At 40.4% G+C, this 129,557-nt stretch overlaps 4 protein-coding genes across 8 annotated transcripts; 2 read left to right on the top strand and 2 right to left on the bottom strand.

Annotated features, from left to right (window-relative positions):
• Nucleotides 1-21,446: 21,446 nt before the first annotated feature.
• On the top strand, nt 21,447-21,908 carry LOC111611695 (snaclec rhodocytin subunit alpha-like). Its single transcript, XM_023349420.1, has 2 exons — nt 21,447-21,641; nt 21,723-21,908. The coding sequence occupies exons 1-2, from the start codon at nt 21,465-21,467 to the stop codon at nt 21,906-21,908; spliced, it is 363 nt and encodes a 120-aa protein (XP_023205188.1). The 5' UTR covers nt 21,447-21,464.
• Nucleotides 21,909-23,319: 1,411 nt separating this feature from the next.
• LOC111611694 (multimerin-2-like) lies at nt 23,320-26,692 on the bottom strand. The gene is made up of 6 exons (XM_023349419.1): nt 26,427-26,692; nt 26,272-26,313; nt 25,509-25,571; nt 25,231-25,314; nt 24,324-24,455; nt 23,320-24,217 (listed from the first exon to the last, which is right to left on the bottom strand). Exons 1-6 carry the CDS (start codon nt 26,668-26,670, stop codon nt 23,934-23,936), a joined length of 849 nt encoding a protein of 282 aa, XP_023205187.1. The 5' UTR covers nt 26,671-26,692; the 3' UTR covers nt 23,320-23,933.
• A 6,140-nt stretch (nt 26,693-32,832) lies between these two features.
• On the top strand, nt 32,833-33,789 carry LOC111611668 (rheacalcin-1-like). The gene is made up of 3 exons (XM_023349254.1): nt 32,833-32,867; nt 33,275-33,482; nt 33,581-33,789. Exons 1-3 carry the CDS (start codon nt 32,833-32,835, stop codon nt 33,764-33,766), a joined length of 429 nt encoding a protein of 142 aa, XP_023205022.1. The 3' UTR covers nt 33,767-33,789.
• A 2,922-nt stretch (nt 33,790-36,711) lies between these two features.
• Nucleotides 36,712-100,008, bottom strand: LOC102224609 (syntaxin-binding protein 4-like). Of its 5 annotated transcripts, XR_002754093.1 has the most exons (22): nt 99,591-100,008; nt 74,801-74,874; nt 68,149-68,244; nt 65,799-65,868; nt 65,624-65,698; nt 62,335-62,414; nt 60,972-61,092; nt 59,201-59,342; nt 53,282-53,388; nt 52,923-53,064; nt 52,501-52,573; nt 48,015-48,103; nt 45,098-45,194; nt 43,325-43,452; nt 42,402-42,494; nt 40,951-41,016; nt 40,602-40,796; nt 38,890-39,006; nt 38,451-38,500; nt 38,228-38,355; nt 38,077-38,143; nt 36,712-37,891 (listed from the first exon to the last, which is right to left on the bottom strand). XR_002754093.1 is itself a non-coding variant. In XM_023348542.1 (21 exons), exons 1-21 carry the CDS (start codon nt 99,653-99,655, stop codon nt 37,834-37,836), a joined length of 2,037 nt encoding a protein of 678 aa, XP_023204310.1. In that variant the 5' UTR covers nt 99,656-100,008; the 3' UTR covers nt 36,713-37,833. The 5 variants fall into 5 exon arrangements, 4 of the variants coding, with proteins under 4 accessions (XP_023204310.1, XP_023204309.1, XP_023204312.1 ...); XM_023348542.1 differs by lacking the exon at nt 38,077-38,143 and having other exon boundaries at nt 36,713-37,862; XM_023348541.1 differs by lacking the exon at nt 38,077-38,143 and having other exon boundaries at nt 36,713-37,891; nt 99,591-100,007.
• Nucleotides 100,009-129,557: the final 29,549 nt, after the last annotated feature.

Consider the following 129,557-nt stretch of genomic DNA (forward strand, 5'->3'; position numbering starts at 1 on the left):
TGAGTAGATCCCTTTATAGGGGACGGTGATCATGCGCACTGACAGCTGGACCTGACAGGAGGTGTTAGGATCAGAGGGCGTAGCCGCCCTGTGAGCCACGCCTCCCGGGTGTTGCAAAACTCCATCCCGAAACTGGGATTCCGCTGTCACCCAGTACAGGCAAGACTTCTCCTTTGGTCTCACCGCATTGCTGCCCCATCCTTCCACCTCTGTGGTGTAGTAATACATATCCGAGCTGCGCACCCCATCTTCTCTTGGTACATCCGGCAGATCCACTATGGGTATCGTGCAGTCATTGATGACCTCCAAAATTAGATGTGCCCAGGTGGTTAGTTCCCAGGGGCCTGTCCACCCACCGTTAACGGCTTGCTCTCGGGCGTCATCTGGGAGTGCACTTAGCTCCTCAGCTGATGGTTGGTATGCATGAGGCCGATGTACCCGGAAGACCACAGGAGAGTGGTTGGCATTCAATGGTGGACACGACAGGGATGCTCTAGCAGCGTCATATGGCCAGGCGGCCTGAACAGAATCCCACAGGACATCATGGGGCCCTTCTTCCCTCTTCCACACCCATGGGTCCAGTTCCTCTGGAGTGTTCGGAGGGGCGGAAGGTCCTGGTAATATTATCGGTATGGAGCTCCCATAGTTCGGCTGCACTTGCCCATAGGTTCTGTAATATCGCAGCGAGCTGTAAAACCTTGTCACTTGCCACCCTTCAGCTTCGCCTGTCAGTGTTACCTCTCCACTCTTCAGCTGTTCCTCGCACACAGGGCAGTGGTGTAGCTCATCTCCGTCCCACGTGCAATAACAAGTTCTTGGTTTTTCCTGGAGCCACCCCCATTGGGTTTCCAACTTAAGCCGGGGCAGGTAACCCACTCGGCAGTTCCCACAGACTGTGTTGTTCAATACCGTGACTGGGGAGACGCGAAGGTGTTGTAGCATCTCTGCGGTAGCCTCCTGGTGTCTTGGCTTCTCACGGCCCGGTCCTTCCCAGATAATGGGAAGATGGTGGTCGGCTAAACAAACCGGGCAGCCGCTTTTAGCTTTCCTCCAAACCAGCATCTCTCTGTCTTCCGACAGGACTCCATTTTTGGCCCAATCCAATTTCTTCAGGGCTCGTCCTGCCCAAATCCCTGAAGGTGTTCTTCTAATTACAACCACCCCTTTCACGGTGGCCAGTCCGAGATAGGGTGGAATGGTACATGATTCACTGGCCATTTCACCGGCTTCTGTTTCGCTTTAGTCAGGAACCGGCTTGAGCTGCTCGACTCCTTGGATCCCTTTTCTTTCCAGCAATACTGTGTTCCTATCCAGTACTCTCTTGACGATGTCAGTTGTCTCAAACTTGGGTTTTACTGCTGCATGTACAGGTTGTTCTCTTGCTTTGACCCACACGCGCTGTCCCTCTCGGAATGGCACTCTGGGCGTCAGCTTCTCCTTTTTGTCGCTGGAGCCCCGCCCCACTTCCTTCGTGGTGAACGGCCGTTGGTTGAGTTCCATCGCAGGGGCGGGTCTTTCGGCTCTGCTTCTGTCGTTCAGGGCCTGCCCTATTTCCACCGCTTGGGTGCTCCAACTGTTGGTGTTAGCATTTTTAGCTATCCAGCTTTTCACTAACCCTATGGCTCGTTCCACCACTCCGTTAGCTTGTGGGGTGTAGGGTGGCGAGTAAACTCGCATTACTCCATACTTCTGACACCACTGGTCAACCTGCGAATTACGGAAATGAGTCCCATTGTCCGTGCGCAGCTCTTTCGGGATTCCCAGGGCACTGCATACTTGTTCCAGCATGCCGACAACGCTATTGCCGTTTGCTTTCCTGGCTGCTTTTGTAGTTACAAACCCCGACATGGAATCCACCAGCACTAAGAGGTACTTCTCACCTCTCCTTCCTGTTATCCCCATGGGTCCTGCAACATCCATGCAGACTGAGCCCCAGGGGACTGTGCTTTTGATGGACAACCCATCCATCCGCTGCCCTCGGCGACCTGCGTTGTATTGACCACACACTTCACAGTCCCTTAGCACGCGTTGGACTTGTTTCACTGGGATCCAAAGGTCTTGCTCCTCCAGTTCCTTACGGGTAGGTCGCACGCCTGCATGTCCAAGGGCCTCATGCACGCTCCGCACGACCTCGACCACGTATTCTTCTGGGACCTCCCGTCCTTTGGGAGTTCTGTCCCACTTCTCGGTACCGACAAAGACGATCTTCCTTTGTTGGACATAACAGTCCACTTCATCATTCCCACGCCAATGAGCTCCCTCATGCGTGTGTGCTCTTTGATGCTCGACATCTATTTCCAACTGCAGTTTTAGCTCAGCAATCTTTTTCCACAAGTCTTTGTGTGCCACTGGCTTGCCCTTTGCTGTCTCGAAACCATTCTCTTCCCAAATGGCCAAGTCCTCTCTAAGGGCCTGAGCACAGTAGTAACTGTCGGTTACTAACCTGGCACTTTTGATTTTCCTTTTCACCAGCTCCAGCAATCCTTCCAGTACTGCCGTCACTTCTCCGGCTTGAGCACTACCGGGGGCCTTTCCTTTCCGGCGGCATTTCTCTTTGCCGTCCTGCTTCAGAATAAATCCCCAGTATGCCGACTGGTCGGACCCCTTTCTGGATCCATCGGTGTAGATTGTCCATTCCGGTTGTCCTGGCTTCTCAAGTGTTTCTTGTGGTTTTTTCTTACTGGTAGGTTGTGCTGGCCCAATTTCAAGCTCCGGGTCCAGCAAGATGTCCTCCCATCTTCCCCACCGAGTATTGGTTGCTTTAGTACTTTCCACAGTCCCTTTTCTTAGGTACTTGTGAACTTGGCTTTGTGTGATGACTTTGACTGGTTGTCCTTGTGCTAAATCTTTCAGCACACCCCAATAGCGGGCTAACACCGCTAGCTCTTTCTCTTCCTGCGGGTATTTCTTTTCAACAGAAGTTAGGGTGTAGCTCCACAGAGTAACCAAGCCTCCATTTTCGTTACTCACTTTGATCATGGCATCGTCATTCTCGCAGCTGATCTCTGCCACCAGTCTTTCTGACAAACTCCTTGGCTCCAATCTCACAGCTGCTTGAATGGCCCTTCTTAGTTCCTCTAGGTTCTGTTGATTGGCTGCTGTCCAAACCCAGGGTCTTTTTCCGTCTTTCTCATCGTCCTCACTTTTCCTCAGGCAGTGGTACAAAGGTTTGGCATATTTCTGATAGTTGGGTACATGGTCTCTGACATAGTTGCACAGTCCCAATATTTTCTGCAAATCATTTTCTGACTGTGGTGGTTGAATGTTCGTCAGCTTTTCTCTGTACCCATCCGAGAGTCCCAAGTCCGACGTGACTTGGAAACCCAGATAATTCACTTGGAACTGTCCAAATTGACATTTCTTGAGGTTTAGCTTCAAACCTGCTTTGGTGAGATTTTCAACCACTTTTCGTAGCCTCTCTAGGTGTTCTTCTTCTGTGTCATCAGCAATAAAAACATCATCAATGTACACAGTAGCACCTACGTCCCCCAATACTTCCATCACTGCTGACTGGAACACATTTGGGGAGTTCTTGTACCCCTGGGGTAACCTTTGCCACACATAGCTCTTGCCTTTGTGGGTGAATGCAGTTTTACCTTGCGACTGTCTGGCGAGGCGTAGAGAGAAAAATCCATTAGCTAGGTCGATGCAAGACTTGAACTTCTTGACTCGAAGAGTTTTCAGCGCTCCTTGTGGATTGATTAGACTGGCTCGGTTTGCTATTGTTCTCCGATTCAGGGCCTTGAAGTTGATAACTGGTCTCCAACCCCCTCCAGCCGATTCAGGTTTCTTCACCGCCTGGATGGGGCTGTTGGTGATCGGGTTGAGCTCCTCTCTGATGATCTCTAGGGCGCCTAGTTCCTTCACGATCTTGTCCATCTCCTCGACTGCTCCGGGGTTCAACGGATACTGCCGAACAGGTGGATGAACCCCACCTTCGATGTGATGAACAAACTTTGGGCCCAAATCTCCACAATCGTTCTTGAACCGTGCCACCTGTGCTGTAGCGATGATTTCACGTAGCTCCTCTTTCCCAGCCGGGGAGAAGTCACTCTCTTCAAGTTTCTGTTCTGTCACCGTTGGTATGTCGACCGGTTTGTACCAGTCTTGCTTCTCTGATCCTGTTTGTGTTGGGCCGACTTTCACCAATCTTGCTTTCAAGCTTGTCAGCCTTCGCTCCAGTCTGCGATGTGTGCTTTTCTTTTTACTGAGTTCGTCTAAGTCTTTTACTGTGAGGAGATTGTAGGGACCTTTCACCCATACTACTCCTTTCCAGGTCCCATATGGCATTTCTTCTATTTTCCCATTGGCAAACTGAACCTTCAGGTGTCCTGCTGTTTTTAGGTCTTTGCGGGTCATCGACACCTCCGCTCCGGTGTCCACTAGGTAGGGCACTCCTTCCACTTTAGCATAGATTTCGTCCCCTTCCCAGTAGGCATTTTCTAAAACGACCCGCGACCTGGACGCCATTACTTTGGTGACCCTCCGGCCCCGGCTTTACGGGACTCACGGAGGGCCGTCCTCTCTTCTAGGCTCAATTTCCTATACTCCTCATCTGTCAGGAACTGACCTTTCCCTGGCTGATTTGATGAAGCCGGAGGGTTGGTCGGTTTCCCTTGTGGTCCTGGTGGTTTCTGCTGGAACGGCCGGTTCCGGAAGTTGGATGGCGGTGCTCCTTGTTGAAACGGTCTGCTCTGGAAGTTGGATGGCGGTGCTCCTTGCTGGAACGGTCTACCCTGGAAGTTGGCTGGTTGTCTGATGTTAACCCTTCCAGGTGGCTTTGCCGGTTGGCTAGCCTCCTTCTTCCTTTTGTCCTCGTAGTACTGTTGTTCCAGGTCGAATCCCTGCACCGCTACATCCATCTGAGCGACCGTCGTGCTTCTCACTGGCAACTTCACGAACACGATCTCCCCTCTGCGTCCTTTTGTCACCTCACGCAGTACTTTCACATATCTCGCAGGGGAAACGGTCTGCTTAAGTGTGTGCCAAAGCGGTTCCAACCGGCTTCCCTTGTCCAGCCGTCCTCTGGCTCTCTTCACCTGGGACTCTTCATCATCCATGTCCTCCAACACCAGCCTTTCATAGTTGCTCTGTGCTGAATCTGTTCCAACCATCGGGTCCGCAGTCACGCTGGTCAGCCACAACTTTTTGGCTCCTTCATGGTTGGTGGTAGACAGCACGGTTGGCCAAACATCTTTCAGATACTCCTCATTGTTTTCGTCTGCGTTTTTACTCCTAATCACCAGCCTTAGATTCTTCAGCTCGGCGTAAGCGTCCTGTCCCGTATTAGCGGCAGGTAGCTGAGCCAACGCCCCTGATGATCTCACCGGGATCTGTGGTCCTGGTTCCGAAGACGTCGCCTGAGGTTCCTCTTCATCAGCCGACACTTCGTCCAACTTCTGTCGAGCCTCCCTGGAGTATTTGAAGGCGGCTTTCTTCAGTCGTCGCAGCATCACATCATACATAATTCCAATGTATGCATTCCTGAAGTTGGTAGTCAGGGAATAGTGTGCTGTCAGAGTGGAGCAGGATGGTGTCATCAGGATGTTAGCCCATTCTCCGATTGTTGCTTCCACCTCGAGCTGCACCCGGTCTCCCAATCTGCTGGCCCATCCTGCCGGGATCTGGTACTCGGTTTGGCCGACTTCTGGTACATACGTACGCCGTCCGTCCTTAGCCTGCACGGGACCCCAGGTCACGTCTCTTGCCAGTCTCTCAGAAGATCCTTCGATGTCAAAGGTTTCTATTTCTTTCTTCTTACCCCGGTGCTGTCCTGTTCGGAGTGTCCTGTGCTCGGCCGGTAGTTGCTTTGGGTCGGAGAAGACGCTGCCGTGATCGCTCTCCTCTTCTTCTTCTCCAGGATGTTCGATCTCCGGTTGCTCCTCTTCGTCCTCCGAGTCACTGATGTCCTCATACTGCTGTTGTCGAAGAGGTTCTCTCCTGGGGGAGTTCAGCGGTCGAATCTTGGCTGGTTTCATCGGTCCTTCTTCTTCCGGGACCGTCGGCTGCTCATTCTTGACTCTTCCCGCTTTGGGTTTTTTCAGTTCACTGCGGCTCTCTTCAAACGAGAATTCCTTAACGTACTTTGCTGCGGAGAACCCTGGTTCAACAGGTGCCTCCTTTATCTTTATCCTGGGTGGCTGCACGGCCTTGGCTTTTCCTATCTGGGTGGTGTTTAAAACCTCACTTTGGGGAATTTTTAAGGGATATCTCTTGATTTCTTGCGATGGATGGCTAATGCGGCATTGCTCCTCCATCTCAGCTGCCAATTTCACCCCTTGCTCAGTGCGGAGTCGATGTAGACGGGGGTCAACCACCACCACCACTTCTTTGAACACAAAGAAATGACTGTTGGTCTTGGCTATATTCACCACTCCGTTCTCCGCAATTGATCTGGCGGTGTCCCTTGGCAGATCCGGCGATCTCAGTCCCTGTACACTCACTACCACTCTTCTCATGCATTCGTTGCTGGCCGCCGTCAGGCCCCGCTCGAGTCCATGCCACATCTTCTTCCGATATTCCTCCAAACTCTCTCCTTTTCGGTAGACGTCAATCGGGACTAGGATTACAGCCCCATAAGGGAGACTATAGCCGTTCATCAAGACTACTTCTCCCCTTGTTTTTGGGCTACAGGTGGCTTCTAGCAATTTTGAATCCATTTTGTAATTTTGCCCTGCTTGGCCCTCAAGGCTGTGTCTGAACTTTCGATTGTGGATCTTGTATTTGTCATTGGTGAACACAATCAGTCCGTCACCTTCAAGATCCCATATTCTTCCAATAACCTGATAAACCCGGAGGCCGGTCTGCAGCCTAACGTTGCTGGCCCCCGGTGGTAGTTCGGCTAATTCTCGGGCCATCCTCCAGGTGTCCGATTTCTGAGTCTTCTTCTTAGGGCGACCGGGGCCCCGCTGCTCCTCGTCCGATTCCTCCTCGTCCTCGTCGGAACTGCTGGCCGCTGGGGTCTTCGAAGGTGGTAGTAGATGCCTCCTCTCCGTGCTGTGGACTCGGGGATGAAACCCGGGCCCCTGACTTTGTCGAGGGGACCAGTCCCTGGCCTCTTGCTCCAGTTGCTCCTCGGTGAAACCGCCGACGAGTGGTCCCTCGGGGTCTTCCTCATTGGCCGGTGCAGGTGGGATGTCCTCGTTCCGCGATGGACCCGGTGGAGCTGAGGGACCTCCATCGTTGTCGTCGCTGCTGTCACCGCCGCCGTTGTCGTCGCTGCCGCCCGTCAGGTCTATCAGATCCCTCGGAGGTTGCTTCTGCTGGCGAGTCGGTGTCGTGGTTCTGCTGGGCAGTCGGGATGGGGCCTCAGCCACCTCCGACTCTGCCTCTTCGAGGGCTTGCTCCTTTTCCTTGCCTTCTTTGTAGGTTGAAAGTCTCTGCATGACCTCAGTATACTCTTTATATTGGCGCACTCCTCTAACGAGAGGGTTCACCAGGATTCCGTCGATGCCCGCTGCCAGTGTAGCTGTTTTTACTATGCTGTCATACTTTTCGGAGGGGCTGTAGACAGTCCGCAGCTTACCATCTGTCCATCCTTCAAGGAGTCTAGCGAACCATTCCAGCCACTCCCCAACCTCCGCCTTCTTAGCAACCTTCACCGGGCATCTGACGACCCCCAGGCGGTGGCCATGGTTGAGCTGGGTGCAGTAGTATATGTGATTCCTCACTAGGATCTCCATTAATTCCTGAGCCATGTCTTTACCGGTGGCGTAGTGAGATCCAAAGAACATCTTCTTATTTATTTCAGTCCAGGATTCCAATCCATCACCGAGTAATATTAACTTTGTAGGAAGTCGTGTTATAGTGGATTGGGAAAGACGGGATTGATGACTCCTCCAGTCCCGGCTGGTGTCGCTTGCCCCTTGTCCCATTGCTGGCTTTTGCAGGGGATCCAGTTCCCCTCCTTCTTCTTCGCTCATAGTTGTCTTTGTCTTCGAGTCGCCTATCCCCCAAAGCCTCTCTTTGCGCTTTCGAGTAGGGATGGGTCCAGGCTGTGTTGGCTACTGGCTTCACTGTCTGGATCTGGTCATTCTATCCTCAGTAGAAGCTTTCCCTCACCTGTATGCTATACAGTTACTGCGAGGGTTGTGACTGATGGCCTTATCAGTCACCACTAACTCTTTTCCCCAAGAGTTAGTAACCCAAGTGAGCTATTCAGAGTCTCACATCTGTTTTCACCGACTTGGTATCTTTGGGGCCCGCCTACTCAGTTGTGCGCCGCCCCACGTTGGGCGCCATGAAGGTTATCCTGCAATAGTCAGCCCCGCCCACTCCTCACTACTACCCAGGGCTGCCTACTGACCAGTTCTCTGTCTAACAGGTCCGGAAAATCTCTGAGACCTGGGTATTACCCTAAGAGTACTCTATAAGAGATAATCTATTTAAACTGGTGGCGAAAGTGATTCGTCTAGCTCTAACTACCTCCAATCCAGAAGTTATGACCCTTTACAGTTAAGAAACAATCAGCTGAGTAGCCCTCACAACTGCATAATTCCAATAACCACTTCTGTTAACGGTAGCCCACTTTCTAAATCATAACTTGCACTTGGAACCGGCTAGATTATGTTTAGTGACTTAGATGTAAGTCCCAGGGTCATTATTTACTCTCACCAAAGGAAATTATGAAGCCTCCTATTTACTGGAATCATGTACATTAGTTTTACCTTAATTAAAAGAACTGAACGAAGATTAAATGACTCTATTAATTCCAATGTCCACCAACCTCTTTAGAATTTTATAGTATAAATTTATTAAGCAAGCTTAAGCAGGGATATGCGACATACAAATCAATAATTAATCGTAATTAATTCAAAAACAGTGTAATAAAATTTACATGTACAATCATACTACCCTGTCCTCTTTTCCCTGACTAAAGTCGCAAGTTCTGAAATGGAATTTCAATGAGCAGATTCAACTCATACCCAGACGATGGTGGATCTTTGGCAACAGGAATTTCTAGCATCCTTGGTTGAGGTCTTTGCCTTGTGTGGAAAAAACCCTCTTTAGAAAAGAAACAAAGCAGAACGGGTCCGAATCCTTTTGCAAAACCCAGTTCCTCATCCCTGAGGGAGCTTTGTCCTTCCTCCAAGTCTTGTTGCAGAGTTTGTAATTGCTGGGCTGAGACGAGACCGACGATCGAATGAAGAACCAGGGATGGGGCGATGGAACCCAGTCCTTTCTTGGCGGTGTGAAGTCCGAGCTCTCCCGTGGTTCTGAAGTGCGGTCCGTGGCTCAATCTGCTTCAGCAAGTTGTCTCTCCTTCTGCGCCGTCGGACTGGGAACGGCTGGTTCCTCTTTTCAGCCCCTTTTTATGCATCTCTCCCCCATGTGTGTGTATGGGGAAATTTGGTCTACGTGACTTGCTTCACATCTGCTATGTATCATGAAAAAGCCCCCACATTGCCCAACCTATTTCTGCTGACCACAGTGGAAAGTCCCGTACTTCCCCTTTCTCCGTTGCTTCAGCCAAACTCAACACTCCAACCATCCTGTGCGCTCTGACCATCTGTTCAGAACTGCTTGCGACATTTCCTGTTTCAGGACTGTACTGTATTCCTCTCTTTTTCTATAACCCACTATTATGTATTATAGCTCATTAAACACATTAAATCTGTTGTTAAACCTGTTTGAATTAATTTCAAATGATTACAACTTCACATTATCACAAGTTTGATCCTTAGTTAACAATCAATCACATCTCTTACTTATTATAATTCATCAACCATAATCTTTCCACAGTTAATTCATTACAGAAATCATTACAGATCACATTTCAGATAATACATTTCAGAAGGTTATTATGTGATTACTTGTATTCATTTTACTATTCCTTCATATTCAATTTAATTAGCTTTTAATCAAACTACAAGATTACTTATTTTCTCTCAGGCCTCTATGCACCTTTTCTGCATGCACCCGGAAAGATCTCACACCCTATGCCAGTTTTCTTGACACACCAAATAATCTGGAAAATCAGGGATCTCCCAGAGCGGTCACACAGAGAGCCATCCATCACTACCAGTGAGCCACACCTCAGAGCCCAGTAAGCAAATAGGCAGGAAACTGGAGTCCATCGAATTGTCACATATGTAAATGAAGTAAAGACAATTTTACAAAGGATGACCATGCTTTTCTGTGTGTGTGGGGGGTGCATGTGTGTGTGCGCGCGTTTGTTTCTAATACCTTGTGGGGACCATTTTCCTGACATATACTACGTTGTGGGGACACACTGCTCCCTGTGGGGACCGAAGCCTGGTCCCCACAAGGGGAAATGCTGTTTGTGGGTCAGGGGTCAGATTTAGGACTAAGGTGTGAATTGAGTTTTGGTTAGGGTTAGGTATGTAATGGTTAGGGTCAGGATAAGGGTAAGGGCAAGGTTTAGGCTGCATAAATGAATCTTGGCTCTATTTTTAGAAAATATGGGATTGCTTTTCATTGTTATGCAGATGACACACAGATATACTGTATTTACCAATGAAGAACACAGACTCCACCTCTCTTCGGTCTCTGTTTTTATGTCTGGAAGATTTGAAGGCCTGGTTTAGGTATGTAATGGGTTAGGGTTAGGGTAAAGGTAAGGTTTAGGCTGTAGAAATGAATGGAAGTCAATGGTAAGTCCCCACAAAGATAGCTGCGCAAACATGTGTGTGTGTGTGTGTGTGTGTGTGTGTGTGTGTGTGTGTGTGTGTGTGTGTGTGTGTGTGTGTGTGTGTGTGTGTGTGTGTGTGTGTGTGTGTGTGTGTGTCCAATCTGACATCCTGAGCACTATGGAAGAGGTTTTCTTCCAGGATCTCTGGTCATCTTTCCTTCAGTTGCAACCAGTAATCCTGTTCTGTCCAGGCCTAGTTTTCTCCACTCATACTGCTAAGAATTAATGCCAAAAAGTTTAGTCTTGGTTTCATAAGACCAGAGAATTTTATTTCTCAGTCTGGGAGTCTTTCATGTGTTATTTATCAAACTATGCAGGTTTTCAACCATCTGGCACTGAGGAGAAGCTTCCCTTGTCCAGATCTTTTGTAATCCTTGCCACAGTTCTGTCTCTGAGTCCTTGGGCAGTTCCTTCCACCTCATTTGCTCTGACATGAACTGTGAGCTGTGAGGTCTTGTATAGACGTGTGTGTGTTTCATAATCAAGTCCAATCAGATGAATTAAAGTAGAACCATGTCAGTGAGGATCAGAAGAAATGTGCAGCAATATAAGTTCAATATAACCGTTACAGAAAAGAGTCTCAATACTTACGACCATTTCAATGTTTCTTTTTTAATAAATTTGCAAAAATTGTCACATTTCTGTTTTTTTCTTTCAAGATGTGATGCTGAGTGTACACTGATGAGCTTTTCGATTTGAGCAAAAACAGTGAAAAATATACAGGGGCCTGAATACTTTCTGTTTCCATTATATACAGACATACAAATAGAGAAAGCAAACCTGTCCGTAACCAGCAATCTTTATGACGTAAAGAATGCAATACAGGTAAAGTTAACCCTATGGCATTTTTCTACAAATAGACAAGCTTTAAAGTGGAGAACATTAGTATGGTAATGATTTTGATGTTGACTTTTGAGAAAATGTAATGAGTTTCTTTTGTTTGTTTTTGATGGTTTCATGATTGGTTACGTTGTTATCATGTAAAACATTTTGAACTGCCTGGTGACTGAATAAATAAACTTGACTTGACTACCATACTTTGTCTTTAATGTTGGTGTTTTGACATGTAGCTGCCCAAAGAATCAAAAGAGACCAGACACAGACAGGGTTTCAAAAGACACAAGAGTGTTGGACTAGCAGCAGAAATCTGTTTAACAAATGCAATTTTTTGTCTGTCACTGAAGCATTGAAGTATTTGAATGTTTGTAAATTCAAAAACATGACATTCAAATTCAATGACATATCCCCTGAAACAAGATACAAGTGGTGTTTGTAAAAGGATTTAATTTAACCACATTAACAGTAATGAGGACACCGGTTTCCTCTTGGACCCATTGGATAACATGGAGGGTAACAGTTCTAGGGGTTTTCAAGACTTTAGCAACATTAAGCAAATCAGAGACAAAAAGATCACTTAAGGACAGAATACGGCTTTCATCTTCCTCTTGACTCACATGACGGCGTCATTGAGAAGTTTGAAGAGTTTCTTCTTCTGTCAGTTACAGCAGCCCCTTCACCAGCCTCTGCAGCTGCAGCCGTTCTTATGAACGTCTGAGCTTCTTTGCTTGTTAGGAACTGGTACTAGGTATTAAGAACTTTCTAATACAGTGATCCTTGATGAGGGTTTCTGTGAGGACTCCTCTGACTTCCATGCTGCTCTCCAGAGTTCTTCTGAAGTTGCTTCCGGTCTCCTCACTGGTTTCCACGGGTCCCAGTTTCCTGAGATTTAGATTGAGCTTCCTTGGATTAGTGTTTTTCCAATTCTGTTTAGTGTTTTCCTTTATCTCTGTTTGTGTTGCCTCCCTCTCTTCATTCCCTTCAGCCTACCAGTTCTACTTATTACCTGATCGCCTCACCTGTGGCCCTCATCATTATCCATCTCTTCCTCAGTGTACCCACAGCTCCCTGTCTTCTTCATTCTCTACTACTGGTTGTTTCTCTGTGTTCATTCATTTTTCTGTTAAACTGTCTGATCAGTGGTTCTCTCTCCACTGAGGTCTCTGCACTTTGGTCCTCTGAATTTCCCTCTCTGGGACAGTAAAGGATATTTCTATTGTATTCTAGAAAACAAACTCAAATTATCAGCTGTATTAATGATGACGACAGCTAAGAAATGTTCTGACAACATTATCAGACTCAGTGGGGTTTTTTTCCTAACATATGCAGCTGGATATGCAAAGCAGAGGATGTATGTGACAGGGTTAATCTCCATGTCTAACACGTGTTGGGACAGCGCTGTGATTGGTTGGTCGAGTCCTTTAACTGATTGTACTTAAAGGAAAACAGCTCCACCTGAAGTCTTCATAGCCATCCTACTGCTGCTTCAGCCTGAGGTGAGTTAAGATTTAGACAGATTACTGTTGATGTTAGTCGAGATTATCAAAAGTTATAGATTTTTATCCAACATGTCCGTCCATGCAGCACTTTAGTTTGTCTCTGTATGTTTTTACATTTCTTTCCATAAACATATTTCTGTGCTGATGCAGTTTGAACTTTTCAATACTGAATGTTGCACACATTTATCGATGTCAGTATTTACCAGGGGTACTAACAGGGTTCTTACACCTTTGGGGTAATTTATTATTACTTTGGTGAACTTACTGGTGAAATACTGAGTTCCCCGATGTGCAATGTATTATGTGTTAAATATTTAATGAAATTGTTCATCTGATTCCAGGTGTGTGGCATTTATTCAGTGGAAACATGATGAACATCTTCATCTTTGTCCCTTTGATGTCGGTCCTTCATTTCATCTGTGGAGATCAGCAACCTCTCAGAAAAGGGAACATCACATTTTATAATGGACCTAAATCCTGGGCTGAAGCCCAGAATTACTGCAGGACGCACCACACTGACTTGATCACTATCAAGAAAGGAACAGTTGATCTACCTTTACATTATAACGGCTGGATCGGACTGCACAGAGCCCAGGGAGTCTGGGAATGGTCTAGTGGAGATGAGATCACAAATTTTCAAGGCAGTGGTAACTGTAAGCAAAACATAGCAAAGTTAAAAATGTGAAAGTTGTTTGTATTTAGGTTATTTCATCATTTGTATTCAGTTAAACAATGAAGAGAGAGAGAGCGCTGGCCCCAACTCCAGTCGGTCCCATCTATGACAGTTGGGGTCATAGATAGGAGTAGAGCAAAAGTTGGAGGATACCCCACCTACTACATAACAAAAGCATGCATTTCTCACCCTAATAAATTAATCAGAGCTGCACAGTGGCGCAGATAGTAGAACTAAAAGTGAACTAAAAGTGCTTGCATCCAGAAGGTCCTTGGAGGGTACTCATGCTTCCTCCCATCAGTCCAAAAACATGATTGTTAGGTTAATTGACCCCGCCTCTCTCCCTGAACGTTAACTGGAGATAGACACCAGCACCCCTCCTGACCCCACTAGGGACAAGGGTGTTAGAAAATGGATGGATGGATAAATTACTCAAAGAATCCTTTAAAATTGGGACATCAAAGCACGGACCTGCCTACACTCCCAAAAATATTAGCCTAACATAGAGCTAAATGCATGGAATCAGTTGACCAAGGCAGCTGACTGGAACCAAATCCTAGTGCTAGCATAGCTGATTGTCGTCATGACAAACACTGCACCAATAACAGAAAGATCACAGCAGCCAATCAGTGGTGGCCAAATAGTTGTAGCTCAAATTGAATGTCCCAATCACTTACCAATTAAATCCCATTCAAGAGGGACAAGGACAAAGAAAATCAATTGTTACTGAGGGAAGCAGCTGTTCCACATCATACGACCAGCAACTGTTTAATAGAGAGAGGAGAGGAACCTCTAAAACCCAGTTTTGTTGACCGTTTTGCTTGTTTTTGGCAGGGGTTGCATATTTTGGGGATCTTGCTACATAATGCAGTATGAATTGTTTGTTAATGAGATTTAATCTAAAAACTCTGTTTTCTGTCTTTTATGGGATCAGCTAAAGACTGTTTCTACATCGACAATAACAACTGGGAAAGAGGCGAATGCAATGCTAATCGAGGTTTCATTTGCTACGATGAGAGGCTGGTTCTGGTGAAGGAGGATAAGACATGGGAGGAGGCGTTGGAATACTGCAAAAATATGAAGGAAAGGAAAAACTACACCCTGGCCACTCTGACCACCACCGACGACCACAACTTTGCACGAGAGAAAGCCCAGCTGGCAACCACTGAGGAGGTGGGCGATTTTTCTGCTTTATTTTTAGTTTTGTCAACCAACACATCCTCTGTGTGTAAGTTTCTCCCTGTTGCATGTCTGTAGATGTGGACAGGCCTGTGTTACCTTGGTGATGAGTGGTTCTGGGTGGGTGGAGGACCAGTGCAGTACCAGGACTTTCCAAGCTGCCCGGCTGAGAGGTGTGGAGTCCTGGAGAAGAACGGGAACTCATCTTTTGGGATCAGAAGCTGCAATGAGAGAAGGAACTTCTTCTGTTACTTAAAATCTTAAAGCAGTCATAGCTTAGCCATTTGATAAGTAAAGGCTTTTCATTTGTAGATGATGACAATTTAAGCTAGCTAGGTGGTTGGATGGCAAGAATAGGTCAATTTAGAAGGATTAGAATGATATTTTAAATTTGTCCTATGTGTAGCAATATTCCTAGTCAAAGTAAAGTCTGTCTCAAAAATATTTACCTTTGTTTGAATCTACATGCTTTGACTTGCATGTCACTTTTCTGCCTGTATTGCTAAATGTAGCGACTGATGGACCATAAAGGTTCAAGTTGATTTCTATTCTGTTCTGTTATATTCAAAGTACTCTCTATTTGCTGTATTAATGTAAACTATATCATTATGGGCAGTGATATGATGAAAGGGGGAGATTTAAGCTTTGACATTTTCTTCAAGTTTGATACTCTTTTGTTAGAAAGTATCTCTTGAGTTCCTGTTAACAACCCTATATTACAGATTATATAACTGGGTCTGGACGGCATTCTGTTTCAAAATATATAAAATATTTACACTGATCAAACCTAACTCAATCTTTCTATGTGAATCAGTGGTTAGCGTATGGATCTAAATATCATTGCTATCAATACCAAGGTAACAGATTAATATTAGCGAGATGAGATTAAAACTTTTGTTGCATTTTCTCAAATTGCTCCAATTTTAGCTGCAGTAACATCACCAATTCACACAAGCAGTAAAAATATTAAATTTTAAGAGAATTCTGAGTTGGAAAAAGAAAGTTGAGGATGGAGGAGAGGGTGGGTTCACCAAACTCAACCCTGACCTCCAACAGAGAGACAGAGATTAAAAATCTGGAATATCAACATAGCAATGAATGCTTTTCTTATTGTAATCTGTGATCAGAGATTAAATTTGAGCTAGCTGAATAAGTTGTTATCATCAATTCAGGTAGAAAAAAAATCTTACTGGAACCTGAAATATAAAATATGAAAAGCAACCTTTTTGTGTTAGCTATTGATGGAAAAAATGCTTCCCATGTAGGCTGCATAAAGATTAGTTAAAGACTCGGTTATCCTGATAAACAAGGAATTTAATAAATAAAAAACACTTATTTGTCTAAAGTTTCTGTTCTGTATCTTGTTATAATCAACTAAATGAAATCAAATCAATGATCATGACATTAATGAAAAAGGTCAGCACAGATATTAGTGATACTAGTCATCTGGGTATCAGATCAATACCAAGTAGACAGCTTAGCTTTAGTCTGTAGCCTAGCATCAGTCAGTCTCTCAAAGCTAAACCACTACTGCCATCTGCTGGCAGAAATAAGCATTGTTTGATGTTTGTCTGAAGTGGGCGAAGCTTGAAACATCCAGTGCAAAATAGACATGGATTAGTAGGACGAATAAACTGCTGGAGTTTCCACACACATGCTTGAGTAGTGGTCTGAGTTTTATTTCATGCTTGTACATAGGTCACTACATGACGTGTTAACAAAACTCCAACAAAACACCAAAAAGAGAAGCTTTTAACAACATGAGGTTTGACCCCGGACACATTTCTCTAGTTTTTGCTTTTGTTGCACAAATAAATGTTTTGGTAAATCCAAAGAAAAATAACACTGGATTGAAATAATATAATCTAAATAAATACAAAAAGGCTGTTTTCCAATTATGAAAAGATATTCAAACCATCCTGGCCCCTTTTTCACACACACAAACAACACATGCCCACACACGCACACAAACACGCACACGCGCACGCACCCCCGCACGCCCTCACACACACACACACAGGCATAACTGTGCAGTTCATAAACAGCTACAATACAATGTCACCAGATGACTATCAACTCATCAAAGCATTGAGGAAATCCTTAGAACAAATCAATGCATCAATGTGCCATTGATCAGTTAAATAAAAATAACATTTTGCACACGTCCATATTTTTCTAAATAGTTTTCATCCCAGTGTATGAAGCATACATTGTTTTGTTTTTTTATTTTAATGTAGATTTAAAATGCATATGTTGATTTCTTAATCTATAGTCTTTATCAAATGTTTTTTTTATCACTGTATAGTTTTTCTTTTTTTTTTCATTTTTTATCGTCATTTTTATTTTTATGCGTATCTACATGCTTCCACCTGTCACTCACTTTCCTGCTGATATTGTTGAATTTCCCCCTTGGAAAAAAAACAAAGTATTCTATTCTATTCTATTCTATTCTATTCTATTCTATTCTATTCTATTCTATTCTATTCTATTCTATTCTATTCTACTCTACTCTACTCTACTCTATTCTATTCTATTCTATTCTATTCTTACGTAGTTTACTCAGCCTTTTATTATGGTTCGTCATTAGCTTTAATTTGGTTTTGCTCTGTTGTTTGAACTTTAATTTAAATTTTAGCATTAGTTAGTCTGAAGCTTAGCATCAGTCAGTAGCTCGCAAAGCTAAACTACTACTGCCATCTACTGGCAGAAACTACAGTAACTTTTTTTTCATGGATCAAATTGAGTTACATTTTTATATACATTTATCATAACTAATAATATAGTGAGACAGGATTTTCCTGGTTGAGTTGAACGATTTAAGTCTTATTCCTGATGGAATCAGGAACAGCAGAAACAAGATGGTAGTCAGGCAGCAGTAAACACACACTTCTCTCAATTGGAAAAACTCAATATGAGCAGAGTTGAGTTGTAGCTACACATTACATTTACTCAGTGATATTTATTAGAATAACCTTTTGGGGGAAAAAAATGTACTTCTAGGAGTATTTTTACTACCCTGTACTTTTTACTTTTACTTGAGTAATTTTATTCTGAAGTATCACTACACTTACTTGGGTAAAATATTTGGATACTCGACCCACTGTGGGTAACTCCACTGAGTGAAGAACAAACATGTTTTAGCCAAAAATTCACCAGACACAGACCTGGAGTTTTTCTTCAAGTTTCATAAGTTTTATACTGAAATAAATTGATTTCAAAATTTTCTTCTTTTTCAGATTTTGTTATTTTGCAATTATGTTATTTATATGAACTAGTCTCATTTTGGTCCTTAAAATACCAACATAACTTTCCACATAACTTTATATTTTGGTTCATCTGATGATGTATTTTTTAAAATTATTTATTTATTTTTTACACTTTATATGATGTTTTGATACTCAGTACTTCTGTAACTGTTTTACCAAATACTGTTTTACTCTTACTTGAATAATGTCTTGGATGGCTACTTTTTACTTTTACTTGAGTAAAAATATATTCAAGCAGTGCTTCTCTTACTTGAGTACAATTTTTGAGAACTCTACCCACCTCTGAATAGAAGCAATCCTCACCCATCTACCCCACAAATATTGCGGGGTAGATGGGTGAGGATGTGAACCCAAGAGTGGTTAAGAAATAAAATGAGGAGATTTATTTGAGCAAAAGTTCATTAGCCAAATGCAAACCTCCTGTTTAATGTCTCCTTAGATCCCATTAAGCAAATGTGCCGGAAACTGGAAGCCAAATGATTATTATCACATATGCAAATACTGTAAATTTAGACCGTAGTCAATGTCAATCCATTACACAAGTCACCAAGGTCAGGGTAGTCCTCAAAAATTACTTACTTTCCAAGTTCTAAAAGGCGTTTCTAGCTGTTATTTGAAAACTTTCACCAGTTCTTCCATCAACTTCACTAAAGATCCTGTCAATGAACGAGTCGTCTTTGGTTTGACTTGTGCAGAAGCTGAAATACCTTCTCAGTTTTGTTGGATACTTCTCAAAGTTGAGCTAAAGTTTAATTTAATCTTTTCTCTTGGAGTTACCAGAATTATCTGTTAGCTTATGTAAACTTAGCTTGGCTAACAAACAAACAAGCTGTTAGCTTGCTAACAAACATTTAAGCTGTTGTTGGCAAGCTAACAGCTTGCCTGTAGACAATTTGGTAGACAAGCTAACAAACAAGCTAAGTCTAAGCTTAGCTTGGTTAACAAACAGGCAAGCTGCTAGTTAGCTTGTCTGTGGACAAGCTTGTCTAATTGTTCAGATGAAGAAACATGTTTGTTTCTGTGATGTTCTTGTCTCTACTTGGTGCCAAGAAGAAAATATTTGTGATTTCTTCTCTGACTGAATGTAGACTAGCTAACTTTCTTTTTCTGTAACTCGCGCTGTAAAACTGAGGAACGTTCCCGTTTTTCACTGGATTCTGCTGTTACACTATCTGTTTCTCCTCCTTTGGCTCCATGTCCTGTTCCTTTTGTGAAAGCTGTGCAAGTTTACTTTTTTAATTATTATTAAAACTCTCCACCTTTTTGCCGCTGGGTGTGGCAGCACTTGGGTCAAGCAAGAAACCAAATCTTGACAACTTAGGGACAGGGAAGAGACGGACATGAATTTGAATGTGTTCCATTCAAACTTAACTTCACAGGCAATTGAAAAAGCATTTGTATAAAAATACAATAACACATAATGAGTTTAGTCAAAGGATTATTAGAGATAAAAAATAAATAAATAATAAGTAAAAAGTAAAACAAAAAGCAGCAGATCCATTAGTGTACATACCCCACCAAATAAAAAGCAAAAAAAGATGGCTAGAAAACAAGAAACCCAGCTCATTATCCAAGGCAGTTCCAGCTGTAACAGAGCATTAGCCACTAGCTAATGTGATGACAGAACAGTTTGTCTTGTAGTCTTTTTCTACATCTGCCACTGTGAGAAGATTCAGGACAAGATGCAAAGCAGAATCACGAGGAGCGAGGGAAGCAGGGTGGTGACCTCACCCTAATGACTGATAGGTTTAATGCTTTGCTTTGATTGGTTGGTGGAGCTTCTTAACTGAGTCAACAGACTGAGCATCACCATTACCTGAAGTTGAGATTCAAAGCTGCTTTTCTGTTGCACCTTGAGGTGAGTATGATTGATTTTAGATAAGAACTGTTCAAAGTTAAATCCTGTTTAAATTAGCCACAAATATATTTGCATTTACTATTTTACCCCCCTAATAATTTCTTCTTTATTTTAACATTTCCATATGTTGGGAAGATATATTAATACTTATACTGGATAGAAATGTTTATTCTTTATACTGTTACAGGGTGATGTTGTGGAATCAAAAATTCAAAAGAAAGAAAAAGATGACAGGAAGTGGCTGGAGAATAATGGTGCAGCATGTTTTTTAATGGCTTATTGCTTTAACAAACTTTTTCATGTGGGATTTTTAATTGTGTTTCTTATCTAGGAAACACCACAATTGTGAAAATTGTGTTTTTTGACATTGGCTCAATAGTTACAAAGTTTTGTGCAGATTTGTAATGGAAACGCAGCAAATTTATGGCACACGGACAGTTGGGTGGTTTATGTTATAAGGTTTATTAGACCGATTTACACAAATCAGTCTAAATTATGCCCAAATAGATTAATCCAATTTGGTTCAAATGAATATAGTTCAATCTTTGTATACACTGTTAAATTCCACTAATTTTTTATTCATCATAGCAATTAAAAATAGTCAGTTGACAGCAGATAAATGTTTTGTATGATAGGAAACCAGCTTCCTTTTTGAAATTCAGCTGCTTGCAGCAATTCAGTATTTCTGTCTTTCTGTGAAAGAAGCTGAATATTTCACTGAAATGATTTAATAGAACTGGTTATGTGGCTCCAGGTACCTGGAGATCAGCGCAGCGCAGATTCAAGATGAGGAACATCTGCATCTTTTTCTTCCTGCTACTCGCCTCCCATCTTGCCTGTGCGCAGCTGTCAGGCCTCAGACAGAGAACGTTTTCTTACTACAGTCACATGGAGACATGGAGAGAAGCCCAGTCTTTCTGCAGGGAGAAACACGATGATCTGATCACAATCAGAAATGAAACAGAAATCTGGGAGTTCTACAAGTACCAAGGCTGGCTTGGACTGTACCGAGACGATGACACGAGCCCATGGAAATGGTCCAAACAAGACAAAATAGCAACCTTCTTCAACTGGGACTTCAACGGTAAGGAAAACATCACAGTTCATGTAATGATAGAGACTAGTTAGAAAACTTGAAAATCGTTTATTTTTAACAAAACGCTTTTCTGTTTGTTCCATCCAATATTTTAATAAATAATTTTAATAAATCTTTTAAAATTAAAAATCCAAAAGTATGAAGGAAGGTTTAAATCTGAAATAAAATTTCTCATTTCATTTTCTCATACGTTAACGGGTGACTGTGCTCTCCACTGCCTTTGGAGCTTAACATGAAATGGAGCCGTCTTCATATCAGTGTTATAATTTGCCGAATGATCTCCGGATTTCATGGGTGGAATATATTTCTCCACTGTTTCTTGTAGAACCAGACTCAAACCAACACTGCGCTTATAAGGTGTCGTTCACCAATGAGTGGAGGAATGATGGGTGTGATCAGAGACACATGTTCATGTGTTATGATGAGTCACTGACCCTGGTGAAGGAGAATAAAACATGGGACGAGGCGCTGGAGCACTGCAGGACCCTGAACAAGGCCAACAGCTACGACCTGGCAACCCTCATCACAGACGACGACCACGACTTTGCACAAGAGAAAGCCCAATTGGCAACCACTGAGGAGGTGGGTCGCTGTTTACACTCTGGTGTTCTTTACCAACACATCCTCAGTGTTTGTGTTGACCTCCCTGCTACATGTCGGTAGATGTGGACAGGCCTGCGTTACCTTGGTGATGAGTGGTTCTGGGTGGGTGGAGAACCGGTGCAGTACCAGAACATTCCAAGTTGCCCGGCTGAGAGGTGTGGAGTCCTGGAGAATAACAGGAACTCATCCTTTGGGATCAGAGACTGCAATGAGAGGAGGAACTTCTTCTGTTACATAAAACCTTAAATATACATACAGTTAACCTTCACCTCATTAATCCTGTTGTTAAATATAATTATGATTTTTTACAAACTCTACTGTCCATAGGGGGGCCCAGAAAATCTTTGGGGACCACTGGTCTATTCATTAGTTATATAAGTTCATATTGCTTAAGTGTACTTGTGCACTTTTAGTGAGCACCTTTGATAATTTGTCTTTTTTTTCTGCTTTTCATAGCCTTATGAATTCATGCAGGTTTGCTGTTGCATTTATAAATAAAAATGATCTTTAAATAAATCTCCTTTCTCTCAATTCAACCTCAGGTTCGTCTCACTGATCAACATATCTGACCTTAAACAGGCTTTCTACCTTCCTCACTTTTTACTCACTCCTGTGTTTTTGACTTGTACATGGACGGATCCTCATCAGTCGTTTGCTTTGTGCTCTTGCCAACTTTCTCCATCGCTTACTTCCATTGTGCGAATATCTTAATATCCCATTGCATGTAACAGATTCTCACACATATAATGATTGCGATTAATTTCTGATTGAGCTTGATTTCTTTGGTGCCCTAAGCACCAACAGTGACCCTGAAAAAAGCTATGTAAGTCTGATATCATTTCATTTCAATCCAGAGAGCATAAAGTGAAATGCTGACCTGATACCTTCTTTTTTTTAACTTTTGTTCTGAGAGTAGCTAACTTTATTTTATTGATGTTTTTTTTTTACACAAAAAAGTACAAAATATTTTGACAACACAAAGATTGCTAATTTGAATATAGCAAATGCAACAGATATGCAGAAGCAGATTAGCAAAATGAGATATACCTCTGACCACGATGTGGCAGAGTTCTTCCATATAATATTTGCTTATGTGATACGAGGCTTTTCCTACTGTAAGTGATAGAAGTTGAACTGATGGGACGAAACGTACTACATACTTACACAATCATTCACTTGCATACAGATGACCAAACTCTCTCACAATCACTACCATGATCCCAATGTCTCACACAAACACCATTATAGTCTCTTATAGTGTTGGTCAGAGGGTTTGGTCGTCTTTGTGTCGGTGAATGTTTGTCCCATGGGGCCTCTCATGTCTGCTGGATGTTCTATCTACATAAACCCAGGTCCTGCACCTCCCACACATCCATCTCCAAGTCTCTCTGAATGTCTTCCAGAACAGAGGTGTACAACACATTTTGCCCACTAGGTGGAAATATTCTATTGTCACCCACTATAATGATTGTTCAAAAATATATTCCTAGAAGAACAAGCCTTTTATAAAACAGTTCATGAATAAATTGAACAAAAACACTATCAGTAAATCACTGGATGTTTCAGATGAAATGACTCAGGCAATAATTCATTCTGACACTGTTCATTACAACCATTAAAAAGTAGAGTTTATGTGCTACAAATTAAAAACACTGAAGACTGTAATGTACACACCTTTATTAATCCTGTGATATAAAAAATAAGTTTATTTATTGAAATTATTCTATATAAGAATGCTCAATTTGATTTTAGAACATGTTCAGATGTGTAACAATGTGCCAAACTGGACAGAAGGGGGCGCTGGTGCTGCGTGGACCCCCCCCCCCACCCCCCCACACAGACACACACAGAAATCTGTTCCACTTAGGGGGGGCACTAGGAGCCACAGGGCTCTAAGCAGCTGCTTAGTTTGCATATGCCTTGGATCTGCTCTGTTCAGTACTCATGTTGTGATTTCAATTCATGTTGGAGAAATACATTTTCTCTCAACTGTATTACAAATTCTCCAAAAAAAAACCCCATCAGGAATCAAAAAAAAATCTGACATTATACAGATTACCGCTGATTGCTGCTCTGCAGTGTTATTTGAATAAAATATTATGCAAAAAATTATTTTCAATAATCTCAATTACGTGTGATTTAGAAAATGCACATTTAAACCAAAATGTAATCAACTGTTTATTATTTTTGAAACAATAATCTTTGATGCAGATCTGTGCTGCCTGGTTTCTACCACAGATTTTAATTTCAAAGTAAAACCCTGTTACATTCCTACATGGTGAACAGTAGATGGCCACTGAAGGTAGTGTGATGCTCTTGATTGTCATGAACCCATGAATTAGCCCGCAAACGCATAAATACAACGTCTCCAATGTCTAACAGCAGTGTAACACCATTAGAAGCCTTCTGACCACCTTCTGGCTGTTTTTCATACGTTGCAAAGATTTGCACTCCATTCTTGACCAAAATCGCAGCTGTGGGATTTGTAGAACTTCCATGTCCGTAGATGTGGAACTCGAAGTGATACACTCCTCTTACTGGTGCAGTAAACAGCCCTGAATTATCAAGAATTGCAATTAACTCTCATTTCATAAGAAAAGTACTACATTTTGTTAATATTGTAAATATAAATGCAAAAATATAAAGTGTAAATTGAATCACCTGTACTTGGACTGTAGGCATTTCCAATATTAGTGGTAACATGTCTGAAGACCATGGTTGTGTGTGTGTTGAACGGCCCATGGTTTCCTGAACCCGACTCCAACAGAGCGGCGGAGAAAGCCAGTCGCTTGGCTGAGAGACAGAAACTGGACATCAGCGAAATTCAGTCACACAGCAAGAGTTTGAAACATCTCAACGTTTGTGAATTTGTTGTTTCTTATGAATGCAACAAATTAACACATGCAAAAAAATTACACATTTTTACATTCATTTATTTCCTTAAGCATGTTGATGTCTTCATATACTTTATAGAATTACAGCAGTGCTGGAGCTCATGTACTGTAGATGGGAGACAGGAAAATGTCCCAACGTCTCTCAGAGCGCATTTCATATTCAATAAATCAAAGGTTGGATTTTTAGGTCATTTTAAATGTGTTTGTGCAAATTTGACTCCAAAAGTAAAGATCTGTACCGGTAGATAGATTAATGTCCCATTTACTGACAGGAAGGGGAGAAATCTATTAAATCTATTTCTGAGTTTTTGAGAGCAACAATGTGGGGTTGAGGTTTAAGGAAACTTGCTATCACTACAGGAAGTTCTATTTTTATTTTCTTGATCTTATATTTGGACGACTAGACAACAGATTTTACTTGGTAATAATCAACTAATCTTCTTTAATTAAATCTTATGGCCTGTATACCATTTAATGTTGAAAGGTTAAGACCTGCAAATATTATAGGATGTTATCTTTGTTCTAAATGCTCATTTAGATCTGTTCATGTCCAGATTCAGATTTCATAACTTCCTGATCCAGTCTTGGGATAAGATTTTCATTGAACTTGGGCACAGAAGTCATTGATAGTGAACTTCTGATATATATAAGTGTTTCCTTCAGAGTTCACAAACCTTCTCCTTCTCTCCTCAGAGCCTCCACTCGGCTCTCAGTGACGTTAGCCTTGGCTTTAACTGCAGCCAGTTCTGATACCTGAGCTGCAATGAAAGGATTCAGTGAAATAAAACATTCGTTGATATGTTCAGAGTATCATATGTCTTCCCACATCTGATATATATTGTACAAATATGACCAGCTGTAAAAACTTTACGTTTCAAAGTGAGATATTAAAGTCACTGATATGGATATGGACATTCAAACAGGCTGAGTGTTTCCTTCAGAGTTCACAAACCTTCTACTTGGTTTTCAGTGCCGACTGCTTTGGCTTTAACAGCAGCAAGCTCTGCCGCCTGAGCTGAAAAAGAAGGAATACCAAAAATATATGTAAAATGAGATCTTCTGTTATTTTAGGTATTTCTTAGTGGATTGAAAATCTACATTTGTTTTGGCTAAGCTAAATCTGTTTTTAATACATAGATATTGTCATAGAATAATGCAGGTACCTTAACAACAATATTTTTTCAACTTTTTCAAATTTCTGTACATTACAACCACAAATATGTTCAAACACGTTAAATATCAGAGTTGTATACATTTGTACTTATTCATCTTTACTTTGTTTGACTTTAATAAAGGTCAAGTGATTGCATTAACATGAATCATGTGCTCTATTTCAAGAGAAAGATTTGCTTATACTGTCTATACAGTCATGTGTGTCGCTTACTGTTCCCAGTTATTCCATTAGTATTTTTTAGTTAATACTTGTGATATATCCAAAGCACAGGAGTCAAACTCCAGTCCTCGAGGGCCGCTGTCCTGCAGTTTTTAGATGTGCCACAGGTACAAAACACTGGAATGAAATGGCTTAATGACCTTCTCCTTGTGTAGATCAGTTCTCCAGAGCCTTAATGACCTAATTATTCTATTCAGGTGCAGCAGCAGAGGCACATCTAAAAGTTGCAGGACTGCGGCCCTTGAGGACTGGAGTTCGACACCTGTGATCCAAAGTAAGCTTAATACCAAACCTTTGCACATCGTCTTATATCAGACAGTACCTTGGTACCGTTGGTTCAGTGATTCCAGCTCTTTCGTCTTCACTATGAACAGAAAAAAAAACATAAGACACAGAATAGAAATGGTTGTGCAACATGAGCATTTAGTTCATCAGAAGTAGTGCTTCCAATTACTTTAACTCTCTTTGTTAACATACCTTCATTATCTCTCTGCAGGTGCTGCACCTCCACCTTCAGTCCGGCCAGCCAGGCGCTCATCTCCCTCAGGACGGCGTTGATGTCCTGTGTGCAGGTCTGCTGGTCCGGTTCCACCTGTCCCCCCGTCTGCCTTAGATGTGAAAGAATGTCATTTTCAGACGCCGCTTGAGGTTGAGCTGCAGAGACGGAGCAGACCAGCAGCAGCAGCAGCAGCAGCAATGGAAGCAACATTCTTATTTCCATCCTCAGTGTTGGTCTATGTGGGTCAACTCTTAATGATTGTGACTTGAACTTCCTCAAGCCTTAAATATTGAATTTTATTGTTTGTGACAAATTATTACCAGAGTATCATAAAAGGTGATAAGACTTGTTACTTTAGCCTCTTCCAATAAAAAGGAGAATATTGGATCATATAAACATAAAATTATGTTGAAAGTGTCCACTGACAGGATCCGGAGGGTGGAGAGGAAGTTAGAAGGAATACAGCTAGGAGACATCAGGTCAGATCTGTATCAAAGTGTATGGGCCCAAAATATCAGTAAAAGATTTAAATGATACAGAACTGGTTGTGTATGAAGCCCACCTGCACACAGAAGGAGATTCTGCCATCTCAAGTCTTTTGGTTCTGGTTCTGGGAATGCAGAGCAGAACAGAACCAGAACCAGTTTTCCAGAGTCTTGCTAATGACCTAATTATTCTATTCAGGTGCTGCAGCAGAGGCACATGTAAAAGTTGCAGGACAGCGGCAGGAGTTTGTTCCTGACTCGGTATCTGTTGCACTTCAGTGCCAACATTTTTGGGTTTTGATTTCAAGCAACATGTCACCCCCACAAGTCTTTGATTGTGCCAACATGGAAAGTTATAATTATTCATCGGGGCACTTCATGATTTCTTAGCCTTTAATTAATCTAGACTTATGTAAGCTGATGCTATTGCTGGAACTCAGTCCAGCAATAGCATCAGCAATCATGTCAGTTCACTGACATGATTTGTTCCCTGTCATGGTTCTGATTAATGGTTCTGGACTTTTCCTTTGTGGATTTTTCTTATCAGAACCTTCTTTGATGTGGAACGCAGTGATTCCGAGTTACTTACTCACGCATCTCCACACAAATACTGGAGAGTAGAAGTGATGTTAGTGCAACATGTATCTGTTTAGCAAATCTCCTGTTTTGTTTGTCAGTGAACCACAGGAACGTCTCAGTGTTTGTTTGTCTATTCAAAGCTGCTCTCATCATTTGAGACCTGCTGAAAAAGAATTACAGCATAAATCACAGTTTATGATCAAACTTTATTAGATCATAAAGTTTAAGAACATAAATCTAATTTTTTTAGCAAAATAATTACACTGGTCAACAGCCAAAGAATGTCTTTGGTTTTTCAACTGTTTTATGGTCATGTTGATGAGCTGAATCCAAAAATCACCTTGGTTTTGCTCAATCAGATCAACTCTCTGAACTGTGGAGCAACATGAGCATCAAAATGCACGACTTGTTCTCACATCTGGATCAGTTTGCTGAGAATCTGGATTAATGAGTGAAGAGCAGGAGGAGAGATTCCATCAGGAGAGAGAAGAGACGGAGAATTTTACACAATGACACAATGTTCACTTTACATGTACATGACGTAGAACTTGGTGAAACTTTAATCAATCAATCAAATTTTATTTGTATAGCTCATTTCAGCAGCAAGGAGCAGCAATCATAACAAACACAAAAACACAAAGTCATGCAACATAGAATCAACAATCAAAACACAACATTAAGTCAAGTTTCATCATTAAATTCTTAATTGATTACATTTCAAATACAATTCTAAACAGGTGGGTTTTTAGTTGAGATTTAAAAGAAGTCAGTGTTTCAGCTGTTTTACAGTTTTCTGGAAGTTTGTTCCAAATTTGTGGTGCATAGATGCTGAAAGCTGCTTCTCCTCGTTTGGTTCTGGTTTGGGGATGCAGAGCAGAACCAGAACAAGAAGACCTGAGAGGTCTGGAAGGTTGATACAACAACAGCAGATCTTTAATGTATTGTGGTGCTGAGCCGTTCAGTGATTTATAAACTAACAACAGTATTTTAAAGTCTATTCTTTGAGCTACAGGGAGCCAGTGGAGGGACTTTAAAACTGGTGTTATGTGCTCTATCTTCCTGGTTTTAGTCAGAACGCCAGCAGCAGCATTCTGGATCAGCTGCAGATGTTTGATTGATTTGTTGGACAGACCTGTGAAGACGCTGTTGCAATAATCAATATGACTGAAGATGAACACATGGATGAGTTTCTCTAGATCTGGCTGAGACATTAGTCCTTTAATCCTGGAAATGTTCTTCAGGTGATAGAAGGCCGACTTTGTAACTGTCTTTATGTGGCTCTGGAGGTTCAGGTCAGAGTCCATCACTACTCCCAGGTTTCAGGCCTGATCGCTTCGTTTTAATTGTAATAACTGAAGCTGTGCATTGACAAAGAGCTTGGTCTAATGACTCCCATCTATCTGAATGCTCTCACAATACTGTCATGACTTGGACACTCCAGATGTCAACAAACTGTCAGATAGCTAGCGCCTACAGCGTGCTCAAGACTATCCAGACTATTTTCATGTGTCACTCCATGATGGTGGAAAGCCCTGCAAATTGGCATTACTCAAAGAGAAAACAGTTACAGTGACTTCTCCCTGCTGCTATCGACATATTTACGGTCTGGAGATGATCTCATTTCACTTCTGTGTGTGAAGGTCAGAAGTTCAGGAATGGTTTTTACTGTTGATCTGAGTCAGGATTTTAAAAAAATGTTTTTTGCATGTTGAATCCAGCCATATAAGCAATGTGAGCTGACATGGTTAGACATAAAGTCACTGTGACAAATGAATCCAGGAGAAAAAATCTTTTTAAAAATCCGTATAAAATGTGACAAAATGAGCAGCATGTGGTTTTATCAAACAAAACTTTCACAACTGCTAGTAAAGGTTTTGGTTTGTTAGTGAGATTAGAAACAATTGTGCTGTGAAAAGTCTTTTAATGTATTAAAGACTTTTTATACAACATATTAGTAGACTTTTAATATATTAAAAGTATTTAGAAGCGGTTCTAACTGGATTTCTTCGGTTTCACCTTTTTATCCATTCAGTTCTGAACATTGTGGAAATAATAAGTTGCTTTATTGAACAGTCACACTATTCTCTCCAACCTGGAGCCAGTTTGTGTTCCTTGTCCTACAGTTGAGCTTAAACTGTGCTGTATGTTGCTGTTATTACTAATTCTTGGTTTCAAAGCAAGAATTAGTGCTTTGAAATTTACTTGAATCTGCAGATTAAGTCTCTTTGTTGTTAAATGTTTTTACACCAGCTGAGTATCTAAAGGTCCAGCTTTTGTTTTTCACTCCGTCCTTCTGTTGACATGAACCTTCTCATCTGGACTGTCCCACCGCTCCACCAGCAGCCTTCACTGTCAACAGCCTGGACTCTTATGGGAGCTTGTGTTTATTAGCTAGTCTGATTTAGACCTGAACTGAACACAGAATAAAGGAAATAGTAAAATAAGAACAGCTCTTGTTCCTTTCAGTTTTTCTTTCATTTGTTTGCTACTATTTAAATTGAAGAAAATGTTAAATCTGGTGATATCAATAAAACACCGAATAACCAAAACATCCCTGTTAAATATTCAATTCTTTGACAAGAAATGTTTATAATTAAGCTTTAATTTTGCTTTATCGGGAAAAAAATAATGTGACGTCATTGTGGGTAAGTAGCAAACCGTTTGCTGTTTTGCTCTTGTTTCTTTTTTTGCATTTTTAAGCTCAGCTAACATCCCTCTAACTGTTTGCCAGTTTTCAGATTTAGATCAGTAACTTAATAACTGATGTCTTGACATGAGTTTGATAATGCAGTCGCTGGCTGACACAAGTTATTTCTAGTTCTTCCGATTGTTCATGCCTTGTTTTGTTTTTTGCAGGTTGCAGGCAGAAAGATGCAAATAGGAACTCAGGGAAAATGGCAGGCAGGGTGGCGACTTCAGCCTGCTGGATAACATATAGGTGGATTACTCTGAATATTCAGCAAGGGCAGAGTTTTAAAAGCTCTGTGTTGTCTGACGGGAAATTAATATTGCTTGAGGTCCAGCTGAGCAAGTGTCTGCCTGCTTCAGCACCTCAAAGTAAGTCAGTAAGTACAGATGGATTTAATTTTTGGGACTAATCCTGGCTTGTAAATGCTTTATTTTAAGCCTATTTGTTTTTTCTTCTCTTGCATTTTCAACTATTTGGTGTATTTTAACCGATTTGATGTGCTGATGTATTGATTTATTTTATTTTTTTTAAGTCAAGTTTGTCTGTATATCACACAACAGAAACCAGGCAGTTCAAAGAGCTTTCTTTAGATTATAAGCACTATCATTACAGTAGCAAGATATAGAGAGGTAATGAAAAGTTAGAATTAATTTATGTTTTGGTTATTAACCAAAAGTAGTGGTTTTTAGTCGTGATTTAAAGGAACTCAGTGTTTCAACATTTTTGCAGGTTTGTGGGAGTTTGTTATAAATTACAGGAGTGTGAAAACTGAATACTGATTCTCCATGTCTGATCTGACTGCTGGGATCCATATAATTTACAACTAAGGAATCATTTATAATCATCAGTTTTGTTTAATGCAGCCATTTTTATGACTTAATTGTTTGAAGTCTAACAAAGACAATAACATAATGATATTATCTGTAATATTAATCTGGACATTTTGTTGGCTAGAAAATAACATGTATCTGGGTCTTGTTTTTTAATCAATCCATCTCTGAGGAAACTGGTTCAAATTCATATTTGCAAAATGACAACTAATTTCACGCTGAGTGTATGAAAACATCTGATAAGAAGGTTTAACCTGAAGCAACTGCAGCATCAAAATGTGAAGCTTGACTTGGTTCTATTCATCTGGACTGAACCAAAGTCTAAATCTGTAGAATATTTCATCAGCTGTGTGAAGTGTTAACCTCTATTCAGATTATGAAGGTCCCATTCAAATGCATGTTCAATGAAACTCACTTATGTTGTCACAGGTATCTTTGGTAAAAACATGACAAGGAAGACATGTGTCTGCGTCTTCCTGCTGCTCATCTTCCACTACATCTGTGGTCTAAGAGAGTGGAAAGTTATACACCATGGTGAATCAAAGAGTTGGGGAGAAGCCCAGTCCAGCTGCAGGGAGAAGCACCTTGATCTGGTCACAGTCAGAAATGAAGAAGAAAATCTGGCATTGGCTCCATACAATGGCTGGATTGGATTGTACCAAGACAAGGATGGAAGCCCATGGAAATGGTCCTTTAGAGACGAAAGGCCCACGTTTTTCAAATGGAGGACTCCAGGTGAGTCAGTAACTGAGGAAAATATCTACATTTTGTAAACATTTTACCTCAGTTCATTTCAAATTTGCTTTGGAGATTACATTTTTCTTAATTACACCTACCACTACAAATACTTGCTGTTTGATGAACAAATGTAAAACTTTATTGTGGTTTTGTAAATATTCCCTCGTTTGGAAATTGATACCTACGACACATTTTTTAAAAAAAGTGAGGACAGGGGCAACAAAACATCAGGAAAGTTGAGGAACACTCAAAAGAACATTTGTGTGGAGCATTCCACAGGTGAACAGCTTCTTTAGGAACAGGTGTGTGTCATGATTAGTTATAAAGGGAGAATCCCCGAAAGGCTCAGCCGTTCACAAGCAAGGATTAGGCAAAGTTCACTGCTTGGTGAATAACTGTGTGAGCAAATAGTCCAACAAATTATGAACAATGTTTCTCTATGTACAATTGGAAGGAATTTGTCTACAGTCTGTAATATCATCAACGGACTCAGAGAATATGGAGAGATCTGTGTGAGTAAGCAGCAAGGCAGCAAGGCAGCAAGGCAGCAAGGCAGCAAGGCAGCAAGGCAGCAAGGCAGCAAGGCACCAAGGCAGCAAGGCACCAAGGCAGCAAGGCAGCAACCAACACTGAATGCCGGCCAGCATTTGTCCCTCAGGCGGTACTGCCTTAAAATCCAAAATCATTCTGAAGACTTCAGAAAACCGTTGTCAGTCAAGACAGTTCGGCACTACATCTACAAGTTAAAACTCTGCCATGCAAAGCAAAAGCAATATTTCAAAAACATCCAGAAAGGCCACTGGCCTCTCTCTGCTACTCTGAGACAGACCGATGCAAAGAGGAAAAGTGTCCTGAGGTCCAAATTTCTCATTGTTTTTGAAAATCATGGGCGTTGTGTCCTCTGGAGCAAAGACGGAAAGGACAGTCCGGATTGTAATCAACACATAGTGCAAAGCCCAGCATCTTTTTTTTTTTTTTTTTTTGATGAATATTTTTGGCACTATATTCCTTTATTTGACAATTATCTGACAGTAACCTAGAATATTTTTCTGTCCCTGCAAGCATGGGTATCTTGAACATCTGTGAAGGTGCTGAAAGGTACATAGAGGTTTTCCAGCAACATTTGCTGCCGTCACAGCAGCTTCAGGGTCGCCCCAGCTTAGTCCACTAGTCTGTCTTTTGCTCCCAAAGCTAAAACCAAAAGAAAAAATATGACATCCCTTTGATGTTTGCATTTAATCAATGTTGTCCTCTTTGACTGCCGATGATCAAACACCCATCCATCCATTATCTAAACACTCGAATCCTCACAGGGTCGTGAAAGGGCCTGGTGCCCATCATGATCAAACACCGAGAGATTTTAATTTGCAAACAAATGTATCATCTTGATATGATAACTCACGTTAACAATACAATTTGTTTCGCAGAATTGTAATTATTTTACTTTTTCTCCTAGCACACGATCCAAACCAAAACTGCGGCTATATAAGGTCTTCGACCAACAGGTGGGAGGACGACTTGTGTAGTTTTGAACGCTCCTACATATGTTATGAAGAGACACTGGTTCTGGTGAAGGAAAACAAAACCTGGGAAGAGGCATTAGAGCGCTGCAGGTCTCTGAGCGGAGCACAAAGCTACGACCTGGCAACCCTCGTCACCAACGACGACCACGACTTCGCACGAGAGAAAGCTCAAACCGCCACCACTGAGGAGGTGGGCTGCTGTTTACTCTGTAAACATTTGGATTGTACCAAGACAAGGACTGACTCACCCTGTGTTTTTGTGTTGACCTCTCTGCTACATGTCGGTAGGTGTGGACGGGCCTGCGTTACCTTGGTGATGAGTGGTTCTGGGTGGGTGGAGAACCAGTGCAGTACCAGGATATTCCAAGCTACCCGGCTGAGAGGTGTGGAGTCCTGGAGAAGAACGGCGACTCATCCTTCGGCATCAGAGACTGCAATGAGAGGAGGAACTTCTTCTGTTACATAAAACCTTAAATCCCGTAGAAAAACTATCTGATGAAAAGAGGCTCTTCATTCATTAACTTAATCTAGCTGGATGGATGGATGGCAAGAATAAGCCATGTTAGAAGCTTTCTATTCAAAGAACTCTAGTTGCTGTATGAATGTATACAGCAAAATTCATACAGAATCCATTATATCACATTATGGATTCTGGATAGTTGAGGTCAAACGATAGCGTAGGGTGTCAACTGTGGACCTCCAGGGCAGGGTGGCTAGCTGTAGCATTTTCTTTAAGGAACTAATTCTGTTACACAAAAAACCTTAATTCTACAAAAAGTTCATCTTCACCTGACTAACTGTGCTGTTAGCAAAACACGTGATCTCTTAGAAACACTAGAATCTTTGCAGCCGTTTGATGGTTAAAATCTATATTTTCATAGGAGCTTCCTCTGTTACAAAAATCCTGAAAACCCCTGAAAGCCTGATGACATCATCTCCTCTTACTGTTTTTATGAAAAATACTCACCTATTAGGAATTAAATCATTACCTCTTAGGGTCTTTATTTAAAGAGCACTTTGAGTTGCAGATGAACAAACATTCCAAATAAATGAATGAAAAAAGATCTGTACTGTTTATTTTAAATCTCCTATTATCAATTCATTACTTATTTATTGTGTGGCAGTTTAAGGATTACTGGATAACACCAGTAAACCTTTAAGCTTTTTTCCCAATACGAGGAACTGCTGAGTAATAATAGTCTTCAGTCATTCATGAAAACATCTAGTTTAAAGAAATGATGTTTTGCATTATGTATAAATACTTCATTGACTTATGTATTAGGTTTTTGTGTTTATGTCTGATGTATTCATATGCTAATGCTGTTGTGCATTTTGAATTGAAGAATCTGAACTTTTATAAATTGCAGGATTAATGATTTAGTTTAACTGACGTCAAACATAAAGCTTGTTTCTGTGTGAAGTTCCTGCCGACGCCGTCGGGCGGCTCCTCACCTGTCTTGTCTCCTCACCTGTCTTGTCTCCTCACCTGCCTTGTCTCCTCACCTGCCTCGTCTCCTCACCTGCCTTGTCTCCTCACCTGCCTCGTCTCCTCACCTGCCTTGTCTCCTCACCTGTCTTGTCTCCTCACCTGTCTTGTCTCCTCACCTGCCTCGTCTCCTCACCTGCCTTGTCTCCTCACCTGCCTCGTCTCCTCACCTGCCTTGTCTCCTCACCTGCCTTGTCTCCTCACCTGCCTCATCTCTGCCCTTTCTGCTTTTGAAAGACAAACGATGTCATTCTCCGTTTTGAATGTGGTGCTCTAAAACGAGGGAACATTCAAATACATCTACGACTCATTAATATCCAAACGACTTAATTTGATAAACAGATGCGTCGTCAATCAAGCCCGTCGTCCTTTTTCCTCGTGATGTTTGTGTCTCTGCTTTTTGAGAGGAAAAGCAAAACGCGGCCAGTGCTGACGTACCTAAAAGATGCACCGAGGGAACAAAAGGGAAAAACTCTACAGAGACTTTTAAATATAAAATTAATGAACTCTATTCATGCAAAAAAAAAAAAAAAAAAAAGCAGAACCACTATCCTGAACCAAGAGGTACCAGAAAGAGTCACGTTTCTTGATAAGAATCAATCAAGGAATCAATACAGTCTCATAGAGGAATTTGCTGTTTATTGGATCAGACACCTTATGGACCTCTGCAACAGGGATTTGTGTGTAGGATGGCATTAATATTAACTTAAAAACATACACAAATAATTTCCCAAAGTGTCTTATTCTAGACAGTTCCATTTTCCACTTTTCCACCACATGCACAATAAATAAACCCATAGTCCTAGTTTAACATTTCTAATGAAATTTATTTATTAACTTGATACTGTCTAAAGTGGCAAACTTTACAAATTTAAGCGCAGGCATTTTCCTACGTTACATATAATTTAAAGCTAGCAACCGTTCTTGAATGCCTGGACGTCCCGACTATAAAGTAGCTGTAGATCTTTCCTGCTCTGTTATGCAGCAGGAAAAGATGGTGACTGTCGAGGGGTTGATTGTCCGACCATGTCAGGCCCAATACACCACCCTGGTTCAGACAGCATGGAGGACAGGAACATAGATACAAACTGTTATATGGAGGAGAGGAGATAAGGTCTGGGGAGAAGGCAATGAAAGCCAGAATAGTGTCAAGCAAAATGACCAACATACAGCTTGCAGCTGTTGATCAAATGGGAGTAACTACAGGCATTTCATGACTGTCTGGTCATTAAGGGAGAAGGTCTCATCGCCCCACCTGCTGCCATATTTTTGTAAGTGTGACATGCGGTTCTGTTTGAAGATTTGAGAAGTGCCTGTTGTCAAAGATGAAGCTTTGTTGTGAAAGGTACAATCTTAAAGACTCTCAATTATTACATTACACACTAGTTATAGTGTGGTCTATTAAGCTTTGCAATGTTTTGTATAAATAGTTCAATTTTGCACGTTTTATAGAAATGAATATGTTTAATGTGAACATTGCGTTCTGTTGTTGACAAGGATCTTATCCAAAGGCTTGTGGATTGTTCAGTGTTCATGTCATTGGCTTGTAGAAAATGCACATATTGCGACACTGTCGATTCCCACATATTGATGAGGATATTTTGATTCCCTCATCAAAATTATGTCAGGAGTGTTGCCTTGATTCATGCATGGATGTTTAGGAAATCCTAAACCACTGAGCTGTGCAAAACACCAGGGTGGGTCTAGACTCTAGACCCGCCTTCAGATGCAACTCCACCTCAGAGCTTCGGCCTCACAGAGCAGCCTTCCTCCACTCAGCTCCTTCAGACTAGCCAGCAGCAATTAGCAAACACCTGGTGGAACTGAAAATCTGCTGAGCTCATTATAGGAGCTACTTCTCAGAGCATCGCAGGTGAAAATGTTGTTAAAGGGTAAAGAGGAGCCGTGTTGTGATGACTTCCTGAAGGCGAAGTTTCAGAAAGAGCAGGAGATTTTTAGACAGGCAGAAGCCCAATTTCAAGTAATATTTCTTAAGTCATATGTGATAAACAGCATTTTTAGAACAACAGAAGGTAACAGTGCTATAAAATGACACTATGTGGTTAGAAAACACATAATACTGCCCCTTTAATAAAGAACTTATTTAATATTTTTCCATGCCTGTAGCAGGTCCCCACCAGCAACAACAACAACAAAAAGAAACACAAGTTAGATCAACAAAAAATAAAGAATCTGTGGGAAAAGACAGAAGCCTGTTGTTGTTGCGGAAACAGACAACATAGACAAAGCCCGTGATTCAGTTATCCCTTTAATATAAAACATAATAAAGAGTATGAGGCCACACTGAAGATGCAGTTCAGTTCAAAAACACACTCCATGAATGGGCTTGCAGCTGTTGGCAGAAATAAAACAAAAGTTTGACATGTAGCCTATGACTGGCTTCTGTTCACGCTGTAAAACTAGAGCACACAGCTGGAGCCAACATGAACCACTGCAGTGAAACCAAGCTGGACATGACACTCCACCCTCAGGTCCAGAACCTCTGAAGCCTTCACCTTCTAGCTTTTTAACAAGAAAGAGCACAAGGAGAGGTAACATGTTTCTACACTTTTTCTCGACAGTAACTATGTTGATGTCTGTGGCAGAGCAAGCAGCCCAGGGAAACGGGATGGAGCGGATGATGGACAGAGGACTGCTCAGCTCTGGATTGTCCCACCTAAGCAGGAAGAAGCTCTCCTTCACATGCAGTATGGGGGGAGGAGGGCTCAATCTGCCTGTGAGTGGATAATTTACAAAATACATGAGAGGAGTATTAACAAGGTTTTCAGTGTTGTGCACTTGGTCATGCAGTGCCTTCAACATCATCCGCCACAGGACATACAGCAACGTTTGCTGCTGAGACGCCGGGCAGTTCTTCGGCTGCAGTCTCTAACAAGCGGGGGTCTCATGAGAGATGCCACCTGTCCCTTTGCTGTACTGGCGGGGCGGGGGGTCGGCACTGGCTGGAGGAGGGAACAGGGGGCCTGTGTCCTGTCGGTTGGTGAAGAACGTCGTCGTCGGTTTGGGCTTCTTTGGTGACGGGGCAGGACCTCCTTCAGTCCTCCACTTCTCTGTCGCTCACACCTGATGGGAGTTGACATCCGATATAGAATCTGCAGGCCAAACATAGATCAGGACAGACGCTTGTTTACTGAATGGGGTCTTACTGTGCTTCCCTGAACAAGCTAGGATAGTTCTAAAGGCTACAACGGGGTTTTTTTCAAAACACCTGAGGGTTCAGAAAGTTGGAGGGAACACGAGAAAGAAAATGGAAATATAAAAAAAAAGTGTCAAGTACCATGCCAAGCAGAAGCACTTGCACCCATCTCTCTTCTGCACGTCGCCTAGTTCTCATAGTTTCGGACCTTACATGTGTAAATGAACAATGAGATCTACAATATTTGGACTGTAATAATAAGATGCACAGAGTTGTGTTTTATTTCATGTACCTTTATTAGCAGAAACACAACACACTCCCTCCACAAGCTCTTTGGCCTCCACAGCCAGCTGGACGGCAGGGTCAGGAAGTGGTGACAGGGTGTCAGGACTGTCAGTGGCTGGAGACGACCTGTTGCTCCTGAAACACACAACAACAGAGAAAGAGGTTGGTTACGGTGGGACATTTACATGAGACTGTAGGGTGACCTGAACGTAGCATTCGGGGTCTCTTACCCATCATCCCCTCCAAACAGGCTGGGCTTAGTCAGCACCTTGTGCACGTTCTGTTGAAAGAGATAATGGAGCTCATGACTGAGGGAGCCTAACGGAACGGAACCAGAACAAACAGAATTATAACTTGCTTTGTTATACAAACTGGATCTTTAACACTGGATCCTCTAGGAATCATGAACAGTCTCACTACAGACATTCTTTATAAGACTTTGTTCAGTTTTCAAAGCACAGCAGCTTCCTATACCACTGGTGTCCACTTGGGGGCAGACTGGCTCCATTAATATATGAGGAGGAGGCCTGACGGTAAAAATGGCTAAGACTCTGTTCTGTCTGCTGCTCGTCTCTTTACTGTACTACCTGGCAGTGACAGCAGCAGTCATGTGATCAGTTTATACTCAATGGTTGCCATGTTGGCGATCAGGCCTGACAGCAGCTCTACCTGAGCGAAGCCCAGCAGCTTCTTGTTGGAGATCTCCAGGTGTTTTCTGCTCAGCTCCGACTTCCTCAGCTGGGAGTCGATGGAGGTCAGCTTCCTGTTGAGCTCGACCACTTCCTCCTGACAAACGCAACACACACTCTGTCAACTCGGAGCATTTTAGAAGCGCTTAACGACACCGAGACTCACAAAATGATGGGACGTTAGTCCAAAATGGCGAACGTCTTTCACATTCGTTGATGTCATGTTGAAATGCCACCTGCCTGATATTATTGCACCAGTTGTTGCCAAATCAAGTTAACATGCTGAATAAAAACACCAGCTCTCCTCCCACACAGTTCACTGTTAATACTTTGGCACCGCTACAAACATATTTTGTGCACTTTTTGACAAATCTGTATCGTTTTAACACTCTTGAACATCAGGATAATCATGTCTATGGAAAAAGAAAATATAAGCACAACCCTGAGTCCTGATTTCAGTCGTTCAGTTCAACCTCTGCAGCTACTGGCAGGTGTCTGTCGCTATCTACAGTGGAGGGGTCTTTCCTCCATGGAACTGACAGTTTCCATTGTCAGTCTGCGCTTCATCATCAGGACCATCTTCCTGATGTATTCTTGGAGCTTCAACATTTTATCTTGTAATGGTGGCTGTGATGCACACTAAACCTCTGCCTTGTTCTGTGCACTTTATGTACAGCCTGTGGATACTGGACATGGGATGGATTTCTCCAATCCACCAAATCCAGACCCAGGAGATAAAACATTTGAATGCCATGGCAACGGGGATCCAGGACACTAGGTGAGATACAGACTGCTTTGTCAAAAAAAAAAAAAGAAAAAAGATTAACACCTGTATTTAATTGAGAACATTGGTATAAGCCTTCTGTTGGATAATTACTCAAAATGAACAGCTTCTCATTTCTTAAACAACTGTGAGGAAATGCATCCTGTGGAAGTGGAAGAAATGTCAGTATGTTTAATTAGAGTGCATCAATCACAGAGAACACCTAAGGAGATTGCAGAAACTACTAAAACTGGGTTGAGAACTTTAAAACCCGTTCTTAAACGGATTGTGGGAAACCACTGTCTTTGAGTCAGAAATGTGGTTGGAATAAAACCTGATCACTGAACCGTTTGGCCACATCAAATAGAAGAAAAAACAACAGTAGGAGCATTTCCACATCACAACATGTAGAAAACTCAACTGACTGGGACTGAACAGCTGAAGATACTGAATGACCAGATTATCCCAGTTTCTTCCCCGGTTCCTTTGCTGTACAACATTCCCATCATCAGAAAGAGATCTTGGTGGAAAATGAATGCAACACTGGATGTAAATAAACCTTGTCATATCCCAAATGCTGATCAAAACAATGTGTGCTATAATCAAAGTTAAAGGCTGTCCAACAAAATATGAGACTTTGACTTTTGTCTATTTGGTGGCAACTATTCTTTTGGCTACACAGTGTATATGTGCACATAGAAATAAGATTTCTATGTGCACATAGAAATTTTCTTTCTATGTTATTTAGCACATAGAAATAAAATTTTTATGTGCTTATTTTTTTTTATTTTGTCATCAGGTGTTATTTTTTCTATTCTATATTTTTGGGTCACCTTTTCTCCTTTATTAATCAGACACTTCTGAGAATCGGCTGGTTTTTCTCCTTCCTCCCAACAGTAAGGGACTGTACATCGAGTTTTTGGACTCACTTTAGCGCCTGCTCCACAGGCTTGCCTCTTGGCGGCCAGCTGGTTCTTCAGGTCTCTGATCTCGGCCTCCAGCAGCTGGATGACTTCCTCGTAGTCCTGCTCAGCGCTGGTGGCCTGCCGCTGCTCCGCCTCGGCCTCGGCAGCCTGCAGGCGACTCTTGAGGCGGGTGTTCTCCTCCACAGTCAGGCAGGCTTTCTGCACAGATTAAAACAATGTGTTGCAGTTACAGTTTTCATGTTCTGATGTATCGGCGGAAACTAGTTAGAAATTACACTCTGTAACATGTTTAATAAATAACTGCTCGAGCATGCTATCAGCGTCAAACACGGGAGATGCAGCGTCTTCTTACCTCAGATGTCTTCTGCAGCTCCTCCTCCAGGCTTTTTTTGCTCTGTTCTGTGTCTTTCAGAATCACCTGGGAAAGACAAACAGCAGTCAGTCCAATCATGTTCTTTCCTTCATGAAGCAGGAGTTTATAAAAAAAGTTTGGCTTTCTTTGCTGAACAGAAACAAAACTGAAGTTATTATCTTTAGTCCTAAAGAGCAATGATCCAGAGTCAACACACAGCTTCAGTTATTACAGCTGGAAACTAGCAAGACTCTGACCTGAACCTTCAGAGCCACATAAAGACATTTACAAAGTCGCCCCTCTGTCACCTGCAGAACTTTTCCAGGATTAGAGGACTAATGTCTCAGTAAGATCTAGAGAAACTCATCCAGGCGTTTATTTAGTCGCATTAATTACTGCAGCAGCATCTTCACAGGTCTGACTATGAAAATCAACCCTTCAGCTGCAGCTGATCCAGAACGCTGCTGCTGGTGTACTGACTAAAACCAGGAAGCCAGAGAACATCACCCTGTTCTACAGTCCTTCACTGAAAGAGCAGACTTTAAGATACTGTTAGTTATTAAACCCCGAAAGGCTTAAAACCACAATATATTAAAGATCTGCTGCTGCTGTGAGAGAAGCACCACTAATGTGGAACAAACTTCCAGGAAACTGCAAATTAGCTGAAACACTGAGTTCCGTTAAATCTAGTCTAAAACCCAGCTGTTTGGAGCAGCTTTTGATTAGTAGTAGATGGAATCCTGGTGAATATATTTGATGTGTAATGATGATTTTGATGATGGCATTTGACAACATGTAATGTTTATTGCCTGTTTCGCAACCGGTGACTTAATGATGTTGAACTGCCTTGTTGCTGAAATGTGCTACACAAATAGACTTGAACTCCAGGGATGATAGATTTCTCGTCCTTCAAATCAAGTAAATTCTCAGTTCAAAATGTTAGTTTTTCTCAGATGGAGCTCAATTACAGAAAAACGAAACCTTTTCACAACACGTTTCATTGGGGTTTTGGGTCGTAGTCCAACACAAAGTAATGCAGGGGTTCTAAAGCTCGGTTCTGATGGGCCACCTGTTTCACATTACCTTCTCAGCACACTATCAGGTGAAGTTAAACACGCATTATTTTAGGTCAGGTGTGTGTTAGCAGGGAAACACCTAAAACATTCAGGGTGATCCTAAAGAATCTGTGATTTTTATGTTTGTGTTTTTGGTTAAAACAGTGGCTTCTCTACCTAGCAACAGTGGGCCATAGAAAATCCCTATAGAATAAACAAAAGTATGTGGTTATAATTTGACAAAACAAGACAAAAGCTTGGGGTGTGTGTGTGTGTGTGTACTGAACTGATTAACTCTTTACTGTCGCTAAGCAGCGCAGCTGGTGATAGATCATATGCTTCTATCAAAGGAACATTGACAATATGAAGTTGGGTTTGCAGAGAAATCAAGTTCACCTTGAGTTGCTTCATTTGGGTCTGCAGTTGCTTCACCTCGGTCTGGAACTGCTCCATCTCCTCACTGCTGTAGCTGCACTCTGATTCATAAGTCTGCAGATGCACACACAGTCAAGCATACACAGCATGAGACAGTTCTTTGCGTGTGTGTTTAACAGTGACTCTTAGTGTGTGTTCTCTAGACTTTAACACAAGGATCTTCCAAGTCCAGGCCTCAAGAGCCGGAGTCCCAGCTGATAGTCCGGTACTCGCTTCAATTGTGGACCAAAGTTGCAACATTTGTTCCATTTCACACGGCACTGCGTCAAACCAACCAAACCCTTATGAAAACCTGTTCACCACCTCACCTGTGGGGGCGCTGCACCAAGAACTATGGAAGACAACAACATGAAAACCTCTGAAGAATACACGGAGTACAACTTCCTTCTTCACCAAATGCTAACAAAAATGGAGAGGTGTCAGGTTTTTAGAAGTTGGAGGATTTCTCTTTTATTATTTGCAAAGATCTCGAGCCATTCCCCACTAGAGCTAAACTATGATGGTTTTTTTTGGTTGTATTTACCCAAGATGCACTGTGACATAGTCCGGAGTGGTCCATGGTCCATTTGGTGTTCACATATGCGTTCAACCACACCAGAATTCACTTCAACCGAATCGGAGTTTCCTTATTTGTTCTGCATCAGAGTTGAATTATTCATTCTCGCCTCACAAATGAATCGGACGTCTGGACAAACAAGCAGGAGTCGAAGCGAACTAAACAGGGCTGGTTTGATGTGACCTTGATGTGTTTCTGCTTCAACACACTTGAGCCATATAATGAGGTTATTAGCAGAACCCTGGAGAACTTGAGACATTAATGGTCCAGCTTATTACCCATAGCCTTGGGTTGCTGCTGGTCTGAAAGACTCTTCAGAGAAACTTACCGGTGAATGAAACGCCGATGTGTCCATCAAACTGGCTGCTTCATGGTAGGAGAAGGTGAAGGGGCCCGATCCTAACCCCAAGTCCTCCAGGTCCTCCTGGAAGGTGTTCCGACAAGCTTCCACAAAATCTGAGACCGAAAAGATAAAAAGCATTGCTGCTGAAAACACAGAGAGAGCAAGAGAACAGGGAGAAGTTTGAACATGCATTTACATTCTGATTCACGCGTTCATCTCCTGTGTTCTGACACGTGTCCAAACTTTAGCTTCAGAAGAAACGTTAAATAGCTTAACATCAGAAATATTCAGTATCTCATAAACTGCAGTGTTCTTTTCATAGAGCATGCAAATCAAAGATGAACAGATAAAAATCAGCTGATGAAACGAATCGGTCTGTTCTCAGCTCGTTCAGTGCTGCTCAATGATTTCAAGGCTGGAAGTTCTTCGGATCAGAACCCACCATACCTACGCAACACCAGGTGGCACTGATAACAGTACTCATAGGTAAATATTGTCATTAAATTAAGATAATTTATGGTTTAAAGGGTACTGTAGCTCAGTGGTAGAGGAGTCTCTACCTGTAATCAGAAGGACCACAAGGCTCTATTCTTCTTTTCTTCTTTTTTCCTTTTATCTTTAACAACTGGGAATTATCTCGAGGAAATATGGGATTCCATTCCGTTTATATGCTGATGACTGTCTAGTCTATTTGCCCCTGATCATTCTATTCAGACTCTTCGACGGTTCTAGGGACACCAAATTATGGATGATCCAATATGTCTTTAATCTTAACAAATGCTAGACTGAAGTGAGTTTATGTGGTTTTATTTTTATCATTAAACCTTTTTTTTTTTTACCAAGATAAAAGTCCCATTGTTTCACAAGAGTGACTGGAGCAGCAAAAAAAGAGCTTTATAAAATATGTGACCTCATTAGTGAAGGCTTCTTGGTGTCTTTTCAATAAATTGTTTTGAAATTTATCAAGTCAACAATTTTTACGAATAAAAAGCTTTATCTCTAACACAAAACCAACCCTTCCATAGACTGCTGCTTACATCTCCAAGGGATTTGCTGACAAGAGGTTTAATTTCATTATTTCAGAACTGACTCTTTGGAAACAACATTGCCAGATGGGAGTCATGGAAAGTGGATTGGAAGAGGAATATTTCAGATGCTTAGTGGGGGAAAAAAATCTAAGAGGTTTAGTGTCGCCTGGTACAGATCGGAAACGGAAAAACAGCTGAATTGAATTAAAATGTTTGTTTTGTGTTTTTTTTTTTAATATAGACATGAATGTGCTGAATTACAAATCTGTTTGATATCTCCGCACCAGTACAGCACACTTAAATACACCAATAGTTACAAAAACATGTTAAATCACAACTTTCATTTGTTCAGACATTGCAATTAGGAGAACAGTCAATGGAAAAAAAGTGATGGAGAAACCGACGAAAACTACTTTGGTCAAACATGTTAAATAAACATCAAACCTTCTTTCAAATGGCTCAGATAATGCAGTTAGGAGTTTTTAATACAATACAGGAAATTCATCAAGAGTCTACGAGAACATTTCCCTTTGACTGACCACCTGGACACAAACAGACACATCATGCTTCCTCAGCGTGTCACCGAACAGCGATGTCACAGCCAATCAGCAGCATGGTAAGGTCACACAGGGCCAGTGATCTGACAGCATCCCCACACACACACACATCGACGAGCCTGGATGCACGCATGGCTGACTTCAGTGTGAGTAGGAGTGTGCAAGCGCCTCACCTCCATAAGCCACGGTGCCTTGGGGGTCAGGGGTCAGGCTGTGCCTCAGCGTCTTCCTCTTCTCTTCACTGACGTCCAATCCGAGAAAGGACAAAGCCTGAGACAGAGAGACAGGAAAGTAAACACAGACCAAAAATACACACACAGCATGAAGGCTTATATGCTGAGTAAATCTGGGAATAATCTGCTTTCTTATCTTTAAAGGAATAAAGGACATTCCATGACAGGAACAATAGCAGACGGTCGTCAGGTGTTTCTGTTTGTGATGGATGTGTGCTGTTAAATAAACGTCTAGAGCTGGGATTTTCAAAACAGGTTCAAATATGCAAACGTCTGGAATAACTAGTCTAATAATGAGCAAATCCTTTCAAGTCAACAAACAAAAAATAACTTTAGGAATTTAATTGTTACTTTAAATTGTGTCAGTAAAGAATAAATTACACAAATTGAATCAGAAATATTAACATAATAACTTTCACATTTTCCTAAATGAAATCCCTTCATTTTCATACACAAGCACAAAGGAACATAAACTGAACTTAAAGTGCCACAAGACACTTTAGGCAGCATTTGAGAGGAAACAGCAGGCTAACCTTAGCAAAACCAATATTTGCTTAAAGTGGATTTTGGGAAATCTCAAATCGATTCTGAATTGTAATAAATGAAAATCGGGATTCTTATGTGAACAGATTAAATTTTTTTGGCACAACCCTAATGCAGACTTTCAGAATATTTCACGTCAACATTTTTCCAGATTGGGTTGTATTTGGTGCAGTGGGAAATGTTTTTATATGTAATGTAACTGATGCTATTTATGAAGAAATGTGGTTTTGGTGGTTCTCTGTAGGTATGCTTATAAAACCACTTCACATTTACATTTTCATTACTTTACACACCAATTGTAGAAACAGGGAATCACAACAGCATTATTCCACATAAGTCTTGCAAACTGTCATTTTTCTCACCAATATGGTGTCTTTCCCCCACAGCAATCTATAAACTATGTGCTATTTATGATTTTTTTGCAAAGGATCCACTAGATCAAGAGAGAATTCTTCCTGTATTCTGTGTTTAATCTCTTCCTTTTCTTTATAATCCCACTAATGAATTGGTAGATTTAGATTAGGGTCAGGCTACAGCTGAGCAGCATCTGGGCAACATTAAAATCAAAGCTAAATATTGGTAACAAACTGTACAGACGGCAGACAGCTGCAGAGAGAAGCAGAGAACAGAACTCGTCAGTTGGACTTGGGCTGCTGAAGGGCAGCAGAAAGGAAAGAGAGAGACAGAGAAAATGTGCTGATGGTGTAAAAAGAGCCTAAAAAAGAACAGTGCAAATATAACCCAAGAAGCAATGAGAGAGAGAAAAATCGATAGAGAGAAAAAAAAGAGACACTGTGCATTAGATGACAATTATGAGATAAAGACAGTTCTGAGGGTGGAGGGGCACTAAAGTGCTACATCTGTCAAAATAAGTGAAAATGTATTGAAAGAAGGCTGCCTATGTGACATGTTTCTTCATTCTGTGTTCTCTGCAGAACATGGATCCAAATAAAGTGTTAACAGCTTAAAGCAGAAGTTCAGACATTTGAATACATTTTCCATTAAATTCATGATTTACACTATTGTGATATTATTATTATTATTATTATTGTTATTATTATTATATTAGATCTTGATGACTACATGTAGCCATATAGGTAAGATCCCATTCTATCCACATCACTTGTATTTATTAACCTGAAAGTCTCTGTTGAGAACTGAATTAATACAGCATCAGTCTCAGCATGGCTGATGGTAGTCAGTAACAGAATATACTGTATATACTTAAGTGCTGTACTTAAGTATATAATCTTTTTAGTATTTATTTTTGGGGGAAATTATGACTTTCAATTCACTATATTTCAAAGACATATATTCTACTTTCGACGTTTCTAGGAAGCTTATCGTTTCTCGTTCCTGTCGACTCAGCGTAGCCTTTTAGTTCGCTGTTGCTGTTTCTCTGTACTGAAATGCAATTGGCCACATGCTGCACTCCTCACAACAAGGAGAACCAATCACAGCCGCCGCTCACACCTGGGATTTGGAATTACGTCGTAAGTGTGGCGAGCTGGACGGGGGTTCACCACAGTCAAGCTGAACTCAGCAATGGAGACGGTTGGAGAAACTCCAGAAACCAGCGCATCCATGTTTGATGCTTTTATGGTAAGTATGGCATTAATTGTAGTTCCCAACGTTGCTGTTTTGCATGGAGAAAAGGTCTCTGCTGTTTTTCTTTTCTTATTTTGGGGGAGGGGGAGATTGGAACATTTTAAATACAAAAATAAATAAAACAGCTGTCATTTGCTTTATTACAGTTTCATTGTGAAGTTTTTACAGGTGGTGTATAGACTTCATGTCAGTACATCATCATCTGGTTTCAGCGAGTTACAAGGTTCTGTAAAAGTCACTCAGAAAACAATACAGTGATGAACTGATACTAGTAAATACGATTTGAATACTTAAATATTTTCAAAAGTAAGTACTTCAGGAATGTAACTGAAGTAAACATTTGACCGAGGAACTTTTACTTGTAGATTTGATGATGAGTATCAATACTTTTACTAAAGTACTAGAGCTCAGCACTTTGTTCACCACTGGTGAACAATGGACAGAACCTATAAGGTTCATTAGAGCCCCACTCACACTCGCAAACACACCCACAACCAGATTGAAAGACTGATTGAAGAGATGGATGGATGGAAGGATGGATCACTTTGGGTTGCCATGTCACATCAAGTTCCATGCAAAAAGGTTTGTGGTTATAATCTGACAAAATGTTGGAAAGTTCAGGATGTGAACACTTGTGTAAAACTCGTGAGTGAATTTTACCTCTATTTAACTCAAACACATTTTCTAACCAGATGACAGCTCTCACCAAGTCTAACTTGTCCAATTTGAGGCGAATGTATGGGTCAAGTGTTATTCTGGGTTTCGTCCCTGTTGGAGACCTTTGGCTGGTGGAACCTGTACAAAGAAACATGAAGATCAATTAGAAATAGATGGCAGACCTGAGTCTATAACACAGCAATCTCTAGGCTATGGAAATATGCACACACACCAAAAAAATAAATACATGAGCTGGTGGCTTTTAGGCAGAATAAAGAAAGTGTATGTGAGGACATGGGACACTTTGTAAACAATGGGAGAAAAAATATCATTGGATTATCTGCAAAATCAGCAGGGAGGTAGCTGGCTGTGGTTTACACAAACACGCGCACACCAATAGACATCTGTGTGTGCGTGTGGGGGTGTGCGTGAGAGAGAGAGAGAGAGAAGGGGGGTTGGAATAAAAGCAGATGATTAAAAGGAGAGGAGTGGAAGAAAGATGGATGATTATACAGATGAGAGAGAGCAAAACAACATGAGTAGGGAGGGAGGGCAAAGGGCCAATGCCTAATATTAATTTGATGACTTTGTCCCAGATATGTGAAGCTGAATATGAAAGTAGTAACACTGTGAGAGAGAGAGAGAAAAAGAGAGAGAGAGGCTGGCTGTATAGGCAACTTAAACTTTAGCCTCTACTCAGAGGATCCATGTTTTGACCCGAGTCTATAAGCTCAACAAGGTCTGGTGATATTTATGGTTTGTTACTGAAAGTTTAGAGACTAACTGAACACATATCCAATGTTACAAGAGTGAAGAAATACATAAGTTTGAACTTATATGTGAAAAAATTCTGGTGAACAAATTTAAAGGCCTAAAATCTTTTGAAACAGAACAAATAATAGCAGTTCTCTTAGTAACAATAGAGCATTAATTATTAGAGTAGTTTGGTTGAGATGTTTAGTTCTTAAATTCCTATTAGCTTCCATTTACATTTTTCATATTCTTGGTGAACTAATTTTTGAACATGAACTACTTACATTCTTATGCATGTGTAACTAACTAGTATGTGATTTTAATGTTCACAGGGCCCAATACTTAAATTTCAATTAAATTAGATTGGGTATCAGTGACAATGTGCCCGATCGATGAGGGCAAATCTATTCAAAGTAAATCTATGCCTAGTGGTCTGAGCAGCTTCATGCTTTATTATTTATTTCACATTATATTTAGAATTAATAATTCAAGTGTTATAATGGGTCAAGCGTTATTTGAAAGGTTTGTTACAGTTTATTTTTTACATGTTTGACTAAACTTGTGAAGCTATTGGTGTGTTTAAGCTTGGTGCACTGCTGCAGATTATCAAATACATTTGTAATCCAGCAAATTAATGATCCTATATGTGGAAAAATATAGGTACAAAAAAATGTTTTGTCAATTCAGCGCTGTTTTTCTGTATCGGATCGGTATCCGCCGATACTAAAGCTCTGATATCCGCATAGGTACTGAAAGTGACAAAAATGAATTGGTGAATTCCTAGTTAACTTTGCAGAAATACCCATAGTGAGAAGGAATGTAGGTTAGAGTGGAAAGGATAATCCCTTCAACAAGAACAACAAAAAAAAACTTTTAACAACAAAACTTTAACCTTACCACCATGCTTGCATGAAAGCACTGGTCCCATGTTAGATTAAGTATCAACATTAAATTCAGATTTTGTTTTAGCTGTAACTAAACATGTTTTTTGTAGTACATTTTTTACACTCAGTATTATTCATATAACGCCGAGTTGCACAGACCTCCATTTAAACTTTTCACCTAAAGCCAAAATACTAGAAATCTGAGCAAACATTTCCATTGCTACAGTAATAACACTCCATCAGAGGTATTTATATAACCCGAAAGATCACATCAGTGTTTTCCACTGAACTGACTAATAAGTCTGAAAATCTCAAAGCTAAGACAGGGCAGGGAAATCCCGTAGTAGCCATGTGGGACCACCTAGTGACATCTGTCTCAGCTAGCAACTGGCTCCTCCAATAAGAGGCTGCAAGGGTGCTAAGTGGACAATGCACTTAGGATATAACCTTGGCTGGGGTAATCCCAGGCAATAGGATTGGAGCAAGCTGTTGGATGGCTTCCAGCCACCGACCATAGGCCACACACTTCACAATCAAGCTTCTGCTCTGTGGCAAATATTTGAATTATTTTGAATTATGAAGCACATTTTCTCCAATTAAAATTCTTCGCTCCAATTAAAAGATCTTGTCCAATATATGTTCCTTACTGCAGTCAGAGTTTATCATATGGAAACGTACTGTATATTTACAGCTGGTTCCTGTGCAGGCCTGACTGGTGCTCTTTGATTATATGCAGTATTGCAAATACAATCCAGAAATATAAACAACCACCATGCCACCTTCAGAAGGAATCTGAAACTAAGGTATCAATCTTAGCACATATTGATCCAATACTGATAGCGACTTGGTATCAATCATTTCAATATTTTGTATTGATCCGCCCATCTATAGTTTCTGTGCTCACCACACTACTGAGACTAACCTCACCAAAGTGTTCAACGACATCTACATCAATACACACTGAGGGAGAACCACAGTGTTGGTTGCTGTTGGTGCAGCATCCTACACTGTTAACCATGACAAATTATTGAAGAGATTTCAGAATTGGGCTTTATATTATATGGTACGGTACAATATGATGTGTATAGTATGGTACGTTACAGTACGGTATGATGTTGTATGAAATGGAATTGTACCATATCATATCAAACCATATGGTATGATATGGTATGGATGATGTGGTATAGTATGGTATTGCTAGAAATTGCATGGTAAACAAGTAAACATTTGATCAGAAACCATTTTCAAGCTTTTCATTGGTTGGAGCTCTAATGTTTAGATTTTTTTTTTATTTAGTTCAAATGTCAGATGAAAAGAACACAGACTGATGGGTAAGTTAAAGTTATATGTAGTTGTACTGCTGACACTACTACATTTATAAAGTTCAAAAAGAAAAGAAAAATAATGGCACTTGTGCATGTAATTGTTTGAACGTGGTAGCACACAACATTGCCTGCTCTGCATGGGATCTGTCTGTTTTTAGGGCAGTATACCATAAATCCTACTGAATATTTGTGTTTGTGAAACATAATCCAATTACAGCACAAGCACATGACTAGAAATCCCTCACCGGAACTGATGCTTCCGCTCTGATCTGGTACATTTTGTTTGTTTACATACTGATTGATTGAACTATACTCAATAGGCATTCATGTAATAATGGCTGTTAACTTCCACTTTCATTGTCCTTAATAAGAGATAATTATATTAATTATGCTGCTGTATCTAATTAATTAACTGTTGCCTCTGAGCATGGTAACATGTACACAGCTTGCATCTTAATTCTTCCTATATTAAATCTCTAGTAAAAAGGACTTTTAAGAGCAAAGCTTAATCATATTCTATTACTATACATTTTTTATTGCCTCATCGTTGATTACTTTAAGGTCCCCCACTGTGATGCAGTTTAATTTAAAGACAAATCTCTCGATTTAATCTAATCCAGCATCTGTATGTGGGAATGTTTTTGATGCTCAGATCAGACAGTTAATCTAATAACCGTCTGCTTGCAGGGGATTAGAAATCAATTCAAATTAAAAATCAATTTAAATTCAAAAAGTCTTTGTTGATCCCAATGGGAAATCAAATGTTGTAAATCATATTCACTCAAATTCTTCAAAGAGTTCTTGTAGATGGTGACTGGAAACCACATCTCAGATTTGACAGACGCTTAATACAATCTAAAAAAAAAAAGGGTGCACAGTTTCTTTGTTAAAGGGGTGTATTAATTAAGCAAAATTGACTTTTTTTTTAGCTTTATATGAAGTTACAATGCTCTTCCCTCATCAGACGCACCTGGAGCGTTGCTTTGATCCTTTCATGCATGTTTGAGGACTAAAGCTCTGCCTCTTTACACAAGCGGTGCTTTGGTAGGTGATAATTTCGCTGGGGTGTCGAGTGAAGCTGATACCAAACCCACCAGAAAAACTCCAGCAATTAGACTGAGTGGTTAGTGCTCCGTTTGTGCCTTTAAAATTTTCTTTTGTGCCGCTTCGGTTTCTGAGATGTTAAAAAGTATTTTTTCAGGGTCATTCAGAGGTCGTCATCATCCCCCCCTTCTTTCTCCAAAACAAACCAAAGTGAGCTACTTTTTTAGTGCTGTGTTTGTGCTGTTAATACAGTCATTTGTGCAGCTTTCACTTATGAGATATTATAAGTTGCACCTTCACCACCACAAGGATGCCTCATAGGGTTGAAATAAGATGTGCAACTGTCCAGTTTGAAAGATATTGCAGTTGTTACCATAACACCACCTTCCTAGAATCCCTCAAATGACTTTTTTTCCTTTCAAAATCATCTTTTAGCAAAAGAAAAAGAAAGACTTATGCCATTATTTTTAGAAAGGTGACGATAAGTAAAACAGTGCAAAACTGAAAGTAAATGTCGCTTCAGTTTTACCTGAAATATGAATATCTGGAGGACAGATGTCTGGAGAGGGTGAAGACACTAGAGCTGGCTCCTCTGCACAGATCTGCACCAAAACAACCAAACAAAGCACACTGAATGGAACCATTACAGTGATGAATCATAAAAAGACATTAGTGCCTTTGAGAGTAATGCCTCAGACATGATTAAAAAGCCCTATTCTAACAGCCCCGAACATCAGGAGCTCATTGCTGTATCAGTGGAAAGAGAATCAGAAAATATTTTCAAGCTGTCCTATAATTTCTGAAAACGTCTGATGATCCCTAAAAGTCTGATTCTAGAATTTCCATTTTGTGTCACTGAACAACATTTCTTCTTTTACATACGTAAAAGAAGAAATGTTTTACGTTATGTGGCAACACCCTGACAGAACAGCGGCATGTCGTGGAGCTGACCTCAGGTGACCTGATGTGAACTTTTAGGCGTCCAGAGTTGTAGCTGTTGCCGGCGGCTCGCTGGACTCCGTTGTGGAGCGATGTGCTGCTGGGAAAAAGACCTTTTCCAGGGATGAAGGCGATTTCCACTGTGTTGTCTTGGCTGGAGATGGAAAAAAAAAAAGTTAGAAGAAGTTATAAAAGGAGGTGACTGCAACCATCAGCGTAAAGGCACAGACAACTGCATTTTAATAACTGGATCTATACTAACTGCATGTCTACTTTGATGAGAATACTTTGATGATAATACTTTTATGTGATTACTAGCTGCAGTTACTGCAAGGCTTCCTTATTTTTGGACAAATGTTGTCCAAACCCACCTGCATTTCACTTTGTTCAGCATGCCTTTTGCCTCCTCATGAGTTACACCAATCAAAGACTCCTTGTTGATGGCAATGAGCTGATCTCCCGGCCTCAGGCGGCCGTCCTGCACAAAGAGAAAGACACTTGAAATCCAGGGGAGTGGGTGGATATTTATAAGGTCTTTTACTTTGACGGCTGGTTCTGTTCAAATGGATTTCCTCTCATTCCTTTGGCAGTGCCTGCACTGGCCCTGCCGGATGCCACAGAGCATACATGCTATAGTTAACATGTAGGTGTTCCTGTGTCTTAATGTCTTTATTGTCGAGTATGTTTGCACTTTAATTCATTTGGATCTGGGAGATCTTGAGTGTGGAGATTATCTCAGATTAACTCTATTTAGGGAAACAGCAGTTTCTGATTAGTTCAACTTCACTGGAAAGAGAAAAGAAGTGAGCCAACTAAAATACACTGTCTTAACTGGTCGAAAGTAATTAAATCCAAGAAAATGTGTTACATTTGTTAAGTTGTCATGTTAAGAAAACGTAAATGTCATACATGTGGGGAATTAACAGAACTTTTTTTGTTGTTTTCTTAATTGGAGATCCATTCTCATTTTTCAGTAAGTCTTGAATTCATTTTGTTCTTTATCTCTTTAAAAGGCCCAAAAAAAATCATTTAAATCAAACTGAACTGAACTCAGTCGTCTGAACAATGAATTTTATGTTTCACTGTACATACGATTCTGGTACACTGAATTTGTACCAGAACAACACAAAGGACTGTATAATTGTGAAGCTGGAGGAAAATGTTAAAATTAAATGCAGTGGATTTAGATCTGAACTTTGACTAGGCCACTCTAAACCAGAGGTGCCCAAGCGTTTTGTGAAAAGGGCAAAAATCGTCCACTTGAAAACCCTTGTGGAAATTAATTAATTTATTTATTTATTTTTAATTCAGAAATGAAAAAAATGAAACTAAAATTCTTGAGGCATTTTTCATTCTTATCTGATCCATAACAAACTAATCAAGATTTTTTGGGTGAAAGCTACAGAACAGATTTTTTGTGTGTAAGCAGATGTGAAACAGAGGCAGTTGCCAATTTCAAGGTCACAAATACAGCTGCAATGCAAAGTCAAATCTCTAAGTCACATTTGACATATACAGCATTTTTATAACAACTGAAAGTAAGAAAGCTACTTGACTGAACTATAAAATGGCACTGTGTGCTACTCTGTGTTGATCTGCCACAAAAAGAAATATTTTAAAGATTGTGTTTGTAATGCGGCAAAATGTGAAAACGTCCAAAGGATGTGAGGAATGTTCAGAAATGCAGAACAACTTAGAACCCTGTCAGAGGGTTCTCACTTGAAGAATTTATTTACCCAACATCCCAAATGGTTTAGTGTTTCTTTGACTAAAGTCGATTCAGACATCAACTTGTTACACACTTAGAGTTACACAGCTGCACTCTAAAGCTTACTAGAGTTCAGACTCCATATAACATTCATAGTACAAACATGATGATCACGCCACAGCAGGATGAATCATTTCATGATCTTTCTGCTGACTCATCACACACATCGTCACATGTCATGGGACGCTGGCTCACATCAGGGGGGAAACCCAATCGTAGCTCGGTCTCGTTCTCAGGAAAACGCCCTGCTCGAGTTTAAGGGACTTCATGGATGAGTGTTGACGTGCAGCTTTGATTTGTTTTGGCCTGTCCAGATGGAGATGGAAGATTTTGAATTTGTAGGTCAGATGGGGAAAAAAAAAATGCTGTGAAAGAAATCCAAATCTCTGCAGCACTATGACCGGAGGATAAAAACAAACGAAGCTTAGGAGATTTTCTCCATTCAAAAATGTGTTGTGACATCTGCTTTCAGTAAAAAAAAAAACAACAAAAGAAAAAACGCTTTCAAAGCTTTCTGGCTAAATCTGCATCTGATTGACCAGCATCTCCTCAACAGAGTTGTGTTGACTTATCAATAACTGTGTTGCTTATCCTGAGAATGCAAAATTGTAAGGCAAAAATTGGGGCTGAAACCGAATGTCGTTTTCTGGCCGATCGTCAAATACTATCTTTAAAAAGCCTGATTTGAGGTTCCCAGTTTTGACCGATGCAGATTTATTTATTTGTTTTTGTCTGAAATGTTACTAAATGTAGAAAGAAAGTCGCTGAGTTGGTAACAGTGAGGTGACTGTTGTTAACTGCAAACATTTCAACATGGCCTGGTGGGTCGGTCAGTCAGCCAAACCTCTAAGAGGAGAGCATGTAAGTATCGGCCCATCGTCTAAAATTAAGAAATTAGGGCCAATGTATTTGTGCAGCCTTAGCAAAAATATTAAATAAACAATAAATCTTGTTTTTCTTTTAGGAATCAAATGATGAGAGACCTTCTGTTTTATCAGTGAGGATCATTTATCTCTCTGAGATATCAAGGATGCAAAAACTGCCTTGATATTCTGGTGAGAAATCACTTTATAACTTTGTTTCAGTTCTTTTCTGCATCTCTTGCTCCAAGCAGTCAGCAGGCTGTTGAGGAGACGGTCCATTGCTGAGTGGAGCATGGCTGTTCAGTCGAACTCAAAATATTCTGAATACAAGCCAACCTAAAGGCGCGGCAGGGCCAAGAAGGAGGGACTGTGGACGCCTCTGACCCATTCAGCTGTGGTGTGAATGTTCTCATCTCAAGACTGTTTGACACAAAAGCGCAATAAAAACACAATTCTCAAGAAACGTTCCTTATTTCCACCCAACTGAAGGGAACATGTTTTTGGAGGTAAACACTGCTTTAAAAACTGATTCTGATCCTCTTTGTGTCTTGAATCCTCCTCCACCCCACCAAAAAAAAACTAATATATTTGGCAAAGATCAAAACGAGAAGAAACAGCTTCTTTAACGCACATACAGTTTACACACTAGCACAGATCCCTGTACACTCTCTTCCTCTCTCTTCTCCTTTATTCTCCTCCCTCTTGCTTGTCATATTGCCCACATTTGACAGAGTGGGTGGACAGAGAGGCGAGGAGGATGGGATTAACATGAGAGAAGCAGGGGAGGCTGCAGAAAAGGGGTGATATGTGCAAATCCTGAGAGTGCCTGGGATTGCTTCAAGTCATAGCTCCAGTCTCTGCTCTTGATTATGGGATGTCTGCTTTAAATGAGGGGTGAAATTCTGAGATCCAGAGATAAGTAAAGTTTGACAGTGGAGTCTTCCTTTAACGATCTGTCACCTTCTGCAGAGTCAGAGCAACGAGACAAACCCTTCTGAACCTGCAGAGGTCAGAAGGGCTCCTGCAATGTGAGCCCCGCTGCCATGGTTACCATTTTACTACTGGTGGCAATAGTGATACATCTTGAAAAGAAAAGGTTAGTTTTTAATTAACTGAAACTCAAATATTATATAGATTCAATGTGCATAGAGGGAAATGTTTCAAATATTTATGACTTGTAATTAAGATGATTAGGTCTAACACGGGAAAATGTGGACATTGTGAAAAAGTTAAGTATTAAAAACCCAATCAGTCAGTTAAGAGCCACAAAGCTAAAAATCTGTCATTATGTGCTACTTTGTTGGTCTGTTACATGAAGTCAGAATAACATATATTGAAGTTTGCTGTCGTAGCATGTCAAAATGTGGAAAATGTAAACATGTTTGCCACTGTAGTTTAAGAAATAAGGAGGATTCCTGGATGCGAGAGGAAAACCTGAGTTAATGTTACCGTTAAAACCAGTTTGGGGTTTTTCTGTGTTTGTATTGTTATTTATGCTTCACCCAGTTCACTCTGTTGCTTTCTGCTTAGTTTATTCTTGTTTATTTGTTCTTTTTTTAGGAATCTTTGCTTTTTCTTTAACTATATTTTTCCCTTGTGTCTCTTTAAAGTCTCTTCTTCCTGTTTGCATTTTGGTCCTGCCTCAAACTCACATTCTTTGCCTTTTATGCTCATATATAAGAAATAAATAACATTTAAAAAAGCTTTATTTAATGACACAATATGTTCCTTCTTGTCTCTTTTTTTGATTACAAACATAACTAATGTGTTTTATTTCCAACCCATGCTGAGCAGGTTGAAACAGCTTCATGGTTCTGCTGGTCCAGTTTTACTTCCAGAGTTCATTTCAGTCGACTCGTTTTCAGCCTTTGGCACCTTTTTGTTATAGCAAAATTTAAGAGTCTGATGTTTACAAAGCACAGCAATTTGCATCAGCAGGCTTTTCGTAATCCTAATTTTGAACGGGCTGCAGTCATAATGAGCTCATTAAAGCCCGAGACCGAGGCATGAATTATCTGAGAGGTTGAATCTCTGGGGCTGATTAAACTTTCGTTCACAAATAAACCCTGACAGGAAAGTCGAGTGTTGGAGTCTTCCTTCCACTAACTTCAAGTCTGCAGTTTACATTTAGAAACTCTTGAGGGAAAAAGTAATAATTTTATCATACTGAAAACATAACTCACCTGATGTGATCTCTGTGTGGGCGGAACCTAACAGACTACCAGGGCTTTAGGAATAAATTACACACATTTCAAGTATTTCTTTTGTGAGTGTGGTTATGGTTCAGTAACACTTACTGCTACATTATTAGTACAAATCAGCATTGACCGCAAATAAGCCCTGTGATCTCAGGCTGGATGAGTGATGGAAGTGGGTTTGGCCAGTCAGAGTGGGAGGGTCAGACTCAGCAGTCTTTGACCGGAGCGTTGCTCAGCAGAGTTTACACTAATCTGAGGCAATAGCTGCAGAGGTCTGCACCTGCACTCCATCTTCCCCCTCCTGTACTCCCTGAGTGTCTCTTCCATCCGCAATGGTAAAAAAAAAAATCTTTGCACAAAAAGAGGTCCCTCATGGCTGCGATGCATCCATCTCAGTCAGGCTTCGCCCAGCTGCTGTCATGGGTCCAAAGTCAAGGCTCAATGGATACAGTTGGCAAATCTTGCCCAATGTATCAGTTTCCTCAAGTAGCAAGATGTCAGTTTGTAGAAACAACGTTTTGGCTGTGACCAACTGTCTATAGGGAACTAAAGTAAGCGCCAACTATGAGAGACCATCACAGGAAGCTGACCGCTAGCGATGTCATTTGGGAGAAGTTCTGCTTCATAGAGGTGGGCAAAATGGACTTAAATTTTTATCACAGTGTTATCTAGTATTATTTATAACTTTTTTTGTGAACTCGGTAGCTGTGACTGCATGGCATGACAATCATAACTCGACAAACACAAGTACTGCTCTTAAAAAATATTCTGTTTGTCTTCTTTAGGACACCGGTCACATAAGGAAGTGTGATTTGTGTCACTAAGCGGCACACAGTTATTGGGTTTTATCATATTTTCAAATGTTTTGATTTTTCTTATGGCTCTCGTTTAACAAACAGTGGAGAAAATAGTAATACCTTGGGCCTTTCACATATTTTTAATTGGAATTTATCGTGACAACGATGAATCAAAATTTTTATAATAAAAAGAAATTCATCACAATAAATATAAGCGATACAATAAATGCCTTCCCCTACTGCTCTGTCTCTGTTATTGGTCTTGGTGTAAGTCTTATCAAAGTTTAAATGAAAGGATAAGGCAGTTATTGAAAAGAACAAAATTGAAAACATCAAGTGTTTTCAAGTGTAGAAAACACTTGATGATGTTTCTATTGATTTTCTTAGAGAAGACAAATCATTTTAAAACACAGTGGTCTTTGGAGTTTCACTGAGTTGTGTATTTGCTGCTAAACCTGCATGATGACATTTTGTCTTAAGCCATACAGCAAAGATGGCCATTAGCAGAAAACATTGAATATTTCACTCTTTTCGTAATGAATCCATATAAGTTTCACTTTCTGAAATGACAACAAAATATAAAACTTTTAATGATTTTTTTTTTTTTTTTTTTTATGTGGAGATTAGTGTTGATGTATTTGCGGCAGTCATTTCCGTGTCTCACCCTGTGACAGTCTCCTCCAGACAGCACTTCCTGGATGAACACAGCGGGGCCGTCGGGCCTGTTGGAGCCTCCTCCAATCGTAATCCCTAAACTGCTGGACCGAGCCACAGAAATGAGCTGGATCACTCCTTCACCTGGGTGACTGAGAACATAAGACACATTACAACAATGAAAAATGCCTTGAGTTACATAAATTCCAAACTTTTATGGCACCTGGAGTAAAACAAAGTTAATGATCCCATATGCTCCTAAGTAAAGTAGCGTGTGAAATTCAGAAAACCAGGAATCATGTCCATGATGTGAAGTCTGGGCATAAATTCCAATGGGAAACCTCTCTTCAGGCTCACCTGCATCATCCAGTCACTGTGTCCTGTGCTTCTATCGCTGCCTATCAGCGTTGGACCGTGTCATGTCAAAGGCTTGAACTGCTCACCAACCAAGCTTTAAGCAAGTTGGGATGCATTTCAAAAATGTCAGACTTCGAGTCCGAAAACCCAGCCAGGTCCAATCCATTTCTTCGAGGATCCTGGTCCTGCACACTCGGACCCTCATTCCCCTCTCACGCTCCTCAGATCCAAGCCCTCCTCCCACATCATCCGTCGCAACTCTGACCTACACCTTCAGGGCTGCCGTCCCCTCTACATGTCATCGGTCTTCCTTCCTTCCACCCATGTTCATCCCCACTCCTCTGCTCTTGTCGCCTCCATGGACACTGTCCAGCGCTCTATAACCACTGTCTCAGTTCCAATGTAAGAGTGCGGTACCGCCGGCACTGCCACATCCCCAGCCACCTCACTGGCTAATGCACACTCCCGCATTAGTAAGAGTGAATGGGTGCATCTCTAGGTAAGATGTAGCCAGTCATGACTCATCCCTCTCTTTTTCATAATTCTAGTCGGCTCACAAGCTTTTGCATTGATTCTTCCTCCCTTCCCTAATCAGGTAAGACTTACATGGCCATGCACTCAAACATTTCCCCAACACTGTGCTCAGAAGTCTTTCAGAGACAGTATATTACCCTTCTGTCTATTGTTTTACCTTCCCCTGAAGTCTATCAAGGAGTCACATCAACTGTAACAGCTTTTCTGCCATTCTCAAATCGTCCAAGCCACGTCTTTCTAAAAACCTTTCAATCAGGAAGTACGTGGCAGCATTTTTCAGAGACGTGACTTGTTGCATCTGTCCTCATCACAGAATCAAATTCGATGCTTGCATGACTCTCATCCCTGATCTTCACCTTAAATACAGCAGATCCATATTTTATCAGTATCACAGAGCATTCTCTGCCAAAGCCTCCTCAGTCCTCTCCCAATTCGGTATGACTTCAGATTTGTCTATTCTTGACACAGAGATACTAATCATGCAGTTTTCTTCCACCTCCATTCTCCTTTTTTTTGGACCATGCTATCTCACTCATAAATTTATTTTTGTTTTTACAAAGGTCTGAAATAAACCTTCGCAGGAACCTAAACTGCATATTACTGCAATGTTGTTGTAAATATATCAGACATAGCAAAATCTATAAACGTTCATACAATTTCATACATAAAAATAAAAAATAATCAAAACTGTATCTATATAGTCAAAAAAAACGATTTTAAGAGGCTGATAAAATATCAAAATGATCAAAATAAGAGGTATGTTACACCAAAAGCAGGCAAATGAGAGAAAAAAGAAATCAATCTGAACATCCATATGAACTCAGCACTGCCAGCAGTGTGTAGTTTGGATTGATGCTGGTCCAGAAATGGAGAAACAGAATCAGTCTCACCTGAGGGAGCGCATCATGGGCCCACCATTGTACATGTTCTGAGAGTTTGCTGGGCTCAGCAACAACGGGCTCTGAGATCGAGATGAGGAACCGGATGATGTGCTGTCCAAGAGGCGACCTCCTTTACAAAAAGAACAAAAGTGTGTGTTTCACACCAAGAGGAACAAGAACAGGGACTTCAGGCAGGAGTTGTGTATTAATGAGCTTTGAAAGGAATGAACCTTCTAAGATACTTAAACCATAAACTCTTATCATTTTGCCACAGCTACAGATCACTACAGTGCTCCTCTGGTAGAATGCACCACCCTGCCTCTTAGGCCTGAGCGATGCTAAGCACAGAATAATACCCAACATGCTGACCAACCAAAGCATCCTTCAGAGTTTACTTTTCCACCACGCTTCTTTCATGTACTCTCTGCCAAAGACATGTTTCTGTGGAGGTTGACACGCAGGACTTTCACAGAGGTTTGAACAAAAAACAGGTTTTTGTATAGTTACGTACAGTGTCACTGTTTCCAGTTGGTCCAACTGCCTGTGCAAGCACTACTGTACAATAATATCACCAACAGGCTCTAGATACTTTGAGCTTCATCCCAGATCAGCACTGTGCCAAACTCTCCCAGAACAACTTAGGATCAGAATGTTTCCAGATTGAAGCTTTTTGCTTAAACCTGGAGACAGCTGCTCACCACGGCAAAATTATTTAGGAAATCTTTACCAGCTGGCTAAATATGGCATAGGACAAATGCTAAGTCTATTTGTCCTATGCCATATTTTAAGTTCAACTATCTGCACCCAGCTTTTAGGCTTAAGGCTCCCACATACTGAGGTGTACTGTGTGTACCGTATTCAATTAGCCGCTCAGACTAACAGAATACACATCCACACTGTCCGCAGATGTCAAATGTACCGATTGCTTACATTTCTTTTGACCAAGTCCTTCATTTCGCACAATCTGAAAGGATGCCAGCAAGTTTGATGAGATAGTCGGTTGTCTAGAGACTGGCACACTACACCTCCTTGAGACTGATTCACAGATTCTCGACATTAACAGCTAGATGTTGCATCCAAAACATTTTGATGAGAATTCCGTTTCCTGCGATACTATTTACTGTGCGACACAGAGTACACACTCACAGTCGCAAAAACTGATCTTGGCGCACACGGGTCTGGCATTGAGTACGGACAGAGTTCTGCTGAATGAAGCACCCCTGAGTATGTGGGGACCTTTATTCCTTTCCTAAATGTAGAAGACTCATTAAGAAAGTGGTAGAAGACATATATAATGAACTTATAATGCTTGGTTTGTCACTTTTTTGTGTGTTTGCTGAAGTTGTAGAGGGCCGTATAGTGATCAGCCTACCTTGCTGAATGGGAGAGTTGCGGGTTGATCCGGTACTACCGTTGGAGCCATATTTCTCCAGCAGCTCAGCAAATTCTCTCCTTGAGAAAGAAAAAAAGAAAGTCAAGAACATTGGAGGGAGACGAATATAAGACAGCTACAAGAACACTGAGGGGATTTCTTTCAGAATAAGGTATTGGCCAGAACAGTGTTGTAAAAAGCCAATCCTCCAGGGCCAGTATCACCAACGTTTTAGTTCTTTTTCGCGGCTCAACAGAAAGAACTAATCCAATGATGGTTCATAAACAGAACCTCTGCACACCTTTATATGCAGAGTTGATAGTTGGTCAATTTGAATCAGCTCTGGTGGAGCAAAGACGCATCAAAAAAAGTGTCAGGACACTGACTGACTCTTGAGGACTGGAGCTGGACACCCATCTGTTTGTGGTTCACTGAGATCTCGTGGGCCAGCGATCCATAAGTGTATGGACTTTTAGTTTCATGTGTATTGTTTACTTATATCTTGTCTTCATCCTCTCTGTGTTTACCTTCTTGGTTTATTCTTGCTTGTATTAGATGAGAGGGCTGTTTCACAGAAGCAGAATTCAGAAATCCAGGATAAGAGATAAAGTCAGGCTTGCCGTAATGAGATCTGTTCATCCTGGCTTGATCTTTTCCAACCAGGCTCAGGAAAACGACAGTAGCTGTATTTCTTTTGACCAGATAATTGAGCAATTTGACAATTTGAAAGAAAATTGCTTAATATAAACACACCAATTTTGACAAAAAAAATTTTTTTGATTAAAAGATTTAGTGATAGAATGAGGATGAGGTTTTATTGTCCAACTCAAAATTGGTTTATTTCACAAAACGTCAACGGAAACACTTTTATTGGCATCACACACATGATCAACAACGGGATGTCGCCACTGATGCAAACCATGAAGCAGAAGACGACAGGAAGTAGGTTTTTAATTCCTTATCGTGTGAACAAATGTACACATGTATGCTTTTAATTTTGTTTCTTATTTAATGGAAACAGAATTGTGAAATTGTGGGGGGGGTTCAAATACTGACAGTTTTGCGCAAAGTCATAATGCAAACGCAGCTTATATCTACCCAGGTTTAAGTAATTCAGGCAGGTTCAGAACTTTCTTCAACAGACCACAAGTTCAGTCACAATTAATAAATTGCGTGTGCCATACCTCCACCAAATGAGCAAACAAGCAATAGAATTGACATTTGCTAGTTAATTTGCAAGTCCAAACAGTTCACACTAATGGCATAAAATAAAACACTGAATTGCAACAGGGCCAATATAAGGAAGCAGAAATCATATGGTAAGTATGTTTCCTCCACATTGATGAATGATCTGTGAATTAACTGCAAGAATTACGGCTCAATAACCTAAAGAATCATTTGTACTTCTCAACATTGTGACAGGATTATTTGGGATCAGAGCTTCAATGATATTTAGTGTTTGTAGCCGTGGCAGGGCGGGGGTTAGCTCGTCTGCCATGCTGGACTAATAATACCTTCACCTTCATAGGAGGGCAGAACTTTCAGTCGGATGGAGGACATGGTCAAAACCCAGAGTGCTGTTCACGTGCATGACGGCTGTGAAATGCTAGAACTCTGAAGTTGATGCAGACGCTCATGTACACTCAGCTCTCGAAAAACACATCATCATGCAACAGTTTCTCAAAAACTTGAAGTGTGAGAGAAATCCTTCAGTTCCGTTCCTGTACCTGCGTCTCCTCACTAAACCTATTGTCATTTAAATCCAGACATCTATTTGTGCTTCTTTTCCTGTAAGCTGATTGTCCTGATCTTCCTCACAATGTCTGATCCTTTTGTTTCCTGATAGTCTTCTGCATTGTGTGTATGCCCCCAGTGTAACAGTCCCGCAAAGTTGGAAGAGGTCTAGTGTTGATCAAACGGAGTCTAAGGGGGAAAAGTGGACGGGGGTACGGCTAGTAAGACGGCCGTAATCCCACCTCCTGACTGTCTCTCTTCCCTCTGCATGGCAGGATAGTTAAAGTACAGAGCACAGATTAACAGATGAGGCTCATCTCGTCAGGAACAGTGCCTTAGGTCAAGTCCTCCCCCCGTTACTCTTCTGCATGCGGGACAAAGCAGGAGTGTAAGGCTGCCTCACTGCACTGAGGGAAATTAACTATTTTTGGGAGCCACCGTCTGATTTTTAGCTCCCTGCATCTTCACTCCATATTTCCTCTGGGTCTCCGCTGACATGGCTCCTCTCTAACCATATCCCACCCTTCTCCTTTAAAGACATTACAAGCAGCAAATACCAAGGCTGGTAACGGCTTTTGTAGAAAACGTGGCTCTCCTACAGAGCTTTTTCAGCACACAGTTCCGGATCAGATTGCGTGCGGTGGATTTGAAGGAAGGGCGACGCCTGTGATGCTGACAGCTGGGGCTGACCTTGTTTTTACCCAAACTGGTTGTAGTCAGATTAGAAAGCCGGTTCGGCACTAATACTACCCTCCTCCTTATTCGCTAATGCTACGACTGCATTATAAATGTGGTTCAGGTGCTTCTGCATGTTTACCCTCTAGCTAGCAGGCAGCACTGTGACTAAAAGCAGGCAGAAAGCTGAAGAAATTGTCAGACACACTTTCATTCAGACAAAAAGGGCGACGTTTGCTCAGCAAGTCTTGATGTTCAATTCAGAGTTTTTGCTGAAATCCGTTTTTTTTTTCTCATTGTTGTTTGTACTGATCTAAAGTGGCAAAATTCTGTGTTTTCCAGATCAATAATTATAGTACATAATTATTTTACCTTCAGTTTTTATTTTAAAAAAAGCTATTTGTATCAAATTTGACTTAGCAGAAATTTGACTTTGTAATTTAATGCCTTAAAATTAGGCCTCTGTTTCTTTAAGAAACTCCGCCTTCAGGAAGTCATCGTAACATCGCTCCTCCATTTAGCAACATTTTGAACATTCATTGGAATTTATCATAGCAATGAATCAAAAGTTTTATCGTGACAAGAAATTTACCATGGTAACTAATAAACGATACGATAAATGGTCTACAGTTTAATTTTACAGGTTTATTAGCTCTAAACTAGTTTGTGAACATTAATTAACAACTTCCAAGTCCTTTCATTCTAATTTGAAAAACATTTGCCCAAACCAAACCCGTTTAGTGATAAATGTGCATTATTACTCAATATTTTTATTTAATCTGACCTGGCTTCATGCCACAAATAAAACAATAAATGAATTCAGGTTTAGTTCAAACCTGCAGGCGACTAAATCAACTGTGACACATTTTGGTTTCCTTACTTTGCTTCTTCATCTCTGGCTATAAGAAGGCGCATGTGATTTGTGGCAGATGCTGTTCTCAAGATGTCCACAGCTCTGTGAGACAGACATGAAAACATGAAGTTAATGTTTGAATAATATCACTGTTTCAGTACCAGGAGTTTACAGCCAGCAGGAAGTGTAAAAAAAACCTTACCTTTCACTTGTGACTCCAACAAGAGTATCCCCGTTTACTTCCAGGATCTGGTCTCCCGGCAACAGGTTTCCTGTAAATGGTTGATAGCCCTGTTGTCAATACTGGGTTAATCATGTGGATGATCAGTTCAACACAAGGGATTTATTTTTTGTTTTTGACCCTCCTGCGGTCTTAAGAGATGGGGTCATTTGAGGTTTATTTTTGTGTGTCGTTTCGAGAACTGACGGTCTGAGGGGACAATCCCCCATGGTCCAACTGTGACATGTACCCCTCCTGAGCGTCTGCCTGAGGAGGGTCTGCCTGACAGTCAGGTCTCAGACAGAGGAGGCTGCTGGCCCTACGACCCAATCCCAGATTAAGTGGAATATAATGAAACAATGGTTTTATAAATGAAACATAGGCTATATTTCAGAAATAAAACTATGCTGCTCTGTCCCGCACAGTTTTAAACATTTTACATAGATTAAAAAAATAATAATGTCACGCATAAACTAACAAATTTAAGTCCAAAGTCATTGTTCCATGATATCTAAACTCTGTTCCTTACAGATGATTCTATACATTATAAGAATCATAACACTAGAAACCTTTTTGAACTATAAAGAGAAACATAACGACAGCGTGCCATCTAGCACAACCAACAAGCAAACATCAGAGACTGTAGATACACAGGTGTTGTATTATAACCTCAAATATTAATGAAATAATCATTATGTGGAAAAAGTTTGAGAGGGACTGATGTCTGTCTTTATTTTTTTAAATAACACCTTCATTGTATTGTATATGTATGAGGTAATTCTCACAAAAACATGACATGGTACTACAGTTTCACTTGCAAATCTGGGCCTGGTATCTATCATTTATTGCGGAGAAAGTAGGTCGTGACAATGCTGTGTTGTGTTTTATTCATGTTGCACTCACAAGAGAATCTCCAAAAGTACCAGTTCCTTCACTCCAGAGGTATTCATCCTGACAACTCTGACCGCTGCGTCTACGTTCCCTTTACTCGTGCTTTTTTCTTATTCACAACATGGACATAAAAAGAGGAAACATTCCACGGACAAAAGCAATCAATTGTTTTGATTCATGGGGAAATCAGAAGCGGCTCATTTTAAATGTCACCGCTTTAAAAAGCTAAATAAATGGTTTAGCTTTTGAGATGTTGCCAAACGCATATGCAAAGAAGCTACAGAAACGTATTTATTGTTTCCCACAGTTTAAATGATGTTCATTGATGCATTCGAATTTTACCCAGAGTATCAACATGACCACTACCAGTACTAATCTATTCATAAAGTCTAATTATTTTCCTTAAAGAATCCATTCATTAGTCCAGTTTATAGTTTTTCCAGGCTCCATATTGAGCCACATTAAAACAGGTGAAGGAACCGTAGAAATCAAATCTAGAAAAGCATGAAACATTTATTCTAGGATATTTTTTACAGTGGGTTAGGGTTAGGGTTAAAGATGCGAAACAGTCATGAGAATGTTTGAGAGAAATGAACAGAGTTCCACTGACTAACATGGAGTTGAACAGACTCCTATCATTTAAAAGCGGTAACTAGTGTCCAAAAAATTCGTGAACTGTGAGAGCCATGACTCACTGACCTAAAAATCTGCTTGGGCTCATGCCTCTCTGTGCTGCCATTTAGGAGAGGAAGCAATTTGAAAATGACCCTTTGAACTGAGAGTCGCTGAAAAGATTTTACGTGGAGCCCAATGGAGGAAGGGTTTTTTATGCATTTCAATGCAACAAAAAAAAGTTAAATATTTCAAAAACTATAACAGCTGAAATTACCAGAAATATTCAAGCTTGAGAAGAAACTGGATGCTTTGATATATAAATTGTTGAAATATGTTGAAGTAGTAAAGAACCCAAAACCTACAAAGGAACTCAAGAAGTAAGAAAACTGAATAGTGTTCTAATAATCTGATAAATGTGATGTTACATGTGCTGAGTTCACTAGGGTGCTCAATAGAAACACATAAACCTGCACTTGGGCTTTACTTGCTCAGTGGTTGCCATAGTGACAGGATGAGGAGCGTCCAAAAGATGGAATGGGGAAGAATAAAATAAACAAAGATTTCAGCCTGACAGGAAGTTTGTTTTTATCAAGTCGCATTTGTTCAAGTTTAGCACAATTTGTTCACATGTTGTTGCTCAGCCTGTCAACGTCTTTACACATGAAATGAATGTAGATGTTTGTTTTAACCAATGCCTCTACAATTGTTCCACTGACTTTTATTACTCTGCAAAGTGTCCTCTCCTTAACTTCAAATTCATTTTAATCAGTTCTAATAAGGAGTCACCTTGCATCACCGCTTAGAGCGCTGCAGTGACTCCACTCACCATCAGCTGCAGCAAGGCCACCAGGTAAAATCCGCTTGACGTAGACTCCGAACTCCTCTCCCGTTAGCTCTTTCACTCCGCCAATCACTTTGATTCCTGGGCAGAGAAGTAGAAAAATCTCCTCTAAGTAAAGCTCCTCCAGCTTTAGCTTTTTTTTTTTTTGCAAGTTGATCCAGACAGGCTAAATGTAACGCAAATTCAAACGTCTAGGCGAGCAGCTCCTTAGTTACGTAACTAAGAACTCAATAGGATTCATTTCTCTCCGTTTAACACGGCTAGGGGCTGCTGTTTGGCTGCTCCGCCATATTTGACTGGCAACTTCAAATATAAGCAATGTTAATATGGGCGCATAAATGAATAATGAATGAAACGATGAATAATTGTGTACAGATGGGATTTGCAATATTGTGAGCTCCAAGGAAGAAACGGAAGGTCACCGGTCAGCAGCTGTCACAGTTTTAAGGTATCCTGCTGACAGGAAACAATGGGAAAGTCACATGAGTCATCTGTGAGGTCATTATTCCTCTTCCATCATCGGAGCATAGCCCCATGCTGTTAAATACCTTAAGAGATGTGCCTGTGTTTAGATGAGAACAAAAAAAAAAAAACACAGACAGTTTTTGTAGCATGGCTGAGAAGGTAAACCGGACAAACGACACTTGCCACCATGCAGAGTCAGGGAATTTTCTGGCTGGCAGATGCTGTCTGTGTTGGACAGAAAACCGTCTCTATGGAGAGAAACTTTCTGACAACACAAAGGTCAGCTGCGGGCAGAGCAGCAACCTCAAGCCGGCGGTGATTCCAGAACGTGAAACACCTGAAAACCTTCTGATATAAACCGTCCGTTGCGGCTCTGGCTGTGAGCTTACAGTGAACGTCTGTTCTTTTTGAAACCTCCAGCAGGTTTTCTTTTTTGGGGGGATTTTACTCTATCTATCCATCTTCCTGTGAACTCTGGTCAGCTTCCCATTACCTGCATAAAAATCAATCTAAAGAATAACGCTGCCGATATGTTTCATCCTGCTGTTTTCAGGGTGATATTCAGTTTTATTCTCCACCCAACAGAGAAGTCTGCTCGTCACTTTCGGTCTCCTCTGACCAGAGCACCTTAATCTACAATTCAAACAAAAGTCATGTTCTACTAAACATGAGTTGGTCAACATTACTGGACATTGCTAATAGTTTTCCTCCAACATTGACTTTTTTCTTGCCAAACCCTTGAGGTTTTTCTATTATTTCCTTCAGTGGTTCTTGGTGCAGTATCTCCACAATAAACTGGTTTATCAAAGGGTTTGGTTTGTTTAACACAGAACAGTTTGAAAGCAGCTGAAAATGGAAAAAAACTTTTTAAAAAGTTGTGATTTTGATCCCCATTCGAACAGTTTTCACCCCCAGATATTTGCATTAAGATTAGGGGTGCACCGATTTATCTGCGCCTGTTTCTTTAATTTTGAGAGTTTGGCCAATGTGAAGCTGATCTTATCCACTGATATTATCTGCCTCAGCAAAGGCATAAAAATCAGCTACTGCCCTCTTTAGCTCTGCTGTTCAAAACACAGGATCCTAACAAAAACTTTATTCACTTATATACTGTGAGATACATCCAAATACACGTGCATTGTATTTCCTCTTTGTGTTTCTGCAATAACATATTCTAATCAGAAATACAAGTAATTTTTTTTTTTTCCATTTGTCAGGGGATTTGCAAATGTTTCCAAATCTTTGCTTTTTATTGCTTTTTTAAACACAAATGTGGGTCCAGGGCTAAGAGTGAGGGACAAGAGAAGGGTCAGGTTTTGTTGTCTGGTATTTTGGAAAAATAATAATTAAAAAAACTTGATGTTATTCTAAAAATCTCTGTCTTTATCCCTCCCTCTACTCAGCTCGTCAAAGGGCAGAGTCTTATTACTTCTGAAGGCAACACTGCTAAGGAAGTCTTCTCTGCTTTGTTCCTGGAACTGACTGACCTTGTGAGCTGATGGTAAAGAACACGTGATTTTCCATGTCTAAGCCAAGTACAAAGGCAGCCTGTGTAAGCCTGTCTTTGTTGGACTTTTGTCTTGTTGTTTAACCTGAGGGTTCAATTAGCCATTGCTCCACCGAGCCCAACGTCTACCACAACGCAGAGCGACGCCTCAGGAGGAATACAATTAGAGCTGAGGGACCGAACTCACCACGCCTTCAGAACACCGAGGTGGAACTGCAGTTCCTAACGGTGGAACATTTAAACTAAAGCAATCAGACAACGGTCAACTTTTGAAAAAAATATAGGGTGAACCAACAACTTATTGTGACTTACAGCAACTCTGGGCAGTGAGGAATATTTACGACAGCAATCATTAGACTTACACGGCCGAATAGATCAGTACATGTGTCATTGCTTTGTTTTTTCCATTTCAAAATAAAATGAGTAAAAGCACAATATTGATGTTTTTTTTGTTTTATAACTAAATCAGAAAGACAAAATTTCATATATATAACTATAAAATAGTTATATATATATTTATATATAAATATATGTCCCTTTTGTATTTTAAAGGGACAATGTTCAGCTCAATCATAAATGATATAGTTTCCCAGTGTATCCTCCTGAGACCCGGGCTTTTGTTTGATGTGCATTTTTTATGTCTCCTTACTATTTGGGATTAGTATGACCTAATTTTAGTTGAAATTAAATTTTAGCTTTCTATGTGCTCTTGAACTATGTCAAAACCAATGCCCTCATATGAGGACAATGGGTCTGTTTTTGCATATACATTTCTCCTTGTCATTTGGGATCATAAGGACCCAATTGGCCTAAAAATGAAATTTCAGCTTTCTACAATAAGTGGTTTTCTCAAAACCCAATGTCCTCAGACGAGGACATTGGGTCTATCTGTGTGACGATAAGACCATTCAATCAATGTTATTATTTACATCTGTGTTTACAAAAATGTAATGTCCTCATATGAGGATGCAGGGTCTCAGGAGGGTATGATAAGCCTGGTGGGCCACCAGGCCTTACTTGACCCCCCACCAGACTAAATGTTTGTTTATTTATTTTAATACATCAGTTACAGTGATAGCAAAGATGGGTTTAGCTAGCTTTATATAAAGGCTCATTTTACTTAGTGCACTGCTATATTTTCTTTGTAGTTGATATTTTAGTTCTTAAATTTCTCAATTTTTAGCCTTTTTTTAAACACAGAAACACAGTGGGGCAACTGGTAGACTTGCTAAGCACTCCTACCACCAGGCCTAGCTAGTCTTCTGGGGGGAAACCTTGTTAATGTTTGTATATGTTTTATGTTTCATTATGATCATGGTGATACAGATTAAAGAGAAAACTAAAAAAAAATGAAAACCACCCGTCGAGGCTGCGCTGAATGTTGATCAAGAGCTGGGGGCGGGGGACTGCTACGAATAACATTTCATTTTATGTAATGTAAGATGAAACAGGCCCGACAGTTCAACATGCAGATAGCTGTGAGATACAAGAGAACAAAGACGTAGGAAATGAAGTGATAGTGTGGGAGCAGCTGGAGCCAGCGTATCTCTGCTCCCTGATCAGCGCGGCCTTTAAGCGTCTGCATCTCTAAACTCTTCCACTTACATTTCCCATCGCCATACTTCCAGCGAATGCGATACATTAAACTTCTGCAGCTCCGGGCTGCTGCTGTTCTGTCGCCACAGCGACAGAGTGGCAACACTAATTGGGTCTGGAGCGAAGGGGCACCAGCTAATTACCGCCTGTTGGAAAAAAAAAAATGCTTAAAAAATGGGGGCGATGCACTTCCATGTCGCTGTCCTCCCTCCTTTTGTTCTCCTCTCAGAGGAAAACAGCCTCTTCCCCACTCTGACTCCCACCCTGCGCTCGCCTATCGCAAGATAAGAAAAACATTATTCCGGTACATGTGAAGCGGCGCCTCCCTTCTCCTCTACATTCACATGTCTTCCAAATGCTAAAAAAAGGGATGAAGGGAATGTTTGTTACCCAAGGACAAAACACTTCCCCACTCTGAGAGCTTGTAAAGAATAACTTGCGTCTGTTGAACCTGGGTGAGTTTCATTGAGAGCTTGTTTTTCTGTTCCAACAGTTTAACTCCATGTTTTCTTAATCAGATACTGAATTTCCCGTTACATGACTTCAGTGCTTGAGCACAAATGTTCCCCGCTGCTCGCTGGGTGTACAAATATGTTGCACTCAAGTTTGACAGATGCTTTCAGACTTTCCCTTTAAATATTAAATTGCTGTAAAAAGAAAAAAAAAGCTTCATAGCTCGTCCAGATGATGACTGATCGGTTGGGTTCCAATAAAATCGAATTCATGAGGTTAAACTTCAGATGCAGCCGGTGACGGGATTCCTGAAAATGCTCACATTATTCAGCTCCCAATGGTGGATGGCAAAGAGAGTGATGAAGACTCAAACTCAGCTACTTGTAATATCAGTAAGGTGCTTGAAAAAAGTCAGAGGAAAACTCCTATATGAGAGACATCAATTAGAAGGCGGCTGTGTCTCCTGCCACATGTCTACGGTTCAATCAGGCAGCGAGGAAACAGCACCGGTTTCAGCAGATAGCTGGAAGACTGAACAGACGACATGAAGGTTGTTCTGCTTTATTCTTTTGAGCTTCTGACTGTAATTTAACCTGCTGGATTTGGAAAAGCTGGCAACCTTCAGGAGGAATCAAAGTTAGAGTTAGAATCTACCTTCTGCATGGGAAGTCGACTCCAGATGTATTCCAGTCCAACACACACAGAGGCTAGCCATGCAGGCAGCACTGACTGCTAATATTAGGTGCTTAACCCAATAATTCTTTAAAATTTGCTGAATGTAGCATTTATAAACATTATGATTTTCACAGTTTGTTAAAACTGTCACTGGCAGTATAGCATGGGACAGATAATCTGTGAAAAGCATCAAGGTCTTCTTCCTTCTCCCTGTGATCCTGTGACAGAAACAGGCCACTCCGGCGCAAACAACCAATCAGAGCCAGGGGGAGGGTCTTAGCGCTGTCAGTCATTCGTGTGTGCTGCACTTCCCCCAGCCCTCCTTGCTCACTGCTACGCAACAGCTAGTTCCCCACGTCAGAGCCTGCTGTGAATGCTCAGGCTAGGTAGCATGGATAAGCGCTAACGATGTGCTAACTGTTGTCTGTTTGGTGTTTAGGGTGGACATTTATCGCATCGATGATCAGTTATTGTGATAAATCTTTTATCACGATAAGAGTTTTGATTCATCGTTGTCACAATAAATCTCGATTCATGATGTTTAACACCCACCCAAAAAAAAAACTGCCCATTTTGCTGGAATTGTTAGTTTCACTATTTTCTCCAACATTTGTTCAATGACAGAATCAACAAATATCAACACATTTAAAAGAATGATAAAATGCAGTTACTTCTGCATGCCGCTAACTTGTACACACTTCCTTATGTGTGATTTGTACCAGTGTGTTTTTCAACAGCAGTATTTGTGTTTGCTGTGTCAGCCATACATTTACCTAAAAAAGATTTAATAAATAGTTCTTGTTGTTATCACAACAGTGCCACAAAATATCATGATAAATGTATGAGTTACCTCCAAACTGGATAAAATAGTTTTTTTCTTGTTCATCAGGCTTTATAAAAAAAAAAACTGCAGATCATGAAACTACCAAATCGATTGTTGCATTTGTAATAAAAAGCAAGTTAAACTTGTGCAGTTTCAACAGAGTCCAGTTTATTCTCTACAAATACAGATCCTGGTGCATCTTTAATTATGTTCTGACTACAACACAACAAACTAACAGTGTTGCAAACATCTAAATAATATTCTGGTAGTTATTACTCATTACGCAATCAGGAGTAGAACAATGCTACCACATTAACCAGTGATGATGTTATGTGAATCCTAGTTTCCAGTATTTCCACATCTCCCACTAACGGTTCTAATGTAACCACACTTACAATTCTAAGTACAAACGCACTGAAGCGTGACTTTTCAACAAATCTCTACTGCAAACCTTTGCCACTGTGTTTTTCTGCACTTGTGACTGATTTGTTGTCCGTATGAAGGCACAAACCCGAGGATGAGGAAATAAAGTGAGGATAAAAAGAAGAGCGGCTCCTGCATTCTTAGCCCATCTGAGTTAAGTGGGTTAGGGCTTTGCCACATGACCCACTTCGTCACCCCCCCCCCCCCCCACCCCATCAGACAAACACACCAACAGCAGCAGAGGTGCTTCCCTGCACAGAAAATCCCTTTAAAAGTAGCATTTGTTTTCTTATTTCAGGATTCATTCGGATGCAGCATCAGTAAACCGCTGACGATGACAGAAACAGCCCAGACATTAAGAGAAAGGAGTTTTAACCAGGATGATATATATTCTGGACTTTGTGTGAAATTTTACTTATATGTATTGTTAGCGATGCCTGCTTTCGCAGCACAGATGTTTATTTGACTGGAAAGACGCGTCCTCCTCCTGTCTGAAGCCAGAGCAGACTGAAGTCTGTGACAGGCTGAGATGCAGCCCATCATAAACCACACAGAGGAAGGGAAGCACTGAGTGATGCTGCAGGTTTATTTTGAGAACTCTGACGCTAAAGAGAAACAGCAAAAGAGGATACAGATATAGAGCCACAGCAACGTGTTCTTGGGTGCTGAAGACAAAAAAAAAAAAGGTAACTTACCTAGGCCATTTTCACAGTCTGTGAACTCCATGGAATGAACAGCTCTGTCGACTCCATATGGACCCATTAGAGTCCTGGAAGAGACGGAGGACAACAGAAAACAGGTGAATAAAGTGAAACGCATTCAAGTACAAATAGGAATACCTGCAGACAGATCAGCAATTCTGTCTGCAGGGTGTTTAAAGAAACGGAACAGAGAATTAGACCATCTCATTAAAGTCATGGTATCATTGTTTTTAAAACTTCAGATGTGTTAATGTCAATTCTATTCATTTATATTTGTGTTACAGTGATTTAAAAAAAAAAAATTATTGGAACATCCCCCAATTCTTTTCAATGTTTAGAACTCTAGGAAGCATGTCACCCGTTATGTTTTTGTACGCATCAACATTTGTGACTTCGTCTCTGGTCTGTGCTCATCTTGGTACACTGCCAGCGGTCCGATCCATTTCAGTGCATGCAGAGTGTGAAACAGAGTGTGTCCTCCAACTGGTTTCCTTTTAAATATTAGTCAGAGACAACACAAGTAAACTCGAAATGCAGTTTTTAAATGAAGGTTTTTATATTGAGAAAACATTCCAAACCTACAAGGTCCTGTGTGAAAAAGTGATTGCTCCCTTGTTCAAATTTGACTCGTCTATCACACCTGAACAAAATGAAACGCGCATGCAGAGCTAATGAGTTCACCGTCTCAATCAAGACATCAGATAAATGGAGAAAACATGGAACAGTGGTTTAGGAGTGGACAGCCGACCAAGTTGAACCCAACTCATCCAAAAGGTCACCAAAAGACCCCACAACAACAACAGTTGAGGTCAGAGGTCACATCTCCACCATAACAAAGAGACAGGGCACAAGTGGCCTGAATGGCAGAGTTCAAAGGTGAAAGCCACTGCTGAGCAAAAGGAACATTAAAACTCATCTCAGTTTTTCCAGAACCTCCTGATGATTCCCAAAACTTCTGGGAAAAACATTCTGTGGATTATCTTTGGTCACATTGATTATTAAACAGCATCTTCACAGGTCTGCCTAACAAATCAATCCTCCAGCTGCAGCTGATCCAGAACGCTGCTGCTGGAGTTCTGACCAAAACCACGAAGGTAGAGAACATCACCCAGTTCTACAGTCCTTCCACTGGGAGAATAGACTTTAATACACTGTTGCTAATTTATAAATCACTGAACTGCTTAGCACCACAACACATTAAAGATCTGCTGGTTTGTATGAACCTTCCAGACCTCTCGGGTCTCCTGGTTCTGATTCTGCTCTGCATCTTCAAAATCAGATCCAAACATGGAGAAGCAGCATTCAGCTTCTATGCACCACAAATCTGGAACAAACTTCCAGAAAACTGAAAAACAGCTGAAACACTGATCTTCTTTACAACAAGAATAAAAACCCAGATGTTTAGAGTTGCTTTTGAAACATTATAAATGAAATGTTAAACATTTTAATGTGCAACAATGGCCCTTGACAATTGTTGACTGTATGTTGTACTTCGTATTCTTTGTGTTTTTGTGTTGTAAAGCACTTTGAACTGCCTTGTTGCTGAAAAGTGCTACAGAGATAAACTTGATTGATTGATTGATTGATTGATGAGAAAAAAAGTTGAACTCTTTGGAAGGTGTGTGTCTCGTTCCATCTGGCGTTAAACACCCCATGTCAGAAAAACATCACATCAACAGTAAAGCATGGTGGTGGCAGTGTGATGGTCTGGGGCTGTTTAGCTGCGTAATGAAGAGATCTTCATTACTGGAACTATTTTTACTTAAGTCACTGTATAACACTTTAAGAGCACTTTATTAACAAACACTGTATTTAGCTCTGCACCTTAAGAATAGATTTGCACATCAATAACAATTTGCACACAAGAGATTTTAACTGTATTTATTGAGTATTTTTAGTGGTTAGCATGTAGCCTTTTGTTCTAGACTCAGCACAGCTGCTCCTTATCGAGAAGTGAGGTGTTTGCTTGTGAAGGGAGGTAATTGTTACTCAGAGCAAGGAGCTACTGGTGGGTAAACCTTGAGCAAATGTTTGTGCATAATCTGTTAAGGTTGAAGGTGCCAAGATGGCTGACTCACCCGTCTTTCCTGTGTCCTGTCCTCGGTGTTTGGACAAATACTTCCCCGGGGGTCAAGACACCATTTATAGGTTCCGGGAGAGGCCATGGAAAAGTGTGTGTGTGGGGGGAATGTTTGTGGTTTTTGTGGTGTTTCTTAGTGATGCTTATGGTGTGAGGATAAAACATAATATATTTATAAAAAGTAAATAGAAATGTTTGTATTTAGTAAAAGTGATTTTATTCAAGTAGGTGGAAATTAGTATATTAGAGATCCCCCGTGAATTAAAGGTGGTTTAGTCCCTCACAGCCGGGACTATTTAAGGCTGCAATTGCACCTGTGGTTTTGTTCTTGATTTTGTGTGTGTGAAGAGTAAACCATTGCTGTTTCCACCTTACTCTGCCTCGACTTCCATCTCCACTGTAAATCCAGCCGCAAAAGGCCGCCTTGTTATAAGCTGCTTCAGGACCTGGAAGACTGGATGTGTCAAACGGAGCCATAAATTCTGCTGTCAACCCAAACGTCCTGAAGGAGTCCGTCTGGCCGTCTGTTGCTGGGTCTCAAACTGAAACCAACTTGGCTTCTGCATGAGGAAAATGATCCAAAACACACCAACAAGTCCACCTCTGATTGGCTGAAGAAAAGCAAAACAAAGACTTTGGAATGACCTAGTCAAAGTCCTGACCTGCATGTCATTGAGATGCTGTAATGTGTCAGTGAAAAGGTCGCTCACAACCTTCTGATCTGTTTGGCGAGTCGACCAAAATTCCTCTACTTCAGTTGCTGCTGTAATGGTGGCCCAACCTGTTATCAGGATTAGAGGGCGATCACTTTCCCACACAGGGCAATGCAGGTTTGAATCTTCGTAATAATAAAGACTTTGTTTTAAAACTGCATTTTGCGTTTACTTGTGTTGCTTTTGGCTCATATTTAACTAGGTTTGTTCTGAAACACTGAAGTGTGACAATCATCCAAAATGATACAAAAATCAGAAAGAAGCCAAACACTTTTACACTCACTGTAGATCATAACACTACGAGGGGACTCACCCTCTATCATAATTCAGTCAGACTCACTTATATTGAGGTAAACTGTGTGATGTGATTGGGTTTGATTCAATGTGACAAATGAAAGAAAGGTACTATTCAGTTGTAAATATCTGATTAATAAAGCAACTCTCTTCAACGCAACCCCATAACCTACCTCTTCTTTAATTCGGCTGCCTCTAGACGCAAAAGTTTTCGATGACAGAGTAACGTTATAAAATCTTGCAAAGTGTTTGCTCTTCCTAACCAAGACCTTGTTCACTCAGGATGCACAGTGTCAAGTTCTTCCTCTCTCGAGTCACTTCAACTTGTGTGCCAAAACGTGAAAAGGTTTGTTTCCTCAAAAGACGCAGGAAAAAAACAACTCAGTCACATTTCTTTCCTTCTCGGTGAATCTCGCCAGCAGTGCAACATGAGGAAGTTCATAAACAACAAACAGATGAGATAAATGTTAAACACCCTGAATAACCAAGAGCTGTTTTTAGCCATTTCACCAGTTTCTTTAATCAGGATGTAAATTAGATTTAACTTAACAGTGAATGAAACATTTAAACAAATTATATTACAAACAGTGCCTAGTTCTTTGTATGAAGACAGCTCACTATGTTAGCACAGATAAGCAGGGTTCATTTTTAGATTTGGCTGCTGAGCTTCACTAATGAAAGGGGTGGGGTGTGCTTGATTCAGTGTAAGGCACACACCAGTTTGGTGGAGATAATGCAAACTGTCAGTACTATTGGATTTCCTATTTTAATTTGATACAGGATCACAGCTATATTTTCAGAAATGCCCAAACACACCGTTAACTCTAAGACTGAACATTGACAGGGAAATATTTTGCAAGTACTTTGCCCCAAACACTCAATGTCTTGAAGAATCCCAGCGCTTTGTTAAACTTGTGAAAGTTGAAAAACAGCGGAACTCATTGACTTGAATTATCCGGTGAATTAATTTTCATTCTCTCATTATTGGTTTTATGAATACTGTTAGAATGGAAAAAAAGAATGAGGCCAATTACAACCAGCCATATTAGAGTCCAACACTGAAAATTCCTCTGTCTGAAGAAAAACTTTCTTGACAATATGAACAAGTGTTCAGACTTGAACATTGCCGTAAGTACAACATGTTTACTGGAGCTAACGGTTTGAAAAAGGCAGAGTGGATGAATTCACTTATCTTACAAGTTGCCATGAGAAGAAAGACGTCATCTCTAACCCCAGGAGAAGTTCTGGATCTGGGTCTGGTGCGTCTTCTCCTCTGAGAAGATTATTTTTACCCGGTTTAATCGGGACGGTTTGGCGACAGATTTGTAAACACAGGGAGGAGCCAAGATTTTCTCCTAATTCTTTTTTAAACTTTCTGTTTTGGCTGGGTTTAAAAACTGGATTTGTCTTTTCCATCCAGTTACATGATGTAGGAGGATTACATTACGTAATGTGAGTCCAACACTTCTTTGGCGACGAACACTGCCACAAGTTCAACATCACAAAAGTCTTGAATCAGTCCTGAGTCCTTCAGACGTTAAAAATGTCACATCTGACAACATATAGATGGAAAAGAATTGATTTAGGTTTGTTCAGAGGTAGAATACGTCCATTACAAATATATGGTCCTCCTAATATCAGAGTGTGCAATATTTATCTTGTAAAGGCCTCCTTGGGTCAAATAAATATTGGCTAATATGTTATAAATGTTATGAATTAGTATTTCAATAAAAATATTTTAGACTGTTGGACGGTGTATCACAACAGTAGATGTTCCTGCCGCACGCAATCCACACAAACCAATTGACATAAACACATTTACATTCATATATCAGACAACAAAATGTCTTAAGCTAAGCTAATAAGGCGCATGATTCTATATTTGTAGTGAACATTTTCCTGATGATTAAAACCTCCAAAACACAATACGTACACGTTGTGAAGGATAGAACGTAAATGTTTTGGTGAGAGAGATCCTCACATTTATCATGACATTGCTAGTTGTCTTGGATATCTGCTGCTTGTACAAATGAGAGACAGACATTGTTGAGATTAATCAGCCTCTTGCTCTACGTTTCGCTTCGTCCAGAAGCTCTGGACCCTCAGCTGTTGAGAAGTGATTGTTTCCTGGAGGTGTGGACTCTATTGAAGGTCAGATTAGTTGGATATGATTTTATCCAGTCGCTAAAGCATGTTATGTGCCAGTCTGACGTTATGAAGTTAACCGTATATGTTAGCTACATTAGCTAACCAACAATTTCTCATTGTAAACAGCCATTTCCCACGGCCAAGAGAGAAGTGCCGAGGCTTAGCAGGCAGCTGTTAATGCTAATTCAACCGCAAATCTAAAACAGCTCAGAAAATTGATGTCATCATTCACAGCTTCTGCTTCTGTTCACTGACTGGCGCATTTAAACGTCTACCAGAGAAATCCAACTCAATGGGAGAAAGGTCAGACGAAGCACTGAAGGAATTTGAGAAATGAGTGGAATTGCAGGAAAGTGATGGCTATTAAATCCAAAGGCTATTAAATCCAAATCAGACTGTGGCACAGGTAGAGTTCGGGTGAGCCAGCTCAGAGATTTAAGAGGGTGGTACTAAAATGTTACAATTATTTTTCATGTCTTTTAGTTACTTCACTAACTTAGGAAAAGTTGTAATTAAAATCAAGAGTTTAGTGTGGGGGGAAAAAAGTTTCTATAAGTGTACCTTATGTGATGTCACCAGATTTATAGGAAGCATTTACCAGACTGTGAATACAATTAATTATACAACATAAAACAAAAAAGAAAAACTAGCTAATATAATTTCCTACATGTGATAAACAGAAAACTAAAATTAGTTTGATTGATTTTAAAGAACATCTGGCTAGTAACTTTAAAACGGAAATAAGAAAATTTTACATTTTCAGTAAGTGATAATGAATTTATTCTAATTGGAAGAACAGCCCCACATTTGGAAAAAGAAGCAGAGCTGGAGTGGCTCCTAGTCAACCACGCAGTTTACCACGGCTGTTATTCCACGTGAAGGAAATCCACGCAGCTTCAGGTTCAGTGGCAGGCAGCACAGAAAGTTCATGGTTACCAGAACAGAGACACCTGTGAATCCGCATGTTCCCCACTAGCCTGCGCAGACAGTGAGGACTCTGTCACTAAAAACGACCGCAGCAAAAAGCATCTTTCCCACTTTCCCGGACTGATCCCCACATCCAGAACCCAACTTCCATCAGCTCGGGTCTCCGGCTAACGCCGCGCCGCTCGCTCCTCCACCGAGCGCTCCTCGGCGAAACCCGCCGCCCCGCGAGGCTCGGGAGGCTTCCAGCGGTTCTTACCTGCTAATGATCACAGCTCCTTTATACATGACCGAGAAGGTGGGCATCATTACATGGAGCCCCGGTGGTTTGAGTCGGACGGCGGGTCGGCAGCAGCTTCCTCAGCCCTCAGCCTCCAGCCACATGATGCTCCCTGCCTGCGCACAGCCAGCCTCTAATTCCACTAAGACAGACTGCCCGCTCAAAACATCTCCACCTTCTCCCACACGTTTAATCTCTTACATAACTAAAGTCACCGGGAAAAAAAAAAATAAAACATTGAAACAAAGCGGGGCATTGAGGCTTGAAGTGATTGTGCGGGCGGATTATCTGTCACACATTTTCCACTACCGGGCAAAATTCCTCACATTTCAGTCCTTGTTTGGAACTGTGGTGTAAAATAAGGTCCAACGGAAACATCAAACTGAATATGATTATAACACTTAAGCTGACAAACACAATCTTACTGGAGTCATTCAAAATTTCATGTTCGCAACACATCTGGCAGAAAAGAAGCTGTAGAGCTGGAATCAGGTTGTTTTTGGGGAACTCTAAACAGGATTTAATCAGGTTCTCACTTCCTGTCACTCACCTTTTTCCAGGCACTTAGTAACATTGTGTAGCACAATCAAGTATCTATGTTATCTTCAGGTGTTATAAAATCCTGTATATCAAACATGACTTCAAAGAAATTTGACTTAGTAAGCCACCAATTTCAAGGTATTCTCGCTTTAAGAAGCTCCTACTCTTTCTGAAGCTCGGCATTCAGTAAGTTATCACAACATCACTCCTCTATTTACCCTTTTATCCATTTTTACCAGCGCTGCACTGAGAAATAGCTCCTACAATGAGCTCAGCTGATGTGCAGTTTCACCAGGTGTTTGCTAATTGCCTAGCCTGTCATGAATGCTAAAGCTAGTTAGCATGGACACTGAGGACGGGTGGATAAAAAGTTTTTCGGTAATGGTAAGTTGTTTCTCTGCGTTTACAGGAGGTTGACTGTCAGCGCTAAGACAGTGCAGTTAGTGGTTAATTGACAAACCCATCTTTTGTCCTGTACAATTCGTTCTGTGGAGGATTCATAGTTTTTTTATTCATTTTAAGGGTGTTTGTGCCAATTTTACTCAAGTAGTTAAAATTTGTGCTGGTACATAGATCAACACCCCTTTTCATGACAGGAAGTGACATTGCTAAATCTACTTATGACAAATCTATTTACCTTTTTAAGAGTTACTTTGGGAGTTGAAGTTTAACGAAGCAGGGTATTAGTGAACAAAATTCTGTTTTGTTATTCACTGCTACATTCAGACCAAAAGATAGATTTTGATTGTTGATGTTCAAGAACTACATGAGGTCAATGAAACATGAACAGATAGAATGAAAACAAGAAGGATTACAATAGGAAATCTGTCAAATGCTAAATGGGGTTTGTGTTCACCCAAAATAATTAGTTACACTAAAATGTCCAAGAAATTCTTTATATTCTGCCCATATTTTTATAAACTTGGGGGTGGGGGGAATTGGGATCTTAGTTTCTGTGTGAGAAGTCAAATTATCTTGAGGACCACCTGCTGGCAGGAAGTTAGGTTATTCCTCCAGCAAGCTCTGGCTGCCTGTTGAAGCAGACCACAGAAAGATGTCCTTAGATGCCGTTAAACACATGGTATGCATAAGTGCCTCGATCTCAATTTAGAAACTGCAAACTAATCCACACCAGATATCCATTAAAGAGAATTCCCATTTGCTATTCAGCAAACATCTGCGCCGCGTTGCTAAACTCCAGCTAGATGTCACTTTTTATTACAGGTCTGCTGATTCAACGTGTATCTGCTTGTCCCTTCAATCCCTTTAATTCATTATGATCCTATACAAAAATTCCATACGACTGTTTTGGGTCTTGAGGAAAGAAAATACGGCAAGCCATAAGTCATAAGATATGAACCCAAAGAATAGCAATAGCAATATTTTTAGGTTACTCCTCATCTAAAAAAAAAAAATTCCAGCTGCAGACGGAAACTTAATAGGCTCTAATTATGTTTCTCTAATGTAGACGTTTGTACTGTACCAAAAAGGGATCAAATGTTCTTACTTAGAGACTATAGCATACCCAACCAATCACATGCTGAGAAACATGCACACCTAACACACCTAATGTTGAGCAAGTGCTGATCAGAGATTCACATCCACTAATCATGGGCATTGTTTTCACATCAATCAAAGGCCTTTTAACATTTAAACTTTTTTCACTGCAGAAAAACAACACAAAAAAAAAACCCAAAACAAGTACAGCAAATTCTAAAAACAAAAATCTAGGTACACTAGCTTGAATTTACTGCAGATTTTCTGAAACTCACAATGGTTCAAAATTCTATATCAAGGCTCAAATGCTGTATATTCATTGTACCAACACGTAGATACCCCACACACTTGACACAAACACTGGATTTATGACATTTTAAGCTTAAGAAGTCCCTGCACATCCCTGCAGATTCTGTTCAACCCAACTGATGGTAAAGCCGTTCGAAGCGTACCTGGCGAAGCCGAAAGGCACTTTGAGCCTTTGGAACATGTCGCTGCGGTCTGCGAGAACGCCCGGTCATCACACACTGGCTGCTGTCATTGTCCCTGTGCATTCCCCCCGTAAACGCTGCGCCACAGCTGCCAAGCAGACACGAAGACCGCCAATTGATGAAGAGAAGATGAGCTTATGGCAAAAGGATAATGCACCTAAATCCATAAGACATGCAGACATGCTAAATATAGGCCACCGTAAGAGGGCCACTCAAATGCTCCAAACAGCGGGAACAGATTATGCTACCATACACGTTTTGCCATCTATCTGAATTCTGTTCTTTGGGTTATTTTTGGTTTCCAGAGGCAGATGTAGTTCTGTAAAGTGCCTTGGCTTCAGGAACGTACATCTGTTACAGCCCCCTCATCCCCCTGGTCAGCCCCCCACCACTGCACACAGTAAAATCTACTTAATGCATGCTTTTAAAGCTGCCTTTATTGTTGCTAGAGAACCATTAGACTCAAACCTCAAATTAAAACATCATGTCCTTAAAACCGAGGAACACATGCAGGAGAAATGGAGTGCAACATCTCTCACATTTCTGGCTTTAAGAATCAACAAATGTTAAAGTTGGAAGGTAAAGCAAAGAAATAAATGAAAGGATCTAGAAAGTTCTGCGGAGCTTAGCAGAATGAGAGCGCTGGAGGTGTTCCACCATAAGGGGCATCAGATATGAACAGCTTTTTCATCATGTATTAATGTGAACCATTTTTAATCCTTTCTTAACTCCTGTGTACAATTAAAAATATATATATATAAAAGAGGAATCTTTTAGGATACAGATCAACTTTATGTACTTAAACTGCAACGATGCTGAACACTGAGTTCCTTTAAATTTAGACTAAAAACCAGCTGTTTAGAGTTGCTTTGAACCATAATAAGTGGAACATTAATGAACATTTATGCTGTGCATTCATGATTTTGATGATGCCATTTGACAAAATATAATGTTTGTTTCTGGTTTCTCAGTTGGTGACTGTATGATGTTTTTCCGACTTTTTACTTTTGTGTTTTTATGATGCAAAAAACACGAAAAAAAACCACACAAAACACAGCAACAAGACATTTTGAAATGCCTTGTTGCTGAAGTGTACTATACAAATGTACTTGATTGATTGATTGATTGATTGGCAAAAGCCATTTTGCCCCCAATAAAGCAAAAAAAAAAAGACTTATGACTAAAAAATATTACTGGTTGTTTTGGAGTCATTCTATTTCATTATTTTTTTTAATTGCTAAACCTGCATTTGTTAGTATATCTTATTTAAATACATTAGTTGGTCAGCAGATGTTTTTTTTGTTTTGTCTTGTATTTTTACAATCAATCATCCATTCATTTTCTAACATTTTCTAACCCCTTAGTGGGATTGGAGGGATGCTGGTGACTATCTCCAGCCAACGTTCTGGGCGAGAGGCGGAGTACACCTGGATCTGGACCCGTCGCCAGTCTGCAACACAGAGACAGACAGGACACACAACCATGCACACACACACACACACACACACACACTCACAAATAGGGAGAATTTAGAGAGACAAATTAACCTAACAGCTATGTTTTTGGACTGTGGGAGGAAGCCGGAGAACCCACCATGCACAGGGAGAACATGCAAACTCCATGCAGAAAGACCCAGGAACTTCTTGCTACAAGGCAACAGCTCTACCAACTGCGCCACTATGCAGCCTTACAATCAATCATATATCCTAAAAACGTATTCTGTAAACAGAACTTTTTCAAACTTTGACTGTTCCCAGTCTAAGTAAAAAAGAAAAATCACTGGTTTTCTCTCAACTATAACCGTAGTTTTAATTTGTGGCTCTTTGAAGATGAAAAACTGTTTTATTTAATATTAGGTGAGGATGTTAAGGTTGTGACTGATGTGTAAATAAGGGAAAATTTTCAAGGTCTCCTAATGTAGAGCTAAAGGTTCTAATAGTTGTCCAGCTGTTGGGATTACACAGCGTTGGAGGAGACCCAGCACTGGCTCCAGTAACAGGCTCTGGGTTCACAGACTAAGACTTTAACAGGAACCATCCAGAACAGCAGACTTCAAGGTTCTGTCTCCAGTTTTCAAACTAATATGTGAAATTGGTTCAGAGGCTGCACCGTAGGGGGTGCCGTTGATCGTTTTGCCATTCTCACTTTTAAAGAGGCAGTATTCTGTATTTTCCAGGCATATGCTGTTATTTTGTAGCACAATCAAGTAACTATGTTACCTTCAGTTGTTATAAAAATTTCTTCTGCTCTGTCTGAAACTCAGGAAGTCATCACAACATGGCTCGTCTATTAACTCTTTAACAATGTTTTTACCAGAGTTGCACTGGGAACAGAGTTCTACCAGGTGTTTGCTATTTGCTGCTGGCCAGTCTGAAGGAGGCTGCAAGTGGATCAGCTGGTCGCACTGTTGCCTTGCAGCAAGAAGGTCCTGGGTTCAATTCCCGGCCCCAGGTCTTTCTGCATGATGTTTGCATGCTCTCCCTGTGCATGCGTGGGTTCTCTCCGGGTACTCTGGCTTCCTATCACAGTCCAAAAACATGGCTGCTAGGATGTGTGCATGGTTGTTTGTCCTTCCTGCGACAGACTGGCATCTTGTCCAGGGTGTACCCCGCCTCTCGCTGGATATAGGCACCAGCACCCCTCCTTACCCCACTAGAGACAAGAGTGTAAAAAACTGGATGGATGGATAGTCTGAAGAAGCTGAGTGAGGGAGGGTCTGCTCTGTGTAGTTGAAGCTCGGAAGCTTGGGGGTAGGTCCACCAAGGCGTTTTGTATCATGAATTGTTGCCACTTGATATTAGAGGATTTCTCAAACATGCATGACAGAATCAAAGCAACACTCCATGTATGTTTCTGGTGAGGGAACAATATTATAACATGACATAATGCTCAAAAAAGCCGATTCTACATAGTACTGTCACTTTAAAAACAATTTGTTTCCTTTCTTGCATGTTCCGTTTTCCAAAAAAGTCCTTTTATCAAAAAAGAATGAAATACTGCAGAGACGAACAACCATCATGGTGACTTTTGTGCTTAGACTTAAATCCAAGGAAGCCTGCAACACTGCCATTGATTGGCAATGTTGCAGGGTACAGAGTAATTTAACTTGATTGACTGGTTGTCTGTGTGTGTTTGAGTATAGCAGGGTGACAGACTTTACAGCTCAATTTCATCATCATAAATGCAACATTTACGCAACAACTGGGAACTCCTCACAGTGAAATAACTAGAACTCTGACTCCTACATTCATGCATTGACACACACATAAAACCTGGAAGATGCTGTAAATCTCAGTACAGCTGCAGGAAGTTATATAAATTTTACAGGTTGTAATCAAGAGCGGCTGGAAAGTTGCTGTCAAAAAAAGAAATACCGCTGGTACTGTTGACCTGGTCTGTCACCCTAAATCAGAGCAGTCTCTAAATATTCTAGACTATGAAACATTTAAAACATAAATATGATTATAAAGAAGCAAATTCAAACAAAGAAAGTGCAAAACAATCTCATCTGAAAGAATCAGAGACTGATCCTACATGGGGCTGTAGATTTACCACTTTACATGTTCCTGCTCAAGACATTAACCAGGGAATGATGAGCAGCACTCAGCAGACTCAGAATGTAGCAAATCTGGCATGTAAGCAGGTAGTTGATGCAGAAAGACACTTTTTGTCTTTTGAGGGATTTTTCTCTCTTTTTTTTAACATAACATCTTAAAAAATATTAGGTACAAAAAATAGATTCCATTTTATTAACATTTTTGCATCCATCTTAATTCAGGAGTAACTAGAACAACAAACATCGACCTGCTTTTTCTCACACATCAAATCTCACTTTCCAAAAACAAAAACAATCGACCCAAAATGTTGAATATATATATATATATATATACAGATTCATATCTGATATATTGTGGCCTCCAAACGCTTTCAACTTTACAAGTTTGGTCCTTATGACAAAATGTTTGGACACCTCTGTTCTAGGTATATGATGGAACCACAAACACACCAACTGCAGCTCTGCATGGGGATCAAATGACATCCAAATCAAATCTATTTTCCAGGGTAAATAACTTATTGCTGAAGATCATCTGCAGCAATAGTTATCCTCAGTAGTTGTTTTTGCAGGAACACATGGTGTTTTTTTATTACTCCAATTGATATTGTTTTTGCCACTATAAATATGGATATTTATTTTCCCTTACCAACAAACCTCCCATTTGGATCGCATCTGATGTCTGATTAGCTCTATGTAGAAGTTGCCCAGTCCTCCCTTTCAACCCGCCTGCCCACAACAACAAGAGCCCTTCACCATGTGATTCTAAACTGCAGCAGAATTCCCTTTATTGTTATCTCACTTCTGATGCTGATCCTGCAGCTTCCTCCCCTGACATGAAACCCCCAACTGTGAGTTTTAGACAGAAATGCAAAGAAATGTTCGTATAGGAATCAAAGAGAAAAACAACTTTCAGTAATTTAGTGATAACCGTTCATTAGAAGGTTAATGCGGATTAGAACTGGGTTTGGGAAAGGTCGATGGTGAATGCTGCCATCTTGTGCAGATTTGGCACATCTGCATTTAGCATTATGGGGAATCTGTTGTTGTTTGTCATGGGTGTCAGCGGCTGAGCTGTGTGGTTGATCACTGAGGTGGAAACCTGAACCTGAGCTTGCTGCTCTCGCAGTGGAAACCCGTCCTATTCAGTGTACAGATAGCTGGAGTTCTGTGTCTTACAGAAAAGCTGCGGTCTGTTTTTGTGACTCACCATCTTTGGACCTAAAGCGCTACATTCATCTGCTGCTCTTCCATATTCATGTGTCAGTTGTTTGCATGTTTTCCAGTGTTTGGGCTAATCCACCTAAAAAGGCGTTCATTGAACATTTTGATTTGGGTGACTGGTATTTTCTTTGATCAGTTGCAGGATTACATAACATATGAAATCCTGCTTTTTTTTTATCTAATACCTAGAGAGGCTTAGCAGCTCTTCAAAGCATATTTGCAGGATGCTTTCAAAAACCGCAGGCTGCTTTGAACCTGAATCAAAATGCAGAAGGCTGAAGGTTATTGGCATATATTTGCAACGTGACTGCTTAAATTGGACTGTATTTTTTGTTCAGCTAATTTTCTCCAGGGCACCTTAGCTGCACAATAGTTTTCCTTCTTCTCATCTTCAAGATATTCCTCTACAATATTCGAAGGGATGTTTTCAATTTATATTGTTGTGGAAATCCTTGGCATTAAAAAGAAATATACTCTGAGGATGAGAGAAAAAAAGAACTGAAATCTGGTTTTAAAAACCTGCGAGAACCGTGCTGTTTTTGAAACCATGAATACCGTCACCAAGACCTTTCTATCTGAACTGTGTGTACAGAATGACTGCTAAGCATGTCCACAAAGTAATGTACTCATAAATTCTATAAATGAAACTGAAAAATATTAGCTTAGGATCAAACAGACACAATTTTCTAAAAAAAAAATTAATTAAAATATATCAACATAACTATGCCTAAATGTCATTTTACAAATGAAAATTTCAATTACATAGTTATGAAAGTAATTCTGCTTGACAATAATTAATGAAAGCAAATTATATGAGGATTAGCTAATGCTCATTGTACAACTTGTAAGGTACCCAATGTCCTAGGCCTAGATCATACGTGGCCAGACATCTGAGGAAAAAAAAAAAAAAAAAAAAATATATATATATATATATATATATATATATATATATATATATATATATATATATACATGTGTGTGTACATACAGTATATATATATAAATGAAACCAAGCCCTCGGTTTGCGGCTCATTGGGGCTAATTTTGGTCAGCCCAGGGCCACAGGATTCATCCAATCAGGATGGACTGGCCTCGAGCTCGAGTGTGTGTGGGCGTGGTTTGGCGTAAACTGAGTAGGTGTGATGGCGAGCAATATTAGCATAAAGAAGTAGATTATTTAACCTATTTGCATCCCAGAAAAGTCGTCAGAGTGACCTTCTCTTTAAATAAGGTAGGCACCATTTAAAAACATATTGTATCTTGTTTCATTTTATCAGAGTGTCCAGGAGTATTGGAGAATTGATTTGACCAAGTTATGCAAGCTTGGTCTTTGGTATGTTTTCTTGGTTGTTTTTTTATGGTTGTCTATAGCAGATTTTCTTCTTATTTTTCAAATTGGATGCGTCTCTTATCGGAATAAAAAAAAGAGCGTATATACATATATATATATATATATATATATATATATATATATATATATATATATATATATACAGGGGCGCCACCAGGAATCTTGGGCCCCATGACAAAAAATTTAATTGCCCCGCCCCCCTGTCCTCGGGTTTGCTTTCTTTGGTCCAATACTGATACTAGCACAATATTTGCTGCTCATGAATTTTACATGCTACAGTTTTCACATACAGTGGGCAAGTAGGTTGCTTACATTTTTTCTATTAGTTTTAGATTACTGAAATGTCTCTCACCATGAGCAACAGTCATAGGCAACATGCGAAATGTACATGAAGCAATCCAGACTTCTTCAAGCTGCACTATATAACTTTAATAAAAAAATATGTTTTCTCCATATTTGTTAAAGCTGTCAACATGCCGTCCCAGTTTGTTATGAGACAGATAATCTGTGAAAACAATGAATTTCCTTCACTTGCTCCCTGAGCTACTATTACTGGCTAAAGTAATGCAACATTCCAGCCAAAACAACCAATCAGAAAAAGAGGGTCTTATCACTGTCAATCAACTTCATTCACTCACTGCTAAATGTGCTAATGGTTGACAAACAACTTATTTTTACAGGCAAACTGTTTATCTGCCTAGACTGAGCATTCACAACAGGCTATGCTAGCTGCAGCATAGCACAGAGCGAAGGGGAGGAGGATGAGCAGCCACATTAGTCTGTGATTGACAGCGCTAAAACTTTCCTGCCTCTGATTGGTTGTTTCTAGATAGCACTGGGAGAAGGCAGAGGAAATAGATTTTCCACAGATTATCTCTCATGCCATACTCTCACAACATAATGACAGTTTTAACAAATATGTAAAAATATTTTTTATAAAAGTTACATACTGGAGCTTTAATTTCACTCAGGAGAGGACGGGTCAGGAGGGACTAGAGCTGCTGCTGCTGACTCATCTGTTGTTAAGTACATTAAATATATGAATATCTTGGTAATTTTTTTCCTTAATTCATTAAATGCTAGTGAAATGGAGGCAAACAGTAGCCTGTAGCTAAGCTAAATATGCTGAATGGTTGATAATCTCACACAGTCTACCCACCTCTCGGAGAAAAACTGGGTTACAAATTGACACTTTTACCTTTTTCTCTCTCTATCTCTCTATTTTTTGAAAACCTACTTTATTATTTTTTCTTAGCAGTAACTGTCACAGTCATTCTTGTCTTCCACTGTCTGCTGCTGAACATCGTCACCGTCAAGCTCCAAGCAGGAACGGACCATTTCATGCAGATCCAGGGTGGTGTTCAGGGCAAATGCCTGGTTTTTGGTCTGGGAGTGGTAACATTTAATTTTTACTGCTAAAAAGAAAACACAATATAATAAGGTTTTAATTGACAGGGCTCCTTTGTTTTATTTCTATGAACAAAAGAAAAAAAAACATTGCGGAGGGCTCCCTGTTGGTCAGGGCCCTTGGAATTGTCATAACCTTTCGCCCCTATATATATATATATATATATATATATATATATATATATATATATATATATATATATATAAACTCTGACCAGAATGGAGATTTGAGAAAACTCAGTGTTTATGTTTGTGTGTCTACATGAGAAAAAAGATTAGGGTCTGTGACCAATAATGCACTAATATATCTACTTACTTTCGTTGACATGATTCTCAATCAACAGTCTTGTGTTTTAATAACTTTATAGTCTGAAACATTATTTAAAAGTACATATGTTGACACAAATTAACCTACTGGCACCATTTTTAATTCCTAACAGGAAGTAGTGGTTTATTGACTAACATAGGCTTTAGCGTTGCGCCACACTGCCCCCTAAGGGTTTGGTATGTTTAAAACAAGAATAAGGGGGAGATTTGTTGGTTCATGTAGATGGAAACTGAAACCAATCCCATGTGTATGTACGATAAATTTTTTAAACAATGTGCCAAAGTATTTTTTTATAAAGACTCTTAAATCCACAATATGTACAAATTTCCAGATAGCAGTGGGGCCGCTGATGGCTTGTCCATATCTCTACTTCTAACAAAATGAGCTGTTCCATTGCAACATGTAAAAATATGACAGATTAGTTTATTTCCAACACTTACATCAGCAACAGTTAGCCTAAAGAGATAAATAATTGCATCATTATTACAATACAAACATTGCACCAACTCCTGCAAAGAAGCGGTCTAACTGCTAATGCACTGTGTGCTATAATCTACAATACAAGATGTAAACATTTTCTAATGATCTCTTTGTTAAAAAAAAACAGTCTGATAAATCATACACATTTCACATCCCTAGTTTCTCTAAAACTGCAAACACATTGTCCTCATACACACACAGATTTACTCACATCTTCCTTTATTTGGAAGCCATAGCAACAACCATTTGCCTCCCAACTTTAATCACTAAATCTGCACAGTGTGTCATTATCAGATTACGGGATTACCCAGTCCACACGGAGAAATCAAACAGGCTCAGGCCCAATCATAAAGTGACACACATGGACGCGTGCGACTGCACACACAAAGTTTTAAATCTGGTTCTTTCATGCGTGTTTTGCAGAATCCAGCACAATACAAAGAACAAGAAAAAAAAAATGCTGATCCGTGTCTGAGTTTTTTCCACTGCAAGGCTGACCTCTAGAGGAAAACGCTTTGCTCACTATCAAGCATTTTGCTCATCAGCACCTTTCTATCAAGTTTCTTTTTTATGTGCAACTCAAACAAGATTGCATTCATTTTTTTAGTCCAAAGAGCAAAATAACTTTGAACCTGAATTCCAAGTACTAATTTAAAATTAATAAACGAATAAGAGTAGGATGCCTCTGAGTCCTACACAGCAGTCAGCTTTGCAAGGAAATATCAAGGGTACTAAGGAGGACAAATAAAACATCAGCAACAAGAATACTTCCCTTGAGAGAAAACCAGTCAACAATATGCCTCACAATCCACATCTTCTGTGAAGAGAAAATCAGTAAATTCAGATTATCGATTTGTGAAGTCCTTCTTCACAAATCGATAGTCACCAGAGGGAATGGAGAAGAGAGTGGGCGAAAATGAGGCAACTGGAATGTCATTACTGCATATTGACTTTTTCTGACAAGAAAGGATGGGACACATTCCGATTGTCTTGTCAAGTGTCTGCAAATAAATACATAAATGAAAACAAGTGCATGGGGAGAAAACACTGACAAAGGGAAGATCTCAAATTAAAATAAAAGCATGTGAACCATTAAGGGTTGAGAAAAGGAGGGATTTTTTTAGGTTTGAGGTTTTGATGTCTAAACAGTACAATGAGTGTAGGAGAGACAAAAATAAAGAAATGTTCTTAATTCTTTATTTAAATACCACTCCCCTGTAGAGAAGACATGATGAAAGCAACTTCTGACATTGAGACTAATTGTACCTATAAATGCAGAGGCAGTGGGAGACCTGGGTAACAAGCTAGAGCAGGGGTACCCAAATAAAATAGAAAGAGGTCTTCCATCATCCATACAATCTGGGGTCTATGAAAGAGTCAAAGAAGTTCTTCAATAGTGCCCCTTGCACTCCAAAAGACCTCAGCTTCCTCAACAGATAGAGTTTGTTCTGACTCTTCCTGTAGCTGCCCAGTTGCTGAGGATAGTTACGATGAAACTGAAAAGTCAGAGATTTGTCCATGATGTGCTCAGCAGGAACCCAAGAATGCTGCATCTTCTGGACTGGAGGAGGTGCCTGATAAGAGTAGAAAACGCTGCTGGTGATGTAGCGGGCAGGTGGAGGGAATCTGGAGAACTGCATAAGACATGCTGTGGAAACAGGTTTGATCAGGGACAAACAGAAGGTGGGACATACCTTCAGAGTCCTAGGAAGACATAGGCAAATTTATCCATGATAAACCGCCTTGGAGATGGGAAAATGAAGAGAGGGGGCCAGCTTGCGGGAGTTAACATGAGGAAGAAGATGCTTTCTAGACAACCATATTCTCTGCCCTTCCTGGTTTGCTGGTGCTGGTGGAAGCTCCAGAACAGACAGCAGAAGTCTTAACAAAAGCCCTATGGGCTCATTGCCATACCCTCTGGCATCGTATTGCAGCTGTGGGGATAAATGGTACTTTAGCTGATCCTTCTTGAAAAGAGAAAACGGGAATGATTCTGATAAAATATGAAGAATTGGCGACTGACTTGTGGCACTGGTGGGAAGAGAACTGGGGACAAGCTATACCCAGAGTAAGTTCTGCAACTATTTAGTGGAGTCCTGTTTACAAATCAAATTGGTCTCGACCTCCTTGTTGAGTCATTTGGTCGGTCCATCAGCTTGTGCATAAAATCCAGAGGAGAGACTCACTTGGATCCAAGAAGTTTGCAGAACTCCCTCCAGAAATGGGAAATGAACTGTGAGCCCCTGTCAGATACAATGGGAAGAAATCTCTTGAGAAAGAATCTCTCCCAATTCTTTAGAGCAGAGAAGTTTGATGAGTCAGACCAAATGAGTCATCTTTTAGGAACAGTCAACAATGTTGAATAACAGAGTGTAGCTACTGGAAGAGGGTAGATCAGTGAGGTAATCCATAGATACTTAGGACCAAGGGCAGCCTGGGATGGTCACAGGAGTAAGTCTATGGTCAATCGGAGTATTTAGCTTGACAGCATATGCATCATGGTCAGATGAATTCCTTGGCGTCTCAGTGAAGAATCTTCCACCAGAAATGGGCCTGGACAACTGATAAGAGTATTGATCACTCCTGAATGACATAAACTATGGTAAAATGTGAGTATCTCTGTTACTAGGTGCTTCAAGACATAGAGGAGATTGTTGGCATAATCCTGTAATGGGGTGCTGTCAATAGGTCACCTTTATCCAACTTTCCAATTTGAGATTGGTAACTGCCAGTCAAACTGACTGAGATAGTATGAAATCCTCTTTTGCCTGGGCCTGGCCCTCTTCAGGTCTATTGTGACATCTGGAGGGGGTGTCATATTTAGTGTTTTCAGTCCTGGGTCTGTAGGAGAGAGATAATAATGCCCACCTGACCTGCCTGGGTTCTAATCTCTTGACAGAGTGAAGATATTAGATGTTCTTTGCACAGTAATTACTGCTTACACAGTAAGTAATTTGAACTGCCTCGTTGTTGAAGTTTGCTGTACAAGTAAACTTGACTTGCTTTTTGTGGTCAGTCCATACAATTAAAGGTTCCTTAGCCAGTTTGACCAACAAGAGTTCCCAATTCCCCATGTTAAAGTTCTGTTAAGCCATAAACAAGCTTTTAGAAAAGCTTGTTATTACCTTTAGATTTAGGATGGCATAGACACCAGAGTCAGAAGTGTCAACTTCCACGATGAAACAACAAGAAGGATCTGGTGACCGGAGGACAGGTGCAGAGGGGAACAGTTTCTTGAGTTCCTTTAGTTTTGTGAAGGCCTGACTGCTCCAGGAGTACTTGGACTTAGAAAATGTGACTGCATGTTATGGGGAAGCCCTGGAACTGTAGTTTTTAATATTACATTTTGAATGTCTGGTGAGAATGAATTCTGGTGCATTTTAACCAGAATTCTTCTTAAGGTTTTTTTAGGAATTCATTTGCTACAACTGTTATCTATGTGCTAAGTATTTGTTAATTTATTCTTCTGTAGTAAGTACCTGGCATTAGTGGTAGATATCAGAGAACTGGGGACACTTGCTGAAGATGTGGGGGACATGGTGCAAAAACATTTTAATGTTCTTGGGGGACTGTGTTTCTGTGTTTGTAATGATGTAAAGCACTTTGAAATGCCTTGCTGCTGAAATGTGCTATACAAATAAAATTTGATTGATTGATTGATTAACTGCCAAGCCAGGTGGCAGTAGAGACCAATCCATAATAATCTTGTATATCTTTATGTATTGGTCTTGAAAACATGGATACAAAATGTTTACAAATACTATATGTTATCCACTTGCTTGATTTTTCTTTAAATTCAAAGTTTTTCAGTATTAGAATAAAGGTCATTCTTTCCATCAAAAATATTTTTTGCAATACATCCATCCACTGGGTATGGGTGGGACGTTCAGGGTTGAGTTCTTGTTATGGCTTTATTCTGCCCAGAAAAGCCAGGCAGAGGAAAGCCTGACTTCCTCTGCTGCTTTCCCAGGCCGGTAGTGAGCAGGGGTCCGTATCAGAAAGTGGGGTTCTGTACCAGAACTCAGGAAAGAGCCTTTCTGGAAATTCTGGAAAATTATAGTTTAAAGTATGACTAGTCTTGCAGCTAAGTTTAACTGAACTGTGTAATACAGAGGTGCAATTTTAAAATACTGACTTGGTCCCACCTCCGATGCACAATACCCACAGTAAATCTTTACGATGGCGTATTAGCGTCATTGTAGAAAGAAAAAAATGAGTAAATTTATACCAAAAAAATTCTAGAACAAACAAGACAATTTCTGACAAAACTGAAAATTTGCCAGGCAAAAAAAAAAAAAAAAACTGAAGTTTTGAGCTTTATCTCAGATTTCTGTGCTTCTCACTATCTATCTCCTATCTACAATGTAAATTTCAGACCCTTGTCATGTTTTAAAATGGTAAATAGTTTTCTTCTGATTACAGAATGCTGTGGAAGGGGGGGCCTGTCTCAGTCCCAGGCAAAGCGTTCAGCTGGACTGCATACCAACCAGGATTGTTTCTGATGAACTGATTTTCCCTCTGCAGACTGAGGGTGATGTGCATCTCCTGCATTTGGAACATGTTCCTGCTTAAATAAAACACAAATAAATAGTGGGTCCCAGTCAAAGAGGTGTAAGATGCTAAGGCCAGGTGACTTAATGAGAGCATGTTGCTTTCCTCTGTCACAGCAGGACTAAAGTGATGTTAGTTGCCACCAGCGGCCTAAATTACACAGGACAGGATTCAAGTAAATAATGTGTCAACATGCATCAAGTCCCACCTGCCACCACTGTCACAGCCTACGGTGAAAATCATAGTCAAGATGAACCCAAGGACAGAACTGAAAAACTATTTTAACAAGTCCAAATAACTAACTTATGTAATTTTGATGTGGCTTGAACAATGTTGTAAAAAATTAAAGATGAATTTCTCATGATGAATAAGTCCTCTTTTTTGTTGCATTATTCAAGCATAAATCTGTGTGTGCGGTTCTGAGTCACACAATTATTGCCGTTCTTTTTTTAAATATAAAAATGCTATTCACCTGATTCCAACGTAGACATGGAGAGGGTTTTGAGTCTTTTAGTGATTCTTCCCTCTCTGAAACAGAACCATTAACGCAGCTTTGGTTCACGATCAGTTCAGCAGATTAGTTCCTCAAGACAATCCTGTGTCTGAGCTCTACAAATAATTCCTTAGACTTCATGCTTAGTGTTTGACCTCTGACCTACACTGTCAATTGTGGGACCTAATATAGACAGGTGTGTGCCTATTGAAATCAAGTCCAATCAACTGAACTTAATACAACTGGACTCTATCTAAATTGAAAAAAAAAAAAAAACGTCTTCAGGATGATCAGTGGAAAAAGTTCAAAGTTCAATTTAAGTTGACAAGAATTTGCACATCACAAAAACCTTGCTATAGGTTTTTTGCTAAACCAATTTCAATCACAACTCAATTTTATTGCTTTTCTTAATATATTTAAGCTAAAAAGCTATGTGAACTAATATTGCTTATAGAAAACAAATCAGACAAGGTGCTTACTATTTACACATACGTCTTGGAATCTGTTCTCAAATTGTGCCGTTGTCAGAGAAAACATTCGCTATTTGTGTGTAAATGTACAGTACAAACACAACAAAACATTTTCACCATGTGAAAACAGGGCCTTACTGACTGTAAGGATCTACTCAAATGGAATGAAACGAGTCTGGAATATTGTACACATAGAAATACAACATATTGTATGTTGCATGTCAACAGCAGATGATATAATAATTTCCCTTCTGCCAATTATTTGACTAGCCTCTTCCATGACCCTCCTCACAAAGCGAGTCACTTTCAATTCTGAAAACCATGCACACTCACCTGACGTACACAACTCCTCTTCATGACATCAATGCTGATAGCTCACATTATCATACCATGCTATAAATCATCTAAGATCAGACTTAACATAGACACAGTCAACCAGGAACACCCATCACGACAACAGCCTGAAGATGACTTTTTCTCTGATCACACCTACCATGGTTTTATGGTGGGATTCATCCTTAGAGGAAACAGTCCCAGGTCTATGTCTTTGCAATCAGGATTGAACTCTAGGGCGCCTGTGACGTAAATCAGAAAGTAGTCCCAGAGCTCGGGTAACTTCTTGGAGGTGCGAATCATGAGTGTGGCGTCAGCGTCGGCTTCTGCTAGTGGGGCGGAGAGAACGCTGGAAGATGACGGGGAGTCGCACGGGGACGGGGGGTCGCTCAGCAATGTTGCCCCGTCCCTCCAGCTCGCCTTTAAGCACCCCTGGCTGACCCAGCTTCAACTGTCCACTCAGCACCTACATTCAGCTGACGGACGCCCCGCGGGACAAAACACAAGCACAAACCCAGCTCTCCGATCTGCCCTACCTCCACCATCAATCACATTTGATTTTATTTAACTGACTTTATTTGGGAATGTCTCTCGTCTGATTGCATGAAATGTGATGTGGCCTTCAGATGTAACAAGCCTCAAGTTGGTTTTCATCAGTCTAATGTATCCACTGGTCCCATTCTCGATTGCAAATTGAAAATGCTGCTGAATTTAACATTTTGAGCTTCATTTTTATTTCTGTTTACCTCAACTGACATGCAAAGTCTGTTGTTGATCCTAATTGTATCTATTTTTAGCTAATGGTGCATCTATTAAGCAGCCATAGATCATATTTGACAGGTCAAACCCTGGAAAAGTTCCTATTAAACACACCAAAATTAATCATTTTCGCTCTATAAAACTTGTCGTCTACAAATTGTATTCGTTTGGATGGATGAATAAACCAAGATATCCTAATTCATTTCCTTTCAGATTTTAAACTACTGCACCACATATAGTTTTTAAGTGTCAGAGTAATTATTAAAACACAATAGAATAATTAAATATCAAACAAATGGTAGGTAAGTTTACAAAGAAACCCAAAATTCAGTATCCGTAAATAAAAGTCGTAATAATGAGCAGTTTACCTTTGTCATTCGAAGTTAAAGTAAGACTGAAGCTGAAATGCATGTTTCTATCTTTGTTTTCTTCTTTAAACATAATCAGGCAGATTATTTTGTGTACAAAGCTCTCAAGTTCAGAATTACATCCTCTGCTGAATCTGAAGTTTGCATCTGATTCACAGCTTGTGAACACTTCATAAATGAGCTTTATGAAGTGGGGTTCATAAAGCTTTAAGGAGCTCTAGACACAAATCTAACATACTTAGAATGATCAAACCCTGGATGAATTACAGATTTAAATCTGACTCTGGGATTTGTGGAACATACACTATTATGGCACACAGGTTTTTCATGTTTCACATGAGAAAGAACTTCGACTGCTCAGGGCCACCTGCTGGTCTGGGGGTCACCACGCCCCTGAGTTCACACAACCAACTGTTTAATACATCAATAAAAAAAATCTATCAATATTGTCCGATTTTAACGCTAACTGAGAGCGAACGCGACTACTTGTTCTCACGTACCAGTAGATGAGCGACAGTCCGTCGAAGCGCTCGAGCTCTCTCCCCCGCTGTTTCAGCAGAGACATGTCCAGCTGTGGTCCAGATGCTGCGGCGGCTGCTACAGGGCAGGTCTCAGAGCGGAAATGAAGCACCCCGGCCCTGGAGACGCATCAGTCCGCGCGCGCGCTTCTCAGCTGGCCTCGCGCTGTGAGGCAGAGCGGCAGCCGCGTGTCTCTCCGCGCGGACAGGATGTGTCAGCACTCATTCCCCTTCAAATCAATGCCGACGACCACTGCTCTGTTTGGTAACGGGGACAGGGCCCACACGTGTGGCTTATTCCTGCTGACTGACCTCAGCTCGACAGTTCTGACAGCCCTCAGTAATGTGCACGCAGCAAGCGGAACCCAGCTCGGCCTGTAGAGACACGCGCATCATGCTGCTATCACTGTCCAGTCTGGGAAAACAGAAACAGTTCGTCCTTCCTAAAAAAAAAAAAAAAGGAGACCAAATGCTGCCTTCTCTGAGTGGCTGGAACCCTCACGACGAAAAAAATCAAAACTTCTAATTTACACTTTTTGTAACTTTTTTTGTGCATTTATTCCTTTCTTTTGGGTCAGAGATACAGATTGTATCCCATAGGTACCACACTAAACAGATATGTTGTAGCTATAGGTAAAATAACACTTTAGCAAACTAAACCTCATCAGAAGGAAAAACTTTCTTGTCAGTTGACATTACAATCATAAACTCCACCAGCTAAATTAATCTACAGACACAGATTTTTTCTTGATCTTTGCAGAACCACTCCTGCTCAGTCAGGTTGGATCATTGTCTGCAAATATTACTTTTCAAGTCTTGCCACATATTCTTAGGCTACGTTCACACATCAAGCAAATGTGACCCAAATCCGATTTTTTTTCTTCACAACAGTCTGAGCGGCCCAATTACGATCTTTTCGCCCCAGGTATAGATTGGATATGAGTCCGATTGTCTTCAGAACGTCTTTAGTCTGAACGACCGTGTCGCATTTTATCCAACTTTGATGTCACTGATGTGACGTGTCTGTGAGCCAAACTACATGAAATGCATCTAAATTATATACCATGTTTTATTACTCATTCTCACTGAAAAAGAAAACATGCTCGGATCAGAAACAGGTCAGGTATGATGACTCTTAAGTTGGATAAAGTGTGTTGGCAATCAAGACCTGGCCCCTCTGGTAATAGTGTGTTCATTATATTTCTTGGTGCTACTAACTACATGGATTTACAATGGTCTATATGATAAATACTGATGACAGAAATTCACTGTAACCGTTTGTTTTAATGTACATAAAGTATTGTTAATATTTAATTTATGCTGCAGATTAAATAATCATGTAACATCTGCCTGTTACATGATTATGGTTCATGATTCTGCATTATTTCAATACATTTTCACTCTGCAGGCTCTACTACCTTTATGTATTTTAGCCCAGTATTGTTGTGGCAGTTCATTTTGTCTTACTTAACTAAAAATGACAACAGAGTTAGAAAACCCAGATTTTGTTTTTCCGTCTTGGGATGATAGCTGGGGTGTATGAGTTTCTGCAAATCCTAAAATAACCAGAAACTCTTCCACAGTAATGCGCCCATTCTGTTCGGACAGATCCTGGAAGTGCTGCCAAATCGTCTGTGTTCCAGAGCCGCCTGTAGCATTACAGAGACGCCATCTGGAAGCATCTGGACAGGTTTTCAAGGGCACAGACTAATCAGCCCGCATGTGTAAACGGAAATTTGGACAGACAGTGTTAGCTCAAACGTCTACACTATTCCACAACATTAAGAGTAGCTCAGGTTGATAGAACTTATCTAAAAGACATTTTCTTTTTGAAAGCATGGGGGTTTGTATGTCCTGTGCAAATCTTTTTGACATATTCCCAGCTTATCAGTGGAATTGTGACAGCGACATGCTCCTAACCCCCCATTTCACCCCCACCCCCTGAAAATAGTGGCTAAAAGAATATTGCAAAAATTACAATTAATTTTCTGAAAAACTACGGTTGCCAATGACACTAAAGTGGTTTTGGCATAATAAAGAGCAACACAGAACCACTTTGGCAACACATTTGGTTTCATAGTTGTAATGCCATAAGACCAATATTGCTTGGGCCAGGTAAGGTCAAAATATTGTCAGAAACTCTGCAATATTGCTTTAACATCTGGGGCAGTTTCCATGGATTGGAAGAACAATCGGGACAATTCACTAATGCAGAATTCCTGGCCAATCTTCATCCCTCAATTCATCATCAAAAATACTGACAAAGCTGTGTTTCAACAGTTGAAGTGCTTCTTAATGACCCTTCTCCTTGATGTTTTTCAGTCCGGTTTCCATGCTCACCACAGGCAGACTGCCCTTGTCAAAATGTTCAATGATATCCACATAAATACAGACTGTGGAAGAACCACAGGGCTGGTTCTAATGGACCTCGCTAGCTTTGTTTATATTCCGCTAATGTAAAAAAACAAACAAACAAAAAAACACAAGTTTGCAATTGGGGTGTTTTTATTAAACAAGAAATTAAATTAAAATCACATGTGACTAAGTCATTAAAAACTATGCCAGAAACGGTTGTAAACAATTACATAAAATATATTCACGATTCAGCCATGGTGTTCAATGACTCAAAATCAGTGTGAAATTGTTTTACTAAAGTGTGTAAGTGAGGCACACTCATTTTTACTCCCAACTGTCTTGAGGAACTAATCATTTTTACTGGGATAAAACTGTTCAAATGCCTCAGCTTTTCTTGCTCACGGTGGCTGAGGAGAGGACCAAAGTTCACTTCCGGCACCAGGATTTGTGCCTCCAGGAACCTGCAGGGCGGCCTTGAGCTCCACGATGGGTGTTGCTTTTGCCCTCTGGCACCTGTTATTAAGGCCAAAGGACAAGATGAGCCTTTCCACAGGGCTCCAGATGGTTGTTGCCCGCAGGAGCGCCTCAGCGTGTTTCCACTTGGCCCCCGGAAAGGCGTCCACCTGGGGGTCCTCGGCGTCGAACGTCGGGAAGCGGGCAATGTTAAAATCACCAAGAATCACCCACTTTCGCGTGATGGTGAGGCTCCAGTCCCTCAGTTTGTTGGGGGTGCAGATGTGTCTGGTGGGACGATGGCATCCCACCGGTCCCTCAGGCGTCCAGGGTCCTTCCATCCTCTGTCCTGGGGCGGTGCGCCTCGTCCGGACACCCTCCGCTAGGTCCGGAGAGGCTGAAGCTGCGTCCCCGGCCGCCTCGTCCTCCAATCTCCCGGACCACGGTGACCACCCAGTCGGCACTGGGTGGTCATCACCGCGACCTGACATCATGGTACGTCCCTGACTGTCCTCCGCGGGGGCAGGAACAGCCGCGACTCCAGCAGGGGCCGCAGGCGGGTCGGCCCGGGAGGGTCCGGCCACAGACTCAGGCTCTGGCCTCTGAGCCTGCAGCTTTTCCTCCAGCCAAGTGCGGCGCGAAGCACCGTCGTGTCTTGGAGGCGACGCCCCAAGTTACGACGGGCCCAATCCCCTGGTCCAGACTCCAACAGGAGTAACAGGTCTCTGTCGAGGCAAGCCTTATAGTGGTCCCTCAGGATTGATAAGGTGGTCCATGTCCAGTCCTTAGCAATCCCTCTGATCCTGAGGGCCGTGTCGGGCGAAAGGAAGGCCGACACAATCACTCTGGCCAAGTGGTCCATAAGCCAACGGAGTGAGGGCGTGTTGTCGGCTTCCACGTTCGCCAGGTGGTGAGTCACTTTAATGAGCCGGTGGATGATCCGGACCTTTCCCGCAACCTTTTTCTGGATCATCAGAGCAGCGCTCGTCCGGCCATGGAGGGGCGGGCCGCGCTCGGCCCCTGTCCCCCATGTTTCGGTAAGCTCCGGTTCCGCCGCTGGCTCCCGGTGCAGTACAGGCGCTCTGCGCAGCGCAGGTGCACGGCGCTGTTCAGGGCGCGGTGCCAGCTCTCAGTACAATGTCGGTTCATGGTGCGGTGCAGGTTCCCAGCGCGGTGCATAGCGCGGTGCAGATCTATGTCGCGGCGCAGGTTCATGGCGCGGTGGCCTGGTGCGGTTCAGTTTACATGGACAGGGTCGTGAGCCAATCTCCGCTTCTGGCCCGGTCTGTGCCCAACTTATTGATGGCCTACCGGTCTGTTTTGGTGGCCCATGTTGCCGTTGGGCCATCCGCGGCCATCTTGAAGATCGGGCCTCAGGGGTCGAGGCGGCCAGCATTGCGGCGACATCCTCAGAGGTTCGGTACTGCGAGTCCAGTTCCCGCAGGCCGCGTCGGCGTAGGTGGGAGAATGCCGATGCGGGAACCGCTCCATGAAATCCCATCGTGGGTCATCGAAGTATTGGCGGTGGGGGGTGGACGGGCCTGCGGCCTTCGAATTACTCGCGTCCACCCCGAGTCCTCCCGGTCTTCAACATAATAAATGGGCATAATTTTGCCCAATTGCGGACCCGGAAGGGTACAAACTAAACTAAGATACACTAAAACTGAAATAAAACTGAAAAAATAAAATCTATGTAGGATAGTGGACAAACGGAAAATAACTATAACAAAAAACTATCACTTCCGTGACGCGAAAAGAGACACAAACCGATAAATCAGTTCGAAGGAACTTTAATATTTAAAGGTAAGTCACATGAAAAAAACAACTTACACAACGTTTCGGATAAACAAGATCCTTCATCAGGTGTTGGTTCCAAATGCGTCTGGTCCACTAGTTCCACTGAACAGAATGGCGCCTAGAAGGAAGAACATTGTGCACGTCACAGCAAAATGCTTTCGCTTGATGAAGAAAACGGCAGATCCACACACTCTCTACATCAATATAGCTGTGGACAAGATCACTGATGCCTATTGCTCTTGCAAGGCTGGGTAAGTCGGGCATTCATCTTTTTGTAGGCTACTTTTGAAATCAGTGGGTGATTCCTGTGGTTTGTTGGCAAATGTGTGAGTGTGCCTAGGCCTGATGCACTGTACTTGGTGCTAGAGTGGCTAACATGAGTAACAGTTTAGTCCAAAGCCTTTTCTGCTAAAATAAAATCTTTAGTGTCCCTTATTCTTATTTCTGATACATTTACTATTGGTTGAACTTGTTTATTTTGTTTCAGAATATATTCATGGTATTTGTGTTTTTACTTACCATTGTTTGTCCCTTGTAGATCTGCAGCAGGGCAGGAGTATGGGAGGGGCCGGCCCAGTATTTCCTGCTTATATGGCTAGATGATGTCACTGATTGCCTTGCTGGGTTCTACCACTTAGAGGGTTTTCTTTGAATATTGGTCTGTTTGTTTTTCTTTAAAGTAACTTTTTGAGTTATCTTACAGGGTTTATTTTGCAGACTATTTCATTATGTAGATGAGTTTGTAAATTAGATTAATAATTGTATGTTTGTTCCTGTTTAGACTTTGTTTTTTGTTGTTGTTGTTTTTTACCTGTTTAATTGTGGCTTGGTCCACTCATGTGCAGGTGTGTTGCCAATTGGCTATAAAAAGAGTGTTTTTGGGAAGCTCAAAAAAAAAAGGTGGTTGTCAGAGTGTGAAGAAGCAAATAAAAATTAATCAGAAGACTCTGGAAACTGGTGGCTGGTGATGTTTGTTTTTGTTCACCTTGTGTTTCCTTGACCACACTATTTTACAGTCAGATACAGACACATTGCATATTGATCTGTTTAGCTAACGTAAGACTGTGTAGCAGACAGGCTTCAAGGTGTAGAAGTTGCATCAGTTCTGCCATTAAGCTGGACTTAACTAACAGGAAGCTAAGTGTGTTTGTGAGACGGTCGTGGTAGCTGCTAAAAATAGAATGTTCATCAGCCAATGAAACGCAGGTAAGGGCCATTGGTTGTTAATCTGTTGCTAAGAGATGAGCGTGTTCCCTTGTAAAGTGCCATAAAGTAAACATCTGATTTTTAATTTTGCAACATTTACCAATTGTAAATTTCTTGTGTCTAAGCAGATGAGCAGTATTTCAAAAGAGCTTGTGTTTTATAAACAACAATATTACTTGTTATTAATTTGATGTTAAGCGATGAGCGTTTTTTTTCTTATAACAAACTGCCACGAAGTATAAATCAGATTTTAAATTTTCTGTTGAATGGCTGTTTTATAATGTATTTACAAAAATGACAATTTAAAAACATTTTAATTTTAATAAAAAATTCACTACCTGTACATTTTTTGTTAAGTAGTAAGCACTGTAAGATGAGTAGCATTTCAAAAGTGCAGAAGAAATCTTATGTTTTTTGAGCAGTTTACCAACTGAAAAATTCTTGTGTTAACGACTATAAAATACTAGCTCGAATTTTTGCGATGAGGATGAAAAGTGTTCTTAACCTTATAATTGATGAAACTCAAAATGGTTTCATGACCCAAAGACATGTAGCTAACAACATCAGGCTAGTGTTGGATCTGATTGACTATGCAGGTTTGTGCCATGATGACAGCCTTATATTATTGTTAGATTTCCGTAAAGCTTTTAACACCATTGTAGATAATTTTATTTTTCAAACATTAGAGACATTTGGTTTTGGCCCTTACTTTTGTGCAGCAATCAAAACCATGTATATATTGTTCAATCAAGCTTCATACTGGTACCTCTCCCAGATTTGATCTAAAGCGAGGAGTCAGACCAGGTTGCCCGGTGCCCCATACCTCTTTTTGATCTGCTCTCAATTACTTTCAGATTTCATTAAACTCAACAATTTGAAAGGAATCACTATTGCTGAAAAAGATACTTTATTCTTAAAAGACACTTCTCAGGTTTCTTTAGCAATTAATACAGTTGAGAAATTTTCTAGAGCCTCTGGACTCTACCTTAACATTAGTAGATGTGAACTTTTAGCCCTTAAAAGTTGTAACACATCCTCCATTTATAATATTCCTGTTAAAGACTCTGTCACCTACAGTATCTCGGCATAAAGATCAACAAAGATCAAAACTTTAGAAGTGCTCTGAACTTAAACCCTATTATAGAAAATGTACAAAAGAAACTAAATTCTTGGCTTCAAAGAGATTTATCAATCGAAGGAAGAATTTTGTTAGAAAAGGCAGAAGGTTTCTTGATCACAAAATGTCATAAAGGAATGGTCAATAACATGGGATCCTCATTTTGGCCCCTAAGGAATAAATTCAAGCTTGCATCATTTTCTGCTGAAAACTCCTTATTCATTTGGGAGGACAGAGTTTGAATCGTTCTTGGTTGACCCCACCCCTGAAGCCATCTTTGACATTAGAGACCATTAGGTCTCTAATTTTTGCCATTAGAGATCATAAGTTCTCTAATGGCAAAAATTCAAATACAATAAAAATAATAATAGACAGCCATCAGGTTCACTGGAGTACTCAAACCCCTCCACCACGTTAAGGTGACGATTCCCCGGAGGGGTCCTCGGCGAACCCCATCAAATTGATCATGAAACCAATTTGATGACATCCCCCATCCTGAGCAAGCATATAGCGACAGTGGAGAGGAAATCTCAGTTTGAGCTGAGAGAAACCTCCAGCAGAACCAGACTCAGGACGGGCAGCCGTCTGCCTCGACTGGCCGAAGAAAAAGATGATAGGAAAGAGAAACAAACACAAAGACAGGGACCTGCAGAAACACAAAACACAAAGTTAGCAAGAATATTGATGCATGATGCGTGTGTAAGTCACAAGATACAAAATTAAAGAGAAAACTCAACTGTGCATGACAAGGATAGGTAGAAATCCAGCAGCAGAGCAGCACACAGTGGAGGGGTGAAGAGAGAAATGGCACAGAAAAACAGCCAGCTCCAGATCCAAAGCATCATAATCTGTAAATAGTTAATGCAACACACACAAACACAGGACAACAAACATAACCCAGGCAACATCCTCCAGGACCCAGAACTATTAACAACCAGAGTAGACAAACAACCATGAGAAAAAACCAGGCCAAATACCCCAACTAAGACGACCAGCCACGAGAGCCCACACAACCATAGACAGTGCCCAATGGTTGCCAAGAGCATACCCCCAGTCGCCCCCACCCCACCCCCCATTACAAATGTTTAATTTAGTTGTATCCATCCATCAATCCATTTTCTTTTGCTTATCTGGGTTTGCTTGCAGATAATGTCCTCTTTACTGTAGACACTGTACCAATCTGCCTATTGATCGCCTGCTCCATGTTTCCCTCAGTTGTGAACAAAATCCCGCAATATTTAAACTTCTCTGACACCGGTCATACAGTGACCTAACGAGACACTGATCCCGATCCTAGCTGCTTCACACTCGGCTGCGAACTGCTCCAGCGAAGGCTGTAGGTCACGCCCTGATGAAGACAATAGGACCACATCGTCTGCAAAAAGCAGAGACACAATCCTAAGGCCACCAAAACGGATACCTCAACTCCACAGAAGGACCAAGAGATTCTGTCCATAAAAGTTAGAAACAGAATATGGGCAACCTTTGCGGAGGCCAACTTTCACCAGAAGCAAGCCCGACTTACTGCCGGCAATGAAGACCAAGCTCAGACACCGGTCATACAGTGATCTAACAGGTCACCGATCCTCATCCTGGCTGCTTCACACTCGGCTGTGAACTGCTCCAGCGAAGGCTGTAGGTCACGCCCTGATGAAGACAATAGGACCACATCGTCTGCAACTAGCAGAGACACAATCCTAAGGCCACCAGAACGGATACCTCAACTCCACAGAAGGACCTAGGGATTCTGTCCAGAATCCAGGATCTGGGCAACCTTTGCGGAGGCCAACTCTCACCAGAAACAAGCCCAACTTACTGCCGGCAATGCAGACCAAGCTCTGACACCCACTGGGAGAGCCTAGCAAACCTCCCACAGGGTTCCCAGAGGAACACAGTCGAACGCCTTTTCCAAGTCCGCAAAGCAGATGTAGACTGGCTGAGCGAACTTCCATGCACCCTCTAAGAGCCTGCTGTGGGTGTAGAGCTGGTCCAGTATTCCACAACCAGGATGAAGACCTGAATCCAAAGTTTAACTATCCAACGGACCCTCCTCTCCAGAACCCCTGAATAGACCATACCAGGGAGGCATAAGAGTGTGATCCGACTGTATTTGGAATACACTCTGCAGTCCCCCTTTTTGAACAGGGGAACCACCACCCCGGACTGCCAATCCAGGGGAAATGCCCCTGATGTCCAATGACCAAAATCCCCAGACTTTGAAGACATGCACTAAGGGGATTGATAAGACCATCAAAGTATTCTGGTCACCTACCCACACTGTCCCAAGCTGAGGTCAGCAGCACAGCATCCCCACTGTAAGCAGTACTGCTGCTGTACCACTTCCTCCTCCTGAGATGCCAGGTGGTGGCCCAGAATCGCCTTGAAGCCATAGGGAAGTTGTTCTCCATGAAGTCTTCAAACTCCTCCATGCCAGCGTTTCTGCCCCGGCGACCACATGAGGTGCATGCCTACATATCTATAATTTAGTTGTAGTTATAATAAAATGCAGGCACATGTAGTCCAGATATGCAAAATATGTATGAATGAAATGGATGTCTACACCGTTGAAATTTTAAACCCCTGTTTTGTACCCTAATTCTTTCTTCTGCTTCTAATTTTTACCCATTAACAAATGATTGTTTTCTACTCACAAAGGTTTTTGTGGGTAGAAAAACTTGTCTGTCAATTAATTTAATTAATTGGCAGGCATTTTGAAAAATAACAATTTTCCAAAAGAAATGTAATAATTTGAGTCTCAAAACTTACCTCTGTCCATACTTACCCTCTATCCATCCTCTTTCTCCACCTCTTCAATAAGCGATCTCTCCGTGGACTCTGACGTTGTAGAGGCAGGTGTACTTTGTGTGGCCCCAGTTACTGTTTATCTGTAGCTTTATGGAGCTAAAGGCCATTTTTTCATGGCTCTGTAATGATAAAATGATGTATTAGTTTAATATAGTACAGTAGAGCTAAGAGGGAGTTTATTAAAGGCAAAATAGTTTGAGATTTCAAATGATTGCAAGAGCACCACCAACATTGCTTCAATGTTTTCCCATTTTGTCATACGTCCACAAATGTTCATGTATTTAATTGGTATTTTATGTAATAGTCCAACACAAAGAAGCATATAATTGTGAAGTGGAAGGTGATGAGGGTGATCTTCATCAGCAGATGGAAATAGCTATAAATACAGATCAGTCCTGGAAGAAAACCTGCAGAAGACTTAAAGTGAAACTCATCCCCAAATCAACTTTTTTTTGCTGACAAACTGTCTAAATATGTTATTTGGCATTTTATCTAAATAGATTGCATGTTCTGTGCAAAAGGACATTTTTTGTGCAAATCTTTCAGCTGGGCATTAATTTGCCTAAAATCATCTCATTACTGGTCTCATCATCATCGGTCAATCGGCTCTTAGGGAATTAAATTTTTCTGTTGGTTGCAGCAGTGGGGCTTGGTACAATTTAGTCATTAAGGTAACCAAAGCACAGCGCCCCTAAAACCAGTGGCACTCAGGAGTTGTTGCCAGCGTTGCCATGGCGATTGGTAAGCATTGACTGATGGCATTATTCAGTTTTACAGATGTGTGATTTGTTTGCAATGTGGACACAGAATGGGATGGGTCTCCTCTGCTCTGAGTGTTGGTGAGGGTTTGGTGTTGAGGATGACTGTATGAGACCAGCTGAGGAAGCCGGAGAAGCTTCTGGCAGCTAATGGCCGCTCTCGTTGCTCGCTCAGGGCAGACAAGCTGTCTGCAGCCGAGCAACACAGAGTTATCGCCATTAAAGTCTCCAACAACAGAGAAAAAGACTCTCTAGATTTACCAGATTTAGAATACGATGACGTTTATATTTTTAACATGAAAACACTGAAAAGTTCAATGGGTATAAATATGTTGCCAGTGATTAAGCAAAGTAGCAATAAAAAAAGCAACTGGGATAAACATACCGGTAGCTCAAAGGTCTGAAGAGAATCTCCATCCTCCTCATAGATAAAAGTTCCCAGGTGAGTCCACTCCTGTTCAGGTTCCCTCATTCCCTGCAAAACAAAATTAGACAAATATTCTTATAAATATGTCTGAAAGTTAGACTGAGTGTTGCTGTTTAATATTCAGATACTTGTGGCTTACATAGACAGAAAACTCCTTGGGAGCACTCCAGATGTTACCAGTCGGGGACAACATTTTAGGCAGGTGACCCAAGGTGACGTGACTGATAAGGACTCTGTGGGACAGGGCGATGGCTAAATGTCCCTGGGAACCTTCAAAAGCCCAGCACTCTCCTGGATTTAGGCGAGTCCTCCCCTGAAGAGAAAACCAGTTCAAAGTTTCAGTGGGATGTTAAAATGATAAACAAACAACCTTCTAACTATTACATCACATACAAACACCATTCTGCTTCGTATTCATGTTGCATTATGATTGCAGTTCAGTTCATACCTGGATGACAATGTCTGGGTGGATAAATGGCTCTTCTAGTGCAAACCCAAACCAACCGCATCTTTGTAGTTGGCCAGGATGTGCGGCTAATGGCATCCACTGTAAAACCTTTGCTCCTGTTTTCAAACACACACAGAAAGTGAATTAAAACCATCTAAGCTTAAAACATTCAGTCAGATTTATGATAGCAATGACTTACCTTGTGATTTCAGAGCAAAGTTGGGCAACAAATCTGCCGATGGAAGAAGGTAGTCCATCTTATTCTGCAGGACTATCAGAACATCCTTCACTTCCTGTATTTGTCTTCCTTTATCTTCACATCCTGGGACCGAAACCTAAACACAATTGAAGTTAGATGTTGGGTCATATCACTAAAGAGGACATTCATATATGGGTTTTGATTAACAGAAAGCTTACTGTGTTTATGGTGGGGGGTGAAGAAACCAGAGGGTCCATGGAAAGAGGAGCAATAATGCAGGCAAATCCTGACAAATGAGGAGAAATGAGAAGAAGGTGGCAGGATTAGTGACACTGTTTTCAGACTAAAAACTCTCTACAAAACTTAGAAATATCGGTGCTTGGCTGTTTGTAGAAGAAAATCATTTACCATAAAACAAGACAAGAAATATGACGCTGACAAAACAACGTTTCAGCGTGAACTTCAATAGGTCCTCATTGCTGCAGCTGCTGCTGCTGCTGCTGCTGCTGCAGCTGATGTTTCCTGAAGACGTCTCTTTTGTTGCTGCGTGGTTATACCGACGGTATGTCCACTTCCTGTTCAGCCAAGGTAGAACAAATACAAATATGTAAACAGATTCATAGATCCTAAGATTATTGAGTAAAATATGCAAAGTCGTTTTGGCAAAAGTATTCACTTCCCTTGAACTTTTTTACATCTTGTTTTTAATGACCCTTTACTTAACCAGGAAGTCACCATTGAGAATAAGAATCTATTATTCAAGGGAGACTTGGGTTATAATTCAACGTTATCACATTACAAACACAAACTTTGTACATTTTTTATCAGTCATACTTAGTTCTACATCTCTTTTGATCTGAGTTTGCTATTTTAATTTATGTACAGTATTATTTTCCTATGCTGTAAATTAGCCCTTCCTGCACAGCCTCTTATTTTTATTTTTCCCATCATATATTTTTAAGTTAGTTTGAATTTGCATTCAAACTAAGGTCTAAAAAATAAACTAAAGACCTTATAATGTCAACGTGAAAACTAACCTATATAAAAATAATAGCAACAAACAAAAATATTTTACCTAAAGAAAGTGGCTGCATAAATATTCACGCTTTTTAAAAGTGACTGAACACTGAATTCCTCCACTGTGTCTATTCCTAACTGAATCCTAATTAGTGACATCAGAAGGCAGTTGTGATGTATGTATGGAACATACATCACAATCATAATTTAGAGGCATCACAATTGGAAGGCTGAAAAATAAACTGCTACAGAAATTTGTCAAAAAAAAACAATTTCTTTCTTATTTGCTAAATTGCTAAATAGTACACATGAGTTTGTGGTTTTTACATGAAAACAAGTAAAAAGTTCAAAGGGGAAGAAATATTTTTGCCATGTCTTGAATTTAATACTTCTGTTGATTCTGTTTACCTGATGCTGGTCTCATGATAAGAGATGGTTGGTTTTCCATCAGCTCCATAGTAACCATTTAGCACCAGTCGAACACTTCTTCTCAAAATGTCTAAACCAAAACAGAGGCATGGAAAGTTGGTCAGTGACTTTAACACAAAGCAGATCAAACATGACAAGATCACATAACTTTTGATCAGTTTCAGCGTCCTAAAACCATTCATGAAATTTAAAACTATCATTTATTTGAACTTTATTCTCATGCAAATCAAAGCATTATTTCTGGAAATTATCACAGTCATTGATCTTCAAATGAAATAACTTTAAACAGCTTTTCAATTTTTCCAGATTTGATTCTTGTCACCATTATCAAACGTGAAAAAAAATAAAATAAAATAAAATAAAAAATTTTTTTTTTCTTTTTTTCTTCTCTTTGCATACAACTGAAAACAAACTGTTCCGTCTTAAATTTAAATTTAACTTTAAACAGCTTTTAAATCTACAGTTGGAGAAAATGTTTCAAGATTTGGACCTTCTGTTTTGGTCATTTCAAACAAATTGTCAAATATACAAGACTAAAAACAATCTTTTTTATATTTTTGCATAAAACAGAAAACAAACTATTCAATTTTAAATTATAAAAACTTTTTTCTCATTTATTGAATGTTTAGAGCCAAACCAGTCACGGTGTTATTTCTGACAATTATCACAGTCAGTGATCTTCACATTTTCACATGAAATCACTTTGAACAAAAAAGCTTTAAATCAACTGTTGGGACCAATTTTTCCAGATTTCTTCCATCTCACCTTTATCAAACATGTAAAAAAAACTAAAAAACAACAGTCCTGATATCTTGAATCTTTACATAAAACAAGAAGCAAAACTATTCCATCTTAAACTGAACAAACTTTTTTCTAACCAACAATCTTCATTAACAAATCACTAATAATTCTGTCAAACCAAAAATAATATCTTTCCAAAATTGTGATCAAGTTATCCTTGATGAATATTCAAAGAAAATACTTACGTTTCATTCTTGTATTTTTACAGTATTTCAGTTGAAATGTAGTAAAAGTCTCTTGAACTCTTGGACGTGTCTCTTCTCTGAAATCCTCAAGCACAAATGAGAAAATTCAGTTAAAAATTTCTCCTTTGATGAAAAAATTCCAAGACGCTTGTGATGTATGTTTCATACATTCATACAAGTTCCATAGGTGTGATGTCAGCATCAGCAAACACAATGGAATTTCTGTGTTGATTTAACATAATGCAGCTTTAAATACATAAAATGACTAAAATCCTGCTTAGTTAATAAGTTTATTAATTTGTATGTACAAACATATGTGACAACTAGTAAATATTGAAATTACAGTAGTACTTTATATTTAGTGCAGTTCAAGCAGAACCCTGAACTTCTACTTATTGAAACTTAGGTCCAAAGATACAGTAGCAGTTCATTTGTACTTCAACAATGGACCTCTAAATAAAAACTACTGAACGTGACAAGTCTAACACAATAAAGTCCTGTTATTAAAATGTAATTCAAAGTGAACAAACATACTGCATAAGTTCCAGAAAACTGTTGCAGCAAAAAGTTGCCACACTAAATGATGTCATCAAACACCAACCAATCAGGCTCACTTCTATCTAATGACGTAAGCTAGAATGAGCTACCGTATTTTCCGGACTATAGAGCGCACCATACTATAAGCTGCACTTACAATTTTTAAAAAAATTTTTTAAAACTGGAAACGTACACATATAAACCTCACCGGGTTATAAGCCGCTGATATCTCCGCCGCTCTCAAGGACACAGCGGAGGGCAGCGTAATAAATCTGCTATTAAGGACGCAGCCCTGCCTTTAGTATAATTTAATAAACTCAATTTTCATTTAATCAGAAAATCCTTGTGTGGTCTCCTTTAATGTTACCCCACCAAACGAGCCTGGTGGACGTAACATAATCAATAGTTAATTTTGTTGTCAGTTAATTGAACGGACGGACGGACGGATGTAACGTCCCACATTGCAAATCTTGTGCCACAACACAAAAAATGTTTCCTAAAGAGAAAAGGATTCAGGATTTCAAGAGTAAATAAAAACTTTCTGCTCAGTCCAGTGAAGGAGAAAAACGAAGTGGAGGAAAAACATTGTCATCCCTTATGTGGCTGGAGAATATTTTCCTTGTGCAATATTTCAGTCCTTTTAAACCCAACACTCAAACTAAAACTGGTTCATACAAAGAGTAAAACACCCAATCAAAGGCTCAGTGGTATATGTAGGAAAGTTCAGCCAGGAACGTTTAAACTTGGACACTGTAGAACATAAACAGTAGCTACACTAATGGATGGTGCAACACAAAAGAGCAAACTCATTGAGTTTGATCCAATCAATATTAAATAAAAATGTTTAAATTGTTTAATTATCTATGGTAATTTTAAAAACATATTGTTACAGCAGATGGGTGGTGCAGGTTGCTACAGTCGATAGTAGCTGCTAGAAGGAAACAAACGCATCATGTACAACACTTTCATTCTATTGGCTGAGAGGTTGCCAGGCGACTGTGCCACAAGACAGTTCCATGTGTAAGCGAGCAGAGAGTCCGAGCCAGGGGTGCCGCCAGGAATCATGGGCCCCATGACAAAAAATTAAATTGGGCCCCCTGCTCACCTGCTGTTACAGTTTTTTTAGTCTATATGACCCATCAAAAGCCACAATTTTAAAGGCTTGTGACTTTTTAAAATTAAAAAAAGTGACTGTCCTGCTTTCTTTGGTCCAATACTGATACTTGCACAATATTTATTGATAGTGAATTTTAAATGCAACAGTCCACATACTGTATGCAAATAGGTTGTTTCTTTTTTATTATTACTAGCTTTAGCTTACTGAAATGTCTCTCCCCACCAACAACAGCCAAAGATAACGTGCAAAATATACATAAAGCAATCCAGACTTCTCAAAAATTCAATGTAGTTGCATTTTGTTCAAGCTGCAGTATATAACTTTCATTTAAAAAAATATGCTCTTTCCATATTTGTTAAAGCTGTCACCATGTCGTGACGGTTGCTATGAGACAGATCATCTGTGAAAAATTCAATCTCCTCAACCTCTTCCCTGAACTACTATTGCTGGAGATAGTGTTAAGGAAATATGGCTATTTTTGATTGTTTAATATAGTTAAGCTAATGCCATGTGTGTTTAAGTAGATCAACATTCCTATTTGGACAAACTGAGGCAAGCTAAACGATCAGAGATAAACATTCTCCTGGCAGGGTTGTAACTTAGAGCAGCAATAAAACACTATGCTCTTGAAAGGCTTTAAATTAGTAGGCCATAAAGAATATCTTCCCCGGCTCACAGGTCAGAGGTCAGGGGTTTCCCAGGAGCTCAGAGCTGCATCTGGAGTTGATCACAACTTAGGAATTTTGGGAACACTTAAGGTTTAATTTCTGATATACCTTTTAATATTGGTAGTAATAGTGTGTTAGATTAAAGTATATTACCCAAGCTACAAGTACTAATCTAGTAAATCGAATGTATTTGAAAATGTACTAACTATGACAATATCGGAATCAAAAGAGAATGATTTGAATGTTATGTTTTACAGGTTAAAAAGACTTCTATCTCATTATTGTTTGTGATAAAGCAAAGGGTCAAATCTTTGGAGAAGCTGACTGCAGAGGAGCAAGATAGGTTTTGTGAAAATAACTTATAACTTTAATAACTAAAATGACTCTTGATATTTGTCATTAAAACACAGGGGAAGGTCTAAGTTTTTTTTTCCAAGGTCGCTCTTGGTTGGTCAAAACAGAGGTACGCCCTATTTGCATATATTAACAAAGAGAAACGCCTTCCCTAGAAAAAGGGAATGCGCAACAATAAAATTCAGACAACTGTCCTGTTATGCTTTTAAGCAACAGCTGTCTCCAAAGGATCCTTTGTTCTTTTTAATTCTTTTGTCTCAGGTAAAGAATGTATTTTTGTACTCTGAAGTTTTCTTGTTAAATTCATACGGTGTTTTCTATTGAATTAAACTCTGTATCTCTGTGACGTCATCGAGCCTCGCCGTCTGTTTTTTCCAGCCGTGACGGCATCCGCTTGCGATCCGGGCTAACAGGAGGAAAAGAGAGCCATGCTTTTTTCAAAATTTAAGCTAACCTAATAAATTTCCTCCTTAATAATAGGCACCAGCACCAGCACCTCCCGACCCCACCAGGGACAAGGGTGTTAGAAAATGGATTGATGGATGGCAGACTGTCAGTCGGAGGATCAGTGAGGTCCTGTCCCGCTGGTCGTGTCTGTTGTTCCAGAGGATCTCCTCGCTTGAGCTCTGGGGGTTCCAGCCCTCGCTCCGGCATCAGAAACCATAGGGGTCCCAGGATCTCGCAGGTGGCCTGCAACAAGGGGTCTCTATAGCCGTTGGCTTCGTCGCCTTTGGGGTCATAGAAGGTTCCTGCGTAGGTGTGGAGGAATGCTGCAGCCATCCGCTCGCCCCTCAGATGTGCTTCGGACTCTCTTGCGGCTTTCCGGTCGCCCTCCAGTTATGCCTCGGGCTGCCGGTCATGTGTGCATGGTGGTCTGCTGGACCCGCCTGGTCGGCCGTCCGGCCTTTGGACTGTTGGGTGAATATTTATTGGCTGCCCAGATGACTTTGGTTTTGATTTTCAGGTCGCCCCCTCCACCCAAGATCCCCCCCTCCCGCCCGTGGTCGGTTGTTTTTGAGTTTATTCTCTCGCTCCCTCTGGGGTCCCAGGTTTATAGGCCTTTGGCGCTGGGTTTTTCTTTTCTTGAGTAGTGGGGTTGTGTTTTGGGGTTTCTGGTATCCGCCCTTGCAGGGAGAGTTCTGTCATGATCTCAGTATGTTGGGGGTTTTTTTTGTTTCATATGTGCTTCCTGTCAGATGTCAGGGTTTATTTTGACCCAAGTTATTCTCCAATGCTCCCCGTTAATTTAGCCCTGGTGTGTCACCCGTGTCCGTTGATTAGTTATTCCCCTCACCTGTTCCCCATAGGATTTAAGTTTGAGTTGTGTCCATGTGTGGCGCCGGATTCTTCTCTGGGTTTAATGTATGTATTCCAGTGTCGCTCCGAGTGTTGACCTGTCCGTGTTCCGACTAAAGAAAATAAAAGCAAGATGCCACGTCACAGTGTACCTTCTGGTTCATCCTCAACCTTAAAGACTTCATTCCTGACACTGTTTTACATGTCTACTTTGTTCACATGCAAATAATACTGTTCAGGAAGCCGTACAGGTCAGCAGACGTTGTGTTCGCAGGTAGTTTTGTGATTTTATTAGAGTGTGCGTCCATAAGAGTGGTAAGCTACAGTCTATTTATGTTTTAGTAGCATTATATGTGTATTTTAGTACTTTGGACATTTTCTGTTGCTGAATTTCCAGAATAAGTGATGGCTAGGCCAAACTAATTTCTACTCTAAAAGGCAAGGCAAGGCAAGTTTATTTATATAGCACTTTAAAACAGTACCACTGACCAAAGTGCTGTACAATCACAAGATTAAACAAATAAAAATCAAAATTAAAACACATAAAACCCAACAATGCAGTGACGTAAAACACTCTATATAATACATAAACATACCCAGATAAATACAGAAAAGCAGCATCTCAAACTGAATCAAAGGCCAACCGAAAAAGGTAAGTCTTAAGAGCAGATTTAAAAATTGCTAAAGAGGGGGCCTGTTTTACCAACATAGGTAAAGAATTCCAAAGTTTGGGAGCTGCAACAGCAACTGGTGAAACATATTATGTTTAGTTGCTCTCTTTTACTTTATTTAACTTGAATAGTAACAAAAGACAAGTAATGTGATTATAATATGTTTGTAACCTAGAAAATGAGTATTGTGTTCATGGTGGATTGTAATTTGTATTTATTCATATTTCTTTGTAAAACCACACACAATATAAAAACTACTGATTAGACTAATTTTAATCAAATCGTGATCATTATATCTAAGAAAAATGTTCTACTGATTAAGTTATATATTGACTAAACCATGAATCTAAATCTAACCTAAATTGAATATGATTTGGAAACACAACAGAGTTAATCAAATAAATGTGTTCTTTTTCAGGTTAGACCCTGTTGTCCAACTTCAGTCTCAGTTAAATATGTGTTTAAATTAATTGACTTCAATCCTGTAGAAGTGAGCACAGACACAGAAGCAGATGGTACTGTAGCACCCTCCTCTGGACAAACTCAGAAAGCGTCCCAATAATTTTACTGATAATAATTTACTGGAGAAAGGAGATTTTTCAAACAATCTGAAGCCAAGTGTGAAACTTGGGAAACAGCAAGAACAGTCACATCAGGATGTGACCGGAGACAGCTCTACATGGCTTAGCAGAGCCAACAGACAGAGCAGCAGTTTTCTGTCAAGAGGGGCTTTGCAGGGGTTTGGGAGCTTTAGTGTTAGCTGTTGATAAAAGTGCGCACACACACATACACATACACATACACCCACACACACACACACACATACACACACACATACACATACACATATCCTTGTACTAACACCAAACTGAGAACTTTGTTCTGACTTCCATTCATTTTAGTGACTGGATTTATGCCTAACCCTGACATTTTCACAACTTAATTCACGCCACACCTCTAAACCAAACTAGTAGAGCTCAGTAGAACTGAAAAAAGTGAGGACCAGGAAAGTCCTCGCTTTCTGCAGATGACCTCCCTTTGTGGGTAAAAGCGGTGGGAGTGGTCTTCATATGTAGTGTATACAAGTGCACCCCAACACACACACACACACACACAGGACAAAGCACACAGAACAGTAATATTTTACAAGCAATCCAAGGAAAACAAATTTTCTTGTTTATGTTTTATGGGTAAGTACACTGAGAATTTTGACTTTGAATCTGTTTTGAATTCCATGCAGAGCCATTGGATCCTCATATGAAGATTAAGTACAGGAACCAGACATGTGCTGTTCTTTAATTTTGTAGCTTTTTAACTTTGTGTCATGTTACAGCCTCAAACCTCTGTGGTCTATTGGAATTCATAGCAGCAAACCAACACAAAGTAATGCAAAATTATAGAGTGAAAGGAATATGATGTATTCTTTTTAAGTTAAAAATGACTGAAAGAAGGCTGCTGCGAACTATAAAGGGTCAGTATCCTTCTTTGTGTTGGTCTGTGATAAAATCCATTGAAGACTGTAGTTGGAATGTTACAAAATGTTACATTAATAAGTTCAATACTTTAGGGAGGCACTGTCTGCTCTAGAGGTGTGCGATACTGTATATTTAGGCCTGAGCAGCAGAAGGTGTCAGGTGAGTGATTTTAAAGTTCCCTTGAAGAGCTGCACAGCAGATAAGGACAAATTCCAAATGTCATGACGGCTTCGAAAAGAAATTGAATTCGACTCAGAAAAGGACATTTCTGACTCAGAATGAATGACTCATATTCTGTTATAATGAGCCTTTGAGTTAACAAGTCGTCCCTTAGAAATACAGTTTTGGTGTTATCACTTAGTCCTGTTCCCTCAGCGCCTGCCCTTTGTCCGTCACCACCAGCAGGACTTGTCCTCAACTGAGTTGGAGGACATAATTAACTTTATACCCAAAAACATTGTTAGAAAAGATATTTTTCTCCCTGCGGTGTTAATAGTGTAATGTAAGGCTCAGGATTTTAGAAGGAACTAGAACATTTCTGAAGAAATGTAAACATGACCGGCCAAAGTCTGCCCATCGATTGGAACCCAGTGTTCTGATGCTAAAAATTAGCTTCAATGCTAAAGTAAGCTACCATTCACTGATGAACATATCATCAACAACTATGCTGTATTTTAAAGGTAGAACTATTGATTTTTGTCACATTATTATCATCATTTCCATAAGCCATCCCATCTTTTAAATTAATATGCCACTTTCAGTGACAATAAAGATCTATCTATCTATCTATCTATCTATCTATCTATCTATCTATCTATCTATCTATCTATCTATCTATCTATCTATCTATCTATCTATCTATCTATCTATCTATCTATCTATCTATCTATCTATCTATCTATCTATCTATCTATCTATCTATCTATCTATCTATCTATCTATCTATCTTAAGCAGCCAATGCCAGAGAAATTTTTAAAATCACACCAAAATTTTGTGTTTTTGCAGCTAAATAATTTACTGTTTTGCCATATTCTTTTCTTACCATCTGTGTATGCTTCACCTTTACTCAAGTAAGATGTGTTATCTAACTGTTGCTGTACTAGTAATTAGCAATACACATGCATTCAAGATAACAACATGCCTGGAGGTATGGTCAGTACAGCGCTTGTGTTAATGCCTTGTCATGGTGTTCAGATGGATACTTCCAGGAGTGAACCACGCTGAAGAGTAGCATTCCATCGTGGATGACTGTGGTTTCTGAATGTGACAAGACCATTCTCATCTAAGGACAGATACTCCTAAGCAGGAGAAACTGATAGATAGGTGGGGTTACCTGGTTACCTGCATAATATGTCAAAAATGCAGAGCAGCAGAAGGGCAGGGCATCGTTTTAAGTTGAACATGAGTGTTGTCTCTTAGGAATGTCTACTTAGATGTGTGTGTGTCAGAAAGAGAGAGAGAGAGAATGAGTCCATGTGCAAATGCCAAATGCATATCTCATAGTAGAAATGTGTTTGTTAAAACCTGAATGGTGGGCCACTCCTACTGTTTAAAGGCGGTGCCTGCATACGCCCTCTGTTCTGCTCTAACTGTAGAGAAACAATTGGTTTGCATCTGATGGTCAAAGAGTTATTTTGATCAGACACTGCCTTTTAGGTATACAGTATGTATACTAGGGCTGTTAATTGATTGATAAAAAATGAACTAATTGATTGCAAATCTGTTAACAAATGTATTATGATTAGTCACAATGAATCACTTTTCAAATGAACTTGAAAGTTATTCCAAAAATAATCTTGCTCTGATCTACTACTGTCTTACACCAATGATGTCATTACAAACGTAGAAATGAGCTTGGCCAAGAAAACAGCGTGAACCCCAAACCATCTGTTGTCATTATATAAATAGTCTGATTCTGCAACAAAATAATAGTGAAATGAAATGCCAGATTCAGTTAAAGAATGCCCTTTGGACGGTTGTGGGTCAGAAAGTCGGCCATTTGTCTTGCATTGTAAAATCCAAACACTTGTTTGGTGTCAGCTGTTTCCCACTAACCTAACGATCGGGAGAAATGGGGATTCCGTCTGGAAAATGTTAATAATGCCATGGCAACATGCTAGAAAACATGAGCTACCTGAACAAGTCATGAAACTGAAAAATGCAAAACTCCACGCCAGTCACTGATTTTTCTTTCATGGCACCACCCTGTGAAACAATGTCTTTTTAAGCTCCATGGGTGTCAAACTTGTCATTCCAGCACTGGATGAGTCTGCTGAGTCTGCTACAGGTAGAAAAACTCGGGTGGCAGCCAGACACACCTGTCAGTGTCACACCTTACAAAAGAATGCAGAATATGGGCATAACCAAACCCTGGATATTTTTCTTTGTCAGACCAGCAAACATCATTTTTAAATACCATCTATTCAGTATAAACATATGTTCATTAAACTGTTTAATTAATCCTACAGTGTTGCTTTGGAAATATGTTGTGTCCTTAAAGCAATATGCCACTCATTTCCCTGTCCATATGTTTTCACAGTCAAGTACAGTGTTGTGGAAAGGTGTTACAGATGTTTCTGCTTTTTGTTAAATGTTTGAATTGATAAAAACAAGGATTATTTCTTTTCTTAGCAAGGATGTATCATGCAACATTTACTTTTTACCCTTAAATAAATTTTGTTGTGCACTTTGAGTCTCTGAGAGAGCAGGAAATGAATTAATTCTCTCCCGTTGCTACATAGTTATGTTTATTTCCTATTTTAGTCATATTTCTCAATCCATTCAGTTTTCATTTTTCTATTTTTTATGTATTTCTTTTTATGATGATGTCACAGTATTCGCTGCAGAACCGATAAACAAGATCATGGACCAGTTTTGCAAATCTGCCATTTTGTTTTGCTTCAAGGATGCAGGAGCTGCAAGTGGATCAGTCAAAGTATTTGGTTTTTTCTGTATTAACCCATGCAATTTATTACACCATTGCCCAGCAGCATGACCTCTTCAAAGTACCTGAAAGTTGAGTGCTAATAATGGAGAAACATCCCACCCTTACAGAAAAACCATTTACCCGCTGCCATCAGTGGCCATCCTAACTAGCGTTAGCCTTTATGATAAGCTATACTAACTGCAATGTAGTAGAGAGCAAATAGGGTAAAGGTTAAAGGGGGCAGCAGCGTGCACACAGCCATGACTGACAACGCTAAGACCCTCCTCCTGGCTCTGATTGGTTGTTTCCAGTTAGCACTGGGAGAAGGCAGTTTCTTTCATCTGCCTCATGCCGTACAACATAGGTACAGGTTCAACAAATACATAAAATCTATATTTTTTAAAATAAAAGTTACATACTGCATCTTTAAAGCATAGATGACAAGTATTGGAAGTAAATAACTTCTACATGAACCAAACCAAAAGTGCTTTTATTTTTATACTTTTAGCTTGAACGGTTAGCTTTTCGTAATGGAGAAGCTAGCTTAGCATCAAAAGAATGTTGTGGGATGTTTAGTTTACCTTGTTTCCTAGATGATCTAAACCCATTTATTCAGTTAGAGAAACATTCATGTTGCAAATGCTATGAAGTGGGTTTAGAGAAGAAATCTCAACAGGGTCTGAGGTTTATCTCAATATCCTCACTGCCTTGTTATGAGACCATGTCAACATTTTGCCCTGTCTCTCTGTATGCCTGTCTCCCAGACAGCACTGACAGCCTGGCCTGAATCATCTCTGTGCTTCCAGTCGGAATCCTGCTGGACCAGTTCAGCAGCTGGGACACATTCTAGCCATTGTGGAGCTCCCTGATCAGGCTACACCTTGTCCTAGAGCTTCCATTCATTTGCAACAACTCACATCCTATTTCAATGCCGACAGTTCCTGTTTTAACCCACAAATGAAATTTAGGTCTTTTTTTAAACACCCATGATGGAGTTGTGTCACCTTCTCAAGCATTGCCCTGAGCAACAACTTTTAGGTTTCTTTATACTGAGTTCACTGTTAAACATATTTATTCTGCTTACTGGTTTCCATTCATCCATAAACAGAGTTTCTCTCATGTGGTTCTAAGCTGCAGGTATGTTTGCAGGAAGGGTTAGGCATGTTGTTAATGTTTAAGCACAGTGGACTGTTTTCTCCATTGATCTGACACATTCATTGACTTTCGCTGTACTATCAGTAGAGGGGTGGAAGAATGTACCGATGATGCTGGAAGTGGGTGGGGAGAGACATTATCACCATTACCTGTGTAGAACAGTGCCAGATAATGAAATCAGGGACAGATACAGACCTTTCACAAGACCAACACAACAATCAGCCCCCTCTGCGCTTGACTGCTTCTCTAAAACCTGACCTAACCCCTGAAATGTTTACTGTCTGCATGCAATGTTACATTCCTTTCAATCAATAATGCAATGCTTTTTTATCTACTTTTGGGTAATTTGCCCAGCAAATGTTATAAATGAAAAGGTAAAAAAGTTTCAAATGATCTTGGTCTGGAACAAATTGTGAAGCAGATCAACAATGACACTGTTGAAACAATGGTTGCTGTCAATCAGTCTAGGAAAGGTAACAGGAATCTTTCTTAACAATGGAGAATACATTTTAAGAGCCCTGCGACAGACTGGCGACCTGTCCACAGTGTACCCTGCCTTTCGCCCGGAACGTTAGCTGGAGGTAGGCACCAGCACCCCTATCTAGGGACAAAGGTGTGCAGAAAATGGATGGATGGATGGATGGAATACATTTTAAGACAATTTTGCTCTCAGACTGCAGATATGTCTTTTCATGTACTGCTGGTTCCTTCAGGTTCTAAATGTAGAATGGGAGGCCGACATTTCATTATATTATAAAAATGCTGTATATATCAAATGTGACTTAAAAGAAATTTGACTTTGTAAATTAACGCCTTGAAATTGCGCCTCTGTCTCTTTAAAAACTCCTCCCTTTCTGAAACTCTGCCTTCAGGAAGTCAATTAGCCCCGCCTTCAGGTGTTTTGCACAGCTGAATGGTTGCCATGGAGATTAAGGAACGCCAACATGCAAGGTAACGCTCCAGGTATGTTTCTGATGGAATAACATTAAAACATAATGTAAAGTTTAAAAAGTCAATTTTACATAACATTGCCCCTTCAAATATTGCACAATATTACAACTTTAGTTTTGTATTATTATGACTTCATTGTCAGACAAGTGAACTACACTATTATGACTTTATTTTTGTAATTAAAACAAAAGCTTAGCCTGGCTATGTTATTCCACAATAGAGTTGACTTGAATTCAAAGTCCAAATAAATAGAATCTGTAAACCAGGCTTGTCAAAAATAGATGGCAGCCTTGGGCATGCTGACATCACTCTGAGCTTTTGAACACAAGGAGAGCATTGGTAAAGAAAAAAATCCAGATTTACCAAAAATGTAATCCTCAAAACCCAAAAATTAATTTAATGGATTTATTACCCAGGATCCACACTAACAATGTATGACAGGTTCCAACACACAACTGTCAGATTCCCTGTTCCTGTCCCTGTTGACAAGTGTCAACGACAATAAAAGTTGATTCTACAATCAAACTGTAGATGTTCTAAACCAAACATGAGAATAAGGACACACACACATGCGCGCAAACACACACGTGTGACTTTGCGAGGTTGTCCTGCCTCCAGCTGATAACGGTCATTGTTTCCATGGTTCAGGAGCCTGCAGCTAAATGACTCTGCAGGATCTGTGATGTGGGATGGAAACAGGGACTGTTGGATAAACACTGCCTTCTCTGGGGGAACTTTCCAATCATTCAGATCCAGGAAAGAGTGACTGCTGACGAGATTCAGGTCTTTCTAGAAGTTACTAAAAGAGTAAAATGATGCATTTCTCTGTTCTTGCACAGAATGTATTGAACTTTAGTGTGGAATAAAGTAAATACATAGCAGCTAAGTGCTGCTAGTTAAACTGTGAAACAGACTGAACTCAGACAGCAATTAGATACTTTATTGTCTGACCCAAAGGTGACAGAAAATCTTCTTTAACAGTGCTCCATGTTAAAAATACATACATTCAAGATGAGAGAAAACAAAGACACAGGAAGTACTAATAAAACCCGCCTTCATACAAAACAACCAACATAAAAGAGTACTGAAAAGTGGTAATGTAACAGACACACTATTGTTGCTGTTGATCAGTCTGGAAATTGTTTTGAGAAAACAAGGAGTCAACCCACCATGGCAGTGGTGGAGTCAACCCACCACTGCCATGCCTTTCAGCTGCAAAAAGAGGAAGTCATGCTAATCTAATGTAAGGGTTGGTTGGCTTCAAGACTTGAGGGTATGATGTAACGCTAGCTGTGTTTCCATTACAATTGTGTGTAAAACTTTGCCTATATTCTGCTAATGTCGAGATAAGACAGTTTTGTATTTGCAGCGTTTCCATTAAATAAGAAATGAAATTAAAATCACACGTGAATTATCTTGTTCGCATGATAAGTCATTGAAAAACATGCCACACCACTATCCTCCTACCACTTCCTGTTGTCTTCTTCTTCTATGTTCTATGCCAGTGGCAACATCTGGTTGTTGGTCATGTGACCTGCGTGATGTGAAATATCACACAAGTATAATGTGTTTTCATTGCAGTTTTGCAAGATAAACCAATTTCGATACAACCAAAAGTGCCAAAACGAGAGGTTTTTTTTCGAAATTGGCAATTCTATGGTCAGTGGAAAGGCAGCTAATGACACGGTCTGTGCATCCATCTGGTTGGCAGATTTAAGACAAAACTTCCCTGGGACTAGAGTTCTGTGCATCGTTTTGTACACTTTAGCCAGGATGTGTGCCAAAACAGAGCAGATTGTTGGACTTTATCCATGGGTAGTTTCACCAAACTCCAAAGGATTAAGATTAAATGTTGGATACTATCATCCTTTTTGTAAATACTCAGAAGCTGCTTATACTGAGCCTTGAGCCCCTCATCAATAGAGGCCCCAAATTTGGGGGTAATAGCATTGGTTCCAAGTGACTCTAGGGACCATTAAGAGACTACTCTGTTAGTGAGGCTGTTGAATAAATCAGGAACTCACTGCCTATAAAATTATTCTGGGGTCAAAGGTTGTGGCCATCTGCCTGACAGCTGAAACATGGCCCATATTGGATCTAATATGGATTGTACTGATGAAGGAGGACCCAAAAGCAGAAACGGTCTCTGGTGGAGACTTTAGCCATTTTAAACAAGAAGACCCTTCAGGTTTAACATGAGGAGAGCAGGTCATTTAACCCACAGGAGTGTAACGGAAGAATCTAGCAAGTTACAATGAAAACCAGGGAGCTGAAATACTGAGGCAAGGGTGGAGAACGACACTGAAACCAGGTGAGCGGCGGTGGGAGTGTGTGAAGGAGAGAGAGAAAAGGAGACTAAATTACACAGAAGGATGTGCAAACCAAAGGGGAAAAGCTTCAGATGAGCAGAGTCAAAACCAAAATGCACAGAGAACAGAAACAGAAGAGGAGAAGTAGGAAAATGCTCTTTTGAGTCATGTGGCTTAGAATCCAGTTTGGTTGGAGACACAAATTTAATGACTTCAGACTCGACTTGCTGCATAAAACACTCTCAATTTGACTTTGACTTTACTACCTGGTGGTGTGTTCACTTCGACTTGTTCCCTTTGACTTGAACAGACTTGGTGTTTTACACCAAACAGAAAGGAACAGAGTGCCAGGCCCACCATCCAGCCTGTGGCCATTTGCCAATATTTCCTCCTCCTATTGCTGCAACATGATCGCTGCATCTACGGTGTTGTTTGCCTGCTTTTCTTCTGCATTTTACGATGGCAGCAAAGTAATGGTGGTGGAAATGTGCTGCCAAGTAGCTCTACCAAGGACAAAGTGTACACCGCCTATAGGAACTTTCAAGCGAATTTTTATATTCAAACAGAATTGAATTTCTCAAATTGATTCTTAATTTCAACTCTTGGAACAGTGTCTCAGGTGTGGCATCCTGTACATTATTGGCATAAAGTCGGGAGGCCATAGCTGCCATAAATCAGCCAACCCAGGATGTTGCAACGTTGTTGTTTTTTTGTTTTTTGGCAATGGTTGTGGCTTAAAATGCCAAATTTTGTGGCACTATTTTCTAAAAGTTGCAGTCAAAGTTGCAAAGTTTTACTTTTGCCATAATATGATCTTACAAAATAATTAAATTGCTGCAAATTACCTTTCAAAGAAAAGACAGAATTTTAACATAGTTAATATTTAAATCGCAAATAGCATTTTCAAGTACCCTCTTGAAGTCGCAACTTTATACAAATTAAACCGTGAACTGAGGAATTTTTAAAGTGCAAAAGCAGAACTCCATATTGGTCATTGAAGTTAAAATGAAGTGTTTACACAGTTAGAAGCAAATCCTACAGAACATCTCTAAATGGGTTTTGCAAAAATAAAATGTTACAGCTTAGCCTCACACTTTCTTTCTTCTTGCAGGTTCAGTTTTCAAAAGACGTCATTAAGTTCAATTAGACACAGGTCACGGGATTGGTCCAAATTCAGCTGAGTTGGAGTGATTGGTCAAAAAAGAGGAAATATGGAAAACATTATGGAAATTGGTCAGATTTGCAAAAAAAAAAAAGTTGTGATGACTGGGGGAAATTTTAAGTCCGTGTAAAATTATAGTTTAGGTTTCATTATATTGCCATAGTAGGACACATGTGGGCTGGAAACCCACATTCCACATCTCAAACACAATACACTGAACAGACAGAATGGAGCTCCAACTTAAATACATTTTAGTTCATTTGTTTCATCAAAGTAAGTTTGTCAAACTGAATTTATTTACATTTGTTTAACATGACAACTTAATAAGCATAACATATTTACTTGAATAAACTTAAATTGATAACTTGTAACATATTAACTAACTTTTTAAAAGTTGAATTACCTGGGGGGGGTTCAGCAGAATATAAAAAATAATTAAGTTAATACTCATTGAAAATTTAGTAAACATCACAATATTGCCAGGTGAGGTTCCACAACTTAAAAACAGCTAACTCTCTCTTTTGACCTTTTGACCTCCTCAAAGCTGATGGCCAATAATCCTACATCCAATTCTGTGGAAGTCTCTTCCTGTTAAAACGGAGTCCTTCATGCCATTTCATTCTCAGTGCTCTGTGCAGGATGGGGGATCATCAACAGGGAAACTTTAATCCAATCAGCTCTTTAAACATCCATGTGAGCTCATGAATCTGACTGGTGTAATAATTGGAGGAAGAGTTTGTAATTGGATCTTTAAAGTGCTTTGACTTAACTTTTGCTGTGTTAGCGGTATATTTTCACCAATGTGTGTTGTAGAATCACTGTGACATGTACACACACAGGGACATTTTTCAGTAAAGAGTAAATACACCATGTTTCAAGTCTGACTGGTTGGGCCAGTGCAGTCCTGAATGGCACGCCCTCAGTAACAGAGCTCACACACTGACAAACACACCCCCACACACATAGTTCCAACCAACAAGGGTCCGTACATATATATAAGTTATATATATATAACAGTACATACATACATAAACTTCAGTGGCATTTGAAAACAAATATGTGTATAAGTTTATGTCTGGTTGAACGATGTGTGTGCCCAGTTGATATTTTTATTTTGGGGGGGGGGGGTATTGTAATCCATAGGGGTCTTTGTGAACCACTGCCTTAGTCTAATATCTCCTCTTGATTTTTTTTGTTTGTTTGTGTTGTAGCTTCTCAACTCTGTCTCTATAAGATTTTGTTTTTATTTGCTCTCAAATGTTAATATTTTTTGCACTTGACTTATTTAGGAAAAAATGTCCACAAATTTGTTTTGTTTTTCTATTGTTTT

The sequence above is a fragment of the Xiphophorus maculatus genome, chromosome 16 (assembly GCF_002775205.1).
Source record: "Xiphophorus maculatus strain JP 163 A chromosome 16, X_maculatus-5.0-male, whole genome shotgun sequence".
Lineage (NCBI taxonomy): Eukaryota > Metazoa > Chordata > Actinopteri > Cyprinodontiformes > Poeciliidae > Xiphophorus > Xiphophorus maculatus.

What these genes read in the sequence shown, in the direction of transcription:
- LOC111611695 (XM_023349420.1), top strand. Translation starts at nt 21,465, where the DNA reads ATGTTCATGTGTTATGATGAGTCACTGACCCTGGTGAAGGAGAATAAA. An exon ending in AATTGGCAACCACTGAGGAG is followed by an intron (nt 21,642 to 21,722) that starts GTGGGTCGCTGT and finishes ACATGTCGGTAG; the next exon opens with ATGTGGACAGGCCTGCGTTA.
- LOC111611694 (XM_023349419.1), bottom strand. Translation starts at nt 26,670, where the DNA reads ATGGAAATAAGAATGTTGCTTCCATTGCTGCTGCTGCTGCTGCTGCTG. An exon ending in ACTGAACCAACGGTACCAAG is followed by an intron (nt 25,572 to 26,271) that starts GTACTGTCTGAT and finishes CTTCTTTTTCAG; the next exon opens with CTCAGGCGGCAGAGCTTGCT. An exon ending in TGCCTACAGTCCAAGTACAG is followed by an intron (nt 24,218 to 24,323) that starts GTGATTCAATTT and finishes TTGATAATTCAG; the next exon opens with GGCTGTTTACTGCACCAGTA.
- LOC111611668 (XM_023349254.1), top strand. Translation starts at nt 32,833, where the DNA reads ATGGGTATCTTGAACATCTGTGAAGGTGCTGAAAG. An exon ending in ATCTGTGAAGGTGCTGAAAG is followed by an intron (nt 32,868 to 33,274) that starts GTACATAGAGGT and finishes TTCGACCAACAG; the next exon opens with GTGGGAGGACGACTTGTGTA. An exon ending in AAACCGCCACCACTGAGGAG is followed by an intron (nt 33,483 to 33,580) that starts GTGGGCTGCTGT and finishes ACATGTCGGTAG; the next exon opens with GTGTGGACGGGCCTGCGTTA.
- LOC102224609 (XM_023348541.1), bottom strand. Translation starts at nt 99,655, where the DNA reads ATGTCTCTGCTGAAACAGCGGGGGAGAGAGCTCGAGCGCTTCGACGGA. An exon ending in GCCAGAGATGAAGAAGCAAA is followed by an intron (nt 62,415 to 65,623) that starts GTAAGGAAACCA and finishes TTCTTTCTCAAG; the next exon opens with GAGAGAATTTGCTGAGCTGC. An exon ending in CCCAAATGAAGCAACTCAAG is followed by an intron (nt 41,017 to 42,401) that starts GTGAACTTGATT and finishes TGTCTTTCCCAG; the next exon opens with GTGATTCTGAAAGACACAGA.